The sequence below is a fragment of the Phocoena phocoena genome, chromosome 3, assembly GCF_963924675.1.
Source record: "Phocoena phocoena chromosome 3, mPhoPho1.1, whole genome shotgun sequence".
NCBI classification, from domain to species: Eukaryota; Metazoa; Chordata; class Mammalia; order Artiodactyla; family Phocoenidae; genus Phocoena; species Phocoena phocoena.
In genome coordinates, this window is record NC_089221.1 from 50,148,787 (window position 1) to 50,292,965 (window position 144,179).

At 37.6% G+C, this 144,179-nt stretch overlaps 1 non-coding gene and 1 pseudogene across 1 annotated transcript; both read left to right on the top strand.

Moving 5' to 3' along the window:
- The first annotated feature begins 40,046 nt into the window (after positions 1-40,046).
- Positions 40,047-40,153, top strand: LOC136121829 (U6 spliceosomal RNA). Its single transcript, XR_010655830.1, has one exon. It is a non-coding gene; the product is annotated as a U6 spliceosomal RNA (small nuclear RNA).
- A 21,986-nt stretch (positions 40,154-62,139) lies between these two features.
- On the top strand, positions 62,140-99,063 carry LOC136120169 (small ribosomal subunit protein eS12 pseudogene; annotated as a pseudogene).
- Positions 99,064-144,179: the final 45,116 nt, after the last annotated feature.

Here is a 144,179-nt window from a genome sequence, read left to right on the forward strand (position 1 = left end):
GCAATTGAAATGCTTTGTCCAAAGCACATTTCTCTTTGGTGTGAATGGAATAGGCTAGTTGATGTTCATCCCATGGTCTGCCCAATGAAAATATGCCCACCTGCACCAAGGAGGCCCTATTATGAACTATAATGCCTTGACAAATAACCAGAATGTGGGGGGAATGGTATATTTCTTTTTTAACAGATCAAATCATATCATTAGGTCTTAAAAACTTAGCATTATCATGTCTTATTAATTTTTCAGAGGGATAGTTGCCCAATTCTTTTTTTTTAACTTCCTAGTCCCCTTATTTTCTTTTTTTTTAAACATTTTTATTGGAGTATAATTGCTTTACAGTGGTGTGTTATTTTCTGCTTTATAGCAACGTGAATCAGTTATACATATACATATATCCCCATATCTCTTCCCTCTTGCCTCTCCCTCCCTCCCACCCTCCCTATCCCACCCTTCTAGCTGATCACAAAGCATGGAGCTGATCTCCCTGTGCTATGCGACTGCTTCCCACTAGCTATCTATTTTACATTTGGTAGTGTATATATGTTCATATATACACTACCACTCTCACTTTGTCCCAGCTTACCCTTCCCCTTCCTCGTGTCCTCAAGTCCATTCTCTGGTAGGTCTGCGTCTTTATTCCCATCTTGCCCCTAGGTTCTTCATGACCATTTTTTTTTTTTTTAGATTCCATATGTATGTGTTAGCATACAGTATTTGTTTTTCTCTTTCTGACTTACTTCACTCTGTATGACAGACTCTAGGTCCATCCACCTCACTACAAATAACTCAATTTTGTTTCTTTTTATGGCTGAGTAATATTCCATTGTATATATGTGCCACATCTTCTTTATCCATTCATCTGATGATGGACACTTAGGTTGCTTCCATGTCCTGGCTATTATAAATAGAGCTGCAGTGAACATTGTGGTACATGACTCTTTTTGAATTATGGTTTTCTCAGGGTATATGCCCAGTAGTGGGATTGCTGGGTCGTATGGTAGTTCTATATTTAGTTTTTTAAGGAACCTCCATACTGTTCTCCATAGTTTGCCCACTTCTTGTCATTGACAGACTGGAGTGCTAGAAAGGTCAGGGAAAGCCCTTAACTTAAAAAAAAAAAAAACTCTAAGAAAAAACATTCTCCAAGCCTTTAAAGTAGGGTCTGTGTCTCATTCCACCTTTGCATCTTTCCATGATAATGACAGGCTTTACAGAGAAGGCGTTTAAATATTGAAGAATTAGTACTGGCTTCTATAGTTGAGACTGCATCATTAGTTATGTCCTGACTCATGTAGCTGGAAAACTTATTTACTTTGGATTGTAGAAATAGACTTTAGTCAGGTGTAGAAAAATTCATGTGGTGGCCTATAGAATTAAAGAAAAATGTACCACTTCAACCAATATTTATTAAGTATGTGTTCACGTTCAATATTTATTTAGAGGGGAAACTGGTTTTTTAATAGCAAAAATTCTTCCTCCCTCTCTCCGTCTCTCCCTCCCTCCCTCCCTCCATCCCTTCCTTCCTTCCTTTCATCCTCTTTTCCTATTTTATTTTCTCCCAAACAAAATTTCACATCAATGAGAATATTAGGGAATGATAAAGTATTTACTGAGGTGAAGTGGGGTGGCAAGGAGAGGGTTGGTATTGCACTGTGCCCACTGTTTCACAGTTTGCACACCAAGCTCAGTGAGCCCTACATGGTTTTCCAAATTCCTCTTCTCATCGTCACAGCTACCAGGTTTCCTCCCTCTCTTTTCCCATCCACACTCTGCCTTCTTGCTCCTGCCTTAGATTTTCTAGATCTGTATCTGGGATTCTCAATTTTTCCTTTCTTAGGTAGAGCAATTTAGTGCTGTAACAGTTTTAAATTCAAACTTTGACACTCCCACTCACTAGTTAAAACTGCCTACAGTAACATCAAAGGCCATTATATGAGTAACAAAAGTTTTACTCCTGTTTAACAAATAGAAGTTCCTCCAGATACCAAAATTTGCATTCCTTAGTAGGCAATGGGAAATAAAAACTGACCAATCTACTATGAGCAGATGACCATAGTAAAAGGCAAAATAAGCAATTTCTTACATGGCCTGCATAGGAGAGGGGCCCATTTACATCTTTCTATTGTGTTAAAAGTTGTTTTGATGTGTAAGCAAGTTAAAATGATTCTCATGATATTTTAGCCACCCTTATGGAATGGAGTTCTGGAGGTATTCAACTTGTCCAACATCTAACACACCCATAGTTATTGTGATAATGAAATTAACTGTATCTGTTGAGAGATCTTTGACAGCAGTAATTGACAAGTGAACGCTTTAATGTACATCTGCCCCCATCTGAACACTTTTTTCCCAGGATTTCTCTCCTGAAGCTACAGTGATGGGGTGGGTGGGAGGGGCTAGCCATCTCCATCATGCCTCTTTCTGTTGGTTCTCCCACCTCTTCCACTTCATTCACTGCCCCTAACTCTTGCTACCTGGATTGCAGTCCCCGAAAAGAAATTTGTCTTTGTTTCCCACTCTGTTTTCTAGGGAACCTAAGCTAAGATACTCATTAAAAAAAAAAAAGAGGATAAGACTGGGAAAATAAGAATACTGTAAACTCAAACTTTGCTTACTTTAAAGTGTTTTATGTGCATGAGGTAAAGGGCTATAATTCCTTCTACTCAATGTTCTTTGAAATATCAGGAAGACTTGTCATTTTCCATTTTTTCCCCCAAAGATTGAAAAAAATCCATAAGTGCATTAGAAAATCAAAAAATGTAAAGAATTCTTAGACGATAAAAAGCAATTGAGATTATTTTATAAGAGAATCAAGAGCAGGGAAACCATGTCTCCAGATCCGTCTCAAGCCTACCTGTATTTTTCCATCTCCACTGTCACCTTCCTAGACCAACGTATCTTCCCCTCTTACTGGGGTTCTACCTGGTCTCTTTGCTTTGCTCTTGTCCTCCTACAATTCCTTCTCTATGCTTTTCCCACCTTCAAGCCTTTGCAATTTATTGTTGCCTCTGCCTTGGATGTTCCTTACCTGCTTCTTCCCGTTGGCTCCTTTTAGTTCACCTTAAACATCATTTTCTCAGGTCAGAGCATCTTCTGACCTCCTGGTCTAAAGTCACCCTCCTCTTCTGCTTACCTCCCATCATTTCCTATTCCATTTATCTGTTACTTTTTTCATGGAATTTACCAAATCTGTTACAGATTTTTATTTGTTTGCTTCCATATTAGTGGCTGTTTCTCTCATTAGAATATCAGTGCCATGAGGGCGGGAACCTGGTCTGTTGTCTTTATTGCCCTATCTTGGGTTTTCAGCACAGTTAGTGACACACAGCATAGAAAGAATGACACTTTTCTTAGGGCTCTTCACTCAGTCAATGAGCACATACCAACTATGGAGCTAGATATTGGCAATCAAGAGGAAGGAAATAAGACCCTGCCTTCAAGGAGCTCTGAGTGGAGAAGAGCATGGCCTTTTATTTTCTGATGCATAGTTTGATCATTTGTACTACATATTTTATTTTTTTACCATTAGACTTTACCACATTGAATGCAGGATCTCAATCATCTTTGTATCTCTACAGAGGTTAGCATATACCATGAAAGTAAAATCATATTTTTGATAGCATTTAAAAAGTTCTAGGGAGCTTTTATAAATATGATAAATTATTATTATTTTAATATTACTATTATTATTTTTTTGCGGTACGCGGGTCTCTCCCATTGCGGAGCACAGGCTCCAGACGCGCAGGCTCAGCGGCCATGGCCCACGGGCCTAGCTGCTCCGCGGCACGTGGGATCCTCCCGGACCAGGGCATGAACCCATGTCCCCTGCATCGGCAGGCAGACTCTCAACCACTGTGCCACCAGGGAAGCCCTAATATTACTATTATTAATTGTCCAGTAAAGTATAATCAGCACTTCTTAACTATTTGTTAATTACCAAATGAGATATTTACATAAAAGTGTGAGAAAAAGATAGTGGTGTTGGTGAAAAAGAAGAGTCTGAGTGGATGGTAGGTAAAGTGATCAAAAGAAAAATTGGATTTGAAAGCCAAATCCCACACTGCTGTAAGGATACTCTTCTGCTCATTTTCTTTCCTGGAACTTTATAATTTAGTAATAATCATTTCTTTAGATGTCTGTAGGAAGTTAAATAATGAGTCTGCTGCAATTTCAACACCTAAGAACAAGAAGTTCACAAACCATAGCATATTTGTCTACTTGAAAATTACCTCATTATTTTCCAGCTCCAGTGTGAGAAGGTCACACAAATTAATTAACAACATACGGTCAGCAACATTCATTTAATTGTGATCTTTTGGGAGAAGGAAATCATGTACCACTGTCACCGATGTGGGAAGCAGGGGAACATCACACACCTGTAATTTTATTAATTATTAATGAAGACCAATATAAATAATGCATTTCCTATTTTGTTTACTAAGCCAGTGGGACTCGGTATAGCCTGAGATAATATCGCTGCCTAAGACAAAGAAAATTCCAGCTGCTCTGAATTTCTCGGCTGGAATTTATATCCTATAAATTCCAGCCGATAGTTTGCCAAAAAGGGATCTGGCTACTACAAGTGGATTTACAAAAATGCTGTCTGTGATCTAATGCTTAATAAATACAGCTTAATTATAATAATGTGAGCTACTGAGATGAAAATACTTGTAAGGTAAGACCTGGTGCCTTATCAAATCAGGCATGTTCCCCAGACATCGTGGAGCCATGTATACTTTAGAAAGAAAATTAAAGGAAATTTATGCATGTGTGTGGTCCCATATGAATGCTCACCAAAGGGGGACTTCAGCAGAGGAAAATTTTAATAATCAAGTGGATAGGGCAACCTGTTCTGTGTATGCTAGCCAGCATCTTTCCCCAGGTACCCTTGTTATTGCCCAGTGGGCTTATGAACAAAGTGGCCATGATGGCAGGGATGGAAGTTATGCATGGGCTCAGCAACATGGATTTCCACTGACCACTGCCAACTTGGCTGTGGTCACTGCTGAATGCCCAATCTGCCAGCAGGAGACACCAACTTTGAGTTCCTGATATGGCATCATTCCCTGGGGTAATCAGTCAGCTACCTGGTTGCAGGTTGATTACATGGGACCACTTTCGTCAGGAAAGGTCAGTGCTTTGTTCTTACTGGGATAGACACTCTGCATACAGATTTGCATACAGCATTGCTTCTGATCAAGGAACTCATCTCAAAGAAAAATGAATATGGCAATGGGGCCATGCCCATGGAATTTACTGGTCTTCCCATGTTCACTATCCTGAAGCAGCTGGCTTGATAGAGTGGTAGGATGCCATTTGAAAACTAAGTTACCATGCCAGTTAGGTGGCAGTTCCTTGCAGAGCTGAGGCAAGGTTCTCTTGAGGGCAGTATATGCTCTGAAATCAGCATACAATATATGATGCTGTTTTTTCCATAGTCAGGATCCATGGACTCAGGTATCAAGGGGTGGAATGGGAGTGGCACTACTCACCATTACCTGTAGTAACCCACTAGCAAAATTTTTGCTATCTGTTCCTGTAACTTTATGTTTTGCTGGCCTAGAGGTCTTAATTCTAGAGGGGGGAATGCTTCTACCAGGAGACACAATGTTTCCATTAAACTGGAAGTTAAGACATGTCCACTGTGAAGTCCTCATGCCTCTGACTCAACAGGCAAAAAAGGGAGTTCTTGTGCTGGCTGGAGTGATTGGTCCTGATTATCAAGGAGAACTTGGACTGCTTTTCTACAATGGAGTTAAGGAAGAGTATGTCTGGAATAAAGGAGATCCCTTAGATTGTCTCTTAGTATTACCATGCCCTGTAAATATGGTCAACTACAGCAACCCCATCCAAGTAGGACTAATGGCCTAGACCCTTCAGGAATGAATGATCACCCTGCCAGGTAATGAACCATGAATGATCACCCTGCCAGGTAATGAATCATGACCAGCTGAGATGCTTGGCGAAGGCGAAGAGAATACAGAATGTCTGGTAGAAGAAGGTAGCTATAAATATCAGCTACAACCACATGACCAGTTCCAAAAATGAGGACTGTAATTGTTATGAGTATTTCCTCCGTATTTCTTATGAATACGTTTGTGTATGTGTATAATATGTTTTTCCTTTCCTATATTATTCCCTTATCATGTAAGGTAAGATATATTGACTTGATATCACTATTTAAATATTGTTGATTTTACGTCATAGTATTTAAGTTATTGGATGTCGGGAGAAGAGTAAACATCACTCAAGGACTTTACCTCTTTTTCTGGGAAAGGTATTAGTGCATTTTTCGGTTGTATGTAGGATAGTTGTATCATGTTAGATGGAATTATGACCTTGTTATTGTTTTTATCTGGAGATTAAGTATGGTTTAAGGAGATGCATATAGTTGCCAAGTTGACAGCTGGTGGACTGGTGGTGATAGTTAATTTTATGTGTCAACTTGACTGGGATAAGGGATGCCAGATAGCAGGTAAAACAGTGTTTCTGGTGTGTCAGTGAGGGTGCCTCCAGAAGAGATTAACATTTGAATTAGTAGACTGAGTAAAGATTGCCCTCCTCCATGTAGGTGGGCATCATCCAATCTGTTGAGAGCCTGAATAGAACAAAAAGGCAGAGGAAGGGTAGTTTCACTCTCTCTGCTTGAGCTGAGACATCCATCTTCTGCCCTCTGACATCAGCGTTCCTGATTCTTGGGCTTTTGGACTCAGACCAGGACTTACACCATCAGCCCCCTCACTCTCAGGTCTTTAGACTCAGAGTGAATTATACCATTGACTTTCTTGGGTCTCCAACTTGCCGATGGCAGATCTTCTCAGTCTTTATAATCATTTGGGCCAGTTCCTTATAATAAATCTTTTTTTACATATCTGTTATATCCTATTGGTTCTGTTTCTCTGGAGAACCCTGACTGATACAGTGTGTGTGTCTGTGTGTCTATAGAGCTAGTATTTGATATAGAAAAGAATCCACTGAGAAGCATAGAAATAAAATGTAAAGAAAGAATAAAGAGTAATTAGAGAATAAAAACTTATTACACAGTCAGATTTCATAGAATCGGAAATCTAATAAAAAGGCATTTGAATCAAAAGAACCTGAGTACAACCTAAACATTGAAAATAAGGGGAAAATGTCCTCCCCCCCTTTTGTTTTTCATTCCCTCTATACCCTTTCCTGATGATTTCACTCACTTCCAGAGCTTCAGCCCAGATGTCAGTGTATAAACGTGGACTAGAAGAGAAACTTTTAGCAAAAGTTTACCAGATAACATTCTATGAAAGACCTGAGCTCTGCACAGGCAGCTGCCTCTAGACCTCTTACGTGGATTCTCTGGTTCCTCAGACTCAGCGCACCCCAACCTGTACCCATCACTTCCCCTTGCAAACCTGTGCCTCAGTGCCATCACCATCCAGCCAGTCTCCCACAATAAGCCCCAGATTCACCCTTTTCCCCTCCTTTCCATTTACTCCTCATATTTGATTGTCCATTGACTCCTGTTGCTTCTACCTCAGAACTGTCGTTTGAATGCAAGCCTCTGTCCTCTGCCTCCCTTCCCCCTGCCTTAGTTCAGACTCTTATCAACAGAGTCCAACAGGTCTGTGCTTCTCCTGTCCTTCTGAATCTCTCTCCATCTGCCATTACTGCTGCCAGAACAGTTCCCCAGTCTGCAGACCACTGGTGATGCTCAAACTCCTCATCATGTCACAAAGGCCCCTTACAGCCAGGTCCCAACACACCTCTCCTGTGACAACCACTCACTCTTCCCAAAGCCTAGCTCTTGGGAATTCTTAACCATTCCCCCAATATGCCAGGCTCTTCTGCACTTTCACTCCTTTGTATCTGCAACTCCCCCTGCTTGGAATTCCTCTATTCCTTCTTCCTGCATTCTCCTTGAAGCCACCTCCAAATGGGTGACAATCTTGGGTACTGGTTAAGACTAGGAGCTATGGAGACAGATAGTCTGGGTTGGAATCCTCCACCAACTTGCAGTGTGATCTCAGGCAAGTCACTTAACTTCCCTTGTCTTAGGTTCCATGTCCATAACATGGGAAGATCAATAATGATACCTAGGGCTTCCCTGATGGTGCAGTGGTTGAGAGTCCGCCTGCCGATGCAGGGGACACGGGTTCGTGACCCGGTCTGGGAAGATCCCACATGCCGCGGAGCAGCTGGGCCCGTGAGCCATGGCCGCTGAGCCTGCGCGTCCGGAGCCTGTGCTCCGCAAGGGGAGAGGCCACAGTGGTGAGAGGCCCGCGTACTGCAAAAAAAAAATGGAAAAAAAAATAATGATATCTATATCTTAAGACTGTTATGAGAGTTAAATGATAAAGTATATGTAGCAGGACTCCACATCCCTTCCTAGAACAGTAAATGTATAATAAATGTTAGATACTATGACCAAAATTTCTCAAGCCAGGGTTAGTTTTTCCCACTTCTTGGATCTCTAAAGATGAGGGCTCTGGTATCTGGAAAGTTTGCTCAGAAGGACAAGTGATGTCCTGAGTTTCGAGGAAATTACTAGGGGAGTTTTCATAGTTAGAGCAAGGAAAATCATTCTTTATTTCTTCAGAATCCTAGGCACTGGGGACACAAAGTGACCAGTTTGTTGAATAAGCCTGTTGGAACTAAAGTGCAAAATTATATTTTTCTTCCCTCCGTTTTTAAAACTTTCTCAGCCACTGGATAAGAACCCATCAAGTCCTATAGATATTCTGTTCACTCTTGAGTAATTGACATTCTCTAATCTAAGTCACAAACTCTGTCTCAATTCAGTCGAATTTCCAGTCTAAGACATGATTAAAGCTTTAAGCTTGATTTAGTGCTATTTAGTTTCTTTGCTCCAGCTCTGCCTGCTTTAGGCTAAAAGCCTACAGTGGGAAAGTGAGTGTGGTGTTGGATAATGATAAACAAAACACAGACCTATTTTTCAAGCTGTCTTTTGTGGGGACAGATGAATGGTAGATTGGATTATAGTGTGACATATGCTGTAATAGAGGTATGCTTATGGGCGTAGCAAAGCAGAAGAAGGGTGCTGAAATCAAGCTGTGACATGAGGAAGGCTTCCTATAAGAGATGAAATGCGACCAAAGCTCAGTCTCACAGGACTGATGGCAGTTTCCAATAGAGGAAGTAGCAGGTGCAAGGCAGGAAAAGGATCATGAACCTAAGGATCACTTGCCAAAGGGATTGCGTTTGCCATAGATCCCAAGGGAGTTACTTTTGCCAGCTGTGCTACTAAAATGTATATGACCACACAATGTAGGCATGGAATGTGGTTTAGATATGGATTAGACTAGATATGGAAAATATTGTGGGTTGATATTTTGGGTTCTCTGATTTACTAGCTGCCTGATCTTGGGCAAGTTGTTGAACCTCTTTGAGCCCTAGTTTCTTCACCTAAAATGGAGAGATTGTTACTCACCTCAAAGTGTATAATTTTAAATGAGGAACTACATATGCAGAGTTCTTTGTACTATCCTATTGGTTCTGTTTCTCTGGAGAACCTTGACTAATCCAGTGTATGTTTCTGTGTGTACATGTCTGTGTGTCTATGGAGTTAGTACTTACTTAGTTTGGGCTTAATAATTGTTAGTTCATTTACTGAGACTATCTCCACTCCCTGCTTTTAATTTATATTGAGGACAGATTGGAGGAGCAGAAATTATATGGCAAACTCAAGAATAGCATTTCTAGATATTGAGACAGCATGGACCTGAATTAGCAAATTGGTAGTGGGATGGGAGAAAAACCACATATAGTTGGAAACAGTGCCCTAAAAGAAATAGACTAGCTATGTCTGTTGTCATTGTTAATTTTCAATTACATTTTTATTTGCCCACTCACTGATTATGTTTGTTTGTCTGGCTTCAGGATCCATCATCTTTATGGTATTTGAATGTAGCTTTGTACACAATTTGAGATCCTCAAAGAGAAGTTATTTCTATCAAAAAATGATTTGCACATTAAAATAAGCTGCCACCTGGGAGATTATAACCTAGAGGCATCATTATTTTATTAGCTGAGCCCTAAATTGTTGGGGTAAGATTACCTCAGATGAAGAGGTGGCATATGATTCTTAATTGCTTTTGATTTCTAACACAGCTTATTTTGGTTTAACTAAAATACATGTCCATTTATTTGAAGTATTCTGCCTAGAAAGGTGGGGCTGTGAAGTCAATGCAAATAGAGAAGAATCATCAAAAGAAATATGGTGGAAATGGCACCAGAGGAATCAGAAAACCTGGGTTTGTTTCTGGCTCTGTCACTGACTAGTTGGGTAACTGGAAAGGTTGCTTGTAGGATAAATAAATATGATAAGATGAATATGGGGCCTGAATGGTGAAGTAACTGATAATGTATTTCCTTTTGTATCCCCCCCTTATCTCTTTCTTTACTTCATTATCTTTTACCTGTTCAAACCACTAAGGCTCAACTGTTACCAGAGGTTCACCTGGATATGAAAGAATTTTGTAAGAGTGAGGGTGATATGCCAACATGAGTGTGTCGATATGATTATATTACTGGTTCTTTCTTTTTGTGACCTTCTTTCTGTTGTTAATGACAAACCAGAATTTCTTTTAGTGACTTTGATCTAGAAACTATTATTATTCTTAGTGAAAAGTCTTTCACATAATTCATATCATTTAAAAAATCATGAATATTTACCCATATTATTCATATTTACTAATAACACTTCCAATGCTTTTGATGACAGAGTAGCTTAAAGCAGGTCAATATTTCAGGCTAATTATTTGTGTGTTACCTGTTGCTGAATTTCTTCAGCAAATAGTACCATTCTTGGTTTGTGACTTAGATGACAGTAGAGAGTCAATCACTAATGTGAATTGAATGTGAAAATCAGGACTTGTTTGTTTCCTGGTTGATTGCTTTAATTCTGATTTGATTTCTTCACACCAAAGGAAGTGAACATGTAGTAATCCAGGTGGAAATTTAATATCCTGTCTATGCAGTACAAAATTGGAGTGGGAAACTGAAGCTTTTTGCAAAACATTCTATATCAATATCATGCCAAAAATGTTTTTTATTGAATGTCTAGAAATATGGTCCTGTTGTAAGATTTAGTACACAAAGAGTTGTCCCAACCCAAATCTGTGCTTTCAAAAAACATATTTTCATGCTATGAGCTTAAGAGAAAGAAGAGGGAGGCTTTCTAGCTAACAGTAGTAGCTGAGGTACTGTGGCATTTTAAACAAACTTGAATGGCCCAGTTGCTCAATAAATCCTCTTCGTTTACTTTCACCAAATGCACAGGAGGTTGGGACATGACACTGAGTTAATTATGGGTGCAGGACTTTCCAAAATAACACTGGGTTGAAGACAGGTTGACATTTTCAGTAATGCCATGGGTCAGAAAAGTAAGCTAATTTGGGCTCACGTAAATCTGGAAAGCAGCTTTATGTTTTACCCAGTAGAAGGAAAGAAACAATCCTTAGAGTCCATTGCAACACTGCCTTGGAAGGGTCCTAAAGGCCATCTCGTTTAAACTGCAACACTTGTGATCAGGTTGGTTGGATCTAGAACGTCACAGAGTGCTTGACCTTCAGGGCCTGGGCTGGTCACAGAGCTGAAGAACCATTTTGACTCAACCAGTCCCAGAGTGCCTGATGAATCTGCTCAGTGGCCAATTCCCTATCTTCAAGGTGCACATGTGAATACTCACCTGTGTGCATGCCCCCAAGTGAACACATACACACGCACACACACCATGGTGTGCACAGGAAAGGCTTGAGAATAAGACCAAGAAAGCTTGTGTTTTTTATCCCTTTTCTGCTACTTAATAGCTATGTGGTCTAGAGCAAATCACCTCAGCAAATCATGCTGGATAACTGCCTTTTGCCTCTCTGGATGTCCTATCTACCCTTCTCTAACCTGCTCTCTGTCCCAGGGGGCTGACTTTTAGGGACTATATCAGAAGGCTTCCTAGTCTTCTGGTTTCCTGTTGGGTTTGGTAAATGCTGAGCCCCAGCAGGAGGCTGGAGGGAGGGATAACAGTGAGCTTGGATGTTTTTCTGTGAGCTCACCTTGGGCTGACTTTGTCCCTCAACCAAAGGTCATAACTGCCCTTGGGCATATTATCCTTGTGTGACCCTCCCTGCTGTCCCCCTTTATCCCTCACCCACATAGTCCCTACCTACCTTACAAGCTGAGGATTTTCCCTTGATAAATAGTCTCTTTACTAAACTCTCTTTGAATTATGTTAATTTGGTTGTACCAACTGTTTCCTGCTGGCACCCTGACATGTTTTGTTTTGTTTTGTTTTGGAATGCGGGCCTCTCACTGTTGTGGCCTCTCCCGTTGCGGAGCACAGGCTCCGACGCGCAGGCTCAGCAGCCATGGCTCACGGGCTCAGCTGCTGCGCGGCATGTGGGATCTTCCCGGACTGGGGCACGAACCCGTGTCCCCTGCATTGTCAGGTGTACTCTCAACCACTGCGCCACCAGGGAAGCCCCCTGACATGTATATTCAATGGACTATTATGAGAAGATCTCTTAGTTTATGTCACTGTTCATCAAAGAAGGGGCCATGGTGGGTCAGTGATGACTGCCGTGAGCTCAGCTAGAGGGAGGTGAGCATAGATGTCCAGAATTAGCTCTTTTACAAGTCTCCTCTGGTTCTAAATGTTCTATGACTCAATGTGTAAGAAACTGAAGGAAGCCTATTACATTTTGGACTTTTATATTTCTATGGGGATTCTGGACTGGGATGATTAGACAAATGTAGTTTAAAGGAAGTTACAAGCAAGGTGTGCCTATGAAAACCAGAGATGAATCCATATACACAGTCTTCCTATAAATAGTGCCTTTCAACTATTGTTCATTATTTTCAGTGTTGGATTATTTTTCACCAAGTATTGCTTTTTTGTTAAGTTTTAATTCTAGGTCAGTGTTTTCTTATATGTAGCAATATACAGATTATAAAAAATATACAATAGTTAGACAAGCCTCATTTGGCAATATGGCAAAAGTATTTACTACCAATTAGTAGTATTAAAAACCATCCCTAGGGCTCTGGGTGTATTCTCTGGATTGCAATTCTTTTTACTTTCCCATCTACCTCTCAAGTTAAAACAGAAACTGCTTATACTCATGAAATTTGCCTGGTAGTAATACCCTTGGGCTTTCTCGTAAATTTTCCAAGAGTGTATATATGGTCAGAAAAGCCAAATGTGCCTATTTCAGCCCTCACTGTGGTAAGACTCATGAGATGATTTGAGGTCACCTTTCTCCTGGTAAGGATTTTATCCAGTTTCATTTTCAAAAAGATTCAATGACCAAAACTGCTTACGATCCACAGCGTGAGTAAAAACTTTAAAGGAATTTTTCTGTTAGAAAAAGTTACTAGAGCATTCCTGTCAAGCTGTCTATCTTTGTGGGATTTGATCATTTGAACATTCAGTAGTTGATAGAATTTGACAGCTGCTGCAGCTGTCTTTTTTTTTTTTTAAAGATACTCCTTTAAGGGCCTTATATCATGGTTCTCCTCTCAAAACAGTGACCCAGAGCACTTTCCACTTTTGCCCACAGAAGCTAAACCTACTAGTTACTGGGAAAGAATATATTACTTGGCTATAGGATGCTAATAATAAAGATAATTCTTCTTATCTTTGTTTTCCAAATTCCTTTCACACATGCTTGGTTATGTTATATTTGGGATAATGTAATGAGGTTCTTAGGGAAAGTGCTTTATTTTTAGTTTACAGATGAGAAATCTGAGGCAGAGAACTGTTATTATCAGGCAGCACTAGAACCCTAGATTATTAGTTCATAATAGGCTTTAATTTTCATTTTCATGAGTTATTCATATTTAACATATGCCACATAATTTAACCATAGGAGAGCATTCCCCATTCATATTTAGGCTCGGAAAAATGGTCTAGTAGTTGAAGATAATACTCTCCACTTTCAAGATACCCAATATTTTTAATGCTATTTTTTCATCTATATATTCCAACTTGAAGCACCAGTGTGATTTGGTGCTTTGAGACAAGGCACAGACCATCAAATAGGCTTGGGATTTTGTATCCCTCACTAATCCCCTCCCAGCCCCTTTCTGCTTATTTCTTTACCCTGAAGCAAAGGCTGAGATTCTTCTCCACATGAGCCCTGTATTTGGATTTTAGAGCATATGGGTCATAGCACCACAGTAAAAGGAAAATAAAGATTTATACAGATGACTTTGGCAATTCCAACCCTCTTTGTTCCAAAGAACAAAAATTCCTTTGGCATGTTGTGTCAAAGGACTTGCTTGCACTACCTTCATATCCTTTGCAGGAAATGTATATAATTGAGAAGATCTCATCTGGAAAATCTAGAGTAATTATACTAATGAGCTGGACCTGCTGATCCCAGAGATCCTTTCAGCTTTAACAGCCTGGAATTTCAAGTATTAACAAAGAATTTGATCTCCAAATGATTGAGCTATTGTGTGTTAGGCAGAGAGCAAAGGGGTATGAGGAAAGCAGGGTTTCAATGTCCATGTGACCTAAGAAATGAGGATTGAGAGAGATCAATCCCAGCATGAAGGAGCCATGATGAAAAATATAGAAGCAAACTTAGAGAAATCACAGATAGTCATAAAGTTGAAGTTTGACTGGGAATGGATATAATTACATGGACTTGGAACAGAGGAATTGGGAACCAAAATGTCAGCATAGTGCTGCATTCTGGAATCCAAGCATGTGGGTTCAAATCTCAGCTCTGTCCTCAACTGTACATCTGTCCATATATGATTCAGTACCGAACAGCACACACACCTTAGAGCAGTGATTTCCAACCTTATTTGGATATGAGAGCACTAGACTCATCTGGGAGTTTTGAAAAAATACAGGTGGCTGGGCCCACTTTTGGAACAGTTCAGTCAGAATCAGGGACTCGTTGGGGACTGGGGTGGTGGGGGAGATAGGCTTGAGAGCCTGTTTTGAAAGCCACAGGTTTATAGCCATGATTCTCACATTTTTGTGTGTCAAAATCAACTGGGGTGTTTGTTAAAATAGATTGCTGGGCTCTACGCTCATTGAAAGTGTTCCTGGTGAATTTGAGGTTCTTTCTTTGTCACAAAAGGATTCGGAGATGCAGTGATAGGTAAGAATTGGATTTATTTAGAAAGAAACACACTCCATAGACAGTGTGGGCCATCTTGGAAGGCAAGAGGCTTCAAAATATGGTTAATTTTTATGGGCTGGGTAATTTCATAGGCCAATGAGTGGGAGGATTATTCCAGTTATTTTGGGGAAGGGGTGGGGATTTCCAGAAATTGGGCCACCTTCCACTTTCTGGCCTTTTATGGTTAGCCTCAGAACTGTCATGGCATTGGTGGGTATGTCACTTAACATGCTAATGTGTCACAATGAGCTTATAATGAGGCTCAAGGTCTAGTGGAAGTCGAATCTTCTGCCATCTTGGACCCAGTTGGTTCTCACTAATTTTTGTTATGTACTATGGCTATGTCATTCTTTTAGAGGTTGTGCCCTGCCCCCTTTCCTCCTGTTTCAAAAGTGAACATCATCAGGTCAAATAGTTTGTCCACAGATCAGAGTGTTGCAGGAAGGGACATCTCTTCCAGGGCTCGAGAGTGGTCTCTTAGAGTGTTAGAGTGGGTCTAGCACTCAGAAATGAATTGTCCAAGGAGACACATGTGCTGACAGAGACTTTATTGGGAAGGGCTGCCTGGGCAGAGAGTAGTAGGGTAAGGGAACCCAGGAGGACTGCTCTGCCATGTGACTCGCAGTCTCAGCTTTATGGTGATGGGGTTAGTTTCCTGCTTGTCTCTGGCCAGTCATTCTGACTCAGGGTCCTTCCTGGTGGCACATGCATCACTCAGCCAAGACGGATTCCAGCGAGAATTCTGGGAGGTTGGTAGGCATATGGACTGGCATCTCTTCTCTCCTTTTGACCTTTCCCAAATTCTTCTGGTTGGTGGTAGCTTGTTAGTTCCAAGTTCCTTACCAGGACCTCCTGTTTTAAGATAACTCATGCCTGGCCAGGGTGGTTTCAGTCACTGGTTCCCCTAACAAGAGTATTCAAATCTATGACTATCCTATTGATAGTTTAGATTTAATAGGTTAGATTTAATATAAAAATAAAAAAATAAAATAAACATCTATTGATTTTATTAAATATAAACAATGACACAAGAGGAGCATGAAAAGAAGATGAAGCAGAATAATTCTATGTAAGATGAAAGACAAGTTGAACTCTAGCACATACATGGAATTGAACAGAATTCAATTGTTAGGAATTTTGTGGTTAAGGTCCCACACATTTTCTTTCCCCTCATAAGTCGAATTTGTAGATTGACTCCTCCTGACACCACAGGTCACCTTTTAAATGTTGACTTCAGTTGATTTTCTCAGGTGAGAAATGAATTTTATTAAATATTCTAAGAATATCTCATGTACTAGAAAGAAAAATATGATTGCTATCAGGTGATAAACATTACCATGAAAAGAGACCAGTATAGATATGAAAAATCTAGTCCTAAAGCATACAGAGTACAGTCTGAACAATGTTGTAATGGCAGAATAAATAGAATTCCTGCTTGTTTGCTCGTACTGATGTCTTCTCAGAGGATCTGGAAAGCTTTGTGTGTGGTGTGGTTTTTTTTTTTTTGGTTCTCTCATTTAATGAGGTGGAGTATTCTCTACTCTAGAGCCTTGTCACACACGATGTGGTCCACAGATCTGGAAATGTGTTAGAAAAACAGGATATCAGGTTTCTCCATAGACATATAACATCAGAATTTACATTTTCACAAAATTCCTAGGTGACTTATGTGCCTTTTTAAGTTTCAGAAGCTATGCTACAACATTCCAACATTGTAAATCAGGGGTTGTGGGGAAACAGATCATGGTCTAACAGAGAGCATGAAGATACTGCTCCAGTTAAGGTATGTGTTGGGTGCAAACAGATAGGCAGAGAAAAAAAAAATGTTAAAGAAGAAAAACCATAGTTCATTGTCCTCCATCTGCCTTGCCCACATAGTGTAGAAATTTGGGCCTATATTGGTGAGAAAAGTTTCAGAGGATGGTGAGACACTTTCATGGCATTAGCTGAGGCCACTGGCTATCTTGGTTCTTGTTGCTTTATCTTTCTAAGGTGAACCAAGTCCTGACAGAAAAACAGGGGAGTGAATACAAATGATAAAAGCAATCCCATTGTAACTGGTTTTTGAAAGTTTATCCTAATGGATACAAACACGCAAGGGTCTAATTTCTTCTCAGCCAGTGCCTTTGACATTATTCTGTTGAATCTGGCTTTCCTAGATCTTAATAACATCTTTGTCAGATCTTATAGCTTCCAAATAAATTTCAGTTATTAAGTCTAGTCCAGTCCAATATAAAACTTCAATCACTCCTACCCCTTCTTCCTAAGCTCAGGGTTCATCAGTGGCCTGAGGGGGTATGCAGCACGGTGGGGAAGGAGGCCCTCGCTATTAAAGTCCACTTCCCTCCCCTTTTCCTCCTCTGGTGTGTTGGGCTAGGGAGGAAGGAGATGGCATGAGAGGGAGAAGATAGAAATAGATGTATGGACACATGTGTAAGCTTTTTAGGTGGACTGTGGGAGGGACTCCCACTTCATAATTACTCTCATGGAAGACCCATCTCCAGCTCAAACTTTTCCCTTGGCCTCCAGATTCGTTCACCATTAGTATATCACATGGCCATAAGCTCCTGGCTGCTTCCTGAAGCAACAGAGAGCCCTCCTATTTAGGGTGTGAGCTCATAACTCAAGCCTTGCTACTACGTCCCAGTGTTCTCTTGACATATGAGAGACTCATACATCACTCATACATCACACATTACTCACATACTCAAACATCACCAGACACCACATGGCTTCCGTTCCCTTCCTTCACTTTTGTCATCTGTGTTCAACTTTCTTGTCTGTTCAGATTAGCAGTAACACTAGGAATGAGATGCTCGTCTCTTTTTCCTGTAGACACCCCCAAATCCTACAAGTGGTCCTTTTGGTGGAGCCCTCACTGGACTTTGGTGGATGAACACTCACCTTCCTTCCTCCTTCCATGAGGAAAAGCTTCAGTACCCTGATTAGACCTTAGAATCAGTCATGTGTGAGTCTGTGGATCCTCAACCCCTTCTTCCCTTTCTCCCTCTCTACTTTTCTGTTTCTGTCTCAGGGGAGAGTCCTGAGGGATATTTTGGAGCAACAGAGAGAATATACTCACCTTTTACAAGAACTTGGAGGGGCTGTCCTGCTCCCCAGTTGCTTGTACGTTTATTTAGGAAGTGTGTTACTAGACAATTTTGTGTCCTCAGCCGTGAGGCCTCACTGCCAATTCCAGAATAGTAGGAAAGGTTCTACTCAGCAGCCCTTTACATTATAATATACAATATCTATTGATGATTTCCTTTGTACTGATTGTATTAAGCATTTTATGTATTCTATTTCACTTAATCCATATGACAATACCATATGATAGTTCTATTGTTATTCTATTTTAAACAGTTAAACTCTGTAATGGACTTATATCTGGTTGCACAAAAATATTTTAAAAAGCCTTCCCATTTTGTAATAATTCCATTGAATTATGTCTTACTATCCTAGTGAGGAAACTAACACATGAAAACTTTGTTTTTGGAGAAGAATAAGTGATTTAGATTCTACCCATCAGATATACCTGCAAGAGACTTCATACAGAATTGAGTCACATGGAGGGAAGAGGCATGGTGCTGAGTTTCCATTTTGCAGCAGGTACTGAGACAGAGAAAGTGTCTTAATCCGTTTGGGCTGCTGTAACAAAATACCACAGGCTGCGTAGCTTATAAACAACAGAAATTTATTTCTTCCAATTTTGGAGCCTGGAAGTCCAAGATCAGGATGCCAGCATGGTCAGGTGAAGGCCCTCTTCTGGGTTGCAGACTTCTCATTGTATCCTCACATGGCAGAGAAAGGGCAAGGGATCTCTCTGTAACCTCTTTTGTAAGGGCGCTAATCCCATTCATGAGGGCCCTGCCATCATGACCTAAACGCCTCCCAAAGGCCCTAAATCCTAATACCATCACTTTAGGGATTAGGATTTCAACATACAAATTTTGTGGGGGGACACACACATTTAGACAATTGCACTCTATTACTGACAGTGATGGTAGCAGCCCCCTGACTTAGGCACTTTCTGATGATGGCAGAGGCAGCAGTTTCCTTCTTGGTAGGTTGGCTCTGAGATGTAGCTCTGGGTGTCCTCCCCAGAAGCTTACCTTGGATTCTGACTCTTCAGCCTTACAAAGATTCTGCGGGCTCTCTCTGTCTTTCTCTCTGCTTAAACCAGTAACACAGGGTTTGTTGGCTACAGCAAAGCACCCTGGCCAGGACAACAACATTACCAATATTGCTTCTATTCTTCATATTTGAAGAGGGAAAAACTGTAGACATTAATCTGTTTTATAAAGACAATCCTTAGAAAAATCTGAAAGTCAGGACTATTAATGGTTACAATATTTCTCCACCATTAATAGATATAGCTTTACTCTAACAGTGTTCTATTGAAACTAAGATGCTTATGAGGAAAATGTTTTAGATAACATGAAGACTCACTCTGGGTTCAAAATATTGTATTGAAGATTTTGCTTTTGCATTGATTTGCTGCATATGATTCAGCAAATTTGTTTCGCTGAAGCATAGGATCATGGGGTGAAAAATCAGAAGACCTGTTTGAGTTCCGGCACTGCCCTTTATTAGTTATGTGGTCTTAGGCAAGTTTATTAACTGCTTTGAGACTCAGTTTCCTCATTATAAAATTGAAATAATCATACAGTAGTATTTTCCATCTATTCAAGTTTTCCGGAAGATCAGATAAAAATGTTCCGTGGGCAATGAAAAGCTAAAATAAATAAAATAATAATTATTATAGCTATGGTCTTCTGAATCATCTCTGTGAGTAGAAAATGGTAGAAAATAAATGCCAGATCCATTTATAATTTATTATAATTTAATTTATTATAATCTGGCTTTTCTCTAAAAAGCCGGATTACTAGGAGAAAAAAGGAAAGACATTTTTAGGAAGGCATAGAGAACATATATATTTCTTTGCATGCAAACGTCTTTTTTCTCAAATTATGTAAGGCCTCTGATCAGAATATAGCAATTCAGGATCCCAGGAGAGTCAAATACATTTCATCTACAGTTCTGGAAAGGCTGGCCAATTTTTTGAATGCTTTATTACCCATGAAAACTTCTTATTCCCCAAATATTATTTGTTCAATTAAATAGAAGAATAGAAGAATAAATAGAAGAGTAAATAGAAGAATAGTAGAAGTTGCCTAGAGGTTCTTAGGTCTCTGGAAAGTTGCTGGGTAGTTGCTAAGTCAAGTCTGTCTTTTGAAGATGGAACACTGGGACCCTGGCACTTGTGTTGTCTAGTGAAAAAGGTCAAGGTCATTTCCATGAGGACTGCCCTTCTCCTGCTCTCTTCCCCACCCCCACCCCTCTTCCTCAAAGGTTAGAGTAGGTCTAATGTGTAAAAGAACCATGAATTCCTCTTGGGTGTACTGCATTCCCCCCTTCCCATCTGTGCTTCAGGATTACATCATTTTCCTGAGTGTAGAAATCAAAAGGAACATTTTTCATAATTTGCAAGGGTGGCTATGGTAGGTCAAGTTTGCTATAATAACTTTTCAGCTGTGTTCTATCTTCATTTTTACAATCATCATATGCATAGGATAGCTGGTGATAACTATATTCACTGGCACATGAGACCACTCCCTGTGAGAAAAGCATTTGTAATGGGAGAATAGGCTGCACTTGCCATGCAACTGCTCTCAGCAGAGAGGATCAGATATCAGGAGCACAGGTGGAGAGATGCCAGAAGCCTGAAATCTTCAGTATAATAACTTATTTCACAATACAGTGGTCCCTCCTTTACTGTGGTTTCACTTTCCATGGTTTCAGTTACCCATAGCCAACCATGGTCTAAAATATTAAATGGAAGATTCCAGAAATAAAACATAGATAAGTTGTAAAAATTGGGTAGTGTTCTGAGTAGCGTGATGAAATCTGGCACCATCCTGCTCCATCCTGCCTTAGTCTTTTGGTAGCCTTCTGGGTTATCAGATCGACTGTAGTGGTATCACAGTGCTTGTATTCAAGTAACCCTTATTTTACTTAAAACTGGCCCCAAAGTACAAGAGTAGTGAGGCTGGCAATGCAGATATTCTCTTACTGTGCCTAATTTATGAATTAAACTTTATCATAGCTATTTATTAGAGGAAAAACACATAGTACATATAGGGTTTGGTACTATCTGTTGTTTCAGACATCCACTGGGGGTCTTCGAACATATTCTCCTGAGGATAAGAGAGGACAACTGTAAACTGACTGTGATTAGGTTCCCTGAGACTACTGGAGAAAGGGCGGAAAAGTCTATACAACTGATAGGATGCCTAAGCATGATGACCCACACAAATATTGGAGTACAGTCAGAGCTTTGAGGAAGGAAAGCTGGAAATTTGGAGAAAGCTTTGGACTTGGAAATGGGACGCAGAAAAAGTTTATTAAGATTTCTGGGGGCAAAGGAGCTTGGTGGAAATGTGCATTCTATTTATTAGAAACCCTTCCCATAACTAATACTTGAATTGTGCTTTAGAGCATACAAAGAGCTCTTATATACATCAGTTCTCTTTTCATCCTCCCAATCTGTGAAGAAACTATTTTGTTCCCATATTTCTTACAAGGAAACTGAGGCTAAACTTTCTTGCTTAATTTGCTTAAGCTCACACAGCAAGTGAGTGGTGGAGATAGATCATGTGACCTCAGCTGGAGCCCATTCTTTATTACCCCAGCTATCTTGCTGATTACATTGAGGATAATGGTGATGACTTTAATTTTTATTAAATTTTTTTTTTAAACATTACAGGGATTCTTTCTTCAGGCTAAGAAACTGAGGCTTGTAATGTCAGTTTTGAATTCTGCTTTATAGTTCTAAGGTGAAAAGCTTAGATCCTTTACTCTTTTTCAGATTTCTTGACTAAACAATGATGTTATTTGAAGTTTTCTGGTATTTGTCAAATTATTTAGGTCAACACATGGAAACAGCTTCAAGTTTAAAATGACTCTTGTAATCCCTTTCCTGTTTCTCTCCCAAGAATGATTTCCTCTTTCACGATTGGTTGGCCTGTATGTTACTGTAAAAATCAGTTTGTGGAAGGCTAGTTATTTAAAAAAAGTTGATTTTTTTTTACTATAATAGAAAAATGCTATTTTCAGAAGCATGAATTTAATTGTCTTAGATTACTAGAGTCCCAAAGAACCAACTGTGATAGATATAGCTACTACTGTCAAGTAAGTGATGCTATAAAGGAAAATAAAATTTTGGTAGAAAGATTAAACAATTACAGAAAGAGAAGAATGGGATTTTGTTGCCTAAAGACAATGATATAAACTGAGAAAGAATCCTAGTTGGCCGCCCCCTTGTCAGGAAAGGACATCTGTCTTTGAACATACACATAAATCATGAAAGTACAACTCCCCCAGGGAGGGGTAAAATTTTAAGCCTTAGCAGGATTTTAAGTCATAAGGTACATAAACTCAACAGTCATTTGTAAGAAAAGGTTTTAACAGGGTTAGAATTAAGGCGGAAAAGCAGGACATGTGACTCTGGACACTTAAAGAGACAGGGTAATAACATTCCTAGGGTGATAACAGGACTTTGGGAGGGGCCTAGTTCCTGATCTTTCTGAAGACAGTCCAATAATAATCCTGCTCACTTTCTTATCTAACAAAGACAGGCTTAATATCCTGCAAACAAATTAAGAGATAAAAATATATAACCTTTTATATTACTTGGGTTTCTGATACAGACAGTGTGTCCAGACAGGATGTTTAGCCTAGTTGATTAAAAGCACTGAGCTAATAAGACCCCTAAAATTTATCTGTTCACAGTAAGCTTTGTGTCCTGGAAGAACAGTGCCTGCCTATGCCTAACTGTGCAGTAGACAGAGTTCATCTCAAGTGTCTCTTACTCCCACCTGCCTCCTCTGTCCCTGTTCCCAGAACTGTCCCACACTTTCCATTTCCCTAGTGCTCACTCACATCCTCTGGCTCAGGGAGACTTCATACCTGGGTCTGCTTCTGGCTGTGTCTCTACTGCAGCCCTTTCCTTTCTGCCTAGCTTCTATTTAAACTTACATGTCCTTGCTCTCCTGACCCCACGGCCACGTTTTCTGTTAGATGAGAGTATCTGATAACCCGTGCTCTCCCAAACCCACTTCTAGTGTTCCTCCAGATATTAGTAGATACAACTCAGGGGGATGGAAAAAGAGTTACTTGGCAAAATAAGTTTGTAAAATTCTGCATTCTATACCACCATCTTAAAGATTCACAATTCTCATTAGCATATTAAGGCTTGGTGAAGTCTTTCAGAAATAAATTTTTGTGATGAATTCAGTATGGAAGAGACTATTATAACAATAAAAACGAAGGTGTAAATTTTTATCCTTCCCAGATATTATTATTTATTCTAACACAAGTCTATAGAAAAAAAAATGCCTTGACTTTGAGGAATGACCCTGAGTTTTGGAGTTTCAGACACAACAGTGTGTATTGATGGGTGGTATTTGGCACAATTCAAATTATTTCTGATTACTTTCTCCTCTGCTAAACTAAGCCACAGTCTTAGGGTAATTTGATTACTTCCTCTCCAATCAGAAAAAACGGGTAGAGTTTGGGTAAGCTTAAGGCTCTTGTTTTAGCAATTTCTATGTCCATTATTTCCAGATACTCTTTTTTTTTTTAATTTCAAAAGATATTCTTTTGAGAAGTGAAATGTTCTTCTTTTCCCATCAGTCCACTAATATCAGGTCACTCAACATTTAAAATACGGGTGAGAGGGAGGGGATATGGGGATGTATGTATACATACAGCTGATTCACTTTGTTATACAGCAGAAACTAACACAACATTGTAAAGCAATTATACTCCAATAAAGATGTTAAAAAAATAAAATAAAATATGGGTGATGTTGGATTCTTCTTCTTTTCTTTTTTTGTTTGTTTGTTATAGCCATCTCAGGTCAGGAGGAGAGCTCTCTGATAATGTGATCAGATGACTAAATTGCAATCCTCTCCCATTCCATCCTCTGCTAATGAAAATATTTTTACTTACCTGGGAACTGGGGTATTTTGGAAATTATATTTTAAAGTGATTATATTAAGAAGATGCCTTTTGGAAAGCCTCAAAATGAGGTCACAGACCTTAAAGAAATGTTTACTGCCTTAGGAATTTAGGCTGTCAAATGGAATCTGGAGAAAAATGCTGTCAATTTAGTTTCCTTCCTCCCTTCCTTCCCTCTGTGTGACCAGAGCACAAGATCTCTCTTTCTGTCTCATTCTCTCTCTGGATGCCAGCTCTTGTTTCCCATAATATAGACATTCATTAGTTCTCTGGCCTAATAAAATTTTTTAAAACTTCTAATATTTTAAATCAAAGCTTTTCATCTGTGACTATGGTGGTTAAGTTTCTAACTTTGCTGGAAAATCTCCTATTTCCACCAGTTCAATCTATCAAATAGTTGCAATGGGTATGATTGGAAGCTTTTCTCTGCTAACATCTTCCCCTTCCCTTACTTTTTGTTAAGTGTGAGTAGAGATGAGCCATTCTGTAAATCCAATATAATGATGTCTGAAATACAGGATTTGGGAAGTTCCACAGAAATCATTTGGACAGTTTTATCAGACATACTTATTCAGTCGTGTACTGCAAGATTCTACTGATGACTATGGTAAATTCTAGAGCAGAAACCTGTTTTTGAAATACCGAGCTCCTTAACATGCCACGTATGTGTACCTTTTAAAAATTCCTTACTGGGCTTCCCTGGTGGCGCAGTGGGTGAGAGTCTGCCTGCCAGTGCAGGGGACACGGGTTCGTGCCCCGGTCCGGGAAGATCCCACATGCCACGGAGCGGCTGGGCGCGTGAGCCATGGCCGCTAAACCTGCGCGTCTGGAGCCTGTGCTCCGTGGCGGAAGAGGCCACAACAGTGAGAGGCCTGCGTACCAGAAAAAAAAAAAAAAAAATCCTTACTAATGAAAATTTATCTTAACTTTATACATATATATGTATATATATACATACCTATCAAATTGAACTTTATTTATTTATCTATTTATTTATTTTTGGCTGTGTTGGGTCTTCGTTTCTGTGCGAGGGCTTTCTCTAGTTGCGGGGAGCAGGGGCCACTCTTCATCGCGGTGCGCGGGCCTCTCACTGTCGTGGCCTCTCTTCTTGTGGAGCACAGGCTCCAGATGCGCAAATTGAACTTTAAAGTGCCAATTTACTGATTAACTTAATGAACATCAATCAAAAGAGGCAGTGACTAGCCAATCAGCCGAGAAACACATCAGTCATATTAACTGGGAATAGTTGTATATAAAATTTTGACATTAGTCAATAGGAATATGTCAGTAACTTATCTAGAGGCTTAAATCACATTTAAAATTTTATTTCTGCTTGTGACAGAGCCTGTCCCTGAAGAGAACATCACAGGCAGTTGAGCTTCTGCTTCTTTGGAAAAGCTTCTCATTCAGCATTGAGGTTGAATTATGTCTGCATGATTCATGTAATTTATGCTCCATATCTCTTTAGGAGAGAGAACTTAGTAATAAGCATGCAAGCTAAGGAGCATCTAGTAGGATGTTATCAATTACCAATTCACCCCAAAGTTTTATGGTCAAAGGGCCACTGATAAGGGCAACTGTAGGGAAAATGGTAAAGCTATACCCACTGTAAACTTAACTAATTGGGAATCCTTTTCCTACCTAAGGAACTGTAAAGTTTTCACGAGGCAGTGGAAAGGTTTAGTGTCTGCCCTTGAAGTCCAGCCTTGATTTTTCCTCTTTTTGGGGGATATATTTCATATTCTAAACCTTTGTCCTTTATCTGCAAATCTCTCTACCAAATATCAATTCAAACTTACCTTCTTGGATGTATTCCCTCAAGGCTTAGTCTTTATTTCCTGTAATAATGGTTCATTATTTTAGAATTTGTGTATCCTCCGGCAAAAGGCATGCTGGAATTACCCTAGTAATATAGAGTGGTGGTATGCATAAGAATCAGGGTGGATCTGGGGAAAAGTGACTGACGATGACCTGCGGACACCTACGAGGTTCGTGGATGTGCTGTGTTCATGAGAGGAGTGAACGTAGATGTGATTAAGTGACTCACCTTCTGGATAGGATAATAATTTTTTTCCTCAAAAGAAAACTCAAGGGTTATCAATTATTTAGTTTAAATTGTCTATTAAGGGAGACACAAGAGGGAAGAGATATGGGAACATATGTATATGTATAACTGATTCACTTTGTTATAAAGCAGAAACTAACAAACCATTGTAAAGCAATTATACCCCAATAAAGATGTTAAAAAAATAAATAAATTGTCTATTAAGTAGACAAAGTAATATAGCTGACTTGTAATGTATTAAGCTAGAGGATTTATAGTTACAGTATACAGATAAAGTTCACAAAATATAAGGCCACGAAGCCTTGCTAAACACTTCTATTTATAGTCAAGATAAAGAATTAAAGTGTGGTTTTATAACATTGCCTTTACAGTAATTATGGTGGGTGGAAAGACATACAAAGCACAAGACAGATGTATATTGATTATAGTAACATGTTACTGTAATAAATTGTAGTAGAAACACTGTGTTTAGTGGAAATGATTGGTTAGTTTAGCTTCTAATTATAGAATCAAGAGGGAGAAATTCAAACTTTTACTAATATTTCAGCGTTATGTTATATGACTTCTCAAATAAAATATTTATGAATTGATATGAAGGTGATATACATGTGTTTATTTGAGTCCTCTTTTATTTATGCACTATGATCTACTTGTCTTTTAATAGTTCTTAAGAATAAGGGCTTATTATATGTTTCTTCTAAATATTTTTATTTAAATTAATTTTTATTGGAGTGTAGTTGATTTACAATGTTGTGTTAGTTTCTGCTGTACAGCAAAATGAATCAGTTATACATATACATACATCCACTCTTTTTTAGATTCTATTCCCATATAGATCATTACAGAGAACTGAATAGAGTTCCCTGTGTTATACAGTAGGTTCTTATTAGTTATCTATTTTGTATATAGCAGTGTGTATATGTCAATCCCAATCTCCCAGTTTATCCCCCCCACCGCCGTTCTCCCTTGGTAACCATAAGTTTGTTTTCTACATCTGTGACTCTACTTTTGTTTTGTAAATAGGTTCATTTGTACCATTTTTTTAGATTCTACATATAAACGATATCATATGATATTTGTTTTTCTCTGTCTGACTTACTTCGCTCAGTATGGCAATCTCTAGGTCTATCTATGTAAATATTTTTAAATGCATCATAAGACTATGATTACAACAAAAAAACAAACATGCTCATTACATGTAATTTTACAAGAGGATGAATGCAGATGGGATTCTAATTAGAACTGTATTTATCAATTAAGTAAATAATGTGTTTGCTTCTTGGTAAAGCAATGTGAGTGACAACCCAGGACATATGGTCTTACGAAGACAAAAATGTTATGCTGGAGGACACCACTATCTCATTACTTGGGGGGAGGAGGGGCTGGGTAAAGATGTGTGAGCACCTCCAAATCCCACCTCATCCTAAGCCAGTGTAGGGCTATTTGGAATGGGTGGCAATGGTAGCCATGCCCAAGGTAGAAATGGAAGTGTTTATTTTGCCTCTTACAATCTGGCATGCGAAAATGTTGTCCCTCTAGATTTCTTCAGAAGGGTGATTGCCTTCTTATTCTACTGGAAGCCTGTTTTCCAAACTTTTTAGAAGAGCTCACTGTTTACATCTCTAGAGGCCCAATGGAGTCCCAGGTTTGAATTTCAAGAAGTGACTAGAGATCATAGAGTTATTTTCTCTATTATTAAGTCCTAAAATGAGCATTCTGTCTGCTCTGAAGGATAATTGAAAGCTGATAGCTGTCCTCTTGTGTTTGTGGTTTTGTTTTAACATGTTTTTTTCACCCCCCAGGGAAATCCAAGGGCACATCTTCTGGTATATACATTTATGGATTTATCTTCTATATCAGGAGGCTGAGGAAATCCAATTAATGAATTTGGTTTGGACAGATTACAGGAACAGATGGATGGTGGTTACCAAAAGCCTGCCATGTGCTGCTAATATGTAAATAGGCCAGTAAATTATTCCTGCTCTTGTGTTTTGAGAACACATGTTGGTTTCCTAAGCTCTGTATAATTCAAATGAGGAATACTTTGAGTATCAATGTTCAAATGTGTTTATTTTAGAGTTAAATAACAGATAATTTTTTAGATTTCACTGCATACATAAATCCTGTTGATTTGTGAATCTGAGGTTTTCACTAATTTTCTGGGCAGTGATGAGCTATGCTGATTTTAATTCTACTTGTTCATTGCACTGCATTACAAGCTAGAATATAGTTGGCTGATTTTGATTTCATGCTTCAGATTGGAAATTGCATTGTGGAAATGAACTCATCACAACAGGTAAATGAATTTGACCAAGACATTAAGTGGGCATCTCCACCATGCCTAATGCAATATCAGTATCTTCTCTGGGGTGCATAGGCATCTGTGACAGCTAAAAATGAGTTCCCTTGTTCCTTGAGTGCTTAGCATCTAATTTTAACTAACCCTGAAGGAAAGCCCAGAAAGCTGTGTCATGCTGCCCTGAAAATCATCAGGGACCAGTCCACCTGGGCTTGGCATGCAGTGAGTCTGCTGATAAAATTTTCATAAAAATGAGGATGGATGCCTTCTGCAGGTTGCTCATTCTGTAGACTACTAATATGAAGTCACTGAACAACAATATACATGGGAATATCTGGTTAATAATTTTAGAGATAGCAGTTTTTTGGAAGTTTGAAAGATGACCTTTTGTTTTTTTAAACCTATCTGCAACAGTCTTGTTCTCTTTCTCTTTCTACAGTCTTTGTATTTTTTTCTCTCTTCTTTCAACTCTTGATTTTGTCTCTTTTTCCTTCCAGAGTAAAGAGATGATGGAAGGGATATATATTCTGACAAAAGAGAAGGTCATAATAAGAGACTATACAATGTATTTTGATTTGTGTTTGGATCACATTGTATATTTTCATGTATTTATTTTGAAAAGTTGGAAAGTTGAATTTTTAATTATTTTTCTCAATTTTTCCCTAATGAAAACCAGTAACATACCTAGAATCAATGTTTAAAATGTTTGTTTCTGGATTGATCTAGTTTTATACATTAATGATCTCTGCATCTTAATTTTAAGGATTTTGGTCTTTTTTTTTTTTTTTGTCCTAAAGTAAGGATAAAGAAGTTGGCTTATCAAGTAGGCAGAGGACTGGATGCAAGGTATGAAGCCAAAATGGGATGTGAGCTGGGGAGCCAGGAAAGAAAAGATTTAGCTTTAGTGATTGGAAAAATAGGAGGTAGCCTGGAGGAACTCAAGAGCATTTGCCAACATCTCTTCCATACTTGAGAGAGTTGCATTCATTCAGAGGTCCTAGAACAGGCTGGAAACCATGGTTTTCAAATCCCTTTTACTCACAAAACTCTTTTATTAACTGAACTCTTGAACAGATTCTATTATGTTAAATAGATGAAAATGATCATAGTGAGGTAGAGCTCTACTTTCTTGGCCTCATATAAAGGTAGTCTCAGAGTGAACATTTGTCTTTGCAGAGCACAGCATGAAAATCACTGTGTTAGTGATTTTCAGCCTTGCATTCTGACTTTGTTTCAGAAAGCAAAGTCAGTATGACTAATTTTGGTTGTCACTCAGTGAGTTCTTTACTCATGTGAGATTGAACAATGGAGGCATGCCTTGATGGACACCACACGTGGGGCATCCTTGGGCAATTTGGAAACGTACCTGAGTCAAGGGGGCGGTGTGTGTTCTCCTGGAGGTACATAAGGGCTGACAGAAGAGGATCTCAAGCAAAGAGAAATGTCTAACCATGTAGCCTTCCTTCCTCAAGGTAATCGCTAAGGCTCACAGTGTTTTCTGAGGCAGAGGTCCCTAGCTCTTCCCATAGCCTGAGATGTGCTTCCTACAGCCCTTGGGAGGATTGCTTCTTCTTGTTCTTCAAGTGTTAGATCACTGGTCACCTGCTCAAAATGGCCTTTCCTGACTGCTCTGTCTCCTTTAGGCCCTCTTCTTACAGTCATGTTAATCATCTCCATCGCAACACCCTGTGCATTTTTTTTTTAAGGGACTCTAGGAAGAGTTGTAGCTTGCTAAGTTTTAGTCTTCCTCACTAGAATATAATTTCTGTGAGAGCAGGGACCACATCGCTCTAATTCCCTCTTGTAACTTCAGTATGTGGTGGTTACAATACCTGGTACATAGTAGACATTCAATAAATATTTGTTGAATGAATATTTTATATGAGAGGAATAAAACATAACAGAGACCACTAGAGGACTCATTGGGGTCATTTCTTTTAGGCAATTTCCCAGAACAGTGAAGTATTAATTTTCTGAATATTTTTATTAAAGAAAATTGTGAAGTTTTATGTATCAGAGAATGTCGATACTTGTAAAGTGAGTGTATTTATAGATTTCTAATCAGTCATCCATGGTAAAGGAGATAGAAAGTATTAGGAAAAATAAGAAACAGGATAATACAAATTTTCTCTCTTCCCTTTGTTGTTATAACCAAGTCACATTAAAATTAATGACATTCATTTATCCTAGAGGTAGTGCCATTTTGCACTGCTCACTTTCTGCCATGGTACTTGATAGTACTTGAGAGTAAACATTTCCCTTCCGAATGCTGTTACTTGGGTCCCTACCAGTCTCCTGTGGATCCCTGCAAGGCGAATGTGGAGATCCTGATGAGGGGGACACAATGCTGCACAGAGAGGATACAGAGGGCCACGATGGTCACCCATCAGTAGACAGTTGTTGGAGCTAAGGAAAGTGGGTTTTATAGGCATAGGACACTTAAAAGAGATAAGAAGAGTTGACCTTTCTTGTTTATGCATATTTTGAGGCACTGGAATTTGTTCATATTTCATTTCGAGCTTGGAAGACTTATGGGAACTAGACATAATTACAACCAGGTGAGTTAGTAATGTTGGAAGGAGGATGGGAAAAGAAACTAACAGTTATGGACTGCCTGCTGGGTTCTGTGATAAGTACCTTTATGCCCATTACCCTCTAGAAATTCCAGATGGAGGAGGCTCGTCTCTAACAGCTGACACCTGAACCTCAGATTCCTGGCAATGAGGTATAGATTGGGGAAAATGTTCATCTGTTATCATCACACCATAGTAATAAATGTTGTCAATGTTTGACTTTTCCTACTAACCGAAAAATAGGAGTTAGAATTTTTGCTTAGCAGGATTTTGGTATGAACTCTTAATTAACATTTCATTTATGTGCTTTTCCCCATTATTGTCAAGAGGGTTGGGGAAATGATGAGTCATGACAGCAAACCATATCTGAATATGAGTCTACCTTTTTCTCACCTGATACGTGTTACAAGTCTTTATTGCTTCAATTTCAATTTATTAGACAGCTGTTGTTAAAGTAGGCATGGATTTTTACTTTTGTAAATATGAGTGCTTTGAGAAGTTTACTCTGTTGGGTATTGAAAGTAATTAAAGTTAAATAGTGTGCATGTGTTTTAAATTATACCCATGTGATGATGAAGTGATATTTGAATGTGAGTTGTTTTTTGTTTTTTGTTTTTGGCGGTACGTGGGCCTCTCACTGTTGTGGCCTCTCCCGTTGAGGAGCACAGGCTCTGGACGCGCAGGCTCAGCAGCCATGGCTCACGGGCCCAGCCGCTCAGCGGCATGTGGGATCTTCCCAGACTGGGACACGAACCCGTGTACCCTGCATTGGCAGGCAGACTCTCAACCACTGCGCCACCAGGGAAGCCCTGAATGTGTGAGTTTTTGATTTACAATGACAGAACTCAGAATATGTAATCCAGAATGCAGGTTTGTAAAAATCAATCTCTAATAGCAAGATAAACAAGGATAATATAAATGTAACATTGTATCTGATTGAATGGCTATTGAACCTTGGCATTTGAATTCTCTTATTTAATATGGAAGTACTCAATATTTGACTGTCCCGTGGATACAGCTTTCTCCATGTTTCCACTCCCCCCGATCCCTTTCAAAAATTTCTGCAAACTCCCAGGTTGTTATATGGCCTATGTGAGTGTTTAAAAATGAACCAAATTTGCTTTTTTATTTTTGAAAATGCTGTGACACCTCTTGAGCCCTTGCGTCCCATCCCTGTTATGTGGCTGGAGATATACACTGAGGAGTCTCAGAACCCTCATGTTGTCAGTTTTGCAGGCCCTGGTGTGGCTGGAAGCTTAATGAGCCCTGCTATCACCTTGGTCGGTTGGCTTAGTCCTCTGATCCAGAAACCTGCTCCTGTCTTTCATCCGTGCATCATGTCATTGGAAGGGAAGGCATCCCTTTCACCATAAAACCCTCCTTTCCATATTCATTTCACCCCAGAAAGCTACTAAGGTACAGAGGTCTAGAATAGTACTGTTCTTAGAATCGTTTATTGAGTCAAAATAACCCCCTAGTTTTCTTGCTTTACAAACCAGGACACATTCCGTTCAGAAGGAGCCCTCAGCCCATGCTTGGTGTTCTCCAATCTCTTCTCAGCCACTCATATCTCCTGCTGCTGCCCACCCAAAACACCTAGGCTTATTTTCCTAAATCCTAGGCTGTTATGAATAACACAGAATAGAAAAATGAACCACGTCACTTTCTGCTTTAATGTAGAACTTGGTTCATCCTAAAACTGTCTTGGACTCTAATTTCTTGCCCACTGGAACTTCTTTGCAGCCTTCTTTTCCCCTGACACCTAGTCTTTCCTCAGAGTGGGAGGTGGGTAGGATAGATTCTTTCACTCTGACCCAGCTCTGCTCAGAACTGTGTTGGGACTGTAAATCTGTGGATCAGCAGAACAGGTTTAAATGAATAATCCATTAGGTTTAGGCTTTTCTATTGATTTAAAAAAGCCTATTCTGCTTCTTTTAGATCCTGAGAATGTGAACAAGTAATTATATTCAATGCTGCATAAGATTGCTTGTACATGTTTTTAAATGAACCATTATGACACAAATTACCTTGAAAATGTAATATTACCAGGTCAGATGTTAGTATCCTTTTGGAGTCTGTCATCAATTACGTGTTCAGATTACAGACTGAGTAAAGGTCATTCCTACTCACTAATTCTGCCAGATATACTGCCAGGTGGGAGAGCTGCTTAAGAAGGCAGTTTAGTTTAAGGACAGGACATCCTCTTACAAACCTATCTCTGAGGTGGGAGCTATTTGCATTAACATATTTATTCATGAATTTTCCAGATCATAGGGAGAGTGATTGAAGTTTCCCTTCTCCTTAAGAATGCATGAATTTAACTTTATTAGTTGTTATATGGTTCTCGATTTTTAGTTGGAAAAGCTCAGAGGGCCTTGATTTTTTGCTTTCAAGAAATGGGCCCTTGGCTAATCTGCCAAAGGCAATCTTAGCCACCTTTGGAGTGTCTGAAGAAGGCTTGTAAGGTCAGGACACCAATTCTCACCAGGGTGCCCCCGTTCAGGTGTCATCTCCTCTCGCATTGATGGAATTTTATTTATAGCTTTTGTAAATTAAGGTATTTGTGAAAGTTAATTTGGACAAGGAAGTCATTATCCAAGGGAGAAACACAAATGGGGGGAAATAATAACAGAAACAAAGAGCTGGTTTAAGTTCGAGATGGTTTTGAATGAAAGCAGATGCACAGATATATCAATAGATTAGGATTGTAGGTGATATTTGATGGTAGAGAATAAAGCTGAGGTATTGCCTCAGGGAGTCTCATCTCAAAGAGTTAGGCTTGAGTGGGGAGTCCTCCCTGGTAGCCCTGAGAGAAGGGAACTAATATTTAGGCACCTATATGCACCAGGTGCCTCTGTATACATCATCGCCTTTGAATAGATGATGGGCCTCACACTGCCAGGGAACAGTTCCACAGAGAGGAGCACACTAGCGGAGACTTGGGACAGAAGATAAGCAGGGTTAAAGGAGCAAATTTCTCCAAGAGCTGGGCATAGATTGAAAGCTTCAGACACAGCTATGACATCAATGGTGTAATGACCACAGAGAAGACATCAGGCCTAGAAAGAGGTGACACAAAGTTAGAGACAAAAGCTACAGAATCAAAGGAATAGTTGAAATAGGAAAATGCTGGACTCTAGAGCTACACCATGTACCTTACTGTGATTATTTTTAATCGTTTGTACCCCTAAGATGAGCAGTTACCAGACTGACTGAGATTTCTCTAGCCTTCATGGTGACTTATACTCCACAGTTCCTGAGTTCTTATTTAGGACAACACTATGTTGTATATATTTGTCCATTTAGGAGTAACTAGGGGTAGAGGCTAAAGAAAAGCCAGCAAAAACTCTCTAATTCTTCCTTCTTCCTTTCTGAAGGTCTTTGAAAGCCAAGGAAGTGAGGGACTTAGGCTTTCACCATGGACAGGGGGACTCGAAGGTGGCTGGAAAATCACAGTTCTTGCCTGGCTAGTGTTGGCGTCCTTAAGCTGTAGTCATGAGGACGATTTTCCCCACATTCAGGTATCTAGGAGCTTTCTGTGATCTTCTAAGACAGGTAACATGTATGTCTATGCCTCTTGGGCTCTGTAGATATATATCCCTAAAAGAAAGCTCGGTGACTCGAATTTCTCTGACACCATGTACTTAAGCTTCTGGATTCCTTCTCACTTCTTGGAGAGTAGTACCAGAGGGCTGGAAGGTTTATCCGTATTCTACTGGGACACTACAGGACTGTGCAAATGCTTCACCTAAACCTAAAGTCCCATAGGTTCGTATTCATTTGTCCAGAGGTGATTTGTTCAGGACACCTCTGTGTCAGAAGATGCCTTGCTCATTACGGAAGTATTCCATAACGAAATATGAAATATGAAGTCATAAAATGTCAATATAAAGATGTGCTATATCTATTTCATTATTAAAAAGATAGGAAAATTGTGGTTCACCTTGCAGTTTCTGAGGAGACCTGATTTTAGTCCTAATCACGCTGTATGCCACTGAACCGAACTGGTCTCATGTTTCAGTGCTGGAAACAAAGGCAAAAAGGTCAACCCTAGACTCTGAAGCACAAATTCCAAAAGAGCCCGATTGCCCTTTTTTTTCTTGTCCTTTGCAAATAAATAGGGCTCCAAAGGAGAGACAGCCCAACTAGGATGATTTCAAAATATGACTCTTCCAGATCCTCCTTGGGTTCTCCAGTTTGGAATAGAAACCCTGACATTACTGCAGGCTGTATAGGCTATAGGAGTTCAGCCTGAACCTCTATTCTACAGCAGGAATCTCCAAACAGGCGGCAAGAGGAGATAGTTCCTATTTTCCAGAAGCCTTGTGATCTCTGGGGTGTGGGGTGTGGGAGCTGGAGATACTGAGGGTGTAGTGCTCAGATGGGAAAGAAGTATTGCTGAAAGGGCATGAGTATGGAAGAATCTGGAAGCAAGGAAATCAGTTAGAGGCTCCTGAGCTACTTCAGGAGAGAGTTGATGAGGGTCTCACCTAAGGAGATAGAGCTGGGATGGAGAAGGGAAAGAATATTTGAGAGATGTTTCATAGGTAAAATCTTCAGTACAACCATACCTCTTAAACTTTGAAGTTTCAGTCTCCCTGTCTGGTGTTGCACGGGAGCTTCAAGTGTGAGAGTGAGAAAGCTCAGGATGGATGCCCAGAATATAGCCTCAGCTTCATTCTAGTCGCACACCTTGCAGTTGACAACCTCCACCACCACTACCACCAATGCGAAGTTATTTACACCTCTAAATTTCCTACATTCAGCTCTCTCCTGTGTTCTCCTCAGTCTCCCCATCCCCTGGGATATCCTAGGTCCCAGTTTGAACTATCAAATTTTATAACTAATTGTGATTCACTTCGCCATAGTTTTATAAATTTTTCATTTTGGTTTATTGTTTTAAAATCAACTCTTCCCCTAGGAGATACAGCAATGATAGAAAATAAATGAAACCTGTGCCTATTACAACTCACCCTACATAAATCATCTTACCCTTGGTGAATGGGAAAATGGCTATTCGTGTGAGGCTGAAAATTGAATGTACTCGGGCAAATTAAGGAGCAGAAAACGAGTATGAAATGAGAGCATTCAAAAAAGGTTGTTTTAAGATGTTTCAGGCTTGTTTTTCCTCTCCTGCTCTAAAATATTCTGTGTACTAAGGACTTGCCCAGGAGTCAAGAGGAGCAGCTTCTACATTATCAGAGTCAGTGTGAACCTGTATTATCAGCAGGTCCACAGGACCCTAAGCATTTTTCTCAGGATTAGAGAAGATGTGGTAATCATCACACAGAGCTGGGTCTGAGTGAAATGAGAAGCAGACCAAAGGTAAGAGGTCTCTGGGCAGAATTTTTTTCAAAAGTGGTTTCAGACTTCCCTACACGGCCGAAGTCCCCAAGAATTTAAGTACAGATCCATGAGCAAAACTTGGGATTTGAATCTGAATTTTTAAGCTTGGGCCCTGGAAATGTGCATTTTTATAAAAGCTCTTGAAGTGACTAAGAGACATGATCAGGTTCATAAACTTCATTTCTGGTAGTTGGGACTAGAATATAAGAAACTAAGAAATGGGGTTGAGTTTTCCCATTAATTACAACCTTAGAGAAGTACCTCTAGGTTTTACTTCTTTCTTATAAAATATGAGGCTCCCAGATCCCTCCAGGATCTAAAATGTTATGATTCAATAAATAAGAGTTTTAGCAGTTACATTTCTGTTTTTGTGCCTTTGGGTTTAGAAACTAATTTTCAGAGCTTGCCTTTAATGTAGATGGAGTTTGTGGCTGACTATAGCACCAATTCAAAGGATTCCAAGTAGGTTTTTCTTCCTCAGAACATCTTCTACACCAGCCTGCTTTCAGTTTCGGAAATTTCTGCATTAGAGGAATGGGTTAAAGTGAGGTCTCTTTAGTTACATATTTAAGTCCCCTTTTGTAGGAGTTAGTAACTGCATTAGCAAGTTGATAATAGTTTTGTACCAAATATTGTAGCATTTCTCAGCCACTTTTTCTATCATGACACTTATGACTAGTTGTGTGCACATGTGCTTTTCTTTCTCATTGATGTAGTCAGTGTTGTGTGCGATGCCCAACTGTATCTCTACTGTTTTCCTTCCTATTATGAAAGCATCTCAGAATGCAAAGAATGAGAGTGACATAATTATTACAATAACCTAGAATCTGGTCAAGTTTTATAAGAATAAAAGTATCACTAATTCTCCAAGTTGGATGTGAGTAAAAAAAATTAGTTGAGACATGCCTCTTCTGATTGTGACTGTGTTAATTTGCTAGGTCTGCCATCAACTGATTGGTTTAAACAACAGAAACCTATTGGCTCAGTTCTGGAGGCTAGGAAGTCTGAAATCAAGGTGTTCTTCTTTCTATGCTTGTCTGGCTCTGTGTCCAAATTTCTCCTTTTTATGAGGATACAAGTCACATTATGTAAGGATCCATCCTAATAATTTCATCTTAACTTGATCATCTGTGAAGACCTTATTACCAAATAAGGTTACATTCACAGGTACTGATGGTTAAGACTTTAACATTTTGGGGAGGATACAGTTAAACCCATAACAGTGTCATTCCATTGTATGGTGGCATTGATGGTGAAAATCTAATGAATTAATTTATGAGGTGGATCATGGTCCTTCGGCAATTAATAAAAACATAGACAGGTTTTTCTGGCGTGAGATGGAGAAATTAAAGATGGAGCACAGAAACTGCCAGAGGCATGACTGGCCCAGATTGAAAGGCCTTAAACTGCCAGCAAAAAGTAATTGGCAATGAAGACTGTGGGAAAGATTGCCATAACTAGGAGAACTACCTTAAGGTAGTTGCAAGGACACTAAATACAAACTTAGCCTTCTTTATGTAGAAGACAGCTCCTACAGGGAAGTGTGGGAAGGGTAAGGTTACTAGAGTAAATTTTGGAGTAGCTGTTTTGAATCTCTGCTCCTGAGAGTTTCATAGCATTAAATTTTTATATCACCATCTTACTGTTATAATAAAAGCATTAATCACATCATTAATAAAACTAGTATTTTATCCCAAACCTGGTAGTTTTCTATTGGTATATATTAAGGTTGTACAATTGCACAGCACATATACTGTGCACTGACATGTATTTTGAAGGTAGTCTGGAAAATGGGAAGGTATTTGATGGTATTTTGGAAATACATAGTGATGCCTGCTTGTACTGTCATGAAGCAACTGTGTGCATATTTCCCCAACTTCATGATCATGTTGGTTTCATGAAATAGTTCAAGATGGGAGAATTTATACTATGGCAATTGGCAAGTGCTGTAAATTATAGCTTCAACTTTGTTTTGAAAGCTGGTTATTAAACATTCACCAGAACACCACCAGATATAAACTGCATTTTAAACAAATTAATACACTCTGGTTTTAGGGGCACTTACAAGAAAAACTGTTTTTCCTGCTGAACAAAAGTAGCTGTTTCTTGGTACCATGCATTAGAATAGTGTGAAGATGAACAATAGGGCCAGTTTAGGAAGCAGATGAAATGAATTTGAACTGCAATCTAGTAATGGCTTCTAAAGCTCTTGAGCAAATTGCCGAGGTAATTCTGGTATGTGAAATGCATTCATTAAGAAGAGTTAAAATTCAAACTTCCTGCTTCCCTGACACAGGATGATTAACAGGAGGGCTAGAAGGATCATCATTTCCATGGAAAACCCTGGAAATCAGAGAGTTCCAAGCTGTCATTAGTTGTTTTCAGGATTAAAAATTAAAAAAAAAAAAGACTAATTAAACATTTGTTAATTCAACCTGTACATTTTATGGGTATTTGGATAATACACACTAATGTGAAGAAAAATGAGCTTAGGAACTTAGAACCTTCTTTAGGTTGATTTGCCTTTTCCCACCTGGAATTACCAGAGAAGAACAAAGATGTCACCTTTCTGAATAAGTCTGCAGTGCGTCTCAAGCTTTAACGCGTTTATAGATCATCTGGGAAGCTTGTTAAAAAATTTAGATTTTCATTCAACAACTCTGGGGTGGGACCTCAGCTGCTGGTCCCCAGAGCACACTCTGAGTAGCAAGGAGCTAGAAATCTTTCAGAGGATGTGAGTGTGGAGATGCTCCTGACTGGGTGTGTCCCTCCCTCTCGCCCACCTTGCCCTCAGCAGCAATAAGCAACACATGATTTGAAGGTTTTCCTTCTATTTTATTCTGCTACACTTTCTTTTAATTTAGATTTATTTACTGGTTGATGGTAACAGTGTTCTCCCTTAGAAATTCCTCTGAGGTCACCACTTCTTAACATTTAAACCTGTTCTATTTTTTTTTCTCCCTAAGTCTTGAGACTAACTGGGATCTCTGTAATTCCACACAGCTTCCAGTAGAGGTCACTACCTCGTTACAGAAATATTTTCTTTCTTTTTTTTTTTTTTTTTTTTTCCTAAGAGATAGTTCAGTGGCTGGGATGAATTTGCCTTCTCTGGGAAGGAGTCAGCCTAAGGACCAGTTATCTCCAAGGCCACTGGTTTGCACATAATATCCCCTCCATGCAAAAGTGGGAGTGTCAAAGATGGGCAGACTTTTCCAATCCCCTAGGAAAAATGAAGGAAACAACAACTGAAGCATGGCTAAAGGGCTACAAAGTTTAAATGCAGTGTATTAGTTTGCTAGGGTTGCTGTAACAAAGTTCCACAGCTGGTGACTTAAACAACTGAAATTTATTTTCTCACAGTTCTAGAGGCTGGAAGTCCTCAATTAAGGCATTGCCAGAATTGATTTCTTCTGAGGGAAGGATGTGTTCCAGGCCTCTCTCTGACTTATTAGATGGCCGTTTTCTCCCTGTTGTCTTCATATCATCTTCCCTCTGTATGTGTCCATGTCCACACTTCCTTTTCTTATAAGGACATCAGTCATGTTTGATTAGGGCTCACCCCAATGAACTCATATCAATTCAGTTACCTCTTTAAGGACTCTTAATAAATACAATTAGTGCTCACTTCAGCAGCACATATACTAAAATTGGAATGATACAGAGAAGATTAGCATGGTCCCTGTGCAGGGATGACACGCAAATTCGTGAAGCGTTCCACATTTTTTTTTTCTCTTGTGGTGCTGATGTACTTTCTGGTTGTTTCAATATTTTTGTATTCTTTCTAACATATCTGTTAGTTTCCTAGCCTAATTTTTTACTTTGTTATTGTTCTTTTTTTTTTTTTTTTTTTTTTTTTGCCACTCACGCAGCTTGGGGGATCTTGGTTCATGAGCCGGGGGTCAGGTGAAGGAAGCTTCTGTGGTGGGAGCTCCGAGTCTGAACCACTGAACTAATAGAGAAACTCAGACCTCTGGAAATATTCACTGGAGTGAGGTCTCATGGAGGTCCTTGTCTCAGCACCAAGACCCAGCTCTACCCAACAGTCTACAAACTCCAGTGTTGAAGCCTCAGGCCAAACAACCAGTAAGACAGGAACACAATCCCACTCATAAAAATAAAAAAAAAATGAGACGACAAAAAAATATGTGACAGATGAAGGAGCAAGGTAAAAACCTACAAGACCAAATAAATGAAGAGGAAACAGGCAATCAGCATGAAAAAGAATTCACAGTAATGATAGTAAAGATGATCCAGAATCTCGGAAATAGAATGGAGGCATGGATTGAGAAAATACAAGGAATGATTAACAAAGATCTAGAAGAAATAAAGAACAAACACAGATGAACAACACAACAACTGAAATGAAAAATACACTAGAAGGAATCAATAACAGAATAACTGAGGCAGAAGAACAAATAAGTGAGCTGGAAGACAAAATGGTGGAAATAACTGCCAAGTAGCAGAATAAAGAAAAAACAAGGAAAAGAATTGAAGACAATCTCAGAGACCTCTGGGACAACACTAAATGCACCAATATTTGAATTATAAGGGTCCCAGGAGAAGAAGAGAAAAAGTAAGGGTCTGAGAAAATATTTGAAGAGATTATAGTTGAAAACTTCCCTAATATGGGAAAGGAAATACCCACCCAAATCCAGGAAGTGCAGAGAGTCCCATACAGGATAAACCCAAGGAGAAACACACTGAGACATATTAATCAAACTATATAAAGTTAAGTACAAAGAAAAATATTAAAAGCATCAAGGAAAAAGCAAAAAATAACATACCAGGGAATACCCATAAGGTTATCAGCAGATTTTTCAGCAGAAACTCTGCAGGCCAGAAGGGAGTGGCAGAACATACTTAAAGTGATGAAAGAGAAAAACCCACAACCAAGATTATACTACCCAGCAAGGATCTCATTCAGATTCAATGAAGAAGTCAAAAGCTTTTCAGACAAGTGAAAGCTAAGAGAATTCAGCACCACCAAACCAGCTTTACAACAAATGCTAAAGAAACTTCTCTAGGTGGGAAGCACAAGAGAAAAAAAAGACCCACAAAAACAAATCCAAAACAATTAAGAAAATGTAATAGGAACATACATATTGATAATAACCTTGATTGTAAATGGATTAAATGCCCCAACCAAAAGAAAAGACTGGCTGAATGGATACAAAAACAAGACCCATATATATGCTGTCTACAAGATACCCACTTCAGACCTAGGGACACATACAGACTGAAAATGAAGGGATGGAAAAAGATATTCTATGCAAATGGAAATCAAAAGAAAGCTGCAGTAGCAATACTAATATCAGATAAAATAGACTTTAAAATAAAGACTGTTACAAGAGATAAGGAGGAACACTACATAAAGATCAAAGAATCAACCCAAGAAGAAGATATAACAATTATAAATGTTTATGCACCCAACATTGGAACACCTCAGTACATAAGGCAAATGCCAACAACCATGAAAGGAGAAATCGATAGTAACACAATAATAGTAGGGGACTTTAACACCCCACTTACACCAATGGACAGATCATCCATACAGAAAATAAATAAGGAAGCACAAGCTTTAAAGGACACAATAGACCAGATAGATTTAATTGATATTTATAGAACATTCCACCTGAAAGTGGCAGAATACACTTTCTTCTCAAGTGCACATGGAACATTCTCCAGGATCACATCTTGCGTCACAAATCAAGCCTTGGTAAATTTAAGAAAATTGAAATCATATCAAGCATCTTTTCCAGCCACAACGCTATGAGATTAGAAATAAATTACAGGGGGAAAAAAACATAAAAAACACAAACACATGGAGGCTAAACAATATGCTACTAAATACCAAGCGATGACTGAAGAAATCAAAGAGGAAATCAAAAGATACATAGAAACAAATGACAACAAAAACACGACAACCCAAAATCTATGGGATGCAGCAAAAGCAGTTCTAAGAGGGAAGTTTATAGCAATTCAATCTCACCTCAAGAAAAATCTCAAATAAACAGTCTACCCCTACACCTAAAACAACTAGAGAAAGAAGATCAAAGAAGACCCAAAGTCAGTAGAAGGAAAGAAATCATAAAGATCAGAGCAGAAATAAAATAGTAATGAAGAAAACAATAGCAAAGATCAATAAAACTAAAAGCTGGTTCTTTGAGAAGATAAACAAAATTGATAAACCCTTAGCCAGACTCATCAAGAAAAAAAGGGAGAGGACTCAAATCAATAAAATTAGAAATGAGAAAGGAAAAATCACAACTGACACTGCAGAAATACAAAGATTTGTAAGAGAATACTACAAACAACTATATGCCAATAAAGTGGACAACCATGAAGAAGTGGACAAATTCTTGGAAAGGTACAGTTTTCCAAGACTGAACCAGGAAGAATTAAAAAATATGAATAGACCTATCACAAGCAATGAAATTGAAACCGTAATTTAAAATCTTCCAACAAACAAAAGTCCAGGACCAGATGGCTTCACAGGCGAATTCTGTGGAACATTTAGAGAAGAGCTAACACTGATCCTTATAAAACTTTTCCAAAAAATTGCAGAGGGAGAAACACTCCCAAATTCATTCTATGAAGCCACCATCACCCTTAAACCAAAACCAGAAAAAGATATCACAAAAAAAGAAAATTACAGACGAATATGACTGATGAACGTAGATGCAGAAATCCTGAACAAAATACTAGCAAACAGAATCCAACAACACGTTAAAAGGATAATCCACCATGATCAAGTGAGATTTATCACAGGGATGCATGGATTCTTCAGTATATGCAAATCAATCAGTGTGATACACCACATTAATAAATTAAGGAATAAAAACCACATGATCATCTCAATAGGTGCAGAAAAAGCTTTAACAAAATTCAACACCCATTTATGATAAAATCTCTCCAGAGAATGCACATAGAGGGAACCTACCTCAACATAATAAAGGCCGTATATGACAAACCCACAGGAAGCATTATACTCAATGGTGAAAAACTGCAAACATTTCCAATAAGATCAGGAGCAAGACAAGGATGTCTGTTAAAAACTTGTTAAAAAACTTGTTATTTAACATAGTTTTGGAAGTCCTATCCATGGCAATCAGAGAAGAAAAAGAAATAAAAGTAATACAAATTGGAAAAGAAGAAGTAAAACTGTCACTCTTTGCAGATGACATGATACTATACATAGAAAATCCTAAAGACGCCCCCAGAAAACTCCTAGAACTAATCAATGAATTTCGTAAGGTTGCAGGATACAAAATTAATGCAGAGAAATCTCTGGTATTCCTATACACCAACAATGAAAAATCAGAAAGAGAAACTAAGGAAACACTCCCATTTACCATTGCAACAAAAAGAATAAAATACCTAGGCATAAACCTGCCTAAGTCTTTCTCCCTCTGCCTAAGGAGGCGAAAGACTTGTACTCAGAACACTATAAAATGCTAATGAAGGAAATCAAAGATGACATAAACAGATGGAGAAATATACCATGTTCTTGGATTGGAAGAATCAATGTTGTGAAAATGACTATACCACCCAAAGCAATCTACAGATTCAGTGCAATCCCTATCAAACTACCAATGGCATTCTTCACAGAATTAGAACAAAAAATTTTACAATTTGTATGGAAACACAAAAGACACTGAATAGCCAAAGCAATCTTGAGAAAAAAAATGGAGTTGGAGGAATCAGGCTCCCCGACTTCAAATTATACCACAGAGCTACAGTAATCAAGACAGTATGGTACTGACACAAAAACAGAGATACAGATCAGTAGTACAGGATAGAATGCCCAGAGATAAACCCACACACATATGGACACCTAACTTATGACAAAGGAGGCAAGAACATACAAAGGAGAAAAGACAGCCTCTTCAATAACTGGAGCTGGGAAAACTGGACAGCTACATGGAAAAGAATGAAATTAGAACACTCCCTAACAACATACACAAAAATAAACTCAAAATGGATTGAAGACCTAAATGTAAGACCGGACACTATAAAATCTTAGAGGAAAACGTAGGAAGAACACTCCTTGACATAAATCACAGCAAGATCTTTTTTGATCCACCTCTTAGAGTAATGGAAATAAAAATAAACAAATGGAACCTAATGAAACTTCAAAGCTTTTGCACAGCAAAGGAAACCATAAACAACAAAAAGATAGCCCTCAGAATGGGAGAAAATATTTGCAAATGAAACAACAGACAAAGGATTAATATCCAAAATATACAAACAGCTCATGGAGCTCAATATCAAAAAAACAAACAATACAATTAAAAAATGGGTGGAAGACCTAAATAGACATTTCACCAAAGAAGATGTACAGCTGGCCAGGAGGCACATGAAAAAATGCTTAACATCACTAATTATTAGAGAAATGGAAATCAAAACTACAATGAGGTTTCACCTCACACCAGTCAGAATGGCCATCATCAAAAAATCTAGAAAAATTAAATGCTGGAAAGGGTGTGGTTAAAAAGGGAACCCTCCTGCACTGTTGGTGGGAATGTAAATTGATACAATCACCATGGAAAACAGAATGGAGCTTCTTTAAAAAACTAAAATAGAACTGCCATATCACCCAGCAATCCCACTACTGGGCATATACTCTGATAAAACCACAATTCAAAAAGAGACATGTACCACAATGTTCATTGCAGCACTATTTCCAATAGCCAAGGCATGGAACCAACCTAAATGTCCATCAACAGATGAATGGATAAAGAAGATGTGTCACATATATACAATGGAATATTACTCAGTCATAAAAAGAAATGAAATTGAGTTATTCGTAGTGAGGTGGATGGACCTAGAGTCTGTCATAAAGAGTGAAGTAAGTCAGAAAGAGAAACACAAATACCATATGCTAACACATATGTATGGAACCTAAAAAAAATAAAATCGGTACTGATGAACCTAGTTGCAGAGCAGAAATAAAAGATGTAGTCATAGAGAATGGACTTGAGGACACAGGGTGGGAGAGGGAAGCTGGGGTGAAGTGAAAGTAGCATCGACATATATACACTACCGAATGTAAAATAGTTAGCTAGTGGGAAGCAGCTGCATAGCACAGGGATATCAGCTTGGTGCTTTGTGATGACCTAGAGGGGTGGGATAGGGAGGGTGGAGGGAGGCTCAAGACGCAGGGGATATGGGGACAATATGTATGCATATGGCTGATTCACTTTGTTAAACAACAGAAACTAACCAATATTGTGAAGCAATTATACTCCAATAAAGATCTATTAAAAAAATAAAACAGTATGACACTGGTGTAATGATAGACGTATAGATCAGTGGAATGCAGTTGGGTTTCCAGAAATAAACTCATGCATTTATGGCCAATAAATACGTTAAATAAATAAATAAATAAATACAATTAAATTCTGAGGTATGCGGGTATTAGGATTGCAACATATGAATTTTTTTTTTTTTTTTCAGTACACGGGCCTCTCACTGTTGTGACCTCTCCCGTTGCGGAGCACAGGCTCCGGACGTGCAGGCTCAGCGGCCTTGGCTCACGGGCCTAGCTGCTCCGCGGCATGTGGGATCTTCCCGGACCGGGGCACGAACCCGTGTCCCCTGCATCAGCAGGTGGACTCTCAACCGCTGTGCCACCTGGGAAGCCCTACATATAAATTTTTTAAAACATCTTTATTGGGATATAGTTGCTTTACAGTGGTGTGTTAGTTTCTGCTTTAAACAAAGTGAATCAGTTATACATATACATATGTTCCCATATCTCTTCCCTCTTGCGTCTCCCTCCCTCCCACCCTCCCTATCCCACCCCTCTAGGTGGTCACAAAGCACCGAGCTGATCTCCCTGTGCTATGCGGCTGCTTCCCACTAGCTATCTACCTTATGTTTGGTAGTGTATATATGTCCATGCCTCTCTCTCACTTTGTCACAGCTCACGCTTCCCCCTCCCCATATCCTCAAATCCGTTCTCTAGTAGTTCTGTGTCTTTATTCCTGTCTTTCCCCTAGGTTCTTCATGACATTTTTTTCCCTTAAATTCCATATATATGTGTTAGCATACGGTATTTGTCTTTCTCTTTCTGACTTACTTCACTCTGTATGACAGACTCTAGGTCTATCCACCTCATTACAGATACCTCAATTTCGTTTCTTTTTATGGCTGAGTAATATTCCATTGTATATATGTGCCACTTCTTTATCCATTCATCCGATGATGGACACTTAGGTTGTTTCCATGTCCTGGCTATTGTAAATAGAGCTGCAATGAACATTTTGGTACATGACTCTTTTTTTTTTTTATACTTTTTTTTTTTTTTTTTTGCAGTACATAGGCCTCTCACTCTTGTGGCCTCTCCCGTTGTGGAGCACAGGCTCCGGACACGCAGGCTCAGCGGCCATGGCTCACGGGCCCAGCTGCTCCGCGGCATGTGGGATCTTCCCGTACTGGGGCGTGAACCCGATTCCCCTGCATCGGCAGGTGGACTCTCAACCACTGCACCACCAGGGAAGCCCCATGACTCTTTTTGAATTATGGTTTTCTCAGGGTATAAGCCCAGTAGTGGGATTGCTGGGTCATATCGTAGTTCTATTTGTAGTTTTTTAAGGAACCTCCATACTGTTCTCCATAGTGGCTGTACCAATTCACATTCCCACCAGCAGTGCAAGAGTGTCCCCTTTTCTCCACACCCTCTCCAGCATTTATTGTTTCTAGGTTTTTTGATCATAGCCATTCTGACTGGTGTGAGATGATATCTCATTGTAGTTTTGATTTGCATTTCTCTAATGATTAATGATGTTGAGAATTCTTTCATGTGTTTGTTGGCCATATGACTTTTTGATGGGACCCAATTTAGCCCATAGCATGCAATAAATAGACAAACTGTCTTAAGAGAATGGGACTTCATTGAAAAATAGCGCTATGTCTACAGCTATAATTTGTCTGGAAATTCAAATCAAAAGTTTCTTTTCCCTCCATTACCTGAATATGTCTTGAAGATTGAATTAAAATAAAAATCAGCTCCAGTTGTCTTAAGTAATTGTTCATTTTTTGTAGGTGTTACATTTTGATGGCTGATCTAGGAGTAGATCATAGGGGAGGAGAACTCTGAAGCAGGAGACAGGGTACACATCTTCCAGTTACATTATCCAGACCGGAGGCATTTTCTCCTAAATTACGTCCCACCACTATTTCTATCATAATTTCTTTGTTTCAGGTCTGTTGAGTTTCCTTCTTCTTCTTGACATCTTTCCAGAGATCACATGAACTAAAAGTAAAGTCTCTGTTCTTTGAATTCATTAATTCATTCCAAAGACATACTTCAAAGCACCCACTATATTTTTAATACCCTGGGCACATAAACTTGAATGTCAGTAACTTCTCCCTAGTAACTTACTATAATAGAGTAGAAATGTTTGTAAGAGATGTGTGGCCATGTGCCATTGCAGAATAGTTGGGGGGATAGAGTAATTTTAAGGAGGAATCAGGAGATTTTGATATGTCCTTAATTTGGCATTTATTCATATGCCTTAGGAACCCTCTTCTTACCCACCCAAGAATTGTTATTTTTGTATTTCTCAGAAGTCAGTACACATTGTAGGTGCTCAATGAATGCTTGTAGAAGAATGAATAAAATCAGGTGTTATAATTCTCTTACTCAGGAATAAATGTTAAGGTACTATTCTGCAAGGTGGGCTTACTTGGGTGATCTGCCCATTCTGGGCACCAGCCCTTGTCCATCAGGGTCCACACGGGCCACATAACTATAAATCCTATTCCCAGAGGGACTTCATCAGAACAACAAAAAGGTATGTTGTAAATGACTGAACACGAGTTACAGACTTAGAACTTTATAGAATTTAGCTATTTTGAAGATGCAACAACTAAAATGTTATAGACTGGGGTTTTGAGATTAGCATTTTACTTTCTCCTTTCTAAGGAAATTGTGAAAACCTTGGTCATCTCTGGCTGAGAGAATTGTATCCATCTTGATCTCCTTCAGATTTTCAGGTTTATTACATTAGTTCTTTTGTAAGTATTCTGCCTTGTTCTGTCCTATGCCTTTTGGTGTCAAGAAGGTCACTTCTTCACAGTGGAGCCCTTTTTAGTTAAAAGAAAGATTCTAAATTTGCTTTGGGTCCATTTTAAGTGCAGAGACTTCATTAATTACACCAGGAGGAGGTTTCCTAATGCTATAACATCTAGGAGCCTTTGAAAAATTAATTCGAAAAGGTTTTTCTTCCTTATTGTGTGGTTTTGTGTGAATTTGTTTCCTCTTGAGTATTCTGATGGCTGTATCTTTTTTTTTTTAATCCAGATTGCTTTAGAGGATGAGGAGCCTGCTGATTTGATTGCAAATGAAATATAAGCCTCACAGCCAAGAACCATTAATACCATAACATTCTATCTGGTTTTAGCCACTAGGGAAAATTACTATTTAACAAAATGTTGAAATAAATAAATAGTAATTTATGACACCATTGTTCTCTGTTGTTGAAAACCTCACCTTTAAAAGTAGTTATCACATCTTGGAGGGAGACTCATGAAAAGAAAAAGTATTTGAGGGGTTTTCTCCAGTGGTGCTCTCCTGCTTGACTCTTTTTTCCCCCTTATTAACCCACTCCTACTGAAGCAAATATACTTCCACTTTGTTTTTTCCCAATTTCTTTCTGTATAAATACTCTTGGCTTTGAGGTAACATGACGGAGTGAATGCTAGGTCTGAGAGTCCAGAACATAAGCAGACATGAAAACCTCATCACTAGAACATCAAAGGCTAACACAGAAAGTGCTAAAACAGAAATCAAGTTGTTTCCAGCTACCCTTTCTTGTGAGATATTTAGCATCCTGTTCAATATTTGGACACTTGGACTATTCCACAGGCTCCTCAAATCTAAAGTAGAAGTGAGTTAGAGGTAGAAACCTAAATGTGGTCCTTTAGTTATCTGAGCAAGGACATTGTCCCAGTAGATTCTCTCTTGACATGGTTTGTGCTTGGGCTCATTATGTCCTATCAGTATTTTTACTTTTTAGTTATTTATTTTTTGAACTGGTTAAAGATTTAGATCAGAATGGGGACACTGTGTAGAAGCTATTCATGAGGTTTACTTGCCAGTTTATTACAAATTGCATCCCTCTCCCCAGGAAGAACACACTCTGTTTCCTTTAATCTCTTTTATAAGGGATGACAGTATATATTAACAGAGGGCAAGAATAGATCATTGGGTTTAAGTATTAATGATCATCTAATAATAAGATGTGATAGGATTATATTAGAATTGCAAAACTGGTCTATTTATTAAGAGTGGCAGGCTATCAAATTATAAGCCTCAGAGGACAGAGGAATAATTATAATCTTCTAGAAATGCAAAAAGTGAAACTCTTTTGAAAGTCAGTTTTATTATTTTGCTATAAACTATGGCCAAATAAGGTTAACTCCGAAAATGTCTGCTATGTGAAAAAAAATTTTTTTATTAGCATTTAGATGAGACCTCATCTTCTAACACTTTCTGGTAGTTTTTAGAAGAATTCCACCTTTTTGATATGTTCGTTATGCATAAGGATGTTAAGGTCTTATTGATAACATAGAAATTAATATGCTTTTAAAGTGTTTAATTCAGTGTTATAAAATGATTATTAGCTGCAAGTATAGTACATTCTCTAATAGCTCATTACAAAACATGTTATGGTATATATCAGTTAAAAAAGCTTTATATACAGTCTTTGACGACTTGAAAGAAAAGGCAGTGTGAGCAATAACCCTAACACAGGATCTCAAAGTGGGAATTCACATTTCATCTGGAACCTTGACTGACTACTTATAGAACTTCCTCTACAAAACTAAACAAGTCACTTCCCTGATAATAGCAGCTAACTTATTTGGATGTTCTTTGAGCCCCAGTTGAGTGACCTTCATCTGGTGTATTGTCTTCCATTATCTCCAGCCTCACTCAGCCTCCCATTTGGAGTATCTTCATTTTTCTTTCTTGGCTTCTTTATCAGAGCATCTAATTTCAGCTCCTACCCTGTTTCTTCTCTTTATTTCTGAAAAATTTTGAGGAGTGTTCTTTAATAATTAGTTTAATTTATTTGTAATTTTTCAACTCATTGCGTCTTGGCATCAATTCCTATCATTTTACCAAAACCATTCCTAATTGCTGGATTTGGCAGTAATTATTTTCCTGTCATTGTCTTTTTCTTTTTTCTTTTTTAAAAAGTTTTATTTTATATTGGAGTATATTTGATTAACAATGTTGTGTTAGTTTCAGGTGTATAGCAAAGTGATTCAGTTATACATATATGTATCTATTCTTTTTCAAATTCTTTTCCCATTTAGGTTGATATATGTATTTTGGATGTTGGCTTTGAAGATAAAGTACTAGACCTGTAGACCAGCTTGGTGGAGCAGGATGTCATCCCCAAATAGTGACATCTGCATCTGTGAATATTGGGGGGATTCGAAGACTCCAACACATTCACCCTAACAACTTTAGCCAAGCCCTGCACTGGTTCCTCAAGGTGGTCAAAAAATATAACTTATTTACTAATCGTGCCCTCTCTTTTTATGAAAGTGGGATTCTGTAATTACTAAACACTGTTAAAGTACAGTAATTATATTTCATTATACCAACAGGGGGATAATGAGCGTTGACTGTTACCCCCAGAGTCTAGCTTCAAATTTTTTGAGCTCTAGAGCATCAGTGTGGGGCTACATAATGCTAACTTCACTTCTCTCTGATCCCTACAAGGACCATACAGAGTAAAAAGAGACTGCAGTTAATGGTGCCCTAGGAGTAGGAACTGGAGAGGTTAAGACAAGTCCTATACAGGGTAGGCAAATAAGTACATTGATGCAGTTTGACATGAATAAACAGCTTGAAAGCCCAGGAAAATTTTAAAAAGATCTAGAGAAACAACTAGTCATGGTAAATGTGGCCTCAGCCTACATTTCCATGATTAATACAGCAGAGTAAGTTAAAGAATGCCTTTGGAAGGTCACCTCGGTTTCTTGTTAGTTAAAATCAAGACATACAATTTGTCCATTTTAATAGGGCATGGTATCCTTACTATAAAATTCTATCTAGGGATAAGCAGGAAGCTTTTCATGACTAAAAAGTTATATCTAAATAAGTAGAGAGGTAGAAATCTTAATACCTGAATTATAGAGATGAAGTTGGTCTACCTTTCCTGCCCACCAATAAGACTTTGTGTCTCCCTAGAGGTATAAACCATAAGACCTGGAAGCTCTTTAATTCTGTTACCTGATCTACCTATGATGATGGTCCAGGAGTCACTACAATAAACACTGAATTAATCAGGTTCAGAGAAAGTTATTTTTACCTTAAATATATAAAAAACACAGATGACTGAAAAGATAGATTCATTTTCAGGACCCCAGGAGTATTCTCATGCCTTGAAACCTAATGAAATTTACCTTGCTGGGTTTGAGATGTTCTTGGGAACTGCAACATCTTTATTCCTTCCCAACTGGAATGGGAATATCTATTCTATACCTGTCCCACCATTGTATTTTGGGAGCAAATAACTAGTTTGTTAGTTTCACAGGCCCACAGATGGGGAAGAATTTTACACCAAGATGGAGCATAACCCAAGTCTTATTATACTTGATTTAGATAATTTAGAAGATGAGTTTTGGGACTTTTTGTGTTAATGACATTTAGATGAGATTTTTGGATTTAGAGTTGGTGCTAGAATGGGTTAAGTCTTTTGAGGAGGTTGGAAAGGGGTGAATGTATTTTGTACTTGGGAAGGATATGAATTTTGGGAGACCAGGGGCAGACTATTATGGGTTGAATTCTGGTCCCCAAAAGATGTGTTGAAATCCTAAGGCATGGTACTTGTGAATGTGACCTTATTTGAAAATAGACTCTTTGCTGGATTATCCAATGACTGATTTCCTTATAAGGAGAGAGAGCTTTGGGGGCACACAGAGACATAGAGGAGACACAGGGAAGAAGACCGTGTGAAGGCGGAGGCAGATACTGGAGTTATGCTGCCACAAGACAGGAAATGCCAAGGATTGCCAGCAACTATCAGAAGCTAGAAGAGTCAAGGAGGGCATCTTCTTTAGGGCCTTCAGAGAGAATGTGGTCTTATCAACACATTCATTTCAGACTTCTAGTCCTAGAACTATTAGAGAATACATTTCTGTTGTTTTAAGTCACTTGGCCTGTGGTAATTTGTTACGGCAGTCCTAAGAAAGTAATACAAGGTAGGGTTCTATTTATATGAAGTTCTAGAAAATATAAACTAATCTATAGTGACAGAAATTAGATCAGTGGCTGGCTGGAAATACGGGGTTGGTATGTTGGGGACAGGAGGAAGGAAGAAAGGTTTACAAAGGGACGTGAGGAAATTTTGGGAGTGATGGACATACTAATTATTTTGATTGCAGCAATCGAAACAGCATAATGTGCAATTCAAATATGTGCAGTTTATTGTACGTCAATTACACCTCAATAAAGCTGTTAAAAAAGTCATTTCTGGTGAGTAGAATTGGGTTTAGAATGGAATTAAGTGAGGGCTGTTGAAAGAGTAGCAACATAGAATATATTTTCCTTCTTTTATCTATGTTGCTGTTTCTTTTTTTTCTGAGAAAAAGAAAGAAAACATTGTACTTCATTAAATTCTTGGAAATTAGCTCTTAAGTGGATTTAAATGAATTAGCATTAATCTCCCATGGACACTTTTGCCATTGTCCACTTACAGCACCTTTATCCTAACATTTTGCCTTGGTTGGGTTCTATTCTCCCTTTATCAAGCTCAGTAATTGGAAGTCCATTGATAATTGCAGTCATATTATTTGTCTCATTTTCTGTGAGAAACATTTTCCAATGTGCTGTTGTAGTCTTAGGTATAATTCAGTTAGTAGAGACTTTGTCCTAACCAATGCCTTCTTAATGACAGCTGTTTTACTCTGCTGGGGCAGATGAAGCTAACTAGCTTTCTATTAAGGCAAGGTAAGAGGTGGGGATAAATATCTATTTTTTTTCTTTATACAGATCTGATGGTGCTGGCTCACAGATATACATTAATGGTCTTTGCAAAAGATCTTGTGTGATTTGAAGATTTATGATTGGTGAAAAATGAGGGGAAAAAAGGGAATTATAGCTTTGTAGTATTTTACATGGTTGGACAGTTTCTTCTTCTTAAAACCTTTAATGACAGAAGTCTCCTTTAGTTCTCCTCTGATTTCCTTGGCTTTTCATGCTCCTCTTTTTATTTTTGTTTTCCATTTAAATGTACCTCTGTACCTACTCTTTGGATGACCTCCTCTAAATGAATGGCTTCAAGCACTACACTTACTGTTACCACTCACAATTCTTCTGAGCTTTACACTTGTACACACAGCTGCCTAAAGGGTAGTTCTATGTCCCACCTCCAGGTAGTGAGACTTACCTGTTTCCCCCAGTGTCTACTCAATAAAGCTAAACATCTTCACTATTTCTGCTTTTCCTCCCTTCACAGGCAATTCTTTAAAAGTCTTTTACTTTTTTTTAATGTAATTTTTATTTTATATTGGGATATAGTTGATTTACAATGTTGTGTTAGTTTCAAGTGTATAACAAAGTGGTTCACTTATACATATACATATATCCATCCTTTTTCAGATTTTTTCCCTTATATGTTATTACGGAATATTGAGTAGAGTTCCCTCTGCTATAAAGTAGGTCCTTGTTGATTATCTATGTTATATATAGTAATGTGTGTATGATAAATTAGGAGTTTGGGATTAAGATATCCTTTACTTTGTTTTACTTCAATATCTCATATCGCTCCCTTCGTTTCCAGATCTTCCAATTCCTCTCTATTTGAGTTACACACTAGATTGTAGACCATGACCTCTATTTTAATTTTTCTTTTACATATTCCATAGAAATATCTTTTCAAAATGGACAGAGAATCTGCTTGAAGTCCTTTAATATTCTCCAAAATAGTCCCCCCCAAATTCAGAGTTCTTTGTTTAACCAGTAAGATAAAGCCCCTAATCACAAATCTAGCCATATTACTGTGTTTGCTATACATTTTATAAATACCACATTTATCATTTTATCAGGTAAGATAGTTCTCTTATTTTACTAGCTTGTTCTGTTTGTTTGTTTGGGCTTTTTTCTTTTTTGGGCTGATGTGCTGAATTGTTTATCATAAAGGGGTAATGAATTTTAAGTTATTTTCCTTCATTATTGATAAGATTCTATTGTTTTCTCCTTTAATCCATTAATGTAATAAATTAAATTAATTGGATTTTTTAAAAGTTAACCAACTTTGCATTCCTGTGTAAAAAGAAACCTGCCTATGGTTTACTATATTTTTCACATAATTCAGGATTTGGCTTGTCTATATTTTGTTTATGATTTTGAATGTGTGTTCCTGCGTGAGGTTAGTCTATTGTTTTCTTTTCCCATATTGTACTTGCTTGGTTTTGGTATCTAGTACCACTAATTTCAGAAACAATTTCAGGAGTTGGCCCTCTTTTTTTTTTTTACAAAACTCTGGACAAGTTTTGTAATTTGGAATTACCTGTTCCTTGATAGTTTCATGGAACTCACCTATTGGACTGTCTGGGTCTGGAGTTTTCTTTGTGGAGACGTGTTTTTAACTTCTTACTCAAATTATGTAATGTTTATGTAAATAGTAGGGGTCTTCTTGAGCAAGTTTTTGAAAGTTATATATATTTTTGGAATTTGACATCTCTGTTTTCATCTTTGCTGGTCTATTATATCAATAGACTTCTAACATAAAAATTTTTGCCTTATAATTTACCCTCTTTTATTCCAAATTTTTTTAAACATCTTTATTAGAGTATAATTGCTTTACAATGGTGTATTAGTTTCTGCTTTACAACCAAGTGAATCAGTTATACATATACATATGTTCCCATATCTCTTCCCTCTTGCATCTCCCTCCCGCTGACCCTCCCTATCCCACCCTTCTAGGTATTCACAAACCACCTAGTTGATCTCCCTGTGCCACGTGGCTGCTTCCCACTAGCTATACACCCTACGTTTGGTAGTGTATATATGTCCATGCCACTCTCTCACTTCGTCACAGCTTACCCTTCCCTATCCTCATATCCTCAAGGCCATGCTTTAGTAAGTCTGTGTCTTTATTCCCATCCTACCCCTAGGCTCTTCATGACATTTTTTTTCTTAGATTCCATATATATGTGTTAGCATATGGTATTTGTTTTTCTCCTTCTGACTTACTTCACTCTGTATAACAGATTCCAGGTCCATCCACCTCACTACAAATAACTCAGTTTCATTTCTTTGTATGACTAAGTAATATTCCATTGTATATATGTGCCACATCTTCTTTATCCATTCATCTGTTGATGGACACTTGGGTTGCTTCCATGTCCTGGCTATTGTAAATAGAGCTGCAATGAACATTTTGGTACATGACTCTTTTTGAATTATGGTTTTCTCAGGGTATATGCCCAGTGGTGGGATTGCTGGGTTGTATGGTAGTTCTATTTGTAGTTTTTTTTTTTTAACATCTTTATTGGGGTAAAATTGCTTTACAATGGTGTGTTAGTTTCTGCTTTATAACAAAGTGAATCAGTTATACATATACATATGTTCCCATATCTCTTCCCTCTTGCATCTCCCTCCCTCCCACCCTCCCTATCCCACCCCTCCAGGCGGTCACAAAGCACCGAGCCGATATCCCTGTGCCATGCGGCTGCTTCCCACTAGCTATCTACCTTAGGTTTGTTAGTGTATATATGTCCATGCCTCTCTCTCACTTTGTCACAGCTCACCCTTCCCCCTCCCCATATCCTCAAGTCCGTTCTCCAGTAGGTCTGTGTCTTTATTCCTGTCTTCCCCCTAGGTTCTTCATGACATTTATTTTTTTTTAATTCCATATATATGTGTTAGCATACGGTATTTGTCTTTTTCTTTCTGACTCACTCCACTCTGTATGACAGACTCTATGTCTATCCCCATCATTACAAATAGCTCAATTTCGTTTCTTTTTATGGCTGAGTAATATTCCATTGTATATATGTGCCACATATTCTTTATCCATTCATCTGATGATGGACACTTAGGTTGTTTCCATCTCCGGGCTATTGTAAATAGAGCTGCAATGAACATTTTGGTACATGACTCTTTTTGAATTTTGGTTTTCTCAGGGTATATGCCCAGTAGTGGGATTGCTGGGTCATATGGTAGTTCTATTTGTAGTTTTTTAAGGAACCTCCATACTGTTCTCCATAGTGGCTGTACCAATTCACATTCCCACCAGAAGTGCAAGAGTGTTCCCTTTTCTCCACACCCTCTCCAGCATTTATTGTTTCTAGATTTTTTGATGATGGCCATTCTGACTGGTGTGAGATGATATCTCATTGTAGTTTTGATTTGCATTTCTCTAATGATTAATGATGTTGAGCATTCTTTCATGTGTTTGTTGGCAATCTGATTATCTTCTTTGGAGAAATGTCTATTTAGGTCTTCTGCCCATTTTTGGATTGGGGTTTTTGTTTTGTTTTGTTTTTAATTGAGCTGCATGAGCTGCTTGTAAATTCTGGAGATTCATCCTTTGTCAGTTGCTTCATTTGCAAATATTTTCTCCCATTCTGAGGGTTGGCTTTTCATCTTGTTTATGGTTTCCTTTGCTGTGCAAATGCTTTTAAGTTTCATTAGGTCCCATTTTTTTTTCCATTTCTCTAGGAGGTGGGTCAAAAAGGACCTTGCTGTGATTTATGTCATAGAGTGTTCTGCCTATGTTTTCCTCTAAGAATTTTGTAGTGTCTGGCCTTACATTTCGGTCTCTAATCCATTTTGAGCTTATTTTTGTGTATGGTGTTAGGGAGTGTTCTAATTTCATACTTTTACATTTACCTGTACAGTCTTCCAAGCACCACTTATTGAAGAAGCTGTCTTTTCTCCACTGTATATTCTTGCCTCCTTTATCAAAGATAAGGGGACCATATGTACAGGGGTTTATCTCTGGGCTTTCTCTCCTGTTCCGTTGATCTATATTTCTGTCTTTGTGCCAGTACCATACTGTCTTGATTACTGTAGCTTTGTAGTATAGTCTGAAGTCAAGGAGCCTGATTCCTCCAGCTCCATTTTTCGTTCTCAAGATTGCTTTGGCTATTCTTTTGTGTTTCCATACAAATTGTGAAATTTTTTGTTCTAGTTCTGTAAAAAATGCCAGTGGTAGTCTGATAGGGATTTCATTGAATCTGTAGATTGCTTTGGGTAGTAGAGTCATTTTCACAATGTTGATTCTGCCAATTCAAGAACGTGGTATATCCCTTTGTATCATCTTTAATTACTTTCATCAGTGTCTTATAATTTTCTGCATATAGGTCTTTTATCTCCTTAGGTAAGTTTATTCCTAGATATTTTATTCTTTTTGTTGCAGTGTTAAATGGGAGTGTTTTCTTGATTTCATTTTCATATTTTTCATCATTAGTGTATAAGAATGCCAGAGATTTCTATGCATTAATTTTGTATCCTGCTACTTTACCAAATTCATTGGTTAGCTTTAGTAGTTTTCTGGTAGCATCTTTAGGATTCTCTATGTATAGTATCATGTCACCTGCAAACAGTGACAGCTTATTTCCTCTTTTCCGATTTGGATTACTTTTATTTATTTTTCTTCTCTGATTGCTGTGGCTAGAACTTCCAAAACTATGTTGAATAAGAGTGGTGAGAGTGGGAAACCTTGTCTTTTTCCTGATCTTAGTGGAAATGCTTTCAGTTTTTAACCATTGAGGATAATGTTGGCTGTGGGTTTGTCATATATGGCCTTTATTATGTTGATGAAAGTTCCCTCTATGCCTACTTTCTGCAGGGTTTTTATCGTAAATGGGTGTTGAATTTTGTCAAAAGCTTCCATGTATTGATATGACCATATGGTTTTTCTCCTTCAATTGGTTAATATGGTGTATCACATTGATTGATTTGTCTATATTGAAGAATCCTTGCATTCCTGGAATAAACCCCACTTGATCATGGTGTATGATCCTTTCAATGTGCTGTTGGATTCTGTTTGCTAGTATTTTGTTGAGGAATTTGGCATCTATGTTCTTCAGTGATATTGGCCTGTAGTTTTCTTTCTTTGTGACATCTTTGTCTTGTTTTGGTATCAGGGTGATGTTGGCCTCATAGAATGAATTTGGGAGTGTTCCTTCCTCTGCTATATTTGGAAGAGTTTGAGAAGGATAGGTGTTAGCTCTTCTCTAAATGTTTGGTAGAATTCGCCTGTGAAACCATCTGGTCCTGGGCTTTTGTTTTTTGGAAGATTTTTAATCACAGTTTCAATTTCAGTGCTTGTGATTGGTCTGTTCATGTTTTCTATTTCTTCCTGGTTCAGTCTTGGCAGGTTGTGCATTTCTAAGAATTTGTCCATTTCTTCCAGATTGTCCATTTTATTGAAATAGAGTTGCTTGTAGTAATCTCTCATGATCTTTTGTATTTCTGCAGTGTCAGTTGTTACTTCTCCTTTTTCATTTCTAATTCTCTTTATTTGAGTCTTCTCCCTTTTTATCTTGATGAGTCTGGCTAATGGTTTATCAATTTTGTTTATCTTCTCAAAGAATCAGCTTTTAGTTTTATTGATATTTGCTCTTGTTTCCTTCATTTCTTTTTCATTTATTTCTGCTCTGATCTTTATGATTTCTTTCCTTCTGCTAAATTTGGGTTTCTTTTGTTCTTCCTTCTCTAATTGCTTTAGGTGCAGGGTTAGGTTGTTTATTTGAAATGTTTCCTGTTTCTTGAGGTAGGATTGTATTGCTATAAACTTCCCTCTTAGAATTGTTTTTGTTGCATCCCATAGGTTTTGGCTTGTTGTGTCTCCATTGTCATTTGTTTCTAGGTATTCTTTGATTTCCTCTTTGATTTCTTCAGTGATCACTTTGTTATTAAGTAGTATGTTGCTTAGCCTCCACGTGTTTGTACTTTTTACAGATCTTTTCCTATAATTGATATCTAGTCTCATAGCGTTGTGGTTGGAAAAGGTATTTGATACGATTTCAATTTTCTTAAATTTACCAAGGCTAGATTTGTGACCCAAGATATGATCTATCCTGGAGAGTGTTCCATGAGCATTTGAGAAAAATATGTATTCTGTTGTTTTTGTATGGAATGTCTTATAAATATTAATTAAGTCCTTCTTGTTTAATGTATCATTTAAAGCTGTGTTTCCTTATTTATTTTCATTGTGGATGATCTGTCCATTGGTGAAAGTGTGGTGTTAAAGTCCCCTACTATGACTGTGTTACTGTCGATTTCCCCTTTTATGGCTGTTAGTATTTGCCTTATGTGTTGAGGTGCTCCTATGTTGGGTGCATAAATATTTACAATTGTTATATCTTCTTTTTGGATCGATCCCTTGATCATTATGTAGTGTCCTTCTTTTTCTCTTGTAATAGTCTTTATTTTAAAGTCTATTTTGTCTGATATGAGAATTGCTACTCCAGCTTTCTTCTGATCTCCATTTGCATGCAATATCTTTTTTCATCCCCTCACTTTCAGTTTGTATGTGTCCCTAGGTCTGAAGTGGGTCTCTTGTAGACAGCATATATATGGGTCTTGTTTTTGTATCCATTCAGCCAGTCTGTGTCTTTTGGTGGGAGCATTAAATCCATTTACATTTAAGGTAATTATCGATATGTATGTTCCTATTCCCATTTTCTTAATTGTTTTGGGTTTGTTATTGTAGTTCTTTTCCTTCTATTGTGTTTCTTGCCTAGAGAAGTTCCTTTAGCATTTGGTGTAAACCTGGTTTGGTGGTGCTGAACTCTCTCAGCTTTTGCTTGCATGTAAAGGTTTTAATTTCTCCATCAAATCTGAGTGAGGTCCTTGCTGGGTAGAGTAGTCTTGATTGTAGGTTTTTCTCCTTCATCACTTTAAATATGTCCTGTGACTCCCTTCTGTCTTGCAGAGTTTCTGCTGAAAGATCAGCTGTTAACCCTATGGGGATTCCCTTGTGTGTTATTTGTTGTTTTTCCCTTGCTGTTTTTAATATGTTTTCTTTGCATTTAATTTTTGACAGTTTGATTAATATGTGTCTTGGCGTGTTTCTCCTTGGATTTATCCTGTATGGGGCTCTCTGTGCTTCCTGGACTTGATTAACTGTTTCCTTTCCCATATTAGGAAGTTTTCAACTATAATCTCTTCAAATATTTTCTCAGTCCCTTTCTTTTTCTCTTCTTCTTCTGGAACCCCTATAATTCGTATATTGGTGCTTTTAGTGTTGTCCTAGGGGTCTCTGAGATCATCCTCAGTTCTTTTCATTCTTTTTTCTTTATTGTGCTCTGCTGTAGTTATTTCCACTATTTTATCTTCCAGGTCACTTATCTCTTCTTCTGCCTCAGTTATTCTGCTATTGATCCCATCTAGAGTATTTTTAATTTCATTTATTGTGTTGTTCATCATTGCTTGTTTCCTCTTTAGTTCTTCTAGGTCCTTGTTAAATGTTTCTTGCATTTTCTTTATTCTATTTCCAAGATTATGGATCATCTTTACTATCATTATGCTGAATTCTTTTTCAGGTAGACTGCCTATTTCTTCTTTGTTTGTTAGGTCTGGTGGGTTTTTACCTTGCTCCTTCATCTGCTCTGTGTTTTTCTGTCTTTTCATCTTGCTTATCTTACTGTGTTTGGGGTCTCCTTTTCGCAGTCTGCAGGTTTGTAGTTCCCGTTGTTTTTGGTGTCTGTCCCCAGTGGCTAAGGTTGGTTCAGTGGATTGTGTATGTTTCCTGGTGGAGGGGACTAGGGCCTGTGTTCTGATGGATGAGGCTGGATCTTGTCTTTCTGGTGGACAGGTCCACATCTGCTGGTGTGTTTTGGGGTGTCTGTGGACTTATTATGATTTTAGGCAGCCTCTCTGCTAATGGGTGGAGCTGTGTTCCTGTGTTGCTAGTTGTTTGGCATAAGGTGTCCAGCACTGTAGTTTGCTGGTCATTGAGTGAAGCTGGGTCTTGGTGTTGAGATGGAGATCTCTGGGAGATTTTTGCCATTTGATATTATGTGGAGCTTGGAGGTCTCTTGTGGACCAATGTCCTGAACTTGGCTCTCCCACTTCAGAGGCACAGCCCTGATGCCTGGCTGGAGCACCAAGAGCCTTTCATCCACATGGCTCAGAAAAAGGGAGAAAAAATAAGAAAGAAAGAAAGAGAAAGAAAGAAAGAAAGAAAGAAAGGGAAAGAAAGGAAGGAAGGAAGAGGATAAAATAAAATAGGATAAAATAAAATAGTTATTAAAATAAAAAATAATTATTATGAAAAACAATTTTAAAGAGTTAAAAAAAAAAAAAAAAAAAAAACCCGGATGGTCAGAACCCTAGGACAAATCGTGAAAGCAAAGCTATACAGACAAAATCTCACACAGAAGCATACACATACACACTCACAAAAAGAGGAAAAGGGGAAAAAATAATATATCTTGCTCCCAAAGTCCACCTCCTCAGTTTGGGATGATTCGTCATCTATTCAGGTATTCCACAGATGCGGGGTACGTGACGTTGATTGTGGAGATTTAATCCACTGCTCCTGAGGTTGCTGGGAGAAATTTCCCTTTCTCTTCTTTGTTCACACAGCTCCCCGGTTCAGCTTTGGATTTGGCCCCACCTCTGTGTGTACGTTGCCTGAGTGCGTCTGTTCTTCGCTCAGACAGGGCAGGGTTAAAGGAGCAGCTGATTCGGGGACTCTGCCTCACTCAGGCCGGGGGGACCGAGGGGTACGGATGTCGGGCGAGGCTGCGGCCACAGAGGCTGGCGTGACGTTCCACCAGCCTGAGGCGTGCCGTGTGTTCTCCCAGGGAAGTTGTCCCTGTATCACGGGATCCTGACAGTGGCGGGCTGCACAGGCTCCCGGGAGGGGCAGTGTGGATAGTGACCTGTGCTAGCACACAGTTTTCTTGGTGGCTGCAGCAGCAGCCTTAGCATCTCATGCCCGTCTCTGGTGTCCACTCTGATAGCTGTGGCTCACTCCCATTTCTGGAGCTCCTTTAAGCAGTGCTCTTAATCCCCTCTCCTCGTGCACCAGGAAACAAAGAGGCAAGAAAAAGTCTCTTTTCTCTTCGGCAGCTCCAGACTTTTTCCCGGACTCCCTCCTGGCTAGCTGTGGTGCACTAGCCCCCTTCAGGCTGTGTTCACATCGCCAACCCCAGTCCTCTCTCTGGAATCTGACCTCTGAAGCCCAAGCCTCAGCTCCAAGCCCCTGCCCATCCCGGCAGGTGAGCAGACAACCCTCTAGGGCTGGTGAGTGCTGGTCAGCACCGATCCTCTGTGCAGGAATCTCTCTGCTTTGCTCTCCGCACCCCTCTTGCTGTGCTCTCCTCCGTGACTCTGAAGCTCCCCGCCTCCACCATCCGCAGTCTCTGCCCACGAAGGGGCTTCCTAGTGTGTGGAAACCTTTCCTCCTTCACAGCTCCCTCCCACTGGTGCAGGTCCCATCCCTATTCTTTTGTCTCCATTTTTTCTTCTTTTCTTTTGCCCTACCCAGGTACGAGGGGATTTTCTTGCTTTTTGGGAGGTCTGAGGTCTTCTGCCAGCGATCAGTGGGTGTTCTATAGGAGCAGTTCCACGTGTAGATGTATTTCTGATGTTATCTGTGGGGAGGAAGGTGATCTCTGTGTCTTACTCTTCCACCATCTTCTCCAGAATCCCCTATTCCAGATATTGTTAATTTGTGCCTTCTATTTTTTTTCTTGGTAACTCTTACCAGAGTTTTGTCTGTTTTATCAGTTATTTTAGAATATTAATATCTAACTTTTAAAAAGTCTCTGTTTTATATTGTTTTATAATATTATTTTATATTTCATTAATATTAATTTTGTTTTTATCTTTATATCCTTCCATATGCTTTGGATTTATTCTTGTTCTTAGCTTCGTGAGCTTGATCTATTCATATTTACTTTTATAACTACATTCTCGGTTTTATTTTTGTATCCTATTTTTTTTATTTCTACTTGTCTCACTTTATCTTGGATCCTGTTTTCCTCCTTTCTAGCTTTCTTTTGGATTGATTTTCTTTTCATTCTATTTATTCTCCTTTACAGGTTTGCAATTTATACATTATATTTCTATGCTATAATTTTCTACACAGAAACCACTATTTATCAACTTAAAAAGTTCAAAGCTATAAAATAATGTTAGGAATGAAATGGGATAGGACTCAGATTCATATATAATAAGAAAACAATGAAAATCACTTAATGGCAGTAGATTAAGAACATAATAAAACAGGAAATATTCTAAAAATCTAATTTATCAAACCTGAGTTAAAAATGATCTGCGTATATTTATAACCATTAAAAATTGAACAATGGTTAAAATTTACATGTCAAAATATTAGCAGACTCAAGCAATTTTCTGAAAGCTTCAGCATCTCTGTCATGCACTCATTATTCTTAAGAATAGAACATAGGAAAAGTTTTACAATGCTATAGGTGAATTTAAAGTAAATATTCTTAAAAAGTGAGTACATACTCAAAGCAGCAATGTAAAAATAACTTAAAATACTGTGACTAAGTAGGATTTAACTCAGGAATATAAGAAAGAGATTAAAGAAGAAAGGACATATAAAAATAATAGTAGATACAGAAAAAACATAAAATCAACAGCAATTCATGATGAAAAATACACAGTGAATTAGGTATAGAAAATAATTTTTTCACCTAATAAAAGGCACTGCCAGTAATCCATAGGATACAGAGGTAATGAAGGCAAATATGAACATTCTTTTCAAAATCAGGAACCAGATAATTATCTGTGAGAGCACTCCTTCTATTTTATATTTTACTGAAGTTTTTATTCACTAGTCCTTCTGTTGATCTTTTTCCATTTTTTTTTTTGGGTGAAGTAGGCTAAATTTGTCTCTTAGTAGTTCTTCATGAAAGACTCATGTGACTAATATTCCCTGTTTTCTTGAGAGTTCAAAACATTTTGTTTGGAGCCTGTATAATTGGCTATATCCTGGGATCCCAGAACCTTCTAAATATTATTAAAAATTTGCACAGAGTAAAGTTCACTCTGTGCTTTAAAATTCATGGCTTGTGACAAAGGCATAGTGTTACATATCCACAATTACAATATCATACAGAATAGATTGACCATGCTAAAAACAGATCAGTCTCCTGTGCTTTACTCATGCTACCTTCCTCTACCCCTGAGCCTCTGGCAAACACTGATCTTTTTACTACAGCTATACTTTTGCCTTTTTCAGAATGTCATATAATTGGAATCATACAGTATGTAGCCTTTTCAGAATGGCTTCTTTCACTCAGCAATGCATATTTAAGATTCATCCATGCTGAGTGTGGATTAATAGCTCATTTATTTTTATTTATACTAAATAGTATTCCGTAGTATCAATGTACCAAAGTTTGTTTATGCATCAATGTACCAAGTTTATGCATTCGCCTATTTAGTACATCTAGGTTGTTGAAGGCTTTCTGTGATTATTAATAAAGCTGCTATAAAAATTTGCCTGCTGGTTTTTGTGTAGAAATAAGTTATCAAATCAATTAGGTAAATATTTAAGAGCATGAATACTGGGTCACATTTAAGTTTATGATAAGTTTTATAAGAACCATCAAGCTGTCTTCTAAAGTGGCTGTACCATTTTGCATTCTCCCCAGCAATGAGGGAGAGTTCCTACTGCTCCATCTCCTTGCCAGCCTTTGGGGTTACCAGTGTTTTGGATTTTAGCCATTCTTATAGGTGTGTAGTGATGTTTAATTTTTTTTTTTTTTTTTTTTTTTTTGCGGTACGCGGGCCTCTCACTGTTGTGGCCTCTCCCGTTGCGGAGCACAGGCTCTGGACTCACAGGCTCAGCGGCCATGGCTCACGGGCCCAGCTGCTCCACGGCATGTGGGATCCTCTCAGACTGGGGCACGAACCCGTGTCCCCTGCATCGGCAGGTGGACTCTCAACCACTGAGCCACCAGGGAAGCCCTCATTGTTGTTTTGATTTCCATTTCCCTAATGACAAATGATGTTGACTGTCTTTTCATATGCTTATTTGTCATTTGCATATCTTCTTTGGTGAGGTGTCTGTTCAGATCTTTAGTCCATTTTGGGAGATCATTTCTTATTGTTGAGTTTTAAGAGTTCTTTGCATATCTGGATACAAATCCTTTATCATATGTGTGATTTTCAAGTATTTTTTCCAGTCTGAAACTTATCTTCTAATTTCTTAATAGCATCTTTCATAGAGCAAAAGCTTTTAATTTTAATACAATCAAACTGATTAATTTTTTTTCTTTTATGGATCATGCCTGTGGTATGTTGTATCTGAAAACTCATCAACAAACCCAAGGTTATTCATATTTTCTTCTCCTGTTTTTCTCTAGATGTTTTATAGTTTGTATTTTCCATTTAAGTCTATGATCCATTTGGAGTTAATTTTTGTGTCAGGTGTGAGCTCTGTGTTGATTCTCATTTTTTCTTCTTTGTATGTGAATATTCAGTTAGAAGCACCATTTGCTGAAAAAAACCGTCCTTACTCAATTAAATTGCCTTTGCATCTTTGTCAAAAATCAGTGACTATATTTGTGTGGGTCTATTCATGGGCTTTCTATTCTATTACATTGATATGCTTGTTTATACTTTCACTGATATATGCTGTATTGATTAATTAACTTTATACTTAATCTTAAAATTGGGTTATAAGGAGTCCACCAACTTTGTTCTTCTTTTTAAAACTGTACTAGCTTTGGTTCTTCTAGTACTTTTGCCTTTCCATATAGATTTTAGAATCTATTTATTAATATCTACAAAAAGAGCTTGCTGGGATTGATTTTGATTGTATTGAATCTGTAGATCAAATTGGACATAATTGATATTTTAACAATATAAAGTCTTCCAGTCCATAAAAACAGACTATCTATGTCTCCATTTATTTAGACATTTAATTTCTCTCTTTTTTTTTTTTACTATCTTTATTTGAGTATAATTGCTTTAAAATGTTATATTAGTTTCTACTGTATAACAAAATGAATCTACTATACACATACATATATCCCCATATCCCTTTCTTCTTTCATCTCCCTCCCCCTCTCCCTATCCCACCCCTCTAGGTGGTCGCAAAGCACGGAGCTGATCTCCGTGTGGTTTTCGACTGCTTCCCACTAGCTATGTATTTTACATTTGGTAGTGTGTATATGTCCATGTTATTCTCTCACTTCATCCCATCTTACCCTTCCCCCTCCCCATGTACTCAAGTCCATTCTCTACATCTGCATCTATATTCCTATCCTGCCCCTAGGTTCATCAGAACCATTGTTTTTTTTTTTTAAGATTCCATATATATGTGTTAGCATAAGGTATTTGTTTTTTTCTTTCTGACTTACTTCACTCTGTATGACAGACTCTAGGTCCATCCACCTCACTACAAATAACTCAGTTTCGTTTCTTTCTATGGCTGAGTAATATTCCATTGTATATATGTGCCACATCTTCTTTATCCATTCATCTGTTGATGGACACTTAGGTTGCTTCCATGTCCTGGCTATTGTAAATAGAGCTGCAATGACCATTGTGGTACATGACTCTTTTTGAATTATGGTTTTCTCAGGATATATGTGCAGTAGTGGGATTACTGGGTCATAATGGTAGTTCTATTTTTAGTTTTTTAAGGAACCTCCATAATGTTCTCCATAGTGGCTGTATCAATTTACATTCCCACCAACAGTGCAAGAGGGTTCCCTTTTCTCCACACCCTCTCAGATATTTAACTTCTTTCTTTGTTATTTTATAGTTTTTCATGTACAGATTCTGTATACATTTTTTGTTAGATTTGTATCAAAGTATTTCAGTGTTTTAAAAACAAGATTCTCTTAAAAGTTTTATAACATTTAATAACAAAAAGTCATTCAACTTTTTAACAGTTTTTAGTAAGTTTTTTTTTAAATGTTGAGCCTTCGTTTAATTAATTAATTTTTATTTTTGGCTGTGTGGGGTCTTCGTTTCTGTGCAGGGGCTTTCCCTAGTTGTGGCAGGCAGGGGCCACTCTTCATCGCAGTGTGCGGCCTCTCACTGTCGTGGCCTCTCGTTGCGGAGCACAGGCTCCAGATGCGCAGGCTCAGTAGTTGTGGCTCATGGGCCTAGTTGCTCCACGGCATGTGGGATCTTCCCAGACCAGGGCTTGACCCATGTCCCCTGCATTAGCAGGCAGATTCTCAACCACTGTGCCACCAGGGAAGCCCAGTAATGTTTTGTTTTAAAAATTAAACTTATTTAAAAACTAGTCATATATACCAATCAGATATAAATAAAGCCTTTATTTTCAGGTCTTTTTTTTTTTTTACATTTTTATTGGAGTATAATTGCTTTACAGTGGTGTGTTAGTTTCTGCTTTATAACAAAGTGAATCAGTTATACATATACATATGTTACCATATCTCTTCCCTCTTGCATCTCCCTCTCTCCCTCCCTCCCTATCCCACCCCTCTAGGTGGTCACAAACCACCAAGCTGATCTCCCTGTGCTATGCAGCTCCTTCCCACTAGCTATCTATTTTACGTTTGGTAGTGTATATATGTCCATGCCACTCTTTCACTTTGTCACAGCTTACCATTCCCCCTCCCCATATCCTCAAGTCCATTCTCTAGTAGGTCTCTGTCTTTATTCCCATCTTACCTCTAGGTTTTTCCTGACATTTTTATTTTCTTAGATTCCATATATATGTGTTAGCATACGGTATTTGTCTTTCTCTTTCTGACTTACTTCACTCTGTATGACAGATTCCAGGTCCATACACCTCACTACAAATAACTCAACTTCGTTTCTTTTTATGGCTGAGTAATATTCCATTGTACATATGTGCCACATCTTCTTTATCCATTCATCTGTTGATGGACACTTAGGTTGCTTCCATGTCCTGGCTATTGTAAATAGAGCTGCAATGAACATTTTGGTACATGACTCTTTTTGAATTATGGTTTTCTTAGGGTATATGCCCAGTAGTGGGATTGCTGGGTCACATGGTAGTTCTATTTGTAGTTTTTAAGGAACCTCCATACTGTTCTCCATAGTGGCTGTACCAATTGACATTCCCACCAACACTGCAAGAGTGTTCCCTTTTCTCCACACCCTCTCCAGCAATTATTGTTTCTAGATTTTTTGATGATGGCCATTCTGACCATTGTGAGATGATATCTCATTGTAGTTTTGATTTGCATTTCTCTAATGATTAATGATGTTGAGCATTCTTTCATGTGTTTGTTGGCAATCTGATTATCTTCTTTGGGGAAGTGTCTATTTAGGTCATCTGCCCATTTTTGGATTGGTTTTTTTTTTTTTAATTGAGCTGCATGAGCTTCTTGTAAATTCTGGAGACTAATTCTTTGTCAGTTGCTTCATTCGCAAATATTTTCTCCCATTCTGAGGGTTGTCTTTTGGTCTTGGTTATGGTTTCCTTTGCTGTGCAAAAGCTTTGAAGTTTCATTAGGTCCCATTTGTTTATTTTTGTTTTTATTTCCATTTCTCTAGTCGGTGGGTCAGAAAGGACCTTGCTGTGATTTATGTCATAGAGTGTTCTGCCTATGTTTTCCTCTAAGAGTTTGATGGTGTCTGGCCTTACATTTAGGTCTTTAATCCATTTTGAATTTATTTTTGTGTGTGGTGTTAGGGAGTGTTCTAATTTCATACTTTTACATGTACCTGTCCAGTTTTCCCAGCACCACTTATTGAAGAGGCTGTCCTTTCTCTACTGTACATTCCTGCCTCTTTTATCAAAGATAAGGTGACCATATGTGTGTGGGTTTATCTCTGGGCTTTCTATCCTGTTCCATTTATCTATATTTATGTTTTTGTGCCAGTACCATACTGTCTTGATTTAATACATTTAATACGAAAAAGTCATTCAACTTTTTAACAGTTTTTAGTAATGTTTTGTTTTAAAAATTAAATTTATTTAAAAATAGTCATATAAACCAATCAGATATAAGTAAAGTCTTTATTTTCAGGTCTTTTTAATGTCTATCTTCTTTATTAGGTTTACGGTAGTATCGTTATAATAGTATTGTTTCCTTTTTCTTACTAAAATTAGCTGTTTTCAGGATTAATGGTTATAATAAACTTTGCTTTTTATCACTCTGTTTAGGTAAGGTAGAAACATTTTAAAATTACTTTTCAACTTCATATGGACTATTTTATAGTAAAAAACTATTTGTTACCAAATGTTGTTAGGCTAAAAGTTCTAAAAGTAATCTTTAGACCTCAAATGAACTTTGTACTCTAAGATATTTTATTTTAATGATATTTATATAATAAATATTAATTAATTTATTAGTGTGAGGGGGTTCCCCAATGACTGTGGGCCCCAGAAATTTCTCACTCTCAAACTCTCCACACCTAGTCTCCAGCAGTTTGACAGAATTTTTTTATTTAATATTTATACCAGCTTATGACATCCAGCAGCTTCTGCCCCAGGTAAGCATATCTCAGGAGCTATATCTCTCTGGATGCAACCTGACTGTCCAGATTTCAGCCTGGTTATATGCCCTGCAATGTCAGTTTTCTGATAGCTTAAAGAAAAGTACTTGATTTTCAGTTTGTTAAAGTTTTTCTTGTAGGGATAGAAGTAGTGTTTCCAAACCTTTTACATGTCAGAGCTGAAATCAGAATCCTTTTTTATATTTTTTATCTGCTTTGCAGGTACATTTTCTTGGTGAATTTTCATCATCTGTCAAATGGTTAAGCTGTTCATTTCCCCCTTTTTCTGATAATATCTTATTAAACATATATTTCTGTTGTTATTCCAAGGTGATGGCATTGAATTTTCTTAGAGTACTAGCAGGAAGTTTTTGTGGGAGGTGGTGGGGGGAGAGGCCTGGGTAGTTTTCTAAGCCTCTCAGCTCAGAGGCTCTTTTATTGCTATAGCTATAGCCTATTTCCATAGAGTTTGATGCTTCTGTATAGAGAGGCTGCCTCTGAATCTCAGAATATAATCTGGCTCAGGACGACTTCTAGTGTGACTCCTGGGGCTGCCAAGTCTCACAGGATGGCTCAGAGGCAGCCATCATCAAGGGACTGTTGCCTGCCCGAGTTATGACTCACTTTTAAAGGAGTGTTTTCTGAAAGCCACTCATTGTGGCTCCCCTGGGCACTTTCTGCAACTTCTTTCTCCACTTACTGAAAAGTTAGAGTTCTGTTACCTCTCAGCACTTCTCATATAAGTTTTGTCACAGAGACCTCCTCTTTTGGAAAGTGAATATTTGCTGAATAGTCTATGAGACTGCAGATATTATGAAGTCATAGTATTTGGCAATGTGATAGTGGTGCAAAGATAGACAAATACACAAATGGAAAAAGTAGTCTAGAAGTAGTCACACCTAAATAATTTACTGATTTACAGTGAAGGAATTACTGCAATTCAATGGGGGATATGAAGGTATTTTCAATAAATTGTACTGAATATATATATATATATATATATATATGGAAAAAAAGAATCTTGACTCATATCATGCCACACACAAAATTTTATTCAAAATGACAATAGCTCAAAGATCCAATTGTGACTGGTAAAGCTATGAAATTTTCAGAATAAAATATATAAGAAAATATTATTCACCTTGGGATAGACAAATGTTTAACAAGACACACGAAACAAAAAAGAAAAAATTTGGGGCTTCCCTGGTGGTGCAGTGGTTGGGAGTCCGCCTGCCGGTGCCGGGGACACGGGTTCATGCCCCGGTCCAGGAGGATCCCATGTGCCACGGAGCAGCTGGGCCTTTGTACATAAAATGAAACCATTAGAAGAGTGAAAAGTCAACCTATGCAGTGGGAGAAGATGTGAAAACATATGAAAAGATCATCAACTTCATCAGCCATTAGGGAAATGAAAATGAAAACCAGAGTGAGATATCACTATACAACTGAATTTGCTTCAGTTAAACAGATGGAAAACACTAAGTGTTGATTTTTATATAGGGCACCTGGAATTCTCCTATACTGTTGATGGGAGCATAACTCAGTACAGTCACTTCGTAAGACTGACAGTGTTTACTATAACTGATACACTCATTCCTATGATGCTGAAATTACACTCCTAGGTTTATACCCAACAGAAAAAAAGTGTATGTTTCAATGTACTTATTTCATGTACTTACTCACATACATGAATTTTCTTAGCAGCACTTTTTGTAAAAGCCAAAAAATGGGAACCACCCAAATGTCCGTCAACTATAGAATGGATAACTAAATTGTTGTAAGGAATGGATAAATTGTAGAATTCTGTACAGCAATGAGACTGAACCATCTACAACAACGAAAAGGAGCTAGATAGCAAAGTTGTACTATATGGTTTATTTATATAGATATAAAACCAGGCAAAACTAATCTGTGCTATTTTAAATTGGGTAGTGGTTATCCTGAGATGAAGTGGGTTAGGTCAGTGATAGGAAGGGAGTATAAGGGTGGCTTCTAGGATGTGTGTAGTATTGTTTCTTGATCCATTTGTTGTTTACATGACTTTGTTTAGTTTGTAAAAATTCACTGAGTTTATGCTCACAATTTGTATACTTCATTGTATTTTTTATTATTCCATAAAAACTTCAAAAACCAAAACCCAAACCAAAACTCTTTGTGGTAATCTACCCAAAATCTATATGATTTGAAGCAGGAGGGCTTTTCAACCTACTACTTCTGCTGTATTACCAAAAGCTGTAGCACCCCTTGGGCCCATCTCTCTATGCTTGCTTATTCCAGCTCTTTCGGAAAAAAAACAGAGCGAACTAGTGGTTTCTAAACTTGACTGTATATCAGAAGAAAACTTGGGAATTTTTAATAAAGTATAGATTTACACTCTTCCAGGTTAATTTTATCCACAGACAGGTTTGGGGCCAAACGTTAAACTACTCAAAAGACTCCCAGAGGGATTCATCAAGCATAATGTTAATTTATAATTACATGGGTACAAGTCAGTTTGACCAAATTCTGACCCTGGTTATTTCATGCCTTTTGTACTGATTGGACTCATTGGGATCCATATTAAAAAGATAAAGCTTGTTAGATAGCACCATCCTAATAACTCAGAACCTTCTTTTAGAAAAGTTTCAAATTGTAATCAAATTACAGATGTTCTTACATCTGTAATTGGTGGATGAAACCCATCTCATGTTGTTGTTATAAGGAATAAATGGAGAATACAGTAAAGCACTTAGCATAGTGGTATCTGGTACACAAATTTTTTGAACGAGTTTCCAGGATCTCTATGAGAGTCAAATTGGCATTTCTCAGTCAATTTGGAATTCTGCTTTTTCAGAATAGTGCTGTATTTTTTGGAATACGAAGCTAATACAACTACCCACTAACATCAGGTGCATTTTTGAGGTGTTTATTCCAGCCATGGTAATGAATTTGTACTCATCAGCAATGATTTCTTCAAGTTCCTAATGTGGATTATCACCATCCTTTTGTAAAATGCCTGGCCGGTGTTAAGGAGGAATCTAGAGCCTGTGTCATGAGCAAAACAGGCCTATTCAAGTGTAAAATTAAATCTCCTATCCACTCTTTCCTAGCATCATGATTTAACCAATGAGCCAACCAGCTACAGGGAACTGAACAACAACCATGTAATTGGTATGAAATGCTCCACTGATTCAGAAGACCAATTTGGTCACATCTCCATAATTTTTTCAATTAATCACTTCAGTACCCAACTTCCTTCTTTATCAGGAAATCTAGAATCTCCCTCTTGGGGTTTCCCCTACCCTTAATTTGCCCAAAAACTTCAGAATCTCACACAACCCCAAAGCAGTTCACATTTTTACACCAACAAGAAAGAACCCTGGGGTTTTCCAGTCTACTGCCATGAAATCTATTGCCACGTGGTGTGACTTTTGCATTTAGTCTTGCTCTGTCATGCAATTAGTATGGAATCACTGATGTTAGAAGCCTAGATGATCCAGATTCCTGCGGAGACTACGATGGTTCTTTGAGGATAGATAATCCTTTGGTGCTAAGCTTGGCTAAGAGTGCCCCAAAGCTCTCCACATTATGGGATCTTTAATGTCCACATATTTCAGCTCTCTTATAAGTTACTTCCATGTTTCCTCATCGTCCCAGAAGTGGTGAGACAGGATCAGCTATGTATTGCTGTTACTTCACAGATCCAAAACCACTGTCTTCTTTTTCTACATAGGAATCAACTATCTAACTGCATAGTGTCTGCTGTTGTTTCTTTTCCCCAGATTGTGGTACTAATCCCTCAGCTTTCCAAAGAAGACTAATTTCCATGACTTTAGGGCTTCATCTCTATACTTCTTGTATTCAGACTCCAACAGCCATGGTACCCAAGCAGAGAAATATCCCGCTGCCTCACTGTGTTTTATATTCTAAAGCTTGCCTTCTATTGCCCATTTCCTGCTCCCAAACCTAACTCTTCTCAAAATGATAGACAGTGGAAATATTCTCTACCTTCCAAGCAAACAGTATTATCCACTTGGAAGATTATGTCTTCAGTGCATGATACACACAGAATATTATTCTCCATTAGCAGTACATTTGTAGCTGGGATTTTGGCTTAAATGCGAGAGTATTAACATTACAGTTAAGTTGGACATTGCACGGTTCAGATTGGTATCACTGGTATTGCCTTTGGTGTTATGCTGGTATTAACTTTTCAGAAGTGTAAATTCTTGGACCCCACTCCAGATCTACTGACTTAGAAACTTCGGGGCTGAATTCCAGCAATTTATTTCAACCAGTCCTCTAGGAGATTGTGATTAAAGCCAGAGTTTGGGAACCACTGATCTACACAGAAACATACTTTATAATTGTTTCTCCTGTAGGAGGTAAAGATCTGACTTCTGTGTTCTTGGTGATGTTTTCTGAGTGTCAGCTGTTCTTCAAACATGAATATACATATGTCTTTTCTAGGATAAGCAACTGGATGTAGAAAACAGTGTAGTATAAACAGGTTTTTCTTGGAGCTTTTTAAAAAATCTGTGTATGTTAGTAGTTCTGAGTTGGGGGCTCAGTGTCCTATCTGGGATATATGGAGAGGCACTAAGGAAACCCAGGGGACTCACTGCCATGTTGTTGCTTAGGTCCTAAGGTCCCTAGAATCTGCTGCCTTCTTTCCGGCTTTCAGCATCTTCCTCTTCTTGTTTGTTGTGTTATGTCCATGGTGTTTTCTTTGTAAGTCAGTAGAACTAGGCAGGGTCCATGGTTTTTTCCTTGCAAGAGTATAAAAGTATGTGGGATGGAGCTACCACAACTTGGCAGAACGAGTTCTGTGAAGCTCTTTATAGGCAAATCACCATAAACTTGTGGTAGTGTTTTATGTCTTTTCCAATCTTTGATGTATTTTTATTAAGGAAAAATGTGGGATTAGAAATGAATATTTTGATCTATGTTGGGATTATTTGAATTCAGATGCAGTATATGGTGTTACTGAGCAATGGGAACAATAATTTCTCAGACACTTTGATACTTCTAGCCCATGGTCTATTGTGAAAGAATGCATTGCCCCTGAGAAAATGTATTATGAGAACAGAACAAGAGAGCACCAGGAAGAAATAGTGACAGTAGCAGCATTTTATTTCTTCTAGGTGACAAACTAGTGGCGAGGCTACACAACTTATGCACCTACCTATCTAATTTAGAAATAAGATTTTAAGATTTAGAAAATGCTGGGAAGTACATTCTGCAATGCAGTGTGCTTTTGTCACTTTCATCATTCTCAGGAATGAGAAAGAATCCAATAAGCACTTTTACACTTTCAGGTCTTGGTCTTTACCTTAGCTGCATAGTTGTCATGAATCAGATCAGGCATAGATTTAGATCAGTGCTAAAAAGGAACATGTATCAGGGCTCAGAGTGTTATAGTTTAATGATCAGTAACTTAGATTCATAGGGGAAACATTTTCATTACATTTTTCCAGAAAATTATTTGATAATGTAAATACATTTTCTTTTTTATAGTAGCAGTGTACAAGCCTTCTGCTCACATCACTCACCAACCACTTATCTTATTTGCTTATTAAATACTCATTTATCCTTTCATTTAATTATATGATTTAAATTAACCAAGTTGGTTGTGGGTTTATATTGTAGATTCTGTTATAAATAATGTACTTAATACTAATTTTTATTATAACAACTTGCATAAATTCTGCACTTTGTAGTGGTTAACTACCTTCTTGTCCTTTTGTACAATGTAGTGCATGCTTTAAAAAACAGACCTCCTTACTTAAGAATTTAGTTCCCTTCATTTATATATTTCTTTAAAAATGTTTATTAAATTCCTGCTGAATTCTAACCATTTATCAGATACCATAAAGCAAAGATGAATAAAAAACAATCCTTCCCTTCAAGGAATCCTAGTGGGAAAATGCACGAATATAATGAAATATGATCTTTAAAATGAAGGAATATGCAAAATATCAGGTGACTACAAATATTAGACTGTCTCATTTTGACTGAGGGACTAGGAAAGCCTCCCCAAAGGAGGTGATGCTTTTAGCTGACTCTTGAATTAGAAGTAGGAGTTTATCGGGATGTGTGTGCCAGCAAGAAGGAGCAAAGGGGTGAGATATTTTGGGATATTAGTAGAGATGGGGCATAGTTTTGTGTAATTTAATTTTAAATGAAGAACTAAATAATCTTCAGTATATTAACAACATAACACCAATAATAATAACTAAAATATGATGAATGTTTGACTTAAAACCTGAAACTTTAAAAAATATACATTGTCCTTGATTTGTTTTTGATAATCTATTTTTTTTGGTAAACCATTGAAGAGGCCAACCTCCAAGCTTTCGGTTTGACAACTAATATGTCACAAACTGAGTGTGTTGACGGCATTCTAAATGTCACTTTTTGCCTCTCAAAAAGTCCTACAGGGGAGTCAGGCTCCACTAGAAAGACTTCAGAGTTAAAAGCAGCCAACCAAATGAAATACTTTCAAAGTCAAGTACTTTGGTAGAGTCCAAATAGATGTGTAATTGTAAGCTAAAGATTGTAATACCTACAGTTCCACCTGGTTCCTTATATTTGACTCTTTGAGCTGTTATGGATCTAAAATATTGTGCTAGGTCAGACTTTATAACCCAAAAGGGAATTCTTTGAGAATGGAAGACGCTAGAGAAAGAAATTTTACCTTAGACCTCTGGTGGGGTTGGATTTTGTTAGAATGCCATTTTTCATAACGTTTTTCAAGGGTTTTTAATGTCATTCTATCTAATATTTAATTGTAATTTTCTGCAAAGACTTTAAGGTTGCTGATTTTTAAAAATATGAGTTTAACACAATAGTTATGTTGCATTCTGGCATCTTGACCTTTTAAAAACATGTCATTTCATTATGTTTCAGATATGTAAGTGCTGTGCTCTTTTATAGCTTTTGCCCAGAGGAGAACTCATTATGAAGACAAGAGCCAGGTAGAGCTCATACCCTCTGAATCTCTGACATCCTCATTTTTAGGTAAACTATATCTGTCAACAGAGGGGAGACTTTCTAGTTCCTGGAACTTTATCAAATTATTCATGCTGTTGAATAGAGTAGAGGCAAAAATAAACCACTTAGGGTACAGGAAAATAGAAATCAGATCTGGTTCAAGTTTCATCCCTTTCCTATAACTTCCTGAAATGTCTCTTGACAGATGCACTTCACACCAATCTCCTCCATCTTTGACCCACCTCAGGCCTGTATTATCTGCGTGATATATTTTGGCACTTAATCATACACTCACTGTCTTGTAACATAAATGTGTATATCTTGTGTCTCTAATTAGGCCATATGCTTTTAGTGGGAAAGGACTCTGCCTCTACTTCTTGGTATTCTCTTTGACCCTTAATATAATTTTCAGCATATAATATATATTCTATACATTTTTATTTGATAAAGCTTAGTTGAGTTAGCTTATCATCTTTAAGAATGTATGAGAGCAGAAGAACCATGAAAGTATCACTAACCAGGGAATGCTGATAAGTGGTCATGCTAGTGAACCAACTGGATTCCCTGTCTAACCCCTACCACTCCTTACTCCCTCCTCTCAGTAGAGCTGCACACTGCACTTTATTTCTTTACTTACCTTACTGTGTAACTCAGGGACACACTCTGAGGTAGAAGGAGTGTCTTATTTTCCTTCAGACAAGCTCAAAAGTGGTAAAAAGTATTTTATATAACATTACCAGTTGTTCAGGTTGTATGAGGCAAATAAAACATTGTTGGTAATAATGAAAATTATGGCCAAAGTGTCAAAAGTATAAAGTATACCTATAAGTCCTAGGGCAGAAAAAAAGATGGGCTTAAATTAGAAATGGGCGTAAAGAGGATTGGTCTGTGTTTAGACAGGGAAAATGGGGAAGATGTAGGGGAGGAGGTCTACATGGAGTATTTAGACTTGACAATGGGAAAATCCAGGTTAAATCTGGCATAAGTTCATCCACTTGCAGAGCTCAGGGGAAAAGCATCTCAAGTAGCTAGAGCTGTTTTAGCTCTTTGAATATTCCCTCTAAGGAAGCAGACCCAGAGAACACTAAACACAGGTGGACATGACTAGCTTTATGTATTTATTTATTTTATTGTTATTACTTTTAATAGATCTTTATTGGGATATAATTGCTTCACAATACTGTGTTAGCTTCTGTTGTACACCAAAGTGAATCAGCCATATGCCTACATATGTCCCCATATCCCCTCCCTCTTGAGCCCCCTTCCCACCCTCCCTATCCCACCCCTCTAGGGCATCGCAAAGCACTGAGCTGATCTCCCTGTGCTATGCTGCTACTTCCCACTAGCTAACTCTTTTACATTCGGTAGTGTATATATGTCGACGCTACTCTCACTTTGCCCCAGCTTCCCCCTCTTACCCTGTGTCCTCAAGTCCATTCTCTACATCTGCATCTTTATTCCTGTCCTGCTACTAGGTTCATCAGAACCATCCCTCCCTTTAGATTCCATATATATGTGTTAGCATACGGTATTTGTCTTTCTCTTTCTGACTTACTTCACTCTGTATGACAGACTCTAGATCCATCCATCTCACTACAAATACCTCAATTTCATTTCTTTTTATGGGTGAGTAATATTCCATTGTATATATGTGCCACATCTTTATCCATTCGTCTGTCGACAGACATTTAGGTTGGTTCCATGTCCTGGCTATTGTAAATAGAGCTGCAATGAACATTATGGTACATGTCTCTTTTTGAATTATGGTTTTCTCAGGGTATATGCCCAATAGTGGGATTGCTGGGTCATATGGTAGTTCTAGTTTTAGTTTTTTAAGAAACCTCCATACTGTTGTCCATAGTGGTTGTATCAATTTGCATTCCCACCAACACTGCAGGAGGGTTCCCTTTTCACCACACCTTTAAATTCCAACTGGATTAAAGACCTAAACGTAAGGCCAGACAGTATAAAACTCTTAGAGGAAAACAGAGGAAAAACACTCTTACATAAACCACAGCAAGATCTTTTTTGACCCACCTCCTAGAAGAATGGAAATAAAAACAAAAATAAACAAATGGGACTTCCTTAACTTAAAAGCTTTTGCACAGCAAAGGAAACCATAAACAAGACAAAAAGAAAACCCTCAGAATGGGAGAAAATATTTGCAAATGAAATAAAGGATTAATCTCTAAAATATACAAACAACTCTTGGAGCTCAATATCAAAAGAACAAACAATCCAATTAAAAAATGGGCAGAAGACCTAAATAGACATTTCACCAAGGAAGACATACACATGGCCAAGAGGCACATGAAAAGATGCTCAACCTCGCTAATTATTAGAGAAACGCAAATCAAAACTACAATGAGGTATCGCCTCACGCCGGTCAGAATGGCCATTATGAAAAAATCTAGAGGCATGACTAGATTTACATCTCTACATGTTGGTAGCTGAGGCTAACTGTTATAACAGATAGATCCCAATGTGTACAGTGTCAAACCAAAAGAGATTTATTTCTTGCTAAGAGCACTGGGTGTTTGCCTATGTTGGCATGGTGGCCTTCTTGCATGTAGCTCTCCAAGAACTTGGTTGATGGAGGCTTTGCCATCTTTAATATGTAGCTTCCGTGGTCTCTGCAGGGGTGGGAGGGTCATCTCTATTTCAACTAGCCATAAAAGGGAAAAAGGCAGTGAGGAACATATGTGGGTGTTTTTAGGGGCCAGGTCTTGAAGTGGCAAATATTTCCATTGGTATTTATTCCAGTGTCTAGAACTCAGTAATATGGTTATACCTAACTAGTAGGCGTTTAAGGAGCTAGAGAATTCATGCAAGGTGATGGGGAGGGGTACCTCCTTTGGGAAAGAAAAGATGAGAACCCTGGAAACTTCCCAGTTTTTCTCTGTTTGGCACACCTGTAACACTGTGTGTGTTGGTGTGTGTGTGTGTAATTATGTCAGGTACAACTATACGTAGATGCATCTTATGAATGTCTCTGGACCTGAGACACATGAACTATGCCAAAGTGCTTTTTCATGATTTAAAAGGACTGTTGTTTATTTGACTTAGTCAATTTTCTTTACTATTAAAAATAACCTTTGTGTCCAGAGTTTCATTAACTGAGGTATCCTTGTATGTGGTGGCATCTTATTAGCACAGCATACACTTGGTGCCTTTGATAATATTTTTATTTTTTTTAATTAGAAAATGCTCATTAAAATGTATCCAAGGTGAGATTTTTTGGTATTTCAGTGAAGTTATATAGAACATGAATAATTTAGTGCTGAACTAATTTTGAATTACATGGTCTATAAAATATAAAAGGCTTCTAGTGCTTTTCTGAAACTTTAATGGATTTCTACATTTCAATAATTTTTTACTTTGTTGTATGCAAGCACAATTACCAAAAATTACTCCACTGGAATAGCTGTAGGCAGTAGCATTAACATAATCTGCTAACGAATTAGCCTATAATGTTCTGAAGTGCCCTTTCTTTGTTTAAATGCTTTCCTAACCTTATAAGGGAATCACTAAAATGATTTTGACCTAAGTCAATTACAAATGTTTGTATAACTTCATTTGGCAACAATTTATAAAATATCAAAAATTTGATAGGAACTGTGTTAACAATGGAGAAATGAAATTATAAGCCACATTGTAGGTGCTAAAAAATATTTGTTGACACATGAATGGAAAGATACAAAGATTCTATCACCTCTCTTTTGACCTAACTTATCACTTATTACCTGAATAATTGATCACTTATTCAATCACCTGAATATCAAGGCTTTGTTCCTGATTAGTACAGGCACAACTGTCAAACTTGTGGAGCAATAATCCCATTAAAGGCTGTGCAGAGACTGGTTTAATTGCTAACAGTCAGTTCTGAAGATGAAGATGTCCTTAAATCAATACAAAAAATAAATTAATTGAGCATTTACTTTGTATGAGCCAATTCAATTAAATAATTCATTTTGATTCAATCAAGTAAGCACATATTGATTGCTCTCCATGGAAAGGCACTAACACTGGTTTGGGGAATATTTATATAGAATTGAATGAAGAAATACATCTATAATTTAGTGAGCTTTTGGTCCTGTAAGATATCATGATTGTGAAAACTCATCAATCTGATTGATATGTGTCATCTCTGGAGGGAAGCTCCTTGATTGGCACCTGAAACCACTAGTTTTAATGCTTCCTGTGGCCTGGAAATGACCTGTCAAGACATAATGGCTGTTTTATGTTTCCTATTCTAGTCATTCATGATTTAAAAACATGATCATACTCAGTTAGAGATGCATGTTTTGTCAGATACACACATGCACACACTCCTTTTAGCCCCTGTTTAGCATGTACCTTGAACTCTCCCTTCTGAACTGGCTTTGGTAGTTGAGAAGGGAGGTTGGAATAACTGAGATTCAGAAGAACAGTGGATATCGAGATCCCAGAATCCCAACATCTTGGGATCCCAGGTTCCATTAGGAAAAGAGTCAGGATGTCTGCAAACAATTGAAAGTGTATGTTGGGAGGGATGACATTAAAGAGAAGTCTCTTGGTGTATAACTTCCTTTTTTCCAGCCTTCCAGTCTTTGCAGAGCCATCTTTCACAGTGCTCTTGGGCTGACCTTTTGCCCATGCAGAAGTCCCACACAGTTAGGTACTCTCTAGCAAACACTTCAACACTTCAGAACTTACTCTTCCTGTCAGGTATTTCAGAAAGTGACTACCTCTGCTCAACCTGCAGGATATACTAGAGGTCTATTACTTGCAGGCTCAGTTCCACTTAATTTCAAAACCATTGAGAACAAAATGTTGTAGAGTATCATGGACTTTTTTCCCCACCAGACTGTGGTCTGGAATATCCAAAAAATGCCTAGTGAAACTGGAGGGAGGGAGGGAAGCCTAGCAACTGATGAGCTTGGGTCTACAATCGCCATTTCCACTCATGTGATGGACACACTGCCAAAGCCATGGCAACTAGTTTCTAGTCTGGGTCCTAATGGGTCTTGAGCCTGTCCTTAGAACTCCAGTATGTAGGACTAGAGCCCCAACTCCTTTCCTCTCACAGTAAGCCTCTCCCTGAATTGAGCTGGGTTTCTGGTCCCCACCTGACTTGACCACTTCTGTTATTGAGAAGTCTATGTCCCCATATGATGCCCAAAACATTATTCTACCATTTGTGTATCAATATCCAGCTTAGTCTTTTCTTGTACTATCTGGGACTTTATAATTTTTACTAGGGTACTCTCTGCCCAGTGATTTCATCCTTAGCCTCAATCTTACACCAGTCTCTGCTTTTTCCTATCTCCCTGACAGGATATTCCAGCATGCCGTGTGCCCAGTGTTGCTTCATCTCTGATGGTTTACAAGGTCTACCTTTCCTTTAACATATACCCTTACCCAGTTCTTGAGGGTAGATATAAGGCAAAGGCTTTAGGATAAAGCAGTTTGTTGACATGCTGAACATGTAGGAGAACCAAGGGTAAGTCTTCTATTCTCAGAGTCCTATTGGCTTTTTAAAATATAATTTAGAGGTTTAGATTATGTGGTTTTGACCATATTAGCAAATCTAAATCTGCTTCCTGAGAAGAGCTTTGTCTTACTTGTTGACCTTTTGACTCATGTAGCTTGTTTCCTTGCAGGGATAGAATGCCTTTTCTTTGGGCAAGAAGTCAAGTTAGATTCTTCACTTCTTTTTTAATTAATAGACTTTATATTTTAGAGCAATTTTAGACTTACAGAAAAATTGATCTGAAATTACAGAGAGTTACCACATACTCTCTCCTTCCCCAGTTTCTCCTATTATTAACATCCTGCATTAGTGTGGTACATTTGTTACAATTGACTATTATTGATATATACAGTGTTATTAACATAGTTTAATAACATAGTATTAAACTATGTTAATAGTTTGTAAACTAAAGTCCATAATTTACAATAGGGTTCACGCTTTGTGTTATACAGCTAGATAGATTTTGACAAATGCATAATGTAGTGTATCCAACATTACAGTATCATACAGAATAGTTTCACTGCCCTGAAAATCTCCTGTGCTCCACCTATTCATCCCTCCTGCCCTTCCCCCAAGCCCCTGGGCACGACTGATCTTTAAACTGTCTCCATAGGTCTGCATTTTCCAGCATGTCATAAAGTTGAGATAATTCATATGTAGCCTCTAAAGATTGTCATCTTTCACTTAGTGATATGCATTTAATGATCTAATTAATGTCTTTTTGTGATTTGATAGCTCATTTCTTTTTATTGCTGAATAATATTCCATTGTATTATGTATACAGTTTATCCGTTTACTTACTGAAGGACATCTTGCTTTCTTCCAAGTTTGGGCTGTTATAAATAGAGTTGCTGTAAACATCTGGGTGTAGGTTTTTGTGTAAATACCAAGGAGAGTGATTGCAATATCATATGGTAAGAGTATGTTTAGTTTTGTAAGAAACTGCCCAACTGTCTTCCAAATGGACTGTATCATTTTATATTCACAAGCAATAAATGAGAGTTCCTGGTGCTCCACAGCCTCACCAGAATTTGATGTTGTCAGTATTTTGGATTTTAACCAAATCCAAACGTGGATTGGCATTCATGTTGTAGTTTTAATTTGCATTTCCCTAATGACTTATGTTATTGAACATCTTTTCATATGCTTGTTGGCCATTGGTACATATTCTTTGGTGAGATGCCTGTTCATATCTTTTGTCCATTTCTTAGATTAGGTTCTTTGTTTCCATATGGTTGAATTTTAAGAGTTCTTTTCATATTTTAGGATCCTTTGTCAAATAATGTATCTTACAATATTTTTCTCCCAGTCTGTTACTTGTCTTTTAATTCTTTTAACAGTGCCTTTCACAGAGTAGAAGTTTTTTTTTAGTTCCTGTTTTGTTGAGATACTGAGATATAATTGATATACAGCACTGTATAAGTTTAGGATGTACAGCAAAATGATTTGACTTACACCATCCTGAAGCTATTACTACAATAACTTTAGTGACCATCATTCATATAGATATCAAATTAAAAAAATAGAAAAAAGGTTTTTTCCTTGTGATGTGAACTTTTAGGATTTACTCTCAGCAAATTTCACCTGTAATTGAAATATAATCAATTATCTTTATCATGTTGTACATTAGATCCCTAGTACTTATTTATCTTATAACTGGAAGTTTTTTTCTTTTGACCACCTTCATCCAATTTCCCCTACCCCCACCCTCTGCCTCTGGTAACCACAGATCTGATCTCCTTTTCTATGAGTTCTTTGTTTATTTGTTTGTTTTTGAAGTATAACTGACCTACAACACTGTGTTGGCTCCTGGCACACAACATAGTGATTCAATATTTTTATACATTTCAAAATAATCACTGTGTTAAGTCTAGTTACCATCTGTCACCATACAAATATATTATATTATTATTGACTATATTCCCTACATCGTACCTTGACACATTTATTTTGTAATCAAAAGTTTGTACCTCTTAATCTCCCTTAGATACTTCTCTCCTCCCCTCACCCTCTCCCCTCTGACAACCACCGTTTGTTCTCTTTATCTATGATTCTATTTTGTTATATTTGTCCATTTGGTTTTTTTTTTTAGATTCCACATATAAGTGAAATCATATAATATTTGTCTTTGCCTTACTTATTTCACTCAGCACAATACCCTCTAGGTCCATCCATGCTTTTGCAAATGGTAATAATTATCTTTTTATGGCTGAGTAATATTAATATTCTCTCTCTATACATAGAATACATATAGTAATATTTTATATATATATATAATATTGAATTGCTGGGTTATATGGTAGATCTATTTTTAATTTTTTGAGGTACCTCTGTACTGTTTTCCATAGTGGCTGCACCAATTTACATTCCCACCAACAGTGCATGAGTGTTCCCTTTTCTCCACATCCTTGTCAACACTTGTAATTTGTTGTCTTTTTGTTAATGGCCATTCTGATAGGTATGAGGTGATATCTCACTGTGGTTTTGATTTGCATTTTCCTGATGATTAGTGTTGCTGAGCATCTTTTCATGTGCCTGTTGGCCATTGTATGTCTTCTTTGGAAAAACGTCTATTATGGTCCTCTGACCATTTATTAATCATGTTATTTCTTTGTTTGGTGTTGAATTGTATACGTTGTTTGTATATTTTGAATATTAGCCCATTATTGGGTATATTATTTGCACATATCTTCTCTATTCAGTAGGTGGTCTTTTCATTTTGTTGATAGTTTCCTTCGCTGTGCAAAAGGTTTTTAACTTGATTTAGTTCCATTTGTTTATTTTTGCTTTTGTTTCCCTTGCCTGAGGAGACATATCCAAACAAATATTACTAAGAACAATGTTAAAGAGTGTACTGCCTGTTTCCTTTTAAAACTTTTATGGTTTCAGGTCTTATATTTAAGTGTTTAATCCATTTTGAATTTATTTTTGTGCATGGTATGAGAGAGTAGTCCAGTTTGATTCTTTGCATGTAGCTGTCCAATTTTCTTGATATCACTTATTGGAGAGGCTGTCTTTTCCCCTTTGTATATTCTTGCCTCCTTTGTTGTAGATTAATTGCCCATATAAGTATGACTTTATTTCAGGGTTTTCTATTCTGTTCCATTGACCTATGTGCATGTTTTTGTACTGGTTCTGATTAATGTAGCTTTGTAGTATAGTCTGAAGTCAGGGAGCCTGATTCTTCCAATTTTGTTTTTCTTTCTCAAGATTGCTTTGGCTATTCAGGGTCTTTTGTGTTTCCATGCAAACTTTAGAATTATTTGTTCTAGTTCTGTGAAAAATGCCATTGTTATTTTGAGAAGAGTTGAATTGTGTCTGTAGATTACCTTGGGTAATATGGTAATTTTAACAATATTAATTCTTCCAACCTAAAAGCATGGTATATCTTTTCATTTGCTTGCACCATCTTCAATTTTTTTTTTGTCATAAAGTTTTCTGAGTATAGATCTTTGCCCTCCTTAGTTAGATTTGTTTCTAAGTATTTTATTCTTTTTGCTGCAATTATAAATGTGATTGTTTTCTTAATTTCTCTTTCTGATTGTTTGTTCTTAGTGTATAGAAACACAAAGAATTTCTATATATTAACTTTGTATCCTGCAACCTTACAAAATTCATTGATGAGTTCTAATAGTTTTTTGGTGGTATCTTTAGGATTTTCTATGTACAGTACCATGTCATCTGCAAAAAATGACAGTTTTACTTCTTCCTTTCTAATTTGGATGCTTTTTATTTCTTTTTCTTGTGTGATTTCTGCATCTAGGATTTCCAATACTATGTTGGATAAAAGTGGTGGGAGTGGGCATCCTTGTCTTGTTCCTGATCTTAGAGGAAATAATGTCAACTTTTTACCATTGAGTATGATGTTAGCTGTGGGCTTGTCATACATGGCCTTTATTATGTTAGGTATGTTCCTTCTGTACCCAATTTGTCAAGAGTTTTTATCATGAATGGATGTCGAATTTTGTCAAAATCTTTTTCTGCATCTATTGCAATGATTGTATGGTTTTTATTCTTCAGTTTGTTAATATGGTGTATCATATTGATTGATTTGTGAATGTTGAAAAATCCTTGCATCCCTGGGATAAATTCCATTTGATCATGGTGTATGATCCTTTTAATGTACTGTTGGAATTGATTTGCTAATATGTTGTTTAGGATTTTCGCATCTATATTCATCAGCGATATTGGCCTGAAATTTTCTTTTTTTATGATGTCTTTGTCTGATTTTAATATCAGGGTGATGCTGGCCTCATAGAATGAGTTCAGAAGTATTCCTTCCTCTGCAATTTTTTGGGATAGTTTGAGAAGGATAAGTTTTAACTCTTCTTTAAATGTTTGGTAGGATTCACCTTTGAAGTCATCTGGTCCTGGACTTTCGCTGCTTGGGAGTTTTAAAATTATTGATTTAATTTCATTACTGGTAATTGGTCTGTCCATATTTTCTGTTCATTCCTGATTCAGTCTTGGGAGATTGTTAATTTCTAGGAATGAGTCCACTTCTTCTAGGTTGTTCATTTTATTAGTGTATAATTATTCATAGTGATATTTTGTGACCCTTTGTATATCTGTGCTGTTAGTTGTTACTTTTCCTTTTTCATTTCTGATTTTATTCATAAGAACCCTCTCTCTTGATGAGTCTGGCTAACGGTTTATTGACTTTATCTTTTCAAAGAACCAGCTTTAGTTTCATTGATCATTTCTATTTTTTAGGTGTAAGGTTAGTTTGTTTATTTAAGATTTTTCTTTCTTACTCAGGTATGCTTGTATCGCTTTAAACTTCCCTCTTAAAACTGATTTTGCAGTGTCCCATAGATGTAGTTTGTTTTCTTTTTAACATCTTTATTGGAGTATAATTGCGTTACAATGGTGTGTTGGTTTATGCTTTATAACAAAGTGAATCAGGTATACATATACATATATCCCCATATCTCCTCCCTCGTGCATCTCCCTCCCACCCTCCCTATCCCACCCATTTAGGTGGACACAAAGCACCGAGCTGATCTCCCTGTGCAATGTGGCTGCTTCCCACTAGCTTTCTATTTTACATTTGGTAGTGTATATATGTCCATGCCACTCTCTCACTTTGTCCCAGCTTCCCCTTGCCCCTCCCCATGTCCTCAATCCATTCTCTACATCTACGTCTTTATTCCTGTCCTGCCCCAATGTTCATCAGAATCATTTTTTTTTAAGATTCTGTATATATTTGTTAGCATATGATATTTGTTTTTCTCTTTCTGACTTACTTCGCTCTGTATGATGGACTCTAGGTCCATCCACCTCACTACAAATAACTCAATTTCATTTTTTTTAAGGCTGAGTAATATTCCATTGTATATATGCACCACATTTTCTTCATCCATTCATCTGTTGATGGACACTTACATTGCTTCCATGTTCTGGCTATTGTAAATAGAGCTGCAATGGACATTGTGGTACATGACTCTTTTTCAATTATGGTTTTCTCAGGGTATATGCCCAGTAGTGGGATTGCTGGGTCATATGGTAGTTCTATTTTTAGTTTTTTAAGGAACCTCCATACTGTTGTCCATAGTGGCTGTATCAATTTACATTCCCACCAACAGTGCAAGAGTGTTCCCTTTTCTCCACACCCTCTCCAACATTTATTCTTTGTAGACTTTTTCATGATGGCCATTCTGAGTGGTGTCACATGATACCACATTGTAGTTTGATTTGCATTTCTCTAATGATTAGTGATGTTGAGCATCTTTTCATGTGTTTGTTGGCAATCAGTATATCTTCTTTGGAGAAATGTCTATTTAGGTCTTCTGCCCATTTTTGGATTGGGTTGTTTGTTTTTTTGTTGTTGTTGTTGTTTTGTATTCCTTTTATTTCTTTTTATTCTCTGTTTGCCATGACTAGGACTTCCAAAACTATGTTGAATAATAGTGGCCAGAGTGGACATCCTTGTCTTGTTCCTGATCTTAGTGGAAATGTTTTCAGTTTTTAACCATTGAGAATAATATTTGCTGCGGGTTTGTCGTATATGGCCTTTATTATATTGAGGTAGTTCCCTCTATGCCCACTTTCTAGAGAGTTTTTATCATAAATGGGTGTTGAATTTTGTCAAAACTTTTTCTGCATCTATTGAGATGATAATATGGTTTTTATTCTTCAATTTGTTAATATGGTGTATCACATTGATTTGTGTATATTGAAGAATCCTTGCATCCTTGGGATAAATTCCACTTGATCTTGGTGTATGATCCTTTTAATGTGTTGTTGGATTCTGTTTGCTAGTATTTTGTTGAGGATTTTTGCATCTGTATTCATCAGTGATATTGGTCTGTAGTTTTCTTTTTTTGTAGTATCTTTGTCTGGTTTAGTATCTGGGTGATGGTGGCCTCATAGAATGAGTTTGGGAGTGTTCCTTCCTCTGCAATTTTTTGGAAGAGTTTGAGAAAGATGGGTGTTATCTCTTCTCTATATGTTGATAAAATTCACCTGTGAAGGCATCTGGTTCTGGACTTTTGTTTATTGGAAGATTTTTAATCACAGTTTCAATTTCATTACTTGTGGTTGGTCTGTTCATATTTTCTATTTCTTCCTGGTTCAGTCTTGGGAGGTTATACCTATCTAAGAATTTGTCCATTTCTTCCAGGTTGTCCATTTTATTGGCATATAGTTGCTTGTAGTAATCTCTCATGATCCTTTGTATTTCTGCAGTGTCAGTTGTTACTTATTGTTTATTTCTAATTCTATTGATTTGAGTCTTCTTCTTTTTTTTCTTGATGAGTCTGGCTAATTCTTTCTCAATTTTGTTTATCTTCTCAAAGAACCAGGTTTTAGTTTTAATGATCTTTGCTATTGTTTCCTTTATTTCTTTTTCATTTATTTCTGATCTGATCTTCATGATTTCTTTCCTTCTGCTGACTTTGTTTTTTTTTTTTTTCCTTCTTTCTCTAATTGCTTTAGGTATATGTTTAGGTTCTTTATTTGAGATGTTTCTTGTTTCTTGAGGTAGGATTGTATTGCTTTAAACTTCCCTCTTAGAACTGCTTTTGCTGCATCCCATAGATTTTGGTTCATTTAATTTTCATTGTCATTTGTTTCTAGGTATTTTCTGATTACCTCTTTGATTTCTTCAGTGATCTCTTGGTTATTTAGTATTGTATTGTTTAGCCTGCATGTATTTGTATTTTTTACATATTTTTTCCTGTAATTGATATTTAGTCTCATAGCATTGTGGTCGGAAAAGGTACTTGATATGATTTCAATTTTCTTTTTGAAATTTACCAAGGCTAGATTTGTGACCCAAGATATGATCTATCCTGGAGAATGTTCCATGAGCACTTGAGAATAATGTGTATTCTGTTGTTTTTGGATGGAATGTCCTATAAATATCAATTAAGTCCATCTTCTTTAATGTATCATTTAAAGCTTGTGTTTCCTTATTTAATTCTTTGTGGATGATCTGTCCATTGATGAAAGTGGGGTGTTAAAGTCCCCTACTATGATTGTGTTACTGTCGATTTCCCCTTTTATGGCTGTTAGCATTTGCCTTATGTATTGAGGTGCTCCTATGTCGGGTACATAAATATTTACAATTGTTATATCTTCTTCTTGGATTTATCCCTTGATCATTATGTAGTATCCTTCTTTGTCTCTTGTAATAGTCTTTATTTTAAAGTCTATTTTGTCTGATATGAGAATTGCTACTCCAGATTTCTTTTGATTTCAATTTGCATAGAATATCTTTTTCTGTCCCCTCACTTTCAGTTTGTATGTGTCCCTAGGTCTGAAGTGGGTCTCTTGTAGATAGCATGTATATGGGTCTTGGTTTTGTTTCCATTCAGCCAGTCTATGTCTTTTGGTGGGAGCATTTAATCCATTTACATTTAAGGTAGTTATTGATATATATGTTCCTATTACCATTTTCTTAATTGTTTTGCGTTTGTTATTGTAGTTCTTTTCCTTCTGTTGTGTTTCCTGCCTAAAAGTTCCTTTAGCATTTGTTGTAAAGGTGGTTTGGTAGTGCTGAATTCTCTTAACTTTTGCTTGTCTGTAAAGGTTTTAATTTCTCTGTTGAATCTGAATGAGATCCTTGCCGGGTAGAGTAATCTTGGTTGTAGATTCTTCCCTTTCATCACTTTAAATATGTCCTGCCACTCCCTTCTGGCTTGCAGTTTCTGCTGAAAGATCAGCTGTTAAACTTACTGGGATTCCCTTGTATGTTATTTGTTGTTTTTCCCTTGCTGCTTTTAATATTTTTTTCTTTGTATTTAATTTTTGATAGTTTGATTAATATGTGTCTTGGCGTTTTTCTCCTGGATTTATCTCTGCACTTCCTGGACTTGATTATTTCCTTTCACATATTAAGGTAGTTTTCAACTATAATCTCTTCAAATATTTTCTCAGTTCCTTTCTTTTTCTCTTCTTCTGGGAACACTATAATTCGAATATTGGTGCATTTAGTGTTGTTCCAGAAGTCTCTGAGACTGTTGTCAATTCTTTTCATTCTTTATTCTTTATTCTGCTCTGTGGTAGTTATTTCCACTATTTTATCTTCCAGGTCACTTCTCTGTTCTTCTTCCTCAGTTATTCTGCTATTGATTCCTTCTAGACTATTTTTAAATCCATTTATTGTGTTATTCATCCTTGTTTGTTTGCTCTTTAGTTCTTCTAAGTCCTTGTTAAACGTTTCTTGTGTTTTCTCCATTCTATTTCCAGGATTTTGGATCATCTTTACTATCATTATTCTGAATTCTTTTTCATATAGACTGCCTATTTCCTCTTCATTTGTTTGGTCTGATGGGTTTTTACCTTGCCCCTTCATCTCCTGTGTATTTCTTTGTCTTCTCATTTTAAGTTACTGTGTTTAAGATCTTCTTTTTGAAGGCTGCAGGCTCGTAGTTCCTATTGTTGTTGGTGTCTGCCCCCAATGCCTAAGGTTGGTTCAGTGGGTTGTGTAGGCTTCCTTGTGGAGGGGACTGGTCCCTGTGTTCTGGTGGATAAGTTTGGATCTTGCCTTTCTGGTGGGAAGAATCACGTCCAGTGGTGTGTTTTGGTGTGCCTGTGACTTTATTATGATTTTAGCCAACCTCTCTGCTAATGGGTATGGTTGTGTTCCTGTCTTGCTAGTTGTTTGGCATAGGGTGTTCAGCACTGTAGCTTGCTCGTCATTGAGTGGAATTGGGTCTTAGCAATGAGATGGAGATCTCTGGAAGAGCTTTCACCGTTTGATATTACGTGGAGCCAGGAGGTCTCTGGTGGACCAGTGTCCTGAACTTGGCTCTCCCACCTCAGAGGCACAGGCCTGACACCCGGGTGGAGCACCAAGACCCCGTTAGCCACACCACTGAAAAGAAATGGGAGAAAGAAAGAAAAAATAAAATACAAGTTATTAAAATAAAAAAGTTATTAAAAATTAAAAAATATTAAAAAGTAATTAAAAAAGAAAGAAAGAAAGAAGAGAGCAACCAAACCAAAAAAGAAATCCACCAATCATAACAAGTGCTAAAAACTATACCCCCCCCCAAAAAAAGTATAAACAGAACGTTAGGACAAATGTAAAAGCAAAGCTATACAGACAAAATCACACAAAGAAGCACACACATGCACACTCACAAAAAGAGAAAAAGGAAAATATATATATAACTATATATAAAAAAATGAAAAGGAAGAGAGCAAACAAATCAGCAAACAAATCTACCAATGATAATAAACTCTAAATACTAAACTAAGATAAACATAAAACCAGAAACAAATTAGATTCAGAAAACAAGCCCCAAGTCTACCGTTGCCCCCAAAGTAAACCACCTCAATTTTGGGATGATTTGTTCTCTATTCAGGTATTCCAGAGATGTAGGGTACATCAAGTTGATTGTGAAGATTTAATCCACTGCTCCGTAGGCTTCTGGGAGAGATTTCCCTTTCTCTTCTTTGTTCACACAGCTCCTGGGGTTCAGCTTTGGATTTGGCCCCACCTCTGCATGTAGCTTGCCTGATGGCATCTGTTCTTCGCTCAGACAGGACAGGGTTAAAGTGGCAGCTGATTAGGGGGCTCTGGCTTACTCAGGCTGGTGGGAGGGAGGGTTATGGAATGCGGGGCAAGCCTCTGGCAGCAGAGGCTCGTGTGACGTTGTAACAGCATGAGGCATGCCAGGTGTTCTCCCGGGGAATGTGTCCCTGTTTCACGGGACCCTGGCAGTGATGGGCTGCACAGGCTGCTAGGAGGGGAGGTGTGGATAGTGACCTGTGCTTGCACACAGGCTTCTTGGTGGCTGCAGCAGCAGCCTAAGTGTTTCATCCCTATCTCTGGTCTCTGGAGCTCGTTTAGGCAGTGCTCTGAATCCCCTCTCCAAGCATACCCCGAAACAATGGTCTCTTGCCTCTTAGGCAGTTCCAGACTTTTTCCTGGACTCCCTCTTGGCTAGCTGTGGCGCACTAGCCCCCTTCAGGCTGTGTTCACACAGCCAAACCCAGTCCTCTCCCTGGGATCTGACCTCCGAAGCTGGAGCCTCAGCTCCCAGTCCCCACCTGCCCTGGCAGGTGAGCAAACAAGCCTCCCAGGCTGGTGAGTGCTGGTCAGTACTGATCCTCTGTGCGGGAATCTCTCCACATTGGCTTCTACACCCCTGTTGCTATGCTCTCCTCTGTGGCTCCGAAGCTTCCCTCTGCCCCTGCCCACCCCCCGTCTCCACCAGTGAAGGGGCTTCATAATGTGTGGAAGCTTTTCCTCCTTCGCAGCTCCCTCCCAGAGGTGCAGGTCCCACCCCTATTCTTTTGTCTTTTCTTTTTCCTTTTGCCCTACCCAGGTACGTGGGGGAGTTTCTTGCCTTTTGGGAAGTCTGAGGTCTTCTGCCAGCATTCAGTACATGTTCTCTAGAAGTTGTTCCACATGTAGATGTATTTGTGATGTATTTGTTGGGAGGAAGGTGACCTCCATGTCTTATTCCTCCACCATCTTGAAGGTCTCCTCCTGTCCCATAGACTTTGGATCGTTGGGTTTTCCTTTTCTTTTGTCTCCATGTATTTTTTGATTTCTTAAGTAACCCATTGCCTGTTTAGTAGCATATAGTTTAGCCTCCACGTGTTTGTGTCTTTTGCTATTTTTTTTCTTGCAGTTGATATCTATTCTCATAGTGTTGTGGTCAGAAAAGATTCTTGATATGATTTCAATCCTCTTAAATTTATTGATACCTGTTTTGTGGTCTGGCATGTGATCTACACTGGAGAATGTTCCATGTGCACTTGAAACGAATGTGTGTTTTGCTGCTTTGTATGGAATGTTCTCTCTCTATATCTGTTAAGTACAGCTGGTCTAATGTCATTTAAGGCCAGCATTTTCTCGCTGGATCATCTGTCCATTGATGTAAGTGGGGTGTTAAAGTCCTCTACCATTATTGTTTTACTGTCACTTTCTGCCTTTATGTCTGTTAATATTTGTTTTATGTGTTTAGGTGCTCCTTTGTTGGGTGCATATATATTTACAATTGATATATGTTCTTGGATTGCTCCCCTGATCATTTTATAATGTCTTTCTTTGTCTCTTATTACAGTCTTCATTTTAAAGTCTATTTCGTCTGATATTAAATTGCTATCATGGTTTTCTTTCTATTTCCCATTTATACTTTTTCCATCCCCTCACTTTCAGTGTGTGTGTGTCTTTAGATCTGAAGTGAATCCTCTGTAGGTGGCATACATGTGGACCTTGTTTTTGTATTCATTCAGCCATTCAGTGTCTTTTGATTGGAACATTTGGTTCATTTACATTTAAAGTAATTATTGATAAGTATGTACTTATTTCCATTTTTTTGGTTGTTTTTGCAGTTGTTCTTTTCTTCTTCTTTTACTCTCTACCCCCTTATGATTTGCTGACAATTTTTAGTGTTATATTTGGATTCCTTTCTCTTTTTGCATGTGTATCTATTACAGATTTTTGGTTTGTGTTACTGTTATATACATGATTAAAGTTACTGATTTCTTTAGTTTGAAGGTATTTTAACAACCCTGCATTTTTACTCCCCTTCCTGTATATTTAATGTTCTGATATCATATTTTACATTTTTTTGTTTCCTTTAACTACTTATTGTGGATATAGATGATTTTACTACTTTTGTCTTTTAATTTTCCTAGTAGCTATATAAGGGGTTGATTTTGATTGGGATTCTGTTGACTCTATAAATCAAGTTGGGAAGATCTGAAATTCTAAAAATATTGACTTTTTCTATCCATGAACATGGAATATCTCTCCACTTGTGTACATTTTTTTGTTTAATTTCTTTTATCAGTTTTTTGGTTTCCTAATATAAACCTTGTACTTCTTTTTTTACCCTTATGCCCAAGTATTATTATTTTTTGGCACTAAGGCAAATGCTTGTATCTTTAATTTCAAATTCCTATTGTTCACTGCTGGCATATAGAAAAGTAACAATGTAGATTCTTCACTTTTTATAACAATATGTTAACTTTATTACCTACACACCTGGTTTCCAAAGTTATGTTGATTTCCTCTCAAACATATAACATCTGTTATTCAGGGACTCAGTAAGAACTAAAATCCAAATTGACTACTAATGAACTTCTTAAAAATCCTATCCAAGTTAAGTTGGGGAGAAATAATGATCCATTTCTAGATTCTCTGCTCTGAGAAGAAAAACTTCTTGTACTTCAAACTCAAAAGAGTTGGTCATATCCATCTCAATCAATCCCTGTAAATTTGCTTCTTTAACTACACTTCTGAAAGCTAACCACTGGGAACATCATCACTTGGCTGAAGGCCAGGCAATCAGCAATAGCCTCACTATGACTGACTTTTAGAGACACTTCTACCGCTTGAAATGCTTCCACTTTTAGAGACACTTCCATAACTACTAAAGATCAACTAATTCTGAGTCATTCCGAGTTCTGAAAGTCTAACAGTCCCCAAAATCTCTGCTTCCCCAAACCCTGTATAAGATCAGCAACTTGCTTTGATCAGTAATACTGAGCTCTGTTCATACAGATCTCTCTTCCTTACCAGATAATCCATTAAACTTTTTGTTTCAAACGTAAAGTGGTGACCTCTTTTGTTGAGAGCTTTTTTTCCCTGTTATCAATTAAGCTATCTAAAACAGCACCTGTGGGGGCTTCCCTAGTGGTGCAGTGGTTGAGAGTCCGCCTGCTGATTCAGGGGACACAGGTTCATGCCCCGGTCCGGGAAGATCCCACATGCCGTGGAGCGGCTAGGCCCGTGAGCCATGGCTGCTGAGCCTGTGCGTCCGGAGCCTGTGCTCCACAGCGGGAGAGGCCACAACAGTGAGAGGCCTGCGTACGGCAAAAAATAAAATAAAATAAAATAAAATAAAATAAAATAAAATAAAAATAAAACAGCACCTGTGGATTGCATTGTTTTAGAGCCAGGTGGAAACTCTTAATGGAAATATGATTTTACTATTTTCTTGGCAATTTTTTTTGTTGTAAATTTGTGTAAAACTCAGTTACATGAATATAGTTTCCATATCTTTTGTAAAACAGCTATTTAATTCATTGCTTAATAGCTAGTTAAATGTTCTTTGTATAAAGAAAAAATTTTAAGTTCCCCTTAGAGTTTAATGCTAGGTAAAATTGTGTCTCCTGAGCAAATGATTTCCTCTTTTCTTTGGCTGCCATGAATCTCAACACTACAATTTCTAATCAGTTATAAGACTTAATTTCTCACTTTAAGATTATATTCTTAACCATAAATGATACATGACTTTCATTTATTTTCATGTTTTTTATTGTTGTAATCCTTATCATAATGGTTTTATTGCATATGACTTTTGCTTAACCTACATTAAAAATCCATGTTTGGGACCAGGTATGGAAAAAAATTTATAATACATTTCTCTTTGAGGAACATTATGATAATACACTAGTATTTGCATACTTCTTGCTCTTTCCAGGCACTTTCACCTTTGATAATAATCCTTCTTTATTTTGTTTCTATGATATCTAGAGTTTGGCAGCAATATTTTAATGAAGTCAGTCAACTGAATTTATAGTTTTACAAATCATTTCTAACATTGATATTCTTTAGAACAAAATTCTGTGTGAAAATATTAATTCTCAGTGTAACTGGTAAAAGTTATACCTCCACAGCAGTTAGTTGGCCAACTGCACAGTCACCTTTGAAAGTGCAACAACTTTAATAGCAACATTGTACAAAAATAAAAGGCAGCATCTTAACCTTGAAACTTTGGTGCTAACAATGGAAATCAAAATAAACATTTCTAAATGTTTATTTCACTCCTCTATTCAGCAAGGCAACAGGTTAGTTAATGGAAGAATTTGACATCCTGCGTGGAAGAATCGCTTTCAGGAAATATATAACAAAAAGCACATCCTAAATATGAGACTGATTTTGAGTCTGATATAAATTTTCCTGTTTCCGTTGCAGGTTCCTTACCATTCACAAATCCAACAACTTGTATTAGGGTGTTTGAAACTAATTTGTTTGGCGGAATTATAGTCATTGCTGTTGTTATGTATAGTTTTTATTTTCTTTTTTAAAAAAAATCAATTCTGGGGTTTTCCTGGTGGTGCAGTAGTTAAGAATCCACCTGCCAATGCAGGGGACACGGGTTTGAGTCCTGGGCCTGGAAGATCCCACGTGCCACAGAGCAACTAAGCCCATGTATCACAACTACTGAGCCTGCATTCTAGAGCCCACAAGCCACAACTACTGAAGCCCACGTGCCACAACTACTGAAGCCTGCGTGCCTAGACCCCATGCTCCGCAACAAGAGAAGCCACCGCAATGAGAAGCCTGCACACCGCAATGAAGAGTAGCCCTCGCTCACTGCAACTAGAGAAAGCCTGCACGCAACAACGAAGACCCAAAGTAGCCAAAAATAAATACAGAACTAAATAAATAAATTTATTTTTAAAAAGTATTTAAAAAATCAATTCTATCTATCTGGCTGCGTCAGGTATTAGTTGCGGCCTATGGGATCTTTCATTGTGGTGAGTGGGCTTCTCTCTAGTTGTGGCACATGGGCTCTAGAGTGTGTGGGTTCAGCAGTTGAGGCACACAGGCTTAGTTGCCCTGCAGCATGTGGGATTTTAGGTCCCTGACCAGAGTTCGAACCCATGTCCCCTGCATTGGAAGGCAGATTCTTAACCACTGGACCACCAGGGAAGTGCTTAGTTTTTGTTTTCATATAACCAACACAGGTCCTATAAAGAGATGGACTAAATCATGATGCCCATGGTAGGGCTTAAAGAGGTGGTGAGAAAGGCTTATTCTACTGTATATTTCTTCCCTTCTTCCCTAGATGCCATCCTGCTTAAAATTCTGTCTTTAGAAGGGTTGCAGGGAGGGGTGCAGTGGAAGAGAGATGTGAACTACCTTTTCCAAATTCTAATGAAATATAATAAAAGATTAAGCAGAATTGACATCATTAAGACCAATTATTCTTTTTTCCAGGAAATATAGTAGGTACTTCTGGGGGATGAAACACAATAAATTCCTATTTTCTGAGGACATACAGATTACTGGATCTTTTCTGAGGCACAGGATGATAGGGTGGGGAAGGCAATGGCAGGGGATGTTTGAGAATCCTCTAAAATTAGGTACGTGCAGAAACAGCAGTCTTTAGAAGAAACAGCTAGTAAATCTGCTTCTGATTAGTAGTGGACTTAGGTCTGGATAAAAAGGGAGGGTTAGTTCTAGTTCCAACAACCTGAACTTCAGGAAAGGAAGGAAAGAGGCAATCTTTGCCTACTTCCTAAATCTTTCTCAAATGACCTTGTTTTTAAGGAATATAAGGTTTAGCTATTCTAAAGTGCCAACATGGCAACAAATACAATACTAGACAAGAAACCACCTATTTTTCTAGTAAAGAGAGGAAAATTGTTGCAAAAGAAAGTGTTTCTGACTTTCATAGATGTCTCCACCTGTTCCTGAAACCACTGGAATCGAAGTTGGGAGGCATCTGTTTTTGTCTTGTCATCTCTGCTGATTTTCTCAGCTACTCAGGATATCCCCAACATCATTTACATCTCATATACAGAGGTTTTCTTAGGATGAGGCCAAGAGAGGCTCCTTGGGCCTGCTTTGAAGACCCTCACTATGAGCAGCTGGGAAACCACCACTGAAGATGAAGAAATTGGCTCTACCATAACTACTTTTTAAATTCCAAAGTTTTATTTTATTTTATTTTAGTATTTAAAAAAAATATCCAACTTATTAGGTTTCCTCATTGAAAGCCAAGGCAAAGCAGGTAATATACTTTTATCCACCCAAGGCTGTCCTTTGGTGATTTCTATTCCTATTTAAAATGACCACTAACGCCGCGGAGTCGTGCAGAGACTGAGGCTCGGGTGCACTTAAGATTCGGCTCCACCCATAACCCACCACCAGGGCCGAGGAAGGCACTACTGCTGGAGGTGTAATGGACGTTAATCCTGCTCTGCAAGAGGTGCTGAAGACCAACCTCATCCACGATGGCCTAGCACGTTGAATATGCGAAGCTGCCAAAGGCTTAGACAAGCGTCAAGCCCATCTCTGCATGCTTGCATCCAACTGTGATGAGCCTATGTATGTCAAGTTGGTGGAGGCCCTTTGTGCTGAGCACCAAATCAACCTGATTAAGGTTGATGACAACAAGAAACTAGGGGGATGGGTAGGCCTCTGTAAAACTGACAGAGAGGGAAAACCCATAAAGCGGTTGGTTGCAGTTGTGTGGTGGTTAAGGGCTGTGGCAAAGAGGCTCAGGCCAAGGATGCCATCGAGGAGTACTTCAAATGCAAGAAATGATCAAATAAAAACACTGGGCTCTTGTTCCTCAAAAAAAAAAAAAATTAAAATTAAATAAAATGACCACTGATGTATATTGTAACCTGAACCACATGGGAGCTACTTATAGTGATATCCCTACTCACGCTCCATAGTTAAATTTACATTTATTGAGGACCTTTAATGAGCCATCTGCTTCATATTATCACATCAGCAGCAGAAGTACCACTGCCACCAGTATAACAGCTGCCATTTATTTAGAAATAACTATGTGTCAGAACCAAAGCTAAAGACTAACTTTATTTCATCCAACTCTTACATAAACTATGGCAGGTAACATTATCCTCATTTGATGGAAGAGAAAACTGAAGCAGAAAGAGTCTCAGTAATCTGCACTAGGTCGCAGAGATAACAAGTGGCAAGAATTCAATCCTTATGACACTGCAGTTTACAACTAAGGACATTGAGGCCCAGAAAGACCAGAACCAAGGGGACACAGTAAATGGCAAATTGGAAATCAGATCTGTCAGAACCCTCAAAGAACATGTTCTTTCTATTGTATCATATATCTTTCATTCTGTGTTTTGTTTCTCTGCCCTCTCTGAAGTGTAGGAAGAGGAAATAAAATTTATAAATTAAAAGGTTTTGAGATATTCTGGAACGTTCCATTTTATGAATAGGCATAATTCTCTGCCTGAGTCCACATTTTAGAAGGAACATGTCAGATATGAGTTGCTGGCTTGGCAGTGGTCTCAAGCATATGTTACCTGGTGACCTCAGTGTTGCCAGTTAATCATTGGCATATGAGCCAACACAAAGTTACTTTTTCTTTTTCAATTTTTTTTATTGAAGTATAGTTGATTTACAATGTTGTGTTAGTTTCAGGTGTAAAGAATATATATTCTTTTTCAGATTCTTTTCCATTAAATTTAGGTTATTGTAAGATATTGAATATAGTTCCCTGTGCTATACAGTAAGTCCTTATTTTTTTATCTATTTTATGTGTAGTAGTGTGTATCTCTTAATCCAATACCCCTTTTGCCCCTTTGGTAACCATAAAAATTTTTTTCTAACATTACTCAGCCATAAAAGAGAATGAAATAATGCCATTCACAAACAACATTGATGGACCTAGAGATCATACTAAGTGAAGTAAATCAGACAGAGAAAGACAAATATCATATGATATCACTTATTTGTGGAACTTATTTATAAAACAAAGTTACTTTTATATAGGACAGAGGCAGCTAACAGTAGCTTGCTTCAGAAATCAGTGTTATTGATGATGGGAGAAATTGTGAGATGAGTTTCACTAGAAAGTGTTGTAAGGTTTCTATTTAACTAATTCCTGAGCTCACATCTGGGCTGAGTCCTGGTGACTTTGGGAAGGAACTCAAAAAGAAAATGCAGACAACAGGAAGGCTGCTTCACTTTCTTTGCCTTCAGCTGGAAACAGGTTAGTGCTCACCCACATCAAGGCAGTACTTGGACTGGCTGCCTGAAGTACAATTATATTCTACAAAGTGGCCTTGTAGTTTGCATTCTCCTTCTTCAGTGGCTTTCATATCAAAGCTGCTTTGTTTCCAAGTTAACATAATGGGACTCAACGTAATATTTTGCCAAGCTCTCACTGATCCTCAGTGTGGAATAAATGTGAACACTGCCTCATTAATCCTCTCCACGGTCCTTGGAGAGAAGTGGCAAGCAATATCCCATCCATTTTGCAGTGGAGGAAAGAATGGCAAAGTAAATTGTTCACTTTGCATCTGTGCCCAGCCTTCTGGGCATTTCCATCTGGATATCCTGCTGGCTTGTCAAACTCAACTTACCCCAAATTGAACTCATTCCCTTCCGTTTTCCAAAGCACATCTCTCTGGGCGTTGTCTTGGTTAATGGCACTACTATCCACACAGTTCCCCTGGTGGAAGCCTCGAGTCATCTTTGACGTCTTTCACTTTCTATATACAATCAGTTATGAAGTGTATCTCATTTTCCTCTGAGATGGCTCTCCAATTCATCCATTCTCTTGAAACAACCCTGCCCCAATCTCTTGCTCTGTCCAGTGTCACATCATCCCTCATCCAGGTTAGAGCCCAAAAATAATCCTTACTAATATACCCAATTTGGGTTTTTCAATTTGTCATTTATACTGTCTTCAAAAAATTAATTTTCCTAAAACCAAGGTGGTATTATTTTCTCTCTTGCTCAAAAAGCTCTGATGGCCCCACATGGCCAACAAACATGGTCCTGACTCTTCACATCAATATCTTTTAAAATCAGGCACAACCTCATTCTGAGAACTTGTCTCCCACTTTTTGTTACCATGTACCCCCTACTCTAGACACAAGGCCATCTCACTATTCTCCAAGTGCTTTGGCCCATCTCCTAACTTTAGTTCATGATGAGCTTGCCTTAATTTCAGCTGATTCAACACATTTCTAGTCATTCTTTACAGTTCATATGGAACATCTTATTTGTTATCTTTATGACTCATTCATCTGCCTACTTTCCTAATTAATCTCTCCCTCTTTTGGATCTTCATAACAAGTTGTTACCATTTATCATGCCTTGTTTTACAGTTAATTATCAGTATTTCTCAAAACAGCCTATAAGTTTCTTGAGGACAAAGTCCATATTTTATTTATCTCTGAATTATTAGTACTTAGTATGGTACTTGGTGCTAAAATTTTTTTGTATAGCAATTTATATACAATCAAGAACTTCTTTTAGAAAAAAATTACTATATTTAATAACCACAATAACTGTAATACAGGTACTACTACTGATCCCTAACTTACAGATGAACAGACTGAGGCCTTAAAGAAGTAAAAAGACTTTTCTATGGCCTGTCTAGCATGAGGGCCAAGACTTAAACCCAGGATACTCATCTGAAAACCCTGATTTTATTTCACTGTACTGGACTGCACGTAGGCAGAAGTATATTTGGAAATGTGGCCTGAAACAGTACCCAATTTTGATAAAGCAAGCATTTCTGGTTACTACAACATGCTAGATGTTGTTCATATTGAGGGGTCATCAATTTCCAAAGGATTGTACATCATTCCTGGTTGTTTTCTGTGTCTGAGTAAGAACACAAACATCTCAGGGGCAAGGATTCTGTCATGTTCATGTTGGAGCAACCATAGCACCACTATGGACTTGAATATAGATGATGTTTAAGAATTATTGATTGTCTAATGGAATCTAGTCAAAGGACTTTGTTATCTTTGGCCATTTTCTCTTGTCATCTCCAACCCACACAATGTGTTGCCAAATGTTTATGAAGAGAATGTATATACCTTGGTTGAATTTTTAAAGATAATATTATAGGCACAGTTCCACTTCCTTCTTTCCCAGAGAAAAATCACTATTGTTATGTGGGAGAGTAGATTTCCCATATACAGTTATATATTTTTCACCACATATATCTGAGCATATAGCAATTTTCTGTGTGTTGGGGTGAGGGTGTGGGAATAGGAAATAGGAGCTCAGCAGGACATTTCAAGAGCATTAGTTCTTAACCAGAGTTAGGTTATGGACCTCTTGGACAATCTGATGAGAGCAGTCTACTGACACTCTCCTAGAAAAAATACAAATGAAGACAAGATTATGCATATATTTTCATGGTGCACAAAGATCCTCTAAGCTTATATGATTAAAAACCTCTGCTCTAGAATGCAACTGAGTGGATATAGAGTCAAGTAAGCGAGTAGGTTCCTGTAACTAAGATACAGGTAAACACCTTAGAAGTTTTGAATTTTGGGGGAATGGGGTGTAAATATCCTCCTTGTCTCCACCATAGTTTAGAACCAAATGAGAGATGAGAGATACAGCAGCAGGTCTCCCCTCTCACAGCATAGCCTTCCCAGCTAAGCTTACCATACAGCAGTCTTTCCAGGCAGAAAGACATGGAGGAGAGAATCTGGAGCAACTAAGTTGAATTCTTTTCTTGAACTTAGCATCCCATCAAGTGTCTCCTCCTCCATGAGAAGGGATGAAGAGGGACAGAGAAGAGTCAACCTGTCTCCTCCTGGTCAGTAGTGTACAAATCATTTCTGTCTCTATGGAAGCATGAGGAATGAGGATTAAGAATTAACACTGACAGGTTATGTGGCTGTTTTTGATCAAACCAATAGTAGCCAACAAAAGGCAAAGAAGCCAAACCTCTCTGAAGCGTAGGCTATCCCATCCGCACACAAAACAAGCTAGATTGTAGGTTTCTCAGGCGGGGTCAAGAGAATGGTGGATAAGACACAGTTTCCAGTTACTCGGGAAGCTGTAACTGGGAAAAAGATATATCAGACTGAAAAGTTGGAGAGGCAGATACTCTAGAATTTAATATCTCTTTCCCCTTCCTTCCACTCTTCGCTGACACTGCCTCAGTGCCCTTCTCCTTCCATCAATAGTGTCCTCAAAGCTCTTCCAGCTTCTTCTACCTGCTGCTGGTTCCTAAAGTCATTGCCACATGTTTTAGTTTTTTGTTATAGTAGCACTTCTGGGGACCAATTTCTGTTTACTTATTTCTGTATAACAAGTCACCCTAAATCTGAGTGGCTTAAGATTCAACAATCATTTAATTTGTGCTTGAATATGTGGGTCAGGAATTTGGGAAAGGCTTGGCTGGATTATTCTTCTTTTCCATATGGTGTTGTCTGGGGTCACTTGCTGTTCAGATGGTGGCTGGTATTTTCTAGAGGTTCAAAATGACAACTGGAAGACTGGGTTCAGCTGAGCTTCTCTTCCTTTCCACATAGCCTAAGGGCCTCTTCGTGTGGTGATTTATACTTGCTATATAATGAATGAGGTTGAGCATCTTCTCAAGTATTCAGATCCATTTATATTTCCCTTTCTATGATCTGCTTGAAAAAATTTTTTCTGTTGGGTTTTAGTCTTCTTTTAACAATGTTAAGGACATCTTGCCCTTCATCTATCATACGCGGTGGAAATAACTTTTCCCAGTTTTCAACTGGCCTTTTGGTTCATTTTCCTTGTATATTTTCCTAAGCATAAGTTTTAACTTAGATCTTTTATCCTTTTAGTAATCTTTCTAAACTGGTTCTGTCTGTATACAGATAATGCTGTGATTTTGGTTAATTATAATCAAAATGACCAAACTTCTAATTCTTTTACTTTCAAAGCTTTCAGAATCACCGTACTTTAGATGTCTCTATAATAACATATAGGGCTTCCCTGGTGGCGCAGTGGTTGAGAGTCCACCTGCCAATGCAGGGGACACGAGTTCGTGCCCCAGTCCAGGAAGATCCCACATGCTGCAGAGCGGCTGGGCCTGTGAGCCATGGCCACTGAGCCTGCGTGTCCGGAGCCTGTGCTCCGCAACGGGAGAGGCCACAACAGTGAGAGGCCCGCGTACCACACAAAATAAATAAATATAATAACATATAATTATATAATGTATTTAGAGATATGCTTTCCAATTCAACTTGTCTTTTTAATTAAATATATTTGCTTATCCTATTACAGTTTTTTTTGAGGCTCAGAAACCTGTGTTATTTTATGTATTTATTTATTCATTCATTCCAGCTTTATTGAGATATAATTGACATGTATAAATTTAAGATGTACATCATGATAATTTGATACACATATATTCAAAGTGATTACCGCAGTAAGGTTAGTTATTATCTCCATTACCTCACATAATTACCATTTCTTATTTATGGTAAGAACATTTAAGGCCTTCTTTCTTAGCCATCTGCAATTATATAATACAGTACTGTTAACTATTGTTACCATGTGGTACCTTGGAATCTCCAGAACTATTCATCTTATAACTGGTGATTTATACCCTTTGATGAACATCTCCTCATTTTTCCCACCCTTGGCCTCTGGCAGCTACCATACAACTATCTATTTCTGTGAGTTTGGTTTTCTTAGTTTCCACATGTAAGAGCCATAAGGGTTTGTCTTTTTCTGTCTGACTTATTTTACTTAGCACAGTGCACTCAAGTTTCACCCATACTGTCACAAATGGCAAGATTTCCTTTTTTTCACATGGCTGAATAATATTCCAGTGTGTGTGTGTGTGTGTGTGTGTGTGTGTGTGTGTTTAACATCATTAACTATTAAGGAAATGCAAATTAAGACCACAATGAGATACCGGTACATACCTATTAGAATAACTAAAATGAAAAATAGTAACAATACCAAATACTGGTTAGGATGTGGAAAAAGTGTACTTCTCAGACATTACTGATAGGAATATGAAATGGTATAGTCACTCTGGAAAATAGGCAGTTTCTTAAAAAAGTAAGCATACACTTACTATGTCACTCAGCATACATAATCCTGGGCATTCATCCCATCTAAATGAAAACTTAGGTCCACACAAAGCTGTACATGATAGTTCATAGCAGCTTCATTTATTATAGCCCCAAATGGAAGCAATCCAAATGTCCTATCATAGGTGAGTGGGTAAACAAACCATGATAGATCCATATCCTGAAATACTACTCAGCAATAAAAAGGAATAAGCTATTGATATACACAAGAACTTAGGTGCATTTCAAAGGCATTAAACTGAGCGACATTAGCAGAAATGGTGGAGTAGGTAGCTCCAAGGGCTCAGGCCTCCATGGAAACATTGAATAATAAAGCAAATGCTATTAGAATCAACTTTGTCAGCATTCTGGAAAATAGTCAAAGGTTTATACCAACCAAACAAAGGCTGAATCAGGAAAAAGGCAACTTAAAAATGGTAGGAAAGCTTGGCAGCCTTTTATTTGCCCTTGTTCCATACCTCTCCCAGGCTTGATGATGGTCTTAAAGATGGCAGCCTGCATTTCCAGCATGGGACCTTAGTCTCTGGTTTTGGAGGGAGCAGAGCTGACTTGATTCGTAAACTATTATTCTAACCTATCTGGGGGTTACCTGAGGGCAAGGTTTGTTTCACCTACCTTGGAACTCACTGAGGGCAGAAAAGCGCTGGTCACTGTTCAAAAATATTATGAGGTAAATGAACAATCAGCAGCTACCTGAGGCAAAAGGTTAAATTGAGGCCAACTATAGACACTGGGAGCCAGGGAGGTAAAGCTGGGGAGAGAGGTTCTTTGGGGAATTTGAGCATACAAAAGTGTCTGTATATAGTGGGGACTTTAGAATGCCACAGACATGACCAGGGCAGAATGCATGCTTAGCACAGACCTCAGAAGACCTTAAGCTTTTACCTCTGACTTATCTCTAGGCACAATGCAAGCAGAAGTGAAAGCTAAGGCAGGGTTGTAAATAGCTTGGTTAAGCATTGAAGGAGTGCCAGTCTTCAAAAACTGGGAAAGGGTTTCTTTTCTTTTTATTTCTTACTCTTATTCTACTTCTCCTTTGTCTTCCTCTCCTCCTCCTCCTTCTTGTTCTACTTCTTTTTCAGCTCTCTCTCTCTCCCCTATCTCAGCTAGTTCCTGGCATTTAAGGAAACCTTTCAAAATACTAGCTGAACCTACACTAAATGAACAGTTCCTTTCAGAGACCACATATAACAAAAAAGTACAGTTTAACAAAAATCGTTTAGAAAAGTCACAAAACAAAGTCACTAAATAAAGAAAGAGCTAGTGTCTACATCAAGCTACATAAACAGACTCCAAAGGGGGGGAAGGAGTCTGATTTTCAGGGCTATTACATTATAGTATTCAAAATGTCCAGTTTTCATCAAGCGCATTATGCTGAACAGGAAAAAAAAAAAACTTAAGTCACATGCTGTAGCTTGTATGATTCCATTCATTTAACATTATTGATGTGAAGAAATTACAGAGATGGAGAACAAATTAATTATTGTCAAGCATTAGGGATGGTGAGGTGGAAGGAGATAGGTAAGATCTATACCTACATCTTCTCAAGGTAGCATGAACTACATCTTTTAATTGTTTCTTGATTGTAGGGTGGTTACATGAATCTACACATGTGATAACATGACATAGGAATACATACACACTGTATACCAATATCAATTTCTTGCTTTGGTATAATATTTTCATTCTAGAAGGTAACCATTGGGATAAACCAAGTGAAGAGTATGTGGGACCTGTCAGTAGTATTTTTATAACTTTTATGAACCTATAATTAGTTCAAATAAAAAGTTAAAAAATGGGAACTTAAAACATTACATTTTGTAATTGGATATTGATAAGGAGTAGGAAAGCTATTGATTTTAGTGTTAACATCTATATCAAGTCTCCTTAATAAATTCTAACTAGAGCTAATTGCCTTTTCTGTTGGCTTTTTTGTAAGTTATAACTCATTACCTCAAAATAATGACAGTTTTAAGCTTTTCCTCTCTTAATGTCTTTGTCTTTTCTTACTGAATTATTAAGACATTGAGCACAATGTTGGAAAGTAAAAGTAGTAGCAGGCATTTTTTTCCTGTAAAGAATGCAACTTCTTTACATTTTCAATCACTAAGTATGATGCTTACTGTAGGTTATAGTAGATTTCCTTTATGATGTTAAAAAACTTCCTTCTATTCTTGATTGTATATTATTTGGCACATTATGTATCCCATCGTTTAAAATTTAGTATGTCAGTATTTCATTGTATTCCCCTGGATGTACTATGACTTTTAAATTCTAAACTTCCTAAATAAGTTTGTTAATTATAGTAGTGTAGATATAGTTGTCCATTTTTATTAATTTTCATATTTTCCACAGGTAAAAGCACACAGAAGGGTAGATTCAGACTGAAAAATAGGCAAATGAACATCACTGCTTCACAGAATGTGATTTGTTTCCAAATCTGTCAAGGAAATCCTATTTCTCTGCCTTGTGACTGTAACCAAATTCCTTTTGTGTGAATCACATTAACTCTTCTAGTGTCTGTTGTGAAATAAGAAATCTGTTGTCCTGAGTCCTCAGTTTTATTGCTAATTTAAGCAAATCAATAACTTGGGATCTTGATTTTCCCATGTATAAAATGGGGGATAGTTTTCTCTTTCTTTGTCCATCACATAGGGCTATTGGGAAAATTGTTATATTTATTAGTAAGGAAAAGATAATTACTCATAAATAAAATATAATGTTATTACTTCATCATTATTTGATTGATTTTCAGAGAATGAGTGTAATTCTGGTTTCCAGGCTTGACCATTTTTTTAAATAGCTGAGTACAGTCTTTGATGGTTCATGTCCCTTCATAGAAAAACAGACATAAATGGACAATATTTACTCAATTTAAATATATGTGACATGTGACTCCAATGCTCCCCATTTTTCTGATATTCTTTCTTAGGCTGCCTTGTCTTCCCGGCTTCAAGTACTCAGAACCTTTTTGCCTCTAGGCAGTTTTCCAGGGAGGAGTCACAAGTTACCTCACCTATGAGAATCAGCTGATCTGATTGAAGACCTCACCGAGTCTTACATAGGTATTATCTTCTATGATTAGCTTTCTTCTTTAGTGCTGACGGTCTGTTCTGCTTGAATAGTTGCATAAGATGGCTTCTCAACCTCAGATGATTAGCTAAAATTAGTCTAAAAACTGAGGTTTTAGACGTTTATATTGATAACTATAAAACTTGGCTTTCCTTGATACTACCTAAGATTTATACAGTGTGAGGAGGCCTCTGGCCAGGGGAAATATTTTACTCTGTTGACATCTCTTAAATACTAGTGGTTCAGCACAGATTTTAATTTTCCTTCCAGTTCCATGGCAAACTCAAGTTGCAATATGCTGTTTAGTCCTGTCCATCTACCTCTTGAAAAGCATGAAAGAAAAGTCACAATAGTGTAAGCTTTCTGTGAGATTTTATACTTCTACTGAGTGAAATGCAGCCTTCCCTGTATCCATGGTGGTATTGGTCTGATATCTTTTCCTCTGCCTATTATCCTGTCTAGTGACATGAGTCACCCAAGCCCCCTGGGCAACATTTTCATCTGATTTATCTAATTAAAGGAGAGAGAGGCTGTGGATTGGGGTCAGGCTAGTGGCCCAGCTAAACCATTTGAGTAAGAGTCTTTGAAACATATAAGAGAAATATCTGAAGTAAATTTCTGATGAATAATAGACAACAGATTAATTGGAAAAATAAATTCAGAAAAAAGAGAGAAAAAAACCTTGCTTATCTTCATTGTAACTTATCAAGTTTTTTTTTCTGTCAAACCTGAGGATAAGGACAGTGACGTAATTCTCCTTAAATACGCCAATACTCAGGAAGAGATTGAGTTTGAATGGCTAAAAGTCACTCCTGTGGAGATACGTTCTTATAAGATCAAGGTCTGATTATTACAGTAATACTGCTAGTAATGTCCTATAAGTGTGCTAATCTGTATAATAGGGAACTTCTTGGTCTTGAAAAAAATGTTTTCTACTTCCCATGAATGGCTCGTGTTTGATGCTTCCTTGGAGTTTACACGAGTTACGAAAGTGGGACATGGTGGTATGGAGCTTCATGCTCCTAATTATTTCTATTCTTCCATTTTTGCCCCTATCCATCATAATTTGCCTTGGAATGTGAAGAGGAGATAAGGCAGAGTGCAGAAGAACAGCATGGACACTTAACATCAGAAATGTTTAAATCTTCCTCACACAGATCCCCAGTTGAAATATTTTTTTCTTTCTTTGTTTTCTTATTAGTCATCCATTTTATACACATCAGTGTATATATGTTAATCCCAATCTCCCAATTCATCACAGCACCACCCCCAACACCCCCCACTGCTTTCCCCCCTTGGTGTCCATACGTTTATTCTCTACTTCTGTGTCTCAATTTCTGCTCTGCAAACTGGTTCATCTGTACCATTTTCTAGGTTCCACATATATGCGTTAATATATGATATTTGTTTTTCTCTTTCTGACTTACTTCACTCTGTATGACAGTCTCCAGATGCATCCATGTCTGAACAAATGACCCAATTTCATTCCCTTTTATGGCTGAGTAATATTCCATTGTATATATGTACCATACCTTCTTTATCCATTCGTCTATCAATGGGCATTTAGGTTGCTTCCATGACCTGGCTATAGTAAATAGTGCTGCAATGAACATTGGGGTGCATGTGTCTTTTTGAATTATGGTTTTCTCTGGGTATATGCCCAGCAGTGGGATTGCTGGGTCATATGGTAATTCTATTTTTAGTTTTTTAAGTAACTTCCATACTGTTCTCCCTAGTGGCTGTATCAATTTACATTCCCACCAACAGTGCAAGAGGATTCCCTTTTCTCCACACCCTCTCCAGCATTGGTTATTTGTAGATTTTCTGATGATGCCCAATCTAACTGGTGTGAGGTGATACCTCATTGTAGTTTTGATTTGCATTTCTCTAATAATTAGTGATGTTGAGCAGCTTTTCATGTGCATCTTGGCCATCTGTATGTCTTCTATGGAGAAATGTCTATTTAGGTCTTCTGCCCATTTTTGGATTGGGTTATTTGTTTTTTTTAATATTGAGCTGCATGAGCTGTTTATATATTTTGGAGATTAGTCCTTTGTCTGATGATTCATTTGCAAATAGTTTCTCTCATTCTGAGGGTTGTCTTTTGGTCTTGTTTATGGTTTCCTTTGGTGTGCAAAAGCTTTTAAGTTTCATTAGGCCCCATTTGTTTATTTTTGTTTTTATTTCCATTACTCTAGGAGGTGGATCAAAAAAGATCTTGCTGTGATTTATGTCAAAGAGTGTTCTTCCTATGTTTTCCTCTAAGAGTTTTATAGTGTCTGGTCTTACATTTAGGTCTCGAATCCTTTTTTTTTTTTTTCCCAGTATGCGGGCCTCTCACCATTGTGACCTCTCCTGTTGCAGAGCACAGGCTCCGGACATGCAGGCTCAGCAGCCATGGCTCACGGGCCCAGCTGCTCCATGGCATGTGGGATCTTCCCGGACTAGGACACAAACCCGTGTCCCCTGCATTGGCAGATGGACTCTCAACCACTGTGCCACCAGGGAAGCCCTCGAATTCATTTTGAGTTTATTTTTGTGTATGATGTTCGGGGGTGTTCTAATTTCATCCTCTTACATGTAGCTGTCCAGTTTTCCCAGCACCACTTATTGAAGAGACTGTCTTTTCTCCATTGTATATGCTTGCCTCCTTTGTCATAGATTAGTTGACCATAGGTGTTTGGGTTTATCTCTGGGCTTTCTATCCTGTTCCATTGATCTATATTTCTCTTTTTGTGCCAGTACCATATTACCTTGATTATTGTAGCTTTGTAGTATAGTTTGAAGTCCGGGAGCCTGATTCCTCCAGCTCTGTTTTTCTTTCTCAAGATTGCTTTGGCTATTTGAGGTCTTTTGTGTTTCCATACAAATTGTGAAAAATTTATTCTAGCTCTGTGAAAAATGCCATTGGTAGCTTGATAGGGATTGCACTGACTATGTAGATTGCTTTGGATAGTATAATGATTTTTACAACGTTGATTCTTCCAATCCAAGAACATGGTATATCTCTCCATCTGTTGGTATCATCTTTAATTTCTTTCATCAGTGTCTTATAGTTTTCTGCATACAGGTCTTTTGTCTCCCTAGGTAGGTTTATTCCTAGGTATTTTATTCTTTTTGTTGCAGTGGTAAATGGGAGTGTTTCCTTAATTTCTCTTTCAGATTTTTCATCATTAATGTATAGGAATGCAAGAGATTTCTGTGCATTAATTTTATATCCTGCAACTCTACTAAATTCATTGATTAGCTCTAGTAGTTTTCTGGTGGCATCTTTAGGATTCTCTATGTATAGTATCATGTCATCTGCAAACAGTGACAGTTTTACTTCTTCTTTTCCAATTTGCATTCCATTCATTTCTTTTTCTTCTCTGACTGCTGTGGCTTGGACTTCCAAATCTATGTTGAATAACAATGGTGAGAGTGGACATCCTTGTCTTCTTCCTTATCTTAGAGGAAATGCTTTCAGTTTTTTAACCATTGAGAATGATGTTTGCTGTGGGTTTGTCATATATGGCCTTTATTATGTTGAGGTAGGTTCCCTCTGTGCCCACTTTCTGGAGAGTTTTTATCTTAAATGGGTGTTGAACTTTGTCAAAAGCTTTTTCTGCATCTATTGAGATGACCATATAGTTGTTATTCTTCAATTTGTTAATATGGTGTATCACATTGATTGATTTTTGTATATTGAAGAATCCTTGCATCTCTGGGATAAATCCCACTTGATCATGGTGTATGATCCTTTTAATGTGTTGTTGGATTCTGTTTGCTAGTATTTTGTTGAGGATTTTTTCATCTATATTCATCAGTGATATTGGTCTGTAGTTTTCTTTTTTTGTAGTATCTTTGTCTGGTTTTGGTATCAGGGTAATTGTAGCCTCATAGAATGAGTTTGGGAGTGTTTCTTCCTCTGCAATTTTTTGCAAGAGTTTGAGAAGGATGGGTGTTATCTCTTCTCTATATGTTGATAAAATTCACCTGTGAAGCCATCTGGTCCTGGACGTTTGTTTGTTGGAAGATTTGTAATCACAGTTTCAATTTCATTACTTGTGATTGGTCTGTTCATATTTTCTATTTCTTCCTGGTTCAGTCTTGGGAGGTTATACCTTTCTAAGAATTTGTCCATTTCTTCCAGGTTGTCCATTTTATTGGCATAGAGTTGCTTGTAGTAGTCTCTTAGGATACTTTGTATTTCTGTGGTGTCTGTTGTAACTTCTCCTTTTTCATATCTAATTTTATTGATTTGAGTCCTCTCCCTCTTTTTCTTGATGAGTCTGGCTAATGGTTTATCAATTTTGTTTACCTTCTCAAAGAACCAGCTTTTAGTTTTGTTAGACTTTGCTATTGTTTTGCTTGTTTTTATTTCATTTATTTCTGCTCTGATCTTTATGATTTCTTTCCTTCTGCTAACTTTGGGTTTTGTTTGTTCTTCTTTATCTAGTTCCTTTAGGTGTAAAGTTAGATTGTTTATTTGAGATTTTTCTTGTTTCTTGAGGTAGGCTTGTATAGCTATAAACTTCTCTCTTAGAACTGCTTTTGCTGCATCCCATAAGTTTTGCATCATCGTGTTTTCATTGTCATTTGTCTCTAGGTATTTTTTGATTTCCTCTTTGATTTCTTCAGTGTTCTCTTGGTTATTTAATAACGTATTGTTTAGCCTCCATGTGTTTGTGTTTTTTACATTTTTTTCCCTGTAATTGATTTATAATCTCATAGCGTTGTGGTCAGAAAAGATGCTTGGTATGATTTCAATTTTCTTAAATTTACTGAGACTTGATTTGTGATGCACGATGTGATCTATCCTGGAGAATGTTCCATGCGCACTTGAGAAGAAAGTGTAATCTGCTGTTTTTGGATGGAAAGTCCTATAAATATCAATTAAATCTATCTGGTCTATTGTGTCATTTAAAGCTTGTGTTTCCTTATTAATTTTCTGTTTGCTCTGTCCATTGGTGTAAGTGGGGTGTTAAAGAGGCCCATTATTATTGTGTTACTGTCAATTTCCTCTTTTATAGCTGTTAACAGTTGCCTTATGTATTGAGGTGCTCCTATGTTGGGTGCGTAAATATTTATAATTGTTATATCTCCTTCTTGGATTGATCCCTTAATCATTATCCAGTGTCCTTTCTTGTCTCTTGTTGAAAGTTTATTTGGATTCTTTAATCTCTATGTAGCAATGGTTTCAAAGGCCAATGGCCAATGGTATTCAACCCTGCCTATATATTAGGAGGAGGTGTGTGTGGGGCGGTTGTGGGGTGATGGTGGGCTGCATGCATGTGTGTGTTGTGCAGGGCTGAAAAATACTGATACCAAGGCCTTGCTCCAGATCTATTATATAAGAATTGCTGGCATTGGGGCCTGGGCAGTTGTGTTTTAAAGTCTGGAGAAGGAAAGCAGGGACATCCAAGGTATTAGCATTTAGAGGAATTGCTGAGCATGATAGGAACCTCAACAACCTGCCTGCTCTCAGTCTTACAGTTTTCTGGAGGCATGACAAATATAACTCAAATGAGGTTGCAGACTTCAGATTCTTTGAAATGACAGGTAAATTCAGGCATATTGTTTGACAATCTGTACTTTACAGACACCTTTAGTAACTGCTTCTTGGAGTCAACCTTTAGGCCAGTGGTTCTCAAACTTGAGTGTACATCAGAATCACCTGGATGGCTTGTTAAAACCCAAACTGCTGGGGCCCACCCCCAGAATTTCTGATTTAGTAAATCTACAGTAGATCCCTGGAATTTCCATTTCTCACAAGTTCCCAGGTGATGCTGATGCTGATGTTACTGGTCTGGGAACTATGCTTGCTTTAAAGAATAACTTAGGAGAGGCGTACTTTTCAATCATAGTTGATTGTTTCTTGGTTCAGTCAGATCCATCTCTTAATAAAATAATTATTTTATTCTTAACAGTTATGGGTTATTAAAATGGCATAGATATATAAACATAGGGAACTGAGGGCTGTGGACCTAGGAGGCTTCAATGATCAGAAGGGGACCGTGCATCTTTTCCAAAGTCCATTTGTAAGTCATCTGTTCAGAGTGAAAGGTGTTTTATCCCCAAAGGAGCAGTGTCTTGAGTGGGTGCTGGGATGCTTAGTCAATCCATACAGCCTAATCAACTGGTGTGCTGGTTTTCAAATTATATGTATCAATTAATTGTAACTGAGTTTTATTACTTTTGCTTCTTCACCTTTGCAGTGTAAATTTTAATTTTTATATAGATTGTTGGAGATTTAACTCTGAACTCAAGGAGATTTTTCCCAGTCTGTCCATAACTTGTTATGGAAATATTTCTGGTCATAGATAAACTCAACTCCAAATGGAAAGTTATCATTAATGTTTTAAGTTAGAAGCAATTACCTTTGAAATATGTTTGTAACAAAATATGTTTGTATGCTCCCTGCCACTGACTCTACTTTTCTTCTGAGGCCATTCAAGATGGCTGTTCTCTTGCTGCCTGTATATCCCCTGCTCTACCAGTCCCTGCCTCACTCCCATGACTATCCAGTCCTCCTAATTATAGGGCGTAATCAGTAACTGCCTACATTCCTGCCCCCGCCCTATTCACTCGTTTCCCTGGTAACAGATGAGTCAACACGACTTCAATTGCCTCTATAAATGGTAGCCTCTTTCTCTCCCAAGCAGTGAAGAGTGCTGCCAGACATCCTGCCTGCTGTCTGCTGTACACAGTGTGGTGTCACTCCAGGACCCTTTGTTTCAGATGTGTAAGATCCTCTGTACAATATACTGTTGCTGTGTCTGTAGCTGTCTCTGGGTTCTTTCTTAGGTCTTGAGGCTGGGCAACTATAAGGCCTGCAGGTCTGTGGGGGGTAGCCCAACAGAGGCTAAGGGAAAAGGCAATATTTGTTTAGCTTAAATTAGAAAGCCTGACATTGATATTGAATACTTGAGAGTAGTATCTGCAAACTTTTTTTTTGCGAGAAAGTGTTTGAATTATTTCAATATCTTTAAAACTTAAGTTTTCTATTTCTGTTGCAACAGTGTTGGCTTTTTAAAATTTTTGAGTAATTTATCCGTTTAATTTTGGTCAGCATCTTGATCAGAGTATAGTAGACTATTGTTGGAGGAGGTCTTGTGAGCTGGACCCTGGCAATTGGAGGCTCTTCACCTCCTCCCCTGTCTAGGAATATACATTCTATCCACTGTTCCTACAGTGGGACTCGGTTTCAAGGATAAAACCTTGAGAGAGTAAGGAGTGATTGACACCACCTGAACTGAATATGGGGTTGAACCCAATTAGGACCTCTATATAAACTCTTAAGATTCTGGTGGGTCGGTGTGGAGATCTGCTCGTCTTATGACCACCTTAGACAAGCCCTGTATATAAGTTCTGTTGCTTATTGTTGTAAAACTGCCACCTACCAATTTGGAGTGGTCTGCCTCTTTTCCTGTTCTCTCTTTGCCCTCTAGTTTCAGATTTTACCTGGCAACTCCCAAAGGTGTTCCCCAGCCACACCACTTCCCTTAGCCTCTGTTGGGCTGAACTGTAATACTGAGAGTCTTTATAGTTCTTTATTTTTTCCACTGCTACTTAATAGGACAGAAGGAACAAGAAATATTTGGAGGCTTTATGTACCAGTTTTAATTTTGGTAAAAAATGAAAAATATGCTTACTTGATATGTAATGTAGTTAAGATTCTCCCAGAAATGGCTTTCTGAAGGATCTGGGAGCCATTCCTTTAAAATGTAATCAAGAAAGATAGCATCCCTATCTCCTCGTCTCTATCAGAGGGTCAGAGCCTAACTTCAGTGGGTCCATAGCTCCAAGATGTAAAACTACCTCCCATCATAAAGATATGAGACGCTTATTTTCCTTTGGCTAAAGCAAATTAGCAAACACAGGTGGCCACCATAAATACTAGGTGAAGTTAAGATGGACTATGCATGACACATGGTGCTGTCAAGTCATCTTGCTTGAGGACTAGTTATTGTTCACCTTGAACATGTGGTTAATGGGCTGCATGTTCTTGGCTACATAAAAGGGGAAGATTTCTTTCTGTCTTCACAGTCCCTTAACAGACTGTGATGCACTTATATTCTGGCTTAATGTTCATTCAATAATAAACTCTATTTCTACTTTTGTGAAAAGTTTTCTGGGTTGGCAGAACGTTTTGTCTTGGATTTATATTTCTCCAATATATTTGCTATGTTTGCATGTGCTATATAATATAACCCTCTGAACTATGCATTTTTATGTCAATGTTTTGAAACAAAGCTTAAGTTCAGAGAAATTGACTTACCAAAGTTCATATAACTTATAAATGAAGAATATAATTTGAACTTTTTTTTTAGCTCCACAGTCTTTTATTTCACTGTGCCACATTTCTCATAAGCAGACATATCACTTATTTATATGTTGTCATACTGCATTCAATAACTTTGACTTGTTGACATGAGAATTACTAAGGTTTACTTGCTAAATGTGCTCAATTGACTTATGAGCCAAGTCAGATGGAAGACAATTCTCTTCATTTATGCCTGGAGCAATAGTGAGGAGCATATTTATCTCCAAAAGCATAAATTCAAGTCCTTTATTTAAAGTACCTAGACTGCAAAGCAACCATAAACAGTTGGAATACTACCTGTTAAACTAATACCTTATTTAAAATGTTTTTCTAACCTTCTTTACCAATGTAAACAAACCAAAACTTACTACCTGGTGTTTGTGCTTTCTTGGTTTTTTTTTTTTTGCCTCAGGTTCTGCATTCAAATAATGATATCTTTGGAAGTACTTATGAATTTAAATAGCATTTCCTGACTAAAGAAATCCTTGTAAGAACTAAACACTAATGTTTATTAAGATAAAACATTGTTATACGTAATTGATTTTAAATTATTCTAGTACCCACATTTTTAATATTTCTTTTCTATTTCTCTCTGACTTTTCTCTTTACACCTTTGAAAAAGAGTTTTGTTTTGTATATTCTTAAGTTCATATGAATTCAAAATGTTGAAGTATGTTAGCTGCTTTTTTATTGAAGTATAGTTGATTTACAATATTAGTTTCAGGTATACAACATAGTGATTCAATATTTTCACAGATTATACTCCATTTACAGTTATTCCAAAACAATGGCTATATTTCCCTGTGCTGCAAAAGGGTATATTATCTGCTTCTTGCAGTTTTCAAAAAGTCCTACAAGAGAGGTGAACTCTTGCTAGAGCTAGCCTTTCTGCAGATGGAAATGGCAAAGTCTTCATCTTATAAGGCACCTGCCTCAGGTGAGGTCTTTGCAAGGTGTCCAGGCAAGTGAAGTCTGGCTCTCCATCAAGAAGGTGGGATCTGCTACAATTGGCCGAGGGGGTTCAAGTTTCTCAGTTTCTTTCATGCAAATGAGTCTTTCCCAGGTATCAGGGTCCTACTCTCTATTAGGGTCCTGGTTTTGATGCAGAAGTCCTGCTGAGGCTATCATTCATCTTGTAGGTGTCCTACCAGTACCTTTAAAGCCTGAACCTGATATTTTCCCCACACTTGGACCTGAAAAGGGTCTTAAATATTGCTATGAGGCTTTCTGACTTTCACAGTATGCCTTGAATTGAGTTGAATAACCCAAACCTGTCTTTGCTTTAAAAAAAACAAAACAAAACTCTAAAAAACAGTTAACCAAAGGCAGCCACTTCTATAGACCTTATTACCATTGACCCCAAACCTTTCAAGTGCTACCCCTACCTCATAAACCAGTGCTTCACTTTCACCTGTAACCTGTCCTAATCTGCAGAGGATTAGAGTGTTATAATTATGATGCTTCTGCAGCCAGTTCTGATCACCACTCCACCTATTGACAGCACTGGGGTCCTGATTGCCAGCTGACCTGTTGGTCACTGAGAACAACCAAGGATCCTAACCTGAGGACTCTCCCAAACTAAGGATCTCCTGTCTAGGGCCACTCTCTAGACCAGCTATCTTAACCTGGGTCCCCCCAAAAGCAGAACCTGAGACAAAGCCTGCCTTTCAGGTAGGTTAATTTAGAATGTGCTTCCAGAGACCCAGGGATGGGGGGGATGGGAAGAATAAATCAAGAAAGGAAGGAAAGTGTATCCCAAGTAACATCTTTGGGCTGGTTACTGCTGTAGAAAAGTGGGACTCAGTTCTGTTGGGGACCCTTGGAAAAATGGTGTGAATTTTTCCACGTTCCATTCAAAACGTGAGGTTAACATTTATCAAAAAGTCCCTCTGTTAGTTTTCTCTTGCTGCTGTAATAAATTACCACAAACTAGCAGCAACACTCATTTACTATCTCACTCTTTCATATATCAGAAATCAAGGTATTGGCAGGGCTGTAGTGTTCTCTGGAGATGCTAGGAGAATCTATCTCCCTGTTCATTCAGGTTTCTAGCAGAATTCAGTTCTTGCTTTTTATTATTTTCAGAAGATCCAAGTTTCCACCAATATCATTTTCCCACAACCTGAATAATTTCCTTTAGCATTTATCATAGTGCAATTATATTGGTAATAAGTCTTCTTAGTTTTCTTGTACCTGGGAATCTTTAGTTTGCCTTCATTCTTGAAGGAAAATATCCTGTATATCTAGGATAAAGATATCACAGAATCCTTGTTAGACACCCCCCCCCCCAAAAAAAAACAGTTTTCAGCACTACAGAGAGATTTTCTCACTCTTCATGGTTTCTGATGAGAAATCAGCCATTAATTGGATCATTTGTCCCCTATATATAACGTTTTTTCTTACTGCTTTCAAGAGTTGTTCCTTATCTTTGATTTTTACCATTTTGACTATGATGAGCCTCATAACAGGTTCTTTGTGTTCTGCTTGATGTTTAATATCTTCTTTTTGAAAAATACTATATTTCAATAAATTGGGAAAGTTTCAACTGTTATATTTTTTCTGCCTCACTTTCTCCTCCTGGTATATCAACTACATGTATATTAGATCATTTGATACCATCTAATCAGTTCTTGAGACTATTTTTTTTCTCAATCTTTTATCTCCATGTTCTTTGCCTTGAACAATTTTCTATTTCTTCCATTCGCCAAAAGTTTTACTTCATTGGTGATAATTATAAGAGCCATTTAAAATTTCTTATAGTTAGCTCCAACATTTGTTCATCTTTGGGTCAGACTTGACGTTTTTTCCTTTTCTCCTTTGTATTTTCTTGGTTTTTCTCGTGTTGGATAATTTTGGATTGCATTCAAGATATTATGAATGTTGGAAAGATTCTAGCTTCTGTTATCTGTGATAAGGATCATTTCCTTTGCAGCAGGTACTTGGCTTGTCTGGATTTGAACTATAAGCTCTGCTGCATGGGTATCAGATCTGGTCTCAGTTAAGAGCTTTTGTCTTTAATTAAGGTGCTTTGAGCCTATTCTGCTTTGAGCATGTTCAGGTTCAGTTGGAGATACTGACAGAAGAGTTTGGGGATCCCCTTTATGGTTTTTGCCACTTCAGAACTGCCACACTTCCTTCAGAGTTTGACATTGCCTAGCTTCACTTTTCTGGTTCCCGAGACCAGAGAGAGTGGGACTTTCTCCATGAGAGACCCTCTCACCACTGTGTGTTCCATGTGCATGTATTTAGTTCTAGGTTAAGGCCACAAAAGATGGAAACATACTCATGGAGCATGCCATATTCCCCATTCCAAGTGAGTGTGCACTTTCCACCAGACTGTGTTATCTTCATTCTCCAGTACGTTCAGATATTTGCTTTTTGTATTATGTCTAAGTTTTATAGTTGTTTTCTGTAGAGGTGTCCATCTGGTAGCCTTAGTGTCCTACTTGAAAGTGAAATTTCCAGTGAAATCTGGTCCTGGGCTGTTAGAGACACAGTGGTCATCATTTGTTCCCTTTCTACTTCCCTCTCAGAAAGAGACAATATTCTCAGCAGTATGGGCTCTCCACACACTGGTGATCCCTCTATGCAAAGAAGGCATGGACACCACATGCTAGTGGGTTCACTCTTGAGATTTAGGCTCAAATTCTACAAGTACAAAAATATTCTAGTTGGTGTTCAGCTGCCTTAGTAGTAAATCCATAGTCCTCATTCATTCACTTATTCATTTCCCTTATTTAACAAATACTGAGTGTCTACTATGTGCCTGGCACAACACTGTTATTTTGAGTTATGACAGTGAACAGTATATACATGGCCTCTCCTATTACAGTTAATGTTCTATCAGGAAAGACATTATAATTAATGAGATATAAGATATAATAGGGAGAATACATGTTGTTATAGAAGCCCACCTAAAGGATTTATAATTTAAGTTATCTAGTGATGGTTCTATGCTGAAGTGATAAAGTTGATAGCTGAAAGGCAACTTGGAATTATCCGAGTGAAGAAGAAGAAGAAAGGAAAAAAATAGCACATACAGAGAGATCATTTGCAAAGGCCCTCAGGAAAGTAAAAATATAGAAGACTCAAATACATAAAAAGAAAGAGTGGTATAGCATAGAGTATGGGGAAAAGGGTGGTGAGATACGTGGGGTTAAAAGGACTGGGGAGTAGGGGGCAGGTCATGATGTGTCATGTAATATATGTGTGCTGGGTGTCTTCCAATATGTCCCTTACTCTCTGCACTGGAGGTCAACATGCATGGATTATATCAATGGTTCCTGTGCCTGTAGTTTCTGCCAATGAGGACCCCAGACAGTAGACTGGAAGGCAGGAGGAGAGTGAAATCAGGGTATTTATTTCCCTACTGTCCTTCCTATGAAATAGCCTTGAAGTAGTTGTGTTCCATAGCTTGAAGTCCCTCCTAATCTCAAGGAGGCTTCCTCCACCTGATTGTTTTCTCTCTTTTCTGCCTAGGGATAACAATAATCCCAGACTCCTAAATGCTCTGCAAAGTCAGGGAAGCAGAACTGCTATGGATATTATGAAATAAGAGATTTATTATAGGAATAAGACCTTCCACAATGGTGGGAGAAGCTGGGGAAATAATGGTCCATGGGGAGAGTTAGAGGATGAGAGAGAAGTCATAAATCAGCCCTTCTGAAGCACTGGTACAGGTGTGTAAATCAAAACTTCTCAGGCAATCTGGGATGCCAGTCACTTTCAGCTCGTGGACTGGGGTGATGATGGAGCCCTGGGGGAAAAGTCTGCATTTAACAGGGATCCTGAGGTTGCAGCTGGGAAGGACAGCTGGAACTGGGGCAAGGACCAGCTGGGACCCATCTGTACCTCTGTATCTGTCCTTACCACTGTAAAACACTTGCCGTCAGATTGTAATGGCCTCTACCTCACTTCTGTCTTCCAGATCTCAAACTTTTTTTCTGGTCAACTCACATCCATAACCTTACAGTGAAGGAGATTCTGAAAAATGTGGTTCTAGCTTAGCCATATTGACATGATGCAATCTCACCACACTATTCCTTATGGTTTCCTTATGTTATACCCTATAGTACCTAAATAAGTCATTACTTATAAGATCCACCTGAAATGATACTAATTTGAATGTGTCATGTCTTTCCCATTGGGACCCTGGATGATACACCATTAAAGTGTGCTTGGATTTATTCTCAGGAAAATTGAAAACTATTGGATTTCGAGCAGGGCAATAATGGAACGGAGTTGTATGTTGAGAGATTATTTTATTTTTATTTATTTTTTAACAACTTTATTGGGGTATAATTGCTTTACAATGGTGTGTTTCTGCTTTATAACAAAGTGAATCAGTTGAGAGATTATTTTAGATGCAGCATATAAAGAATGAAACAGAAGACTGAGGTTGTGTTGGCTATGAATGGAATTGAAAAAATTCAGAGGCACAGAGATCAAGACCACTTAGGAATCTCTTGTGATTATCCATATGAATGGCCATGGTGATGAAGGTAACTGGGCAGATTTAAAAGACAGTGACATCAGGTAGAATGAGTGGATTTGATGACTAATGAGGGTGGTGATTCTGTGCAGACTGACATAATAGGTACCACTGAGGGAGATATAGTTGTCACATCTAAGAGAAACATTCATAAATACAAGCTGATATGAATGAAAATACAATATTAGAAAAGTGGGCATAACTTATATTGTAAAATGTACAAGAATGTAACTGCTTGTATATTCTTAAGCCCCCCCCTTTCTGCTGATAGTAGAAGAGAAAGGAAAACTTGCCAGTTAGAGGTAACTCTTCTGGCCTTAAGCAGTCTGTTTCAGTTTAACTGAACATCCTTTGGGTAAACTCTTCCCTAGGTCTGTCTCTCCCCTACTTTGTGCCTCCCAACTTGTGGAGAAAGCTTGTGGAAAGCTTCACCATAGCATTAAGGGAGGGGCATGTTACTCTTCTCTGAGGGCTCTGGCTGACCTTGACTACAGTCACTGAAGCAAAGTCTGGGCTTGTATAAGTTCTAGCATGCTCTTTTGTTACAGGCAAGGTATGATGGCTTTTTCTACAGTGTTCTTGAAAGCATGGTTTAATCCCTGAAGCCTGGCTGCAGCACCATCTGATCAAGCATTTAAGTTTCTTTGTCTTTCTGCTTCAATGCCACTTTTGTCCTTTGTTATGATGAAAGAGTTTCCACAGCCACTCACGGACATTTGAGATAATCTGGATTCTTTTAACATGACACAGAAGATCAGAGAAACTTGAGTTCAGTCTTCCAGGACCATCTATCTCGATGCATTTCTGTCCTTGGAGCTCTTACTCCTGTGTCATATTGTAAGGATGTATATCACCAGCTTGACAATCTGACAATTCCCCAGATGTTTTTTCTCAACAATGTCTCTCCCCAGAAACTCAGGGTTCATAATTCCCCTAGTCTTATACTTCCATATCTCTTTACAATCCAAAATGCACAAGATTTCTACTTCTTCTTCCTGTCAAGTAGGAACTTTTCCTTTGTCATATTATCTATCCTTTCAAAAGTAGTACTTTAAAAAACCAATGAGCCAAATAACTTTTGGGTTTAGATATATAAAGGGGAGACTTCCTCTGTAAATATGGCCTAGCTTCAAGACTATTAGAGATAACTATGGACTGAGGAAATTAAATTTGCAACCAAAAGCTGAGTAATACCGTCTTTGTTTTAAGCTATATTTATTGGTCTTTGCACTGATGTAAGGAGTGTCCTTGGGTCAATAGTTGAAGTTTCCAAAAGACAAAGGGAATAAAAAATTCTGAGTTTGATATATAAAAAATAAACAAACACCTTCCCATTCAGGATGTTGATGTAATCTGTCATACAGCATTGTAAGTCAAAAGCACGTGGAAATCTATAGAGAACTGGACAGTTGAAATAATGGATACATTTGGCCCCATCTCTGTAAAACCTGTGGAGTTTTGATGCTATAACACCCAGGATTACATACTTCATTTAAATTTAAACATCTTTCTTGACTGTATAGCAGCAAGTAGATGGCTTTTAGCTTTGTTCCCTGGCTCATGTGGAATGGAGACAGAAGGAGTTTTTATGTTAGATACTGCCTGACACTGAGCTCTTTCCCTGGACTAGAAGGAAGTATTATAAAACAAATCTATGGAAGAAAAGGCAAGAAACCTCTCTAGGTATTGAATTAGAACATTTACTGAGGAAAATGTTGCTGCATTTAGAAAAAGAAAATGATGTATTTCAAAACTTAGATATGAAGGCTAGTATGTTCACTAGGAAGTGTTTGTTTCTCCTTTGTGAGTTGCCATTCACATGGCACACAAAGCAATCTCCCAGAGAAGAGGGGACGGGCAATAAGCACCAGATTCTGAAAACCTTAGCTATGAGATATTATCCCCCTACTTTGAAGGTTTTTTTCTTGTTGACATTTAATGATTCTGAAGGTTTACTTGTTACTTTGTCATTCTATAATTCAATCAAGTTGCATTAAAATATTTAAATATGCCAGAAAAATATTTAAATATGCCAGAAACATATATCAATGAACACTGCTAAGGGGTAGAGAGAGGGTGGAAGGTCTTTCCATTTTGGAAGAATTCAGATGCCCTGGAGTATTAAAAGACATTATTATAAAAACTCTGGAATTCTTTCCAGCTGGTCTTTGTGATACTGATATAAGCTAAAGGATTACTGAAAAATAGAGATGCCTCTAAAGCAATAGGTCTTTGTAACTTAGAATGGGACCTCTGATGCCTCAGAAATTAACTAAGAAAGAAATAAAGACATTGGAATCTTCCTTTGAGTTATTTGTTGAGCATGGTGCTACCCATGGGGTGGGTTAGCATTCATAAAAGATGTTTCCCCCTGATATGCTTGCATAAGGAAGACATTGCTTACTATGATTATGTTTTTCACTGGTTTCTCTCAGACATTGTTTTCATCTCCAGAATACTTTGTTTGTCCCCCAAATGACTTCTAAAATATGTGGATTTTCAGAATTTGGGAAAACTCAAGAAATTTTAAAGCCAATACTTTATAGGAAGGGCATAGGACAATAAGGAAGATAAGTTTTAGGAAGTGTAAGAGAAGATTGAGAAGCTATGGTAAGCCACTTGGTACAGAAATATACTGAAACATTGAAATCCCATCTCTGAAATGACCTTGGGATTATAAATTTAGAGTATATATTTCTAAATAGGAGACAGCTCATTATGCTGAGCTAGAATAAGAGACTGATGCCAACTGTGAGGTAATTTGTTGAGATCACTGTCAACATTGTTTTGCCCAGGCAGTATTTTTCAGGTCCATGTGATTTAATAAAAATATCAACAAAATATCAGGACTACATTGGATACAGTGGGAATGAGAATGGATTGGTGAGAGGGTTGAATGTCTCTTTCTCCCCCTTTGCCATGCACGTATCAGCCCTGGAAACCTGTGTTTGATGACCCATTTTGATAGGCAGTGATGGCAGTAGTTGGAATGATGACTAACACCATGACACTCAGCAACACTTTAAGTCCCCTTTATTTCACAGATGGGAAGGTATTCACTTGTTCCTGGCTCTCACTTGAATGGCTATTTCATATTCGTAGATAGGTATGACACCCCTATTACTTATGTTTAGATGCCAGTAGCAACTCACTATTTTAAACTAGTTGACAGAGAAAATATTTGCAAATTCTAAAATGTGTTTTGTCTTTCAGTTGCATTAAGCAGATGAGGAACATTGTTGCCTTAAACATGGGAATTTTCTAACACATGCATGAATTTTCAAAATTATACTAGTATCCTGGAGTTCTACCACATGCTTGACACCATGTTACATCTATTCTTAGAAAGTGAAATTATCCCTTTAAAAAAAAACAAAAAAATTGTCCCTGTGTGAAGACAGTAAATTAATAGATATTCAGGGGCCAGAAGAGCACCAGAAGGCAGATGCATGGGGTTGAGAACATATTTTACGGACAGCTTTGATAAATCAGCAACTGAAAAGCCTACAAATTAGAAGTTCTGCGGGGACTGAAAACACTATCTGACATACTATTAAAGCTAATTTGTTTATGTTAAGGAAATAAAGAATAATTATAGACAAAGCTAACAGAAACTGCCGTCACAGGCTTAATTAAATGCTTCCTGTGACATTTTGTAAATTATTTGTCAATTGGTGCTGTGCTGATGGAAGTGGCTGGTGTGGTCAGTTGACCATTTCATTGTTGTTCTTTACTATTCTTGCAGTTGTTATGTAAACACACAATCCTAGAGAAAAACTTGCTTGTTCTGAGGGAGAAGACCATATATTCCCTTCGTTATTAACTCTTTTTTCCCTAAATAATCATACAGACATCATATTCCTCCTTGTAACATTTTCGGATTGGGAAATGTGCTTCAATATAGTGGTTTGGTTGTTGATCAACTGTGTTCACTTGGTCCCCTTGCTCATGATTCTAATATCAAATAAACTTAGTTAAATTACTTCCGGTTTTAATGATCAGAGGCACTTCAAGTTGAATCAACTAATTAAGTACTCTCACGGCCTCTGGTTTACTCATGGCTTCTATTGCTAACTGCTTCTGTGTACTACCCTATCTTAGTATATAAGCATTTGGGATATGCCAGCAGCCACCAACTTCATTATCTCTAAAGATTGTGTGTTCAAAATCTCCAACACAGAGATGTTATTCGGTTAGTTAGACATTTTTGACCCTGTTGGGCAAATCTGTCATGCCAGATCACTTCAGATGCTCCTGGCCATAAAGATATTGGCTGCCTATGGGAGAGGCGTAGATCTCTGTTTTACTCTGCTGTGGCTAGGATGGTTGAGTCACATAGTCAGTCTACCTTTTAAGGAGCTCCGAAAATGCACATAGAGCATAATAGACTCCTTCTTAATACCCACAGAAATGTAAAATCCTGCATCATAAAGAACAGCTTCCACAGTTGTTTGCCATGTTTTAGATCCTGAACTAAGTACATCATACGTCTTGAGACATACCAGTCTCATAACAGGACAAAGTATTATTATCAACAAGGAAGTTTAGCCTGAGGAAGGTTAAATAATATGCTCAATGGTATAATATCAGTAAGTGATACAGCCAGTACTTGAACTACATTCCAGGTAATTTATAATCCTTGTTTCCTTGCCTACCACACTATGCTGTATCTGAGGTTATGGGAAAGTAGAGAGCTAAGAGGAGTTGGCTATGCTTTTGCTACCAATTTGCTAGACATATCACTCAAAGTCCTTTAATATATAAGTTCTCTCATTTGGAAGAGTTTGCTGTGGTTAGGCAATGATACTATTCTTCTTTAAAAGAGAATCTATATGAAGATTGAGTGAGAGTTTTATATAAAGCCTCTAATACAGTTCTTGGCACAAAATAGGCCCTCAGTACATTATTATCGTTGGGGTCGTCAGTCTACTACTTCCAGGTAAAATTACATCATGCATAGATAAACTCCTTTACAAAGGCACAGCACAGATGCAGCCATACCCATTGAAATCCTCCTGTTTCCAGTGGCTTGTTTTTATTTTATCATTGATCGTTTCTCTTTCTCCCCTCTTTTCTAGGCTGGACCTTTAGGTATATGTAGCTGAGTTGTGTTCCTTTCCTAATAATAATATATCACTGGGGTAATGGAGAAGGAACTCTGTAGAGTGCTTGTTGTCATGAAAGGACTTTTATCCTTAAATATGTCCTCAAATAGGAAAGGTAAAACAAGCTGACTGTGTGATGGAGAAATTAAATTAAATCATTAACTCTTCATTCGTCCAACCAGTATTAATACTTGCCACGTGCTAGATGCTGCAAGCATGTTATACAGTAATGTGTAATCTGTTACCTGAATGTGAAATCTTTTTGATTCTGATGCAAAGAGTCTTCCGCTTAGCATAAAACTAAGCTGACTTATTGGTTAATTATTATTTCTAGCTCATCATTTTTATACAGGGTCCCAACACAGGGACTCATCACCCGTGATTCACAAATTGAAAATTCTACAACATATAGTATATTGTGGGTGATTTATAGTATCTCTTCCCATCAGCCACAAGAAAAATTATAAGCAATAAAGATGCTCATATAAGAAACAAAAAGTATATAATAAAAAATTAAAAGCCATATACAGCAAGTGCTAACTTGGTTATTTTCACATTTTGAGGACTATAGATAATTCATATAAATGGGCATGTTTTTATTCTAATTATTTATGCTTCCAGTTCCAAGGCGTTAGTCTTTTTAAAAAGGTATATAATTGAGGCCTGAGGAACTAGGCAACATATTTATCCAAGCATTACAGGGCTTTAGAATATGTTAAGAATCAACACAATTAAACTTTGAGATATTACTGCCTTGCTACTTTAAAAATGAGCTATTTTTAAAAATATACCCAGGGAAGCACTTTTTAAAAAGCAATTCTGCTTATCTGTAAAATGTACATTTTAGGTTTGATATCAAGGTTTGAGCTAGTTGTTTCTACTTATTAAAATGGAAAACTGACTCAAATCTTGGTTTGCATCAAATAATTCAATATGTTACATGTAGCTAGGACTGAGATTTACATCAGTGAGAACATGTTCGAAAAGGGTGAATTTTGATTAGGTCCCAAGAGGAAAAGCACTTCAGGATCTGTTTGTGTGTATGTGTGTGTTTACACTTACACTTACATTTGTACTAAAATTCATAGGCTTTTATGTTCTTGTTTGTTAAAATGCAATGGATTCCATAATCTTGGGAGCTCTATTTTTATACAGAAATTAGAAACCAATAGTATAGATACAGCAACATGTTATGTTGAAGCAGTCACTTTACTTTTGGAGTTCTGGACAAGGTGAATGCACCAAAGGAGAAATAAAGTATCATTACCCCAACCACACACAACACTCTTGTGTTCCTTGGCTCCCATAGAAGATAATCAGAAAGGGCAGAGGAACTCTCTAAATAATAGAAGCCATTTCTTCCATATCAATTGGAAAGCCTTATTGTATTTGTGCCCAGCAATTGTGCTGATCAATGAAAAGAGACAGTTTTTTGATTAAAGCAATCATTGATACTTTAATAAAATAACTATTATACAGAAGATACTGCATTGAGAAATGGGCTCTGAACTTATGAAATTTATAGTTTAGCTGAGAAGATGAGATAGGTAGGGTTGACATTAATTATACATAGTATATGCTAATTAGTGAACACATAGCTTGGACCAGTAGGTCCTAAATATCATCAGAAGCATCAGGAAATATTTTCACTCTCCTCCCTCCTTCCCGCCCTTCCTCCCTTCTCTATGGAGACTTCAGTTTTCTCCAAAGAAGAACATTCTAGTCTCCTGGCTGGCCACCAATGTCCCTAGAACTGGCTGGTGGTGGATGGGGAGAGGGGAGTTGGGGAGGCCTCATCCTTCATTATGAAGACTTTCATATATTCCTTTTCTTGTCAGTTAGGGGCCTTTTCCCTGAACTTGCCTATGCCTGTTGTCACGAAATCTGGAGCCTCTGTCGTTCAGTCCTCCAGATCTACATCTAATCATTTCCTTCAGGAGTTGGGGAAGAATAGTTGCTTCTTGCTTGGGAGTGGGTGAGAGGCTCTCAAGTCTAACTAGACTTTCAAATAATATCTGATACCAACTCTTTGTGTCGTCTTTGCCTATATGCCTGTTGATTCCAAATCCTGGAATCAATCTATATGCCTGTTGATTCCAAATCCTGGAATCAATCTATATGCCTGTTGATTCCAAATCCTGAGCTTCTCTGGGATTCTATAGGATGAATCAGATTGCTTCTTGTATACAACTGTTGACAGCACAATTACACCTAAGTCAATTGTATTCTTTTATTGTCCATCTTGCAAAATTTTGGTGACCTCTCTTGTCTGTTATCTACTCTGTAGTTCATTTTCCTTTTGGATTTATACTTTTAGTTCCTTTACTGTAATTTTAGTGAAATTTCTGAAGTAAGCCTAGATAATAGTTTACATACAAGTTACTGTGTTTAACAGAATATCTCATAGTTTTCATTGGACCTCTATGGAAGTATCTACTTGGCTTCTAGAGAATTAGACCTGGATTACAGTATCTGAATTCTATAGTTAGTTGTGTTTTCTGTCTTGTGATACATATTTTCACTTGTCTTAAGTATTTAGAGGATGGCTTCTTAAATATCCCCAAATCACTCCCAGGTAGATTCCTTCCAACTGGCTGTTGATGAGACTTACATTCCCATCCTCCACTGTCTTGAATGTCGTTCTTACACCTAAATAGGCCAGTTCCAACCATCCTTGATGTCAAATGGCAGGGAGGAGGCTTTGTGTGTTGCTCATATTCTTAGTTCAGTTAAAGTCATGAAATGGCTTAGAAACTTTTTCCTTAGCCAGTTAGGGTCAACAGATGCCCCAGTTTTACAAGGTGTCAATAGAACTGGAAAGGAGAAAGTAGTTCCTATGGTAGCAACCCACTTTGTGGAGATGTAGGTAATGCAGAGAGAAGAATGGAAACAAAGTTAGGTTCTTTTAATTTCTGGAATTGTGGCCCCACAGTTGACTTCTGTAAGTTGTTTTCTGCTTTGTGGCATATTCATACATCCTTTTCTCTTTCTAAACAAGCATTCTCTAAAATTATTTAGGGTCTGTTTTATATATATATGTGTATATATGTATGTTATGAACGTGTGTGTGTATAAATATTGGCATGTGAATTAACCCAAAGCACACACTAAGGTCTTTAATATACTTTCCTATTGGTCTTACTGGGCTTCTTGGTTGTAAAGTGATCCTGTCTATATTTTACATCTTTTCTTCCAAAGACAGACATTAACCCGAGCTTGTATTTGTTAGTACAAGCTCAAGCTGACATTGAGGTTCACAATTCAAGATAATTATCAGGCTATTGGAAGGTGGGGATCAGTGGTTTTAGTGTTAGTGACATGAACAAACTCCAACCTAAGTGAAAAATATTCTGGGAGGTTAGTTTTTATGAGGGAGAGGAGTATATAGGGGGTGAGTAAGAATATTCTTACCACAAAGAGGCATAGTCCAAGTGCTTCTTGAGTTCAAGGACTGTGTCTAATTTATCCTGTATCCCTCAAAACCTTGAACATAATAGATGTTCAATAAATTGTTAAATAAGTGAAAGAATAAAAATATTAGGTGGTTCCTGCCTGTCGGAGCCTCTTCCTGAGCCTAGCCTTACAGGAACTCAGACAATGACAGCTTTGGGTTTTGTCCCAGCATATGGCACAAAATGATAAAGTAGAGTTTTCTAGTGGTATTCTCTGAATTCTAGACCTTGGTGGTGATCCATAAGGATGGTTTTTGCTGTGCTGTCAGTAATTTATTTCCCCCTGCCTGCATAGCTACACTCCTATAATTTCCTGAAATGAGACACTTTCTCATTGTCTGCATTAAATACTCTGTTTGGCCAACATTCATGTATACTTTAAAACTGCTAGGCATCCCAAATGATAGATGAATTAAGATAGAATTAAAATATGCTTTAGTAAGTTCATATATTTTAATCATTTCAGCTTGTTGTTTTTCTGGTCGTTTACTAATGTGGTTTGATTGTTCTTGTATCCTGGGGCTGTTTTAATGAAGAGCAGTTTTTAGAAACTCAGGAAAATAAACAAACGGATAAATTGTCTTTGCATAGCTCTGCATCAGATTAAATGTTTGTCACTGGAAGTTCAGTTCTTGCAAGAAGTAAATGAAATGCTCTGATCTCTGCTCATAAAAATCAAGAATGAAGTTGTCTCTTCACTGAGTCCCGTGGCTCTCTGGGAGGTGAGAGCGTGGGCCGCAGCAGCAGTTTTTATTGCAAACATCCTCAATTCTCTACCCCACCTACAGTTAGCAGGTTGCCTGTTCAGAGTGTGCTGTCAACCCATTAGTCCACGTCAGCTCTGAGTTGGGATGTATCTGCGAAACAAGAAGTTATGACATTTTGCTTTCTTCCCATCTTTTGTTTTTAATTGTTGTTTAGAGGAAAATGTTCATGATTATTTTTATACTAATAGAATCATAATTCCATTTGGTATATGATTCCGAATCTCTAGATCTCATTTCCCCCTCCATTCTCTTATACATAAAATAAGGTTGGTAGTATTATCCATTCAGAGTCAAATAGGAATATCAATAAATCCAGCAGTTACCCATTTCCTGTCAGTTTTCTATCTAGAACAATTAAGGTAGGGGATGTGTCTCTTTACAACTACCTGAGCAAATTTTAATTAGCAGAGCTAAATTAGATGAGTGAGGATGAACTGGAAAGAAAAGGTTGCCTGGGAATATTCCTTAAGGTTCCAAAACTTGAGAAGTAATCTCCTAGAAGCAGTTTGTGGGTCTATCTAGCACACAAATTTATTTACTTGGTATTATCGCTCCCCCTGTGGCCCTCAAGTTGAATGTCACATTCTCAGCCTTTCACAATGTTCTTTCTCTATTTTAAGTTTGACTTAGTCACTCTGTGACATTCTAACACTGCAGAACAAAACTTTCTAATGTCTCTATAGTAGTTAACCAAGAAATGAAATGAAGGTTTAGCCAAAACAGAAGAATGTGTACTCATACAGACAGATGGACTCTCCCTCTCCCTCTCCCTCTCCCTCTCCCTCTCCCTCTCCCTCTCCCTCTCCCTCTCCCTCTCCCTCTCCCTCTCCCTCTCCCTCTCCCTCTCCCTCTCCCTCTCCCTCTCCCTCTCCCTCTCCCTCTCCCTCTCCCTCTCCCTCTCCCTCTCCCTCTCCCTCTCCCTCTCCCTCTCCCTCTCCCTCTCCCTCTCCCTCTCCCTCTCCCTCTCCCTCTCCCAGGGTAACTTTCATTGTAGATGTGTGGCTCCCATCTCCTTTGAAGTTACCTAAACTTCTAGATACAGATGAATTCCTAAAATAATTCGTGGACTTCTAAAAGCATGTGTTTGGTATGTTAACTGCTAATGGAAAGTACTGAAACACTGGCTAGAGCAGAGGGCTTGCCCTGCTGTCACTGACATCAGGATAGAAGACAGAGGGTATTGTAGCTTAGTCTTTATTTCAGCAACTTGATTGTAGCCCCAAGGAAATGTCCTCATTATTACTGTGTCTTCTACAAGGTGTAAAGAGACAAGGGAATGCTGAGATTCTCCTTTTAAATGTTGAATAATAGCTACCATTTTTTCACCATGACTTTGTGAAAAATTAGATTTTTTTAATCTCTGAAGCATGGAGTGCCCTCTATTTGTTTTCTTACTAGGTTTCCCTTGTCCCATTACTTGGAGTGGAAGTGTATATTTTACCAGCCATTAGCAGTGCTTCTGAGAAAGAGCTTTAGAAATAAAGGTTGGCAAAAGTTAGTAATTAGAACTAGAATCTCTGACCTTACAGCATGCATCCATTTCAATATAGGGTTAAAAAAAAGGGAGTTGTCAGGTGACTATGCACCCCTTTCTTTGTTCCTCTGGTTTCTGGAATAGAGAGACTTTTTAGATAAGATAAAATAGCTTAGATTTCTTTCACCATTTTCTTCCCTGTCCATGTAAGGAGAATGAGAGGAAAATATGATAGTACAAGTATTTTCAGAGAGGATTCTTTCTCTTTGATAATTTTACCATTTTTTAATGTTTATGCCTAGTCTGTAGGGCATATGTGTTGCACATTTTATCCCTACGGTGTAGCATTGTGTGCCACACATTCTTGGTAAGTATTTGCTGAGTGCTGAAGAAAATGATAATGATGATCACAGAGATTCTATCTGTAAAGACCAACCCACATTAAGAATCCTATTCTCATCTTTAGATTTTCTTCCTCTGAAACATTTTAACTAAAACAAAATATACTTAGTCTTCTGCAAATATATCTTGTTCTTTCCTGCTTCTGCTTTTTTTTTTTTTTTTTTTTTTACTTATAATTGTCTTCCTTTCAGGCTCTATAATTCCTGCTTTTCCTTTAAGACTCAGTGCAGAAATTCCCTTTTTCCATCAAGGTCTGTAGCCATATCATCTTGATCTTCCTCCTTTTAGCTGCTTAGAGAAGCCACAGTCTGAGGGGGTCAATTTTGGCTGGGGAAGTTCTTGATGGTTTGGTGAGGATACTCTGTGGGTTCCATATGGGGCTGTATTGCAGGGACCAGAGAGTGAAAATAATCCTTTCTAAGGTAGGATCTCCATCAGGATTAAAAGAAACACTTTATTAAGTGGTATCTTAGTGTACCCTTGATTGCCCTTCCTTAATAACTAATAATGTTGGCCATATGTTCATGTGCTTATTTGCCATTATTTTTTTTTTTTAAAGAAGACATTGGGGGTAGGAGTTTATTAATTAATTTATTAAAGTACTATTGACATACTAAGTTTCAGCCACTGTAAGTGTACAATTCAGTGAGTTTTAATAATTAATAAAGTTGGGTAACCATCAGCACAATCCAGTTTTGGAGCATTCCCATCACCCCAAAGATCCCTCCTTTCCATCTTTAGTTAAGCCCCACTCTCACCTCCAGCCCCAGTCAACCACAGAGCTTTCTGTTTTATAAGATTTGCTTTTATGAATATTTCATTTAAAGGGAATCATATGTATCTGTCTTCTTTCACTTAGCTTAATATTTGGCATGTGTCTTTCACTTAGCGTAATGTTTCTGAGGTTCATTCATGTTGCACTGCAGTTCATTTTAATTGGTGAATAGTATTCTATAGAACTGATAGATCACATTTTGTTTATCCATTCACCAATTGATGAATAGTTGAATTATTTCAAGTTTTTGGGCTATGACAAATAATGCTAAGAATATATGTATGTAAACAGTTGTGTGGACATATGTATTCATTTATCCTTGGTATATACCTAGGATTGGAATTGCTAGATTGCATGGGAAGTTAAGGTTTAGCTTTCAGAAATGGCCTGTATTAGTTATCTTTTGCTGTGTAAAAATAAAATGCAAACTTAATAGCTACGTGTTGTTTTTAGCTACTATCTCATAGATTTTGTGGGGAGAGTCTGGGCTTGGTTTAGATGGGTCTTCTGGCTCAGAGTCTCTCACAAGGCTATAGTCAGGGTGCTGACAGTGGTATTATCTCAGATCTCAGCTGGGGAAGAATCTGCATCCAAGCTCCTGTGGTTCTTGGCAGAATTTATTCCCTTATAGGTTGTAGGACTGCTGGCCTCAGTTTCTTAATGTCTGCCAGAGGCTACTGTCACTTCTTTGCCATGTGGGCCTCTCTGTAGGACAGCTCACAACACAGCAGCTTACTTTATCAAAGTCAGCAAGGGAGAGAGCCCACTAGTAAGATAGTAGTTACATTCTTACAAAATGTAATCATGGAAGTAACATTCCTTTGCCATATTTTATTGGTTAGAAGCAAGCCACCTGTCATACCCAGACTCAAGGGGAGGTGATTACAAAAGGAATGACTACTAGGAGGTGGGAATTATTTGGGGTCATTTTAGGGTCTGTCTGCCATACTACCAAATTGTTTTCTAAAGTGCTTCTAACATTTGACACTACCATCAACAAAGCATGAGGGTCCTAGTTTCTCCACATCCTTACTAGCACCTGTTATAGTCTGTCTTTTTGATTATGGTCATCCTAGTGGGTGTGAAGTGGTATCTTAGTGTACCCTTGATTGCCCTTCCTTAATAACTAATAATGTTGGCCATATATTCATGTGCTTATTTGCCATTATTATTATTATTTTTTTAAAGAAGATGTTGGGGGTAGGATTTTATTAATTAATTAATTTATTTTTGCTGTGTTGGGTCTTCATTTCTGTGCGAAGGCTTTAGTTGTGGCAAGCGGGGGCCACTCTTCATCGCGGTGCACGGGCCTCTCACTATTGTGGCTTCTCTTGTTGTGGAGCACAGGCTCCAGACACGCAGGCTCAGCATTTGTGGCTCACAGGCCTAGTTGCTCCGCGGCATGTGGGATCCTCCCAGACCAGGGCTCGAACCCGTGTCCCCTGCATTAGCAGGCAGATTCTCAACCACTCTGCCACCAGGGAAGCCCCTATTTGCCATTATTATATCTTCTTTGATGAAATGTTTATTCAACTCTTCTCCCATTTTTCAGTTGGGTTATTATTTAGTTGTAAGGGTTCTTTTTATATTCTGGATACAAGTTCTTTATCAGATATGTGATTTGCAGATACTTTCTTCCAGGTCTTGGTTTGTATTTTTATTTTCCTACTAATGTATTTTAAAGTACAAGTTTTTTTCAAGTTTGATGAAATTCATTCATTGATAGTCTTCTTTTATGGATCATATTTTGGTGTTATATCCAACAGCTCTTTGCCTGATATAAGTTCTCAAGGATTTTTCTGTGATGTTTTCTTCTAATTATTTTATAGTTTTAGATCTTATATTTACATGTATAACACATTTTGGGTTAGTGTTCATGTATAGTGCAATGTAAGGGTCCAAATTCATTCCCAGTATTGCTAATTTGTGTCTTCTTTCTTTTTTTTTCATTCATTCTATCTAAAAATGTTAATTTTGATCATCTTTTCAAAAGAAAATTAGTTTCCTTGATTCTTTTTTTAATCCACTGTCTTCCTGTTTTTTATTTAACCTATTGGTCTCTAATCTTTATTGCTTCCTTATTCTATTTGCTTTGGGTTCATTTTTTTGTTATTTTTGTGGTTTTTTTTAAAAGTGGGATCTTAGGTTACTGACTTGTGATCATTCTACTTTCCTAAGATAGGGGTTTCTACATACTTCTGTCTCAGCATTGCTTTGGTTCCACCCTGCAAATTTTTAATCTGTTTTGTTTTCAATTTAATTCAAAAATATTTTCTAATTCTACTTATGATTTCATATTTGACACTTGTATTATTTAGAATTGTTTAATCTCCAAATATTTAAAGATTTCCCAAAATTCTTTATATTGCTTATTTATAATTCTGTTATGGTTGGAGAATGTATTTTGGATTACTTCAGTCATTTTAAATTTATTGAGACTTGTATTGTGGACTGTCATATGGTCTATCACAGAAAGGTTTATATTCACTGAAAAGAATGTTTGTTTTGCTCTTACTGTATGTAGTATTCTATAGATGTCAGTTAGGTCAAGTTAGCTTTAACCTTGCTGATTTTCTACCTTTTTGTTCTATCAATTGTTGAGACTCAGGTATTAAAATCTCCAACTATTATTGTTGGATTGCCTATTTTTTATTTCAATTATATCAATTTTTGTTTCATGTATTTTTGGGTTCTCTTGTCAGGCACAATGTGCTGGTGTCATTATGTTTCCCTAATGAAATAATATTTTATCTCTATGAAATGGCCATCTTTGTTTTTAGTAATATTTTTTGTATTAAAGGTTATTTTGTCTGATATTAGAATAGCATTCCAGCTTTGTTACAGTTACAATTTGTGTTGTATATTTTTTTGCCATCCTTTACTTTCAACCTATTTGACAAAATCCAACATCATTTCATGATAAAAATACTCAATAAGCCAGGAATAGAAGGTAACTTCTCAGCCTGATAAAGGACAACTCTGAAAAAAACAAAGGAATTATCATCTCTAATGCTTAAAGACTAAATGCTTTCCTCTAAGACCAGGAACAAGGCAAGGATGCCTGCACTCACCACTTGTATTCAACCTTGAACTAGAGGGTTTAGCCAGGGCAATTAGATCCAAAAAAAAAAAAAATCATTTAGATTGGAAAGGAAGAAGTAAAATTACTTCTATCTGTTTCTATTCACAGATGATAGAACTGTGTATATAAAAATCCTAAAGAATAACTAAAAAGAGTTAGAACTAATAAACAAGTTCAGCTGGTTTGCTGATACAAGATCAATATACACAATTTATAGTATTTCTCATGGTTTTAATAACATTTCAAAATGATATTAAGAAAACAATTCTAATTCCATTTGTAAAACATAAAAAATAGGAATACATTTAACAAAAGAATTGTAAAAACTATACTTTTAAATAACTTCAAAACGTTGGAAGAAATTTCAGAAGATCAAAATAATTGGAATAATATATTAATGGATTAGAAAACTTAATATTGTTTGTTAGGATGGAAATAGTACCCAAATTGAACTACAGATTCAATACAATTCGTACCAGAATCCCAGATGACTTCTTTGTAGGTATTAACCAGATAATTCCAAAAACTCATATGGATTACCAGGGGCTCAAAATAGCTAAAAAATTCTTAATGAAGGAAAACATAGTCGGAGTACTCACACTTCCCAATTTCAAAACTTACTACAAAGTAAAATTGTGGCATTGGCATAATGATATACATTGATGAAATAGAACTGTGAGTCCAAAAATAAAGCATACATCTATAATCAAGTGTTTTTTTAACAAGGGTCCCAAGACCCTTTAATAGAGTAAGAAAAGTATTTTCTTTTCTTTCCCCATTATTTTGACCTACTTATACCCTTATTTTTTTACATCTTTATTGGAATATAATTGCTTTATAATGGTGTGTTAGTTTCTGCTTTATAACAAAGTCAATCAGTTATACATATGATCCCATATCTCCTCCCTCTTGCGTCTCCCTCCCTACCACCCTCCCTATCCCACCCCTCTAGGTGGTCACAAACCACTGAGCTGATCTCCCTGTGCTATGTGGTTGCTTCCCACTAGCTATCTATTTTACGTTTGGTAGTGTATATATGTCCATGACACTCTCTCACTTTGTCACAGTTTACCCTTCCCCCTCCACATATCCTCAAGTCCATTCTCTTTTAGGTCTGTGTCTTTATTCCCGTCTTACCCCTAGGTTCTTCATGACATTTTTTTTCTTAGATTCCATATATATATGTGTTAGAATACAGCATTTGTCTTTCTCTTTCTGACTTACTTCACTCTGTATGACAGACTCGAGGTCCATCCACCACACTACAAATAACTCAATTTCGTTTCTTTTTATGGCTGAGTAATATTCCATTATATATATATGCCACATATTCTTTATCCATTCATCTGATGATGGACACTTAGGTTGCTTCCATGTCCTGGCTATTTTAAATAGAGCTGCAATGAACATTTTGGTACATGACTCTTTTTGAATTATGGTTTTCTCAGGGTATATGCCCAGTAGTGGGATTGCTGGGTCATATGGTAGTTCTATTTGTAGTTTTTTAAGGAACCTCCATACTGTTCTCCATAGTGGCTATACCAATTCACATTCCCAGCAACACTACAAGAGTGTTCCCTTTTCTCCACACCCTCTCCAGCATTTATTGTTTCTAGATTTTTTGATGATGGCCATTCTGACCGTTGTGAGATGATATCTCATTGTAGTTTTGATTTGCATTTCTCTAATGATTAATGATGTTGAGCATTCTTTCATGTGTTTGTTGGCAGTCTGTATATCTTCTTTGGAGAAATGTCTATTTAGGTCTTCTGCCCATGTTTGGACTGGGTTGTTTGTCTTTTTGTTATTGAGCTGCAAGGGCTGCTTGTAAATTTTGGAGATTAATCCTTTGTCAGTTGCTTCATTTGCAAATATTTTCTCCCATTCTGAGGGTTGTCTTTTGGTCTTGTTTATGGTTTCCTTTGCTGTGCAAAAGCTTTGAAGTTTCATTAGGTCCCATTTGTTTATTTTTATTTCCCTTTCTCTAGGAGGTGAGTCAAAAAGGATCTTGCTGTGATTTATGTCATAGAGTGTTCTGCCTATGTTTTCCTCTAAGAGTTTGATAGTTGCTGGCCTTACACTTAGGTCTTTAATCCATTTTGAGCTTATTTTTGTGTATGGTGTTAGGGAGTGTTCTAATCTCATACTTTTACATGTACCTGTCCAGTTTTCCCAGCACCACTTATTGAAGAGGCTGTCCTTTCTCCATTGTACATTCCTGCCTCCTTTATCGAAGATAAGGTGACCATATGTGTATGGGTTTACCTCTGGGCTTTCTATCCTGTTCCATTGATCTATATTTCTGTTTTTGTGCCAGTACCATACTGTTTTGATTTAATATATATAATAACAAAAAGTCATTCAACTTCATTTGCAAATATTTTCTCCCACTCTGAGGGTTGTCTTTTCATCTTGTGTATGGGTTCCTTTGCTGTGCAAAAGCTTTTAAGTTTCATTAAGTCACACTTGTTTATTTTTGTTTTTATTTCCCTTTCTCTAGGAGGTGGGTCAAAAAGGATCTTGCTGTGATTTATGTCAAAGAGTTTTCTTCCTATGTTTTCCTCTAAGAGTTTGATAGTGTCTGGCCTCACATTTAGGTCTTTAATCCATTTTGAGTTTATTTTTGTGTATAGTGATAGAGAGTGTTCTAATTTCATACTTTTACATGTAGCTGTCCAGTTTTCCCAGCACCACTTATTGAAGAGGCTGTCCTTTCTCCATTGTACATTTCTGCCCCCTTTATCAAAGATAAGGTGACCATATATGTGTGGGTTTATCTCTGGGCTTTCTATCCTGTTCCATTGATCTATATTTCTGTTTTTTTTCCATTACCATAGTGTCTTGATTACTGTAGCTTTGTAGTATATTCTGAAGTCAGGGAGCCTGATTCCTCCAGCTCCATTTTTCGTTCTCAAGATTGCTTTGGCTATTTGAGGTCTTTTGTTTTTCCATACAAATTGTGAAATTTTTTGTTCTGGTTCTGTGAAAAATGGCAGTGGTAGTTTGATAGGGATTGCATTGAATCTGTAGATTGCTTTGGGTAGTAGAGTCATTTTCACAATGTTGATTCTTCCAATCCAAGAACATGGTATATATCTCTCCATCTGTTGGAATCTTCCTTAATTTCTTTCATCAGTGTCTTATAATTTTCTGCATACAGGTCTTTTGTCTCCTTAGGTAGGTTTATTCCTAGATATTTTATTCTTTTTGTTGCAATGGTAAATGGGAGTGTTTTCTTAATCTCACTTTCAGGTTTTTCATCATTAGTGTATAGGAGTGCCAAGGATTTCTGTGCATTAATTTTGTATCCTGCTACTTTACCAAATTCATTGATTAGCTCTAGTAGTTTTCTGGTAGCATCTTTAGGATTCTCTATGTATAGTATCATGTCAGCTGCAAACAGTGACAGCTTTACTTCTTCTTTTCTGATTTGGATTCCTTTAATTTCTTTTTCTTCTCTGATTGCTGTGGCTAAAACTTCCAAAACTATGTTGAATAATAGTGGTGAGAGTGGGCAGCCGTGTCTTGTTCCTGATCTTAGTGGAAATGGTTTAAGATTTTCACCATTCCCATTATTTCTTCTAATAGATTTTTCTTTCCTTTCTCCTTTCCTTTTAGGACTCTATTGACATGCATGGTAGAGAATTTGGTATTGTTTCCCAGGTCACTTTTTTCAGTCCTTTTCCTCTGTGCTTCATTTTGTGTAGTTTCTATTGCTACCTCTTTTATTTCCCTGATCTTCTGTTCTACAGCATCTAATCTATCAATCCTATTCATTGAACTCTTTGTTTTTGATGTTTTCTTTTCTTGATTTCTCATTCATTTATTTGTAAGTTCCATTTGTTTTCACAGAGTTATAATATCTTCTTTTTCAAAAATATCAGATTTATTTAGACATAATTTATATATACTTTTATCCTTTTAACATGTTCAGTTCAATGAGTTCTAAAAAATATATATATATATAGTCATGTAACCACCACCAAAATCAAGAAATACTTTCATAAGTTAAGAATAGTCCTGTTACCAGTACAACCAAAAATATTTTAATCGCCTCATAAGTTTTCTTCTGTCCCTTTGCAGCAAATCCCCTATTTCCATCCCAAGCTCTTTGCAACCTCTGATCTGTTTTCTATTATTATAGTTTTACATTTTCTGGCATCTTATATATAGGGTATAATTCAGGGTATAGTCTTACATGTCTGGCTTCTTTCACTTACAGTGATGCCATAGTTTTATTAATATTAGTACATATATTAGTGGTTCATTTCTTATAAAACCATTTAATGTCCTTGTCTGCTAATTTCAACATTTCTGTGACTACTAGGTCTTTTTTCCTTCTGGGAAATGAATCACATATTTCTTCTTTTTTTGCATGTCTTACAACTTTTCATTAGATCCCAGACGTTATGAAGTTTATGTGATTGATTGCTTGAGTGTGTTGTACTCAGAGACTGTTGGCCTTTTTCCCGGAAGGAAATTACAATTCTGGCATAGCGACTTCATTCTTTCAAAGCCTATTTTGAAGGTTTTTAAGGTCATGTATATTGTAGCCCCTATACTAAGGCTAACTTAGTCCTGAAATTAAGGTATTGATATTTGGGATACTTACTTAAAGCTCCATGGATTCAACAAGTCCCCTTCATTATGGTCTGTATAATCTTGGATGATTCTCAGCCTTTTTTTAGGTCTTGAAATTGTTTGGCTTAAAGTTCCCAAGAAAACTTTCTTTCCCTGGAAGTTATTCTTCACTTGGCCTATTTTAATATATAAATACATAGCTTAGTATATGGCCAAAGACTCAAGAGTCAACAATTTATGGACACTTTACCCTATGTAGCTCCTACCCCTTGATACTCTCCTCCTTAAGTTCTCACCACCTTGGTGTATCTGTCTCATCTTCTAATTGAGAGACCACCAGGCTCTGCTTATATCCCGCTCCATGAGCCACGGTCTAGAAATTGCTTAGAGACAGAAATCTGGGGTGATCGTAGGGCTGACTTCATTTTTTTCCCCTTCTCTCAGGGATTTCAGTCATGCACTACCCATTGTCCAATGTCTGAAAATAATTAATATGTATTTCTTCAGTTTTGTAATTGTTTATAGTGGGAGACATTCCTCATGCCCTAAAACAGAAGTCCTTTATGGTGTCTTTTGAAAAATGAATTATTTTTAATGTAAGTTCTTATTTTTTAAAATGGTCTGTACTTCTTATTTCATTATACATGTTTCTATGTTTTCTTCTAAAAGTTTTAAAGTTTTGTCTTTCACATTTAAGTACTTATTAATTTGATTTCTGTGTGATGTGTCAATCTTTTATTTTTTCCCTTATGTGTTAACAGCTATCCTAGCACCATTTTTTGAATAGCCAATTCTTTACTTAGTATTCTGCAATGTCAGCTAGACCATTTATCAGATTTCCACCTTTAGTTGGGTCTCTTTCTCATTTTTTAATGTTATATATGTAATCATTTCAACTTCTGTAGTCTTTGCATATCTGAGGCTATTGTTTGTTGTGTCTCTATGTTCTTGCTCATAATGGCTTGTTTTCTCAATTCTTTTTGTGTATTTTTTATTGTGATCTCATGATTTTAGCAATGCTGCCCATGACAATACTTTGAGTTTTATGTTTAAAATAGTTGGTTCTGAAATTATTTAAATATATTTCTGCCCTACTCCCAGGGGCACTGACAACCCAGGATATTTATAATTTTTAACTTAGGTTTGAATTATAACTCCAAACTCATTATGAGTATGTGTTCAAGGTGAGTAATTCTTAGCTGAGATCTTAATTTTTTACATTCTCTCCAGGTATAGAGGAAGCTAAGATAAGGAAAGTATCCTTCTTTAGCACTTTTTTTTTCTAGTATGACAACCTTTTGCCACCCTAACTTTATGTAGTAATCTCTAATCTAGCATCTCATCATTTTCAGACTGCAGGATTTGTTGCCTGTTCATCCACCTGGTGAATACTTTAAAACCCAGGCATCTGCATATCCAGAGATGGCCTCAGGGAAATTGCAGGTTTGGATCTTCCATCACTCTTATCAAATTATTGATTTGGGTCATTTATACCCTTTACTTTTCTTACTTTAGTTAAAGCTAGTTTTTATGTTTTATATATCTTTTCTATGCATTATGATAGGCTTCTTTCTACATTAAGTCTAACATACTACCAAAAAAGGCATTTTAATGCTCTCAAATTGATTCTTACAAATTTCAAATATAAATCAAATTTCAAATGCAAATGAAGCATATTCCTGAGCAATGTCATATAATGTGTGCTCTCATGGAAAGGTATTTAAAAATAAGTCTTTTCATCAGTATTGGCAAGCAAATTGAGCATGTCAAAGAAAATACAAGCAATAGGTATTTAAGTATAGCATATCATCAATAAATCTGAGGGGTTGATGAAAGTAATCCAGATTCAAAATGCTTATTTAGATTAATGACATAGACCTTGATGAAAAATAACCCAAAATATACTCAGTTATCTATGTAGCAGAAGACAAGTATGTATTTGTAATATAGGAAGAGAGCAAATTATGCCAAATTCTATAAATAAATATTGGTGATAAATACTACATCCTGCTTTTGAATTTTATGTGAAGACATCAGATCAAATCCTCACCCTACTTGTGATCTAGTTACTTTGTGGCTCTATCAGTTCTTAGAATGGAGTGTGAGTGCATAGCCAATAAGTTGTGTAGAATACAAAGTGGGGCAAATAGCTTTTTATAATGAAAAATGTTTGACATTTCATCACAGTAATTATCTTCCCCTATACAAAATGATAAAGATAATATCTAGCCAAAAGAAACAAAAAAGAACAAGTGTACAGCAACTAAATCAGGCTGTCCTCAGCTTTCTCCAAACTATATTCAAAGCCAGATAATAATAAATCAATACCAAT